Source organism: Lepisosteus platostomus, chromosome 7 (genome assembly GCF_059453375.1).
Source record: "Lepisosteus platostomus isolate fLepPlt1 chromosome 7, fLepPlt1.hap1, whole genome shotgun sequence".
Classification (NCBI taxonomy): Eukaryota; Metazoa; Chordata; class Actinopteri; order Semionotiformes; family Lepisosteidae; genus Lepisosteus; species Lepisosteus platostomus.
This window is the reverse complement of record NC_142617.1, coordinates 33,758,170-33,902,348: the sequence shown is the minus strand read 5'-3', so window position 1 is coordinate 33,902,348 and position 144,179 is coordinate 33,758,170. Positions and strand designations below refer to the sequence as shown.

General features: G+C 42.4%; 2 protein-coding genes and 1 long non-coding RNA gene across 7 annotated transcripts; 2 read left to right on the top strand and 1 right to left on the bottom strand.

Moving 5' to 3' along the window:
• Window positions 1-80,653: 80,653 nt before the first annotated feature.
• On the top strand, window positions 80,654-119,175 carry LOC148658586 (monocarboxylate transporter 1-like). 3 transcript variants are annotated; one of them, XM_088639964.1, is made up of 5 exons: window positions 80,654-80,830; window positions 103,253-103,511; window positions 111,852-111,995; window positions 112,958-113,806; window positions 114,655-119,175. In XM_088639964.1, the coding sequence occupies exons 2-5, from the start codon at window positions 103,295-103,297 to the stop codon at window positions 114,924-114,926; spliced, it is 1,482 nt and encodes a 493-aa protein (XP_088496090.1). In that variant the 5' UTR covers window positions 80,654-80,830; window positions 103,253-103,294; the 3' UTR covers window positions 114,927-119,175. The 3 variants fall into 3 exon arrangements, with proteins under 3 accessions (XP_088496090.1, XP_088496092.1, XP_088496091.1); XM_088639966.1 differs by lacking the exon at window positions 80,654-80,830 and adding an exon at window positions 96,380-96,400; XM_088639965.1 differs by lacking the exon at window positions 80,654-80,830 and adding an exon at window positions 96,430-96,715.
• A 4,310-nt stretch (window positions 119,176-123,485) lies between these two features.
• ap4b1 (adaptor related protein complex 4 subunit beta 1) lies at window positions 123,486-134,994 on the top strand. 3 transcript variants are annotated; one of them, XM_088639953.1, is made up of 11 exons: window positions 123,486-123,616; window positions 124,965-125,093; window positions 125,680-125,904; window positions 127,444-127,574; window positions 128,730-128,877; window positions 129,153-129,649; window positions 129,934-130,017; window positions 130,514-130,617; window positions 131,131-131,338; window positions 132,908-133,183; window positions 133,756-134,994. In XM_088639953.1, the coding sequence occupies exons 2-11, from the start codon at window positions 124,981-124,983 to the stop codon at window positions 134,190-134,192; spliced, it is 2,223 nt and encodes a 740-aa protein (XP_088496079.1). In that variant the 5' UTR covers window positions 123,486-123,616; window positions 124,965-124,980; the 3' UTR covers window positions 134,193-134,994. The 3 variants fall into 3 exon arrangements, with proteins under 3 accessions (XP_088496079.1, XP_088496080.1, XP_088496081.1); XM_088639954.1 differs by having other exon boundaries at window positions 123,520-123,616; window positions 124,976-125,093; XM_088639955.1 differs by lacking the exons at window positions 123,486-123,616; window positions 124,965-125,093; window positions 125,680-125,904 and adding an exon at window positions 126,332-126,899.
• A 614-nt stretch (window positions 134,995-135,608) lies between these two features.
• On the bottom strand, window positions 135,609-143,739 carry LOC148658584 (uncharacterized). The gene is made up of 3 exons (XR_015940109.1): window positions 141,029-143,739; window positions 138,449-139,318; window positions 135,609-136,655 (listed from the first exon to the last, which is right to left on the bottom strand). It is a non-coding gene; the product is annotated as an uncharacterized LOC148658584 (long non-coding RNA).
• Window positions 143,740-144,179: the final 440 nt, after the last annotated feature.

Here is a 144,179-nt window from a genome sequence, read left to right as displayed (position 1 = left end):
TGCCTTGCGCCTGTTGCTTGACTCCCCAGCAATGCTTATATGGATAATGCATTTTGAAAATGGACAGATGGATGGAAGAAAATTGTTTTGGTAGCACAATTCATTTTGACTCGTTAGCAGTATGATGGCATTATAGGTTATATATAGGTTTGCACCCAAAAAATAGTTGAAATTATATAGCAGAAATGTATTTTGCAGCTCTGTTGTGAAACCCATAGTTTTTATATTGCCCACAGAAAGAGAAACAGTAGCCTTTTATGAGGTTTAAATTGTCTCCCCTTTGAAAGTTCCTGCCTTCACTTTAATAAATGTGTATTACTTATAACCATATATTATACTTTATTGGTTTGATCAATTTGCTGAAATTGGAACCGGAGATAAAAATGAGGCAAATTTTCTCGGTTTAATTTGGAGAAGATTTGCTGAATTAGAATGTGCCAGTCAGAAAATCTTGCCAGGACCTGAACGAAATTAGGAAGAATGAGTTTTCTAAGAGGTGTATTATTAAGCAATGCGGTAAAGTGTTTAAAATGTGTTAGCCTGTTTGATCTAAAGTAATTTAGCTCCCTGGCAGAAACAATATAGTCATAGGAACATTATTAATCTGCAGGGTAAGACCAACTCTTGTATGAGGTGTTATATCAAACTCTCCAAATAATGAAAAATTAGGACACTGCAGTGTTGTAGCACCTTCTGTGAGACTGTAAATGACTCAACACAGTCAACAACCTAAGTAAGATGAAGGAAAAGTTTTTTTTTTCTGCAAAGAAACCTAGATTAAGAAAAGATGACAAGAAATAGAACCTACTGTAAAATTGTCATTTTCATCTAAACTTTTTTTCAAGCTTATTTCTACTTTTCTTTCTTCTTCTATGTTTAGGCAAAGCCTGGGAAAGTGTTATTGCTTTTTTTTTTAAAAAAAGCCTTGAAAAAGCTTCCCGGGAAAAGTGTCCTTAATTATAGCGGAGTTAAGGTGGATTTTGCCTTTTAACGTTTTCTCCTGAAGAGATAAAAGAGATAAAAAGATCCTTTAAACTGCAAATGAAATTTAACAACAAAGACATTTAATTCAAGTGCTGTTCAGGATTTTTAAATTAGGTATTTCTAATTTTCCTGTGTTGGCAGGTACATTATTTCTAATGTTTGTGTCTGCTGCTTTCAAGGAACATCAAAAAGTGGTTTTAATATTGCATATACTAGAGGTACATGGAAAAAAAATAAACTTAAAACTGAACATTTGTGAACCTGTGGACATTTTTTTATCTTCAATTTATGTGAAGTAAAGATAGTTAAAGTGAACATCCACCCAGTCCAGGCTGTAAAACAAACTGCTTAAAATCTTGGATTTGTCTGTTCATCAGATTATGTAGGTAAACAGTTAAAAATGTAGGCACAAACCTACAGCTGAGTGGGGTGTTGCAATACCCTTGAATCCTTCTTGGCATGGTTTCCAAATAAGATACAGGAGAAAATGTGGGACAGTTAGCAATGCCTTCTTACAGCTTTTGTGTCCTGGTTTATGTTCTGGACTGCGATGTGAGTCTGTATGGAGTCTGCACGTTCTTCCCTGTTCCGCAATGTTTTCTCTGGTCGGGTTGGATCCTTCCCTCCTAACAAAGGCGGAGCTGTGGCTCTGTGGCTAAGGATCTGCACTGGAAGGTTGCCGGTTCAAATCCTGTGGCTGGAAGAGGAATCCTACTCCGTTGGGCCCCTGAGCAAGGCCCTTAACCCCAGCTGCTCCAGGGGCGCTGTACAATGGCAGACCCTGCGCTCTGACCCCAAGTTTCTCTCTCTCCGTCTGTGTGTCTGTGTCTCCATGGAGAAAAGCTGGGGTATGTGAAAAGATGAATTCCTAATGCAAGAAATTGTATAGGGCTAATAAAGAAACATTATTATTATAAAAAGACAAGCTGTCTAGGTTACATTTTAGGCTGAAGTGTTTCCAAACTGTGCTTGTATGAGCGTGTGGGCCCTGTGATGGACTGGCTTCCTCTCCTGTGTCTAGTCCTGCCCTGAATCAAGGTTAAGCTCCACGTTGCTGCTACCCTAGCCTGGAAAAAGCTGATTCCTGATAATGTATGGGTGGGAGTCAGTCCATGGACGGCAATTCTCAATTCTCTAGGACATCAGGTAGTCATAGTGGGTCTTACCTGGAAAACTGTGTGCAGAGATTTTATTTGTGGACATCTCAGTGGGTTTGACGCCTCTCTGACTGACTTACATTGCTAGTTTAAGGAGTCTCAGATGAGGCTCTAGACATATTTTCCACATGGTTGTCCTGTATAATGTGGGAATAATGAAAACTGTTAGCAAGTATCCGTGCTTGATGCTCTGGTGTATTTCAAAACATCTATATAGTCTTTCCCAGGCCATATACAGCCAGCAAATACTTTGATTTGATTCAGAAGGGAATTAGTATGTGTGTTTGTGTGTGTATAAGTGCACAGGCTGCAGTGTTATTGAATTATGCATGGAGCAGGAGAAAGATTGATCCTGTTATGCTGAGTTGCTGTGACCGTGTTAAAATGGCCAGAGTGTCTTTAAAACTGCCGGAAAACAGCAGCCTGTAAGCTGCTTGCAATTATGATACTGTATTTCTCCGGCATGCGGATAACTCCTTCCCGTGGCCCTGGAAATCTATCTTCTTGGAATCTCATTTACTAAACTGCATGGCAGAGGGAAAAAAAATTACCTTATCAGAAGAAACTCACACAGGTAGAAGGTCACTGAGGGAATTACACCGTGCATGGAAGAAAAAGTGCAGCTCGGCTGAGAAGTCAGACTCCATTAGCCTCCTCAGAGAGCTTGAAGTTAGGAACTTTACTTAAAAGTTACCCGAGTTCACTCGGGTTAATTCAAGTTTGCAGTTCCTTGTAAACACAAATCCAATAGGTTCTTGTGGCAGAAATGACAGCTACAGCCTCCATTTCACACAGCCTGGCCATGTGATAGCCTGCTATTCCCAGCTCATGCTCTGTGTGGTAAATTAGATGTGTATTTTTTTTTTTACACTGTACCCTTTTATTATGATTCTGCAATCAGAGATAAAAAAAACCTGTCTGGTTAATTTACTTATATGCAGACACACAGGACTGCAGGTCCATCTTCAGATATTTCCAGTTAAGCTTCTGTGTTGGTGCTCGCTCCTCTCAGATGAAAAGATAGTGAAAAGGCCATTCTTCATTTCTGACAACGTGCACCATTAAAATTTAAAGTTATTTATGCACCAGCTCTTTTTTTTCCCTTTCAAAATTGCAGGCATATTTCAGGTTATGGACTGAACTACTTAATAGCCTGAGCTACATTGTCTCAGCATGTCAAAACAGAAAAATGACTTCCGCCACAAATCAAGGGTCTAATGAGGACCTAAAATATAAGCATCATTACTTACATCTCAGTTTTCTCATTTGCTTAGTGGTGTAACCTGAGCCCTGAATGTGCACTTTTTTTTTTTTAAGAAACAGCACTGGAGTCTTTCTCCAGCAGTGCGCTGAAAAAATGCAACATCAAACTCAGTATTTTCTATCTCACAATATATCCGCGAGCCACACACAGGAGAGAGAACCAGGTCATTTTGTTTTCCAAATCCGAGAATAGTAAAGAAAACAGTATGTGCATTCGGAATGGCCCTCTGCCATTGAGAATTACTGTTTATTTATATCTTTCTCTTATCCAATGCATTTTCTTACCACTTCTTCCAGTTCAGGGTCAAGGGGTTTAGAGGTAGTAACACACACAACAGGGCCAATTTTTCTAGACCCCAATAAACCTCCCAGTATGTCTTTGGACTGTGGGAGCAAACTGAAGCGTCCAGAGGAAATGCAAACACAGGGAGAACACACAAACTCCATACAGATAGCACCCCGGGAATTGCACACAGGGCTCGAGCACTGCTCACCACTGCACACCATGCCACCCTAGTTTTCATTTCTGTTTTTACTAAATAATGAACTCATTATCCATTATAATTAAAATTCCTCACCTGGCTTCAAATTGGTAACTGTTTTGAGTTACCTGTAAAAGACGCAAACTGTCTATTCTTGAGCATTTCATACTCAAGGTCTGAGTATGAGAAGAATTCATATGCTTTGCTGTCAAAGAGACATGACTTAACTTCCCTAACATGTGCTACTAAAAGTTGTTTTGTCCAGCAAGATATCACAATTCAGTAGGGTTTGTATTTGTTTTCCCACTTTCTCTGGAGTATCCGCAGCCAGAAAACTAAATTAAAATAAACCTCTTTCTGAAGTTAAGTGCTCTCCTGGGACCCTTCCTTTTTATCAAAGATAAGAACAATGTTTTTCTATCAATGATGCCTGTCCGCAAACAATACAGCTAAGAAGCAAAGACTGAGGAGCACTCTTCACAGGGAAAATCTGTTCCAAAGAGATGCACGCAGAACAGTCAGATACACCTAAGAGCAAAAAACCAGGAGGCGTGGAAGATTCCTTTTAACCACAGCGTTCTTCCAATAATCTGCCTCCTGACCCAATTAACCTGCGTTTCTTAACCTGATTGGTTTTATAATTAACAGCCAGGAAAAGGACCTTCACGGCTATGTGGGACTGTTCGAGCCCTGCCTTCTAACGTGAAATGGATTCAAGAAAGGAATATTGATCGTTTGGGTTGCCTGAGGTTTAATTCCCTTGTGAGGTTTGACAGGTAAAAAAAAAAGCCGTTGCGTTTTTTCTTTAACGACCTTCTGCCTGATTTGCCTGTGAAAGCCTTAATTAGGACTTAATTAGTCTAACTTAATTGCCTATAATGATTGATCCATATAAGGATATGGAAGGAAGCATAAGGAAGTTATTGTCTCTTTCGGGAAGTTGTTATTTTCATGGCTCTTCCATACTTGGATTAAGGATTCAAAATTTTACAACTCCTCTGAATTAGAGCCTGAACAACAGTGCTGTGAAAATAACCTTCTTTCTATTAAGCCAATAATGACTGAAAAACAGTGGCCAATACTATTGCCCAGTCTTTCATTTCTATTTAATTGAAGTCTGGTAATGCCACAGTGATTATGATTACACTTCCATTGCCAAAATGAATGAAAAGCTTGATGTTTGTTTGTTTTTTTCCTGGAGCAAAATAATGGTTTTAAACACCCAATAATACTCACTTTAACTTTCTAACTTTCACAGTTCATCTTGAAACTCGGTCCTCAGTATAAATAGTATCTGTGTGACATGTTGGGTGCTGCAGAAGCTCATTCTACCTGTTGGACTAATTATTCTAGTCTAATCTGGATTCCACCCATCATTTTGACGTTGTCTGATAACAGCATTTCTTTCATACCTAATTCAGCCCAAAATGTCTCCTTCTTCTGTTGTTTAGCCTAGAGCAAACAGAATTTCCCTGATGATCCATTTTGACCATTAGCACAGCATCAAATATCATAAAAAATGTCTGGCACTTTGTCAGAATGATGTCATCTCCCTGGGCTTTGAGATAAATCAACAAGAGAGGAATAACTGCTTGTGAGTGTGTGTTGGTGGAAACACCTCCGTTTTTACTGTTACCTTAAAGGAAAAAGCATCTCGCCACTGCAATAACTTTTACTGGAAGATAAGTGTGCCTCTTATTTTTCTTTCCCCTTCCTCAGTGCTCATTTGAGCCATCTGCGCTCTCTCCTCTATTGTCAATCTAAGCTCCGACAAATGTGTGTGCTTCAGTGGGAAGTGCGTGCAATCTTCGCCCCTCCAGTACTGGTGCACTTCTTGTCGTTCTTGTTGTGTCCGGTGTTAGCTTTGTCAGATTGTACTGCGTAGTTGTTGATGTTCCACTGTGGCCGTAGTGCAAATGAGACAGATCGTTTCTTATTCTCCCAAACTATGATTCAAAACAGGTGCAGCAAACAAGCTACAGCTGGGAAACAGTGAAATGTCATATCTTCAGGAACCCACTTAAAGGGCAAATGACAAATGATTTTTACAAATATGGGTATGGATACGGCACACCCATCTGCCATGCCCTCTGACCTTTTTTGTCCTTTTACTGTCCACATCACTTCTAACACTGCTGTAACAGATAACAGATGTTATAGGCTTCAACCCATCCATCCATTTTCTAACCACTTTATCCAATTTAGGTAGCAGGGGAGTCGAAGCCTATCCCAGCAAGCAACGAGCATAAGGCAGGGTTCTCCCCGGACAGGACACCAGTCCATTGCAGGGCACCTACAGACACAAACATGTACACAGGGAAACCAGGGCCAATTTTCCCAGAAGCCAATTAATCTACTGGAATCTTTTTGGACTGTACAAGGAAACCGGCGTAACAAGAGAAAATCCACACGAACATAAGGGAGAACATACTGTACATGCAGATAGCACCCCGGGTCCAGAATTGAACCCAGGGCCCCAGCGCTGTGGGCTAGCAACCACTGCTAACCACTGCACCACAGTGCCAACCATAGCTTTCAACCATTTGTCATAAATATTAACTACATCAAGATGATTAGCTTTTGGAATGTTGTTGAAAAATGATTCTGTTTGCTTAAACAGCTGTTCCTGTTTGTGTAAGACATATGTACACAATCTATTTTATTTTCCAGATTTCCTGCTCTTTAAGGAAAAGGCTGCACCTGCAATGAGAAGTATCTCCCCTGTCCATCACCAGATCTGAGCACAGGTTGTAATATGGCAGTATGGAGATGTCACACAGACCTAATGTTTAATGTTTCAAGATTGCTTGGCACAAATAGAGTCCCACTGCGCCCCGACTGCAGTCGGTTTCACTTCAATGGAAGGAAAGTTAAGGAGATCCGAGATAAGCAAACACAGCCATCCTCAGATCATAACACCTTTCTATAATTAGGCTACCCCTTCGTTTTTCTGTAACTTAAGATTTGACATCTCTGGCTCTTCTGATGATTGCTTATGCTATTAGCGCACAGGAAGCCTAATGTATCGATGTGTTTCTCAGTCGACTTTTTTTCTCTGCGGGCCCCAACGGGATTACAGGACATTTCTCCGAAACAGAAAAGAACACACAGCGAAGGAGAAAGAACAGGAGGAGAGAAGAGGAAAACAAAAAGGAACCTCTCGAATTACTGAAAATAATTAGATCGTGGTTATCAGACTGTTAGTGCAACAGCTATGGCGAGATAAAAACAAGTAAATTCAATTTGCTGGGGTTTGCAGCCCATCTTTATGAAATTACCCAGCTGATGGTTGTCTACACAGTTTTGAAAATATCAAGAGAGGCTCCCTCATACCAGAATGGATAGGCAGTCCGAAAATAATGAGTGATTCTTTCTGGCTTTTCAATGCTAAAAGAATTTGCCTGGCGTGAGCAGAGAATAAGCTTAATTTTTATCTAATTGCCTTTATTTTATAAGACATGAAAGGAATGCCTTTTTCCACCCTTTTACTAGGAAAGGAGTTTCCAGGCAGTGAAAGAAAATCCATCCGTGGTTTGTGCAGCTCGGTGGGTGGTCTCTTTGAGGCAGAAGGTACGGTCTCATTGCAGGTGCTGAACACAGCTGCTCAGACAAAACTTTGTACAAAATAAGCCATGATGTGGATGGCTATTCTAAAGCTGTACAGCCAAAAACACCCCCTCAGTGCTGCAGCTTGCTGTTTAATCCATTGCACAGGTGCTCCAACTCTGCCCTTATATAATTCAGTACTTACAGATTGCTTGCCTAGGCTAGAGTTGCTAACTGGCCCCAGATCAACTGGACATCTCCAAACAGGACAGTCCCTATAAATGAACACAAATTAGGCTCTGATCATAACAAGATGAACATTAATTATTTGTTAAATGGAAGATGTTGCTTAATTATCACTAAGCGCTATTTAAAAAATATATATTCTCATAAAACAAAACAATCTCAGAATGTTTTCATGCATCACTTTAAAAATAAAATCAATACACCTCTAGACAATGCAGATCACAGCAGCAGAACTGGTAGGTTTAGACTGGTTACAACTAAGAGACCATTCAGCTCATATGACCCATTTGGTGTTTAGTAGCTTAATTGATCCAAGGGCCGAGCTTATCCATTCTTTGAATGAAACTAATGTATAGACTTCCACAACATGGCTGGGTAGCCTGTTCCATACTCCCACCACACTTTACGTAGCGCCTCATGTTCTTGGTTTTGAATGCACTTCAACTCAGTTTTAATGTAGTATTTTCCTTCCAGCACCCGATGGGCATGTCCCCGTACACAGCCGTACCACACCGACACTCTCTTGCTTATACACAGCAGCAGTCTGAGAAACCCATGCTGTGGCACCATACCAACACAAAAGAAAGGGGTGTACGAACATCACAAACTATTTTGTGTTCAAAAATACAATGAACCTTGCATGTAGCTCTATTATGTTTAAACTTCTCTAAAGTTTCTCAGAGTGGTCTAAAATGTTTTTCAGCAGTATTCATGAATGCATGCCTCCCCCTCAAATCTGCACACTGTTTTTACTACCTTCTGATTGTTTTCTGGCTCAGCCTGTGCCATACGGACGATACTCAAAGCTCTGTGTGGATTAAACGATACTGAAAATTGAGGGAACCAATTACAACCAAAATACAAGTATCTATAATAAACCATTGCATCTAATTGTTTCCTCATAGTTTTCTCTGTTCAAGACTAAATGTTCTTAAGAGTCCCACTGATAACCCTCAGCAATTTTCTGGGGTTGGGGGGATTCTGGGTCATCAGAGAGATACCCTCATGCAGTATAATTTCCAAACGACATAAGGTGTAACAACTGCAGAGAAAACTGAGCCCTAAGTAATGATATGTTATTTGTTTTCAGAGGTGGTAACAATAAGACCTTTTAATCAGTTTCCACGCACACAGAATACAGCCAACCTGCGACAGCAGCTATGGGAGAATTTAATATCTGGGATTCATTAAAGGCCTCACAGGCCAGATGAGATTATTGAAATTTTGCCTGAAAATAGATGATCCTGTTGAATCACCTGACACTGCCTGATTGGTATAGAGAAAAATTAACTTCAAATCCTTCGTCTTCTGTGCCCCCCGACCTTCATTACAGTCTCGAATAGTGTCCGCTCTTGTGGTTCGTCTTCAATCTCAACAGAATGAAAACAATAACCAGGCTTGACAGAATAAGCTTGGCAATACGGGAGGGGGGATTGTTGCCAGTGATATTGGTGACACTGTGGGGGAGCCCCACGGACAACACCACTTACTCCAATGGTTGTTAATTACAAAAAGCGATTAAAAACACATTTCGCCGTGGAAGGACCGCACGTACCCAATCTATCAGAGAGTTCAACCAATCTATCATGGAGGCCTGTGATTAGTTGCCCTGCCTTTTCAAATTATGATGTTAATAAGTCACTATTAAACTTCTGCGTGTCCTCCACAAATCCTTCTCGGGTTTAATAATCTCGGCGCCAGCTCTTCGCTCCATATTGACTTCACATGAGGGGAGAGGTAACTTGGATAAACGCTGAAGAATAATGGGGTGTTTGTGCCTTTATGTGAAAACGAGAAAAAAGAGATGCCACAAACCAAAAAAGGAAAGAAAGAGAGAGAAAGGGAACGGCAGTTCTTAAGGCTGTTGTATAAATGTAAATGGTAAAAGGCACTGAAGAAGAAATGCATTTGAAGAAGTGGGAGACACCTGGGGACCCTTCAGGACAGATCATATATTATATATTATATATATATATCAAATTTATATTTGAACAGGGTTTGAGAGATTGAAAAGGAAGGTTTTTCTCAACTAGTGTTTCAATTCACAGACTGCATAATTATAGCATACTGTATGCGTATCTCAGTTTCAGATCTCTGTCGCAGCCCCAACTCTGAGCACCAGACTCACACAGCCCAGTTGTGTACCCGACCCACTACCTAGAGAGACAAGTGTACTGGTGCTGAGAGGTTTAATACCTCCAGAGAAAGCGATGTGACCATGACCGTCTTGTATTGCATTACAGGGCCGGTTACTTTATCACTGAAAGCTTCAAAACACTTCATATCTATTTACAGATACCAAATCAATAGCATTTGCAAAGCTTGATTGATTTCACACTATACGCACGTCCATCCATTTTCTAACCACTTCATCCAGTTCAGGGCCACAGCCTGTCCCGGCAAGCAACAGGCGCAAGCCGGGGTACACGCTGGACAGGGTGCGAGTCCATAGCAGGTACAAACACAGACTCCCACACACTCACACCAGGGCCAGGTTTTCCCAGAAGACATTTAACCTACCAGTATATCTTTGACCTGTGGGAAGAAACTGGAACACCGGGAGTAAACGCACACAAACACAGGGAGAACATTCAAGCTCCATGAAAACAGCACCCCAGGTCCGACATTGAACTCGGCACTGCAGGGCAGCAAAGCTCACCACTGTGCCACTGTCGAAAAATACGTGAAAACATTTGAATCTGAAACAGACTGGAAGGCCAAAGACAAATTTGTGATTAAATGACATAATGAGAGACACCTGTGATGAGCAGGAGATGTTGCTTAGGAAAACATGACAATCAGCTCATCGCTGGAGCAGGAATTTGTCGAAGTGGGTAGCCAGGCCTTGTTCTGAAGTCCAGACTCACACATACAGTACAGTATGCTCACTCTATGATTTTCCAGTCTAGATGTTGAGAGGGATTAAATGCCAGAAGAATATTCTCCAATCCTCAAGAAATGGTGGACCTGTTGTCATAAAGAGAGTCTTAGCATATTATATATGTATTGGCCACCCTACCAGTTTTGTTTTTCTTGTAAAAGGTGGAAGACAAGCTTGCTCCTTCTTGCAAATTACTTCTTTTCATGTTCTATGTGTTATGGTACATGAAATGTGCCGTTTCACCTCTTCCAGGGAACATACCAAAACAACTTTTTGCTGTCTTCTTCCCTGTGGCATCATAGGTTATTATCTCTGCATTACCATTAGAACACAGCAGTCATGGAACTTTATCCTTAACTCTTTAGTCCTTACTTCAAGTTAGCCACCTCTAATTTTATTTCAATTGAAGTTTCGGGGAAGAGGTCACACCCTAACCTTGCCCTCTTCTGCTTTTCAGCATATAAGTTCACGATTCCAGTATGCCCAGTCTAGAGCATTATTGTTTCATGTTTCTCCCTAGTAAAATGTGAAAGGCTCCGACAGCCCCATCCTTATGGTAAGGAAGCTATACTCTCAGACTAGTAAGTGAAACCGGTAAAGCAAACTATCTTTCCATTAGTTAAAGCAAATTTTAAACTCCTCATTCATGCAATGGAGCACTTGGCCCAATCTGATAGGCTACCTAGGTTTCCAAAGCCAAATACCCAGGAATCTTTCAAGAAGATGAAATATGTCATTTTTAAAAACACACATGGTCCAGAACCCTATCCAAATGATTCCATATTCTCCAAAACCACATCACTTCTTGTCATCTCAGTCTTCCACGGATTCGTTAGCAGGAATGATAATTGTAGAGATGGGCTCTGATGAAATAAAATCCCATTGAACTCTGCACACTGGAAATGCAACTGGGAGATTCTGCAGCCACGCCACTGTGGAGAGCTCTATCGAGCGCCTGGTTAAATAGGTTATGTAAAGAAAAAGATTTGATTTGTGACAAGCTGTAAGAGACCTTCACTGCCCAGAGGATTAATGTCTAATCTTAGCCATACATCGATGATGGACAAACAGAGGGATGAGTCGATAGCGTGCTCAATACCCGGCCGCTCTGAAATGCAGCTCTTCACTGGTAATTAGGTGATGAAGTGATGAACTGTTGTCTTGGTGGCATTTACACGTAGCCCAGCCAATACTAATCAGCTGGAGAAATATTTCACTTTTAATTGGGATGCTGGATTTGACACCTCCCCTGACATCCCACAAGTTTACGTTCACTCTGGTTTGGGTATCCCTTCACAGAGCACCTGTTTAGCAGACATGCATGATTTTCGACATCCGATTTGTCCAAATGCTTTGGTCCTGGGATCAGTCTGTGGGTCCTCAACTGTGGGAGAGCCTGGTGCACAAGTGCGGGAGGCGCAGCTTGCATGCAAATCCTGGGAAAGAGAGGTTCTTCAGGGGGATTTGCCAGTGATTGGTGCCTCAGTTTCACAAAGTGCTGCATTCAGAAATATATCAACGTGTGAATGCACTGCAGGTTTATTGGTGCCTGGTATCTGAAAGCAGGTTATTCACCATCCCTCTATTCATTTTCTAACCGCTTGGGGCGGTGCAGTGGCTCTGAGGGTATGGAGCTATGCCTGTGACTGGAAAGTTGCCGGTTTGTGTCCCGCGGCCGGCAGAGGAATCCTACTCTGTTTGGCCCCTCAAGTTCAAGTTTATTGTCATTGTACTCATATACAGGTATATGGTATAACGAAATGCTATTTAGCTAGCTCTCAGACGATAAGTAGTACATAAAACAACAATACAATTGTATATGAAAAGAAAGACAGAGACAACAGGCAGTGTGCAAAACAACAACAGGCAGTGTGCAAAACAAAAAGGAGCAAAGTGAAAAACAACAACAGGTAACAGGTAATGTGCAAAACAACATCAGATGTGCAAAATCATACATCAACAGAATGAAATAAAGGATGGAAAATTCACCCCACATTGTAAGGAGATTGACCTCCTCCCTGTAGGCCCTCTCATCATTGTCTGTGATCAAACCTACAACTGTGGTGTCATCGGCAAACTTGATGATGGGGTTGGTGTTGTGTTTGGCCTTACAGTCGTGGGTGTAGAGGGAGTAGAGCAATGGGCTAACCCCAGGGGACCCCAGTGTTCAGAGTTAGTGTGCCGGAGGTCTGCCTGTCAGAAAGAACTGAATCCAGTTGCAGAGGTTGATGTCGAGACCCAGTGCACTGAGTTTCTTGACTAGTTTCTCTGGAATGATAGTGTTAAAAGCTGAGCTGAAGTAGAAGAATAGTAGTCTTGCGTATGTGTTCTTTTTATCCGGATGGGATAGGGCAGTGTGTATGGCAATGGAGATTGCGTCATCTGTGGATCTGTTGGGCCTGTAGGCAAATTGGTACAGGTCCAGTGTGTTCAGAATGGTGTCCTTAATGTGCTTCATTACCAGCCTCTTGAAGCACTTCATGATGACAGGTGTTAGTGCCACCGGTCGGTAGTCATTAAGACATGTCACTGAGGTTTTCTTCCGTATTGGGATGATGGCAGTTGTCTTGAAGCAGCTTGGGCCAGAGACATGTTGAAAATGTCTGTGAATACACCCTCCAGTTGATTGGCACAGGCTCTGAGGACGCGACTGGATATGCCCTGAGCAAGGTCCTTAACCCCAACTGCTCCAGTGGAGCCGTATAAATGGCTGATCCTGCGCTCTGACCCCAGGCTGCTCTCCCTGTCTGTGTCTCTCATGGAGAGCAGGTCGGGGTGTGCAAAAAGACAAATTCCTAATGCAAAAAATTGTATATGGCCAATAAATCGATCTTATCTTATCTCTTATCTCTACTTCATCAAATTTAGGGTTGCGGGGGAGTCAGAGCCTATCGCAGCAAGCAACGTGCACAAGGAAGGACGCACCCTAGATAGGAAGTCAGTCCACTGCAGAGCACGCACTGACACAAACACACACTCGTTCACAACTGGGCCAATTTTCTCACAAGCCAATTAACCTACCAGTATGTCTTTGGACTTGTGGGAGGAAACCGAAACACCTGGAAGAAACCCATGCGAACACAGGGTGAGCATGCAAACTCCACTCAGCTAGCACCCCAGGTCCAGAATCGAACCCAGGACCCCCGCAGTGTGAGGAAGCAATTCTAACTACTACACTACTTTGCCACCATAGGATATACACTCATTTATACGTTTTATTAAATAGTTTGCACTAAACAGGAAGGAGCAAATTGACGCAGGTCCTTAAACTGTTTAGTGCTTACTAAGTTTACGTTGTTCAGCGTCTCTGTAGAACGAGTGGAGAGGCAAGAGAACCAGAGATGGCGAAAAAGAAACAGTGTCAGAGAAAAAAGGTGTGAGAGTGTGCAGAGACAAGTCATTCCGTCTGGCTTGAGGAGATCGCAGGAAAGTGACACAGGCTGAATTGGATATTGATCCGTGTAGAGTTTCATGGTGTGGCAGGAGGAGTGACTGAGCTCTGCTGCATTGGCTGTTGAGATCTCAGATCTGTGGTATCTACTGTAAACCCGTAGCAAGTCTGACCCATTTCTGCCGAGTCTTGAATCAAAACACACCAATTTCTTTGACGCCGGTGATTGAGAAATGTTTTCAGGAGCTTTTTGTGCAAGCAGTTATCCTACACAGATATATTCTGTGTTTGAAAACACTCATGCTGAGAAAACATAGTGCGAAGGCTCAGGACATAATTACTAGTACTACGGAATCCATATAAAAAAACAGTCTCAGAGGTAGGCTTTTACTCTTGATATTCTTTGCTTTTGAAGAGCTTGTGAGATCCTGAAATCTCCAAGAACATTTAAGAACTCTGATTTAGCTTCTGTGGTGGAAAGCTAGTATCTGCTTAACAGGTGTTGTTTCTTCCAAATCGTTTAAGTACTTGATTAATTTGCCAGTTGGCAAAATTGGACAGTTGCCATTTTAGTTTCTTGTTTCTCCTTCAAGAGGTGTTTCGATGTATTAGTTCTTAGCATGGTTTCGCGAATATGTATCTCATTTTTCATTCCTTGTAATGTTTCATGTCAGCAGCAGAAAAAAAAAAGATGTTCTCAAAGTAGTTTTTTTTGCACTTTGATTTTTATTGTGTTTTACCATCTTTCCATGCACAAGTCCACACAGGAAAACAACAAGTTATCACGATTTCTCAAACCACTTTGTGTATTGTACATATGCCTGTGGATTACCTCCCTGCAAATTCTTGTATGTGTACATTTTTACTATAGATATGAAAATATCCCCATTCAACCCAATTATTTTACAATGAAAACAAACAAAAACATATACGTACATATAAAATATACAGGTAAGCATAGTAATATTGCTGCCTGCCTTCAGGTATTTCGCACAATTTTAGATTTCTGTCAACCTAGGGGAAGTACAGTTTCATACCTTAGATTAACTTCTACAATTATTTATCAAGACTTGATTACACTAATTTATCCTATGGCCTCTCTAACTACTCTATAAGTGGCTTCTGTCTTTCAGAGAATATTTTCACCGGCAGTATCAACAAAAAGGTAGCCTCTTACATTACATAAATTTAAAACAGTGGACCTGTACTGCTAGTACATCATTTGACTCCGGTGCTCATGTAGTCATCAGGTCTGTGTCACACCCAGTACACCTAGAGGGCGCTCTACTTCTCTCCTGTTCCTACTTCCTGCTTCTGCTCTGCTCCTCGCTCAGCATTGAGGTTCGGCTGTCCTGAGACTCGCCTAGCACCAGGTCTCTCCTGTCCTTGGCCTGAGGGCGTAGGTTTCTATCCAACTTTTCCTGAACAGCTGAGCCCAGGCTAACCCCTGTCTCGCTGCTACTCATAGGGTCTATTTTCGCTCTCCTGCCATTCCGCGGTTCGTCCCTTCCGACATCCTTGACAGTCTGATCACGAGCTGGGTTCCACTGCTCACCAGATGACATTTAGACTTTTTTTGTAGACCAGTTTAGATCCTCTACAGCTTCTCCAGCTCTTACCCAGAGATCTGACTATCACCCCGCCAAAGACATTGTTCATGCAGCCCACTAATATGGAGCTCTCTCTTCAAATCCATTAAAGCCTCTGCCACTGTCAACATTTTTAAAACTTGCTTTAAGAGCTCTCATTTCACTGAAGCTTTTAATGTGTAATTTAGTTTGGCTCTTGGTTTCACTAAGTCAATTTTCTTGCCTCCCCTACACTCGCACACTTTCTTTTTGCTTGTGTTGTATATTGTATACAAATAGGCATTAAAAATGCAATAAAAGCTATTGGCTCATTTGCTGCATTTCTAATGCCTCTCAATGTATGTGTGCAATTGTACAGTGCTTTGTTCCTTGAAAAGCACCCATAAATAATGGTATTATCATCATCTCCATCTATCGACCTCCTGTGTACCAAAGTTTGCGTCCTTTGTAAAAATTACTTGTTCTTTGATGAATGAAAGCCTAGGTAAATGTAGAACTGCCTGACATTAATAATTAGTGGCTTGCTTGAAACCTTAGAATTATTCAGTTAAATAACTTTAAGGAATGGTGTAAGTAATCTATGATTGAACATATTAACCACTTTTAATGCACAATTAAAAAACTAAATAAATTACTTCAAAACATCTCTGAACGCAATTGCAAATAACTATTTAAAGTTGGCTTTCTTTCTAGTCATCCTGAGGGTCACATGAGAGAAAAACTTAATCTAATAAACATGACGAGCAGACTTAACAATTTAAAGTTGGTATAGCATAAGGTACTTCCTTCTGTGCCATCTGTTGAGATGGGTTGCACTGCTAATTTGTTTTTAAAGGTTTATTGCTCTATGTATTGGATCAAAGTGTATTTGTGAAGCCGTGACAGTTCCACATTTGGATACTGTGGGCCGTAAATGAACTGGGAATCATTCCAGTCTTTCCGAAGGTTTATCACTGTGAATTTGCTGAAGTTTTCCAAGCATACGCTATGCATTTCCGTTGATATTCCATGGTTTTGCATTGTGGCTGATGAAAGTCCTGATAGTTGTGCACCCTTTCTGCTGTGCTGTATGACTGGAACTCTGAAAGAAGAGAGGGTCGCAGTACAGCCGGCTCGCCCTTGTTATCGCCAATGCCTTTCGCCTCCTGCAAAACATTGTGCTTGTGCTACACTTCGCAACTCTCAAAAGTGAGATATGAAAGGGGATAGGGAGCTTGTACTGCATATGAGAGGGGATAGGGAGCTTGGCCGCTGATCCGAATTCCAAAGCGGGAGTGATCAGGAAGGAGACTGAGCACCTGGGACAGACAGAATGATTCCCAGCAGGAAATTTCCCTCTTGAGCCTTTCCTCCACCATTCTCAGATGGTGTGGATTCTCTTTGAAGAATTGGGTGACTTATTGCAAGTCAACAACAGCAACAAAAAAGTTTGGCTCTCGTTAACACTGTGTAAACACTGCCATTCTGCCTGAGCATATTTTTTGCCATGTATGCCATGCCCTGCTGTGGTTGTAACTGCTCCATTTTATGCTTCTGGTTATGTCTTTCTGTAATACCTTAGGAGTTGGAAAAGACCTAATTTATTGTCAAATGAGCTGTCAAGGTGCTATTAAGAACTCACGTTTAAAAACAATCTGGCTTTTATTTAGTCATGCAATCAATGATCAGCTCCTGCCAGGTTATTGAAGCTGTATTAATGCTCTGTTAATATATTAAAGTTTATTAATATAATATAACTGGATTTTCCAGCCCCTCATCAGAGGTATTTCTGTATAGTACTGAAGTTTATCCATTACCTACAGTACATCCTTAAGTAGGTGTCAAAAGCAAAGCACGTTTCTGTTCCTCCAGAAGGTCAAAGGGTACCACACAGCTGTGCCCATTCTGAAAACCAAGTATTGAGAGAGGATATGCTGAAAAAAAGGAGACAGAATAATTGCCTTTATTTTATTTAAACAGCTGTACTATATGCGGTAAGGTGTAACTCTGTAATTGATTCAAAGCCCTGCTATTTGTCCTTTAACGTTGCCTCACTGGAGAGGCACTTGAAATCCCTGGTGTGTGAGAGGATGTTTCGGGGGCTACAGGATTGCACAGTGTTCAGTGTATCTGGATATAAATCACACTGGCAGCTTCAGCTGATGCTATCTGCTGTTACCTAGAGTTTTACATTCCTGGCAATAACCTCTGGCCTGGGCCTTAAAAAAACAACCACGGAAGGAAATCATAACTGTGCAGTGGAACTCCTTGGGAATTTTAAATGCTAAAGAAGGATTTCTTCTTCTTTTTTTTTACAACTGCATGCCATAAAAGTTTCGTACATCGTATACTGTCAGACATAGCTCAGGGCTCTGAAGGAATCTGCAGAAAAGTGTTTTTTAGGCAATGGAAGCACCTACTGACAAATTGCTTCAGTAAGACTGCTGGCATTAGGACCTCCCCTTCACTGGCCAAAGAATTTGGGAGAGGGTCAGTTAGGGCTGCACAGTGACACAGTGGTTAGCGTTGTTACCTCGCAATACTGGGTTAAAATGGTTTCAATTCAGCACACTATGGTTTCCTTCCACAGTTCAAAAACATCTTGGTAGGTTAATTGGCTCCAGGGAAATGTGTATGAATGTGTCTGTGTGCGTCCTGTGGTGGACTGAGATCTCATCCAGGGTGTATCTCTCCATTGCGCCCAATGAGCAGTTTTTGAAAGGGATGTGATGGTGATGATGATGCCAGTAACTTAATGAACGTCTATCCCACTAAAGGTTTGCAGGCGACAAACTACCTCTTCTGTATTGATTGTTTACGAGGTGCAATTATTTGCCGTTTGTTGTATCTATTTAAATATTCCTTCACGCCTCAAAGTGCCTCCTATCTGAACATTGTCCTTTCTCTGTGGACAGGTGCTGATCTAGCAGTGAGCAGGCGCCTGCCCGCCTCTTGCTTATTCTGATGGACAGGACAGCAGGTTGGGCACACAAACCTGTACTGTATGAGACACTCGAGTCAGGAGGCTTAGTCAACATGATAGGGGGTGAGGGAAAATCCAAAGGCGCATAAGGGTGAAGGTTCGACTAATCAGGCCGTGGCCAGCCGGAAGAGGGGGGGTTTGGTAGCTGAGGGGGGGGGACTTTATTTATTCAAATTCACCTGACCTGAATTTTCTCTGAATTTCACAGGTCATGGTGCAGCCTCTGAACCTGTGCACAGGCCTGGGATATTTATGACAGAGGTGCGAGGAGAATGAATTGAGCCCTCTGAATTCTGCCACACTGATAATAGCCTGCAGGTCCTCATTGAGATGGGATCCAGTCCATTGGTAGCAGGTTGTCCTTTTTAAGTCCGATTTCTGCATTATAACCATCATCAGCCTAATCAGAAATAGCTTCTTCATTATCAGGAGTAGGCCAGCCTCATTGACGGGCGTCTGAGAAACCGACTTGGGGAATAAATTAGAAGAGGAAGCGATTACACTGAGGCACAGAGCTGACCCATTTTTGCCAGAATTGCATAAACTGCGCAACCTCTTTCATGCTGAATTAAAAAGATCCCAAACAGGGTGCAGGTAAGTGAAGAAGGCAATTCAAAAAAAGGACTACTTTTTATTTCTCGCCACATTTTCATCAAAAATTAAATTTGCAGACTATTAGTCCTCAGAGCTGGGGCCTATTGTGGCAAGGTCTGTAAGAGAAGGCAGCCTTTCTTCTCATTTAATTTACAAATATTACTTCAACATTAGGCTGACGGCAGGGAATTGAAATGGAAGGGAATTTAAACATATTTTCTGGGTTGATGGAATGGCATCACCCTTGCAGCTTCCTGTTTCCAGAGGAGGCCTCAATGGTGGTGATTAATTGCAGTTACATTAGAATGGAAAAGCTTTCAGGACCCGAGTACTTGTATAACTGACAGGCTTTTGAACTGTGACTTTATTTCGAGTGCCAAGTGCTCCCCCCCTCCAGGAAATCATCCCACTGTTGCTCTCTGGCGCCACCCTGTGGTCAGTGGGAGACATTACATGTTGATTCATTCAGCGCGTTAAAAGGTCAGAGAAATTTCCTGGACCAGAAGCCTAGTGCAGTAGGCATGGTACAGTTCATTATATTTTATTCCTTAGAATACATGGAGCAATGTAATGCAGTTTTGATTGTCCGTTATATTATGGCTTCATTTTCCAGATGAGATCATTGAGAACAAGGTGAAGTGTTGGTGAAGTGGTTAGTATTGCTGCCTTGCAGCGCTGGGGCCTTGGGTTCAATTCCAAACCTAGGGTGCTGCCTGTATGGAGTTTGCATGTCCTCCCTCTGTGGGTTTCCTCTGGGTGCCCTGGTTTCCTCTCTTATTTCAGAAAAATACTGATAGGTTTCTGGGAAAATTGGGCCAGGTTGTCCCCTGCTTTGCACCTGTTGCAAACACTTGGGGCCACATGATTGGATTTGAAGTTGTACCCCCACACACACACTACCCCCACACCCATAATGCACTATTTTAGAACAACATACATAAAGGAAAAATCATATTACTCTCAAACCTGCTCCATTTTTCTTGATACAGCCATACCACTGCACCCTCTATTACACATGAAGAAGGATCGCTTAAAAACTGCTTGCTCACATCCTTTCTTCAGACAGCACACGAAATGCTCTTGGCAATCAGCAGAGGTTTTTTTTTCAAACCCTGCACACTCCACAGCACTCTCCTGCTCCTGTGATTTTTTTTTTCTCCTGCACACTGTCCGCTAATGCAGGTCCATGTTAAAAATGTATATGAGGATGCTTGCAGTTAATTATTCATGGCCTCCATGAATAATGAAGGGAGACGTGTTTTCTTTGCATTAACTTTTTATGTCCATAATGTCAGTTCACACCCACAGACCTGACAACGGCTCTCCATATAAATGAACCATCTGTACTCATAGTGTATGCAAATCTGGTTTGAAGGCTTAATTATGTCTGCTTTGTGGAGTCATCGTTCAAATGTACGAAGCTGAGAAGGACAACAGTTTCCGTCCCAGCAAAACTTTGCCGGAAACAAAGTTTTCCCAGATAGCGGATTGATTTAAATGATCTGAAACCCTATTTTCCCATCTAAGATACGAAACGTTCTTGGTTGGTTTCTATTCCTTTTTTTATTATTCATTTGTATGAGGACAAACCCGTTAGAGGTAAAAACAATTTTCACATCTGGGCACAACTGTGCCAAGGGCTTAACCCTTTAGCCATTAAGGTGCTCTTCAGATCAAAGTTCTTGCATGGGTGAAACTGGATTGGATATTAATAATATATAAATGTGTGTGCATACAACTGTAAATTAGATACTTTGTGCCATTATAGTGCTGGCTATTTATATTTGTAAATAATCTGGACAGAATTAAATAGAACACAATTGTGTTAGGAACTGTAACTTCCCTGGGATAAAAACTTGAACCAAAGTGAGAAAAATATTCAAATATCTTTTTAAAAAAATATGTATTACTATTAATAATAAGAAAATGAATTAATTGATTCCCCTTATAAAAAAGTCAGAACTATCTTATGATCCTTGCTATTTCTGCCAGAGAAAACTCTTTTACAAATTGTTTCTTACTCATTGTTGCTGTGTAATGGGTAGCTGAGGCTCCAGCACATTTCTGTTCTCCGTCGTTGTGTTCCACTGAAAGAAACATTTGTTAAAAGAAGACACTTCATTAGCATATTCACCTAATTTGCAACATGGAAAAAAATTTTCTCTCATTTGTAATAAACAGACAGCAGGTCCCTTATAGATTGCAAGCGGGCTTTGATGTTTTAAAATGAACGGGAGGATGCAATTAAAATGAGTGCTCATCTATAAGCAGAACACTTACAAACCTGAATCGATTTATCTAGGGCAAAGACCAGGACAGTGCAGTCTCTTTATTAAATGTGTTGGTGTTTCTGTATGTAGAAATATTTTGCGTATGTGCTACTTAATTTTCATATTAACAACTTTTGCTTGAGATGAAGCAGATGCATTGTCAGGTAAGTGATAGAATCTCTTGGCGTCTCGGAAAAATAATTACTCAGTGCTGTTTAGCCTGTGCTGAGCAGAGTTGAAAACTCTATTCATATTATTTCATCATCTCTAAATTTGAATTGCACTGTGTCTTTGTATACAACTGTATTTGTATCAGGAATGCTTTCCAATGTGTTGGTAATTCCAGTATAAGATCACATGGAATAACACAAGATTTCCTATTGAGTCTCCTAGAGGATACATATGAATGCGTGTGTGATGCATTCCACAAGCAGTCATCTAATTAGATAGATAGATAATACTTTATTAATCCCGTAGGGAAATTGATTACTCTTATTCAGCATGAATTAACCATGACTTCTGATAATCTAGTTGCTACACGTGGGCTACGTTTTTCCTCACATGATTTCTCTTTAAGTCTTCATGGACTGCTTCTGCTTGTCTCTTGGACCGTCCCCAGAAGATACGTTCGATTCTCTGCTTATTATAAACTGACAAGCAGTCTTCCTTGGGGACTAAATGGATACTATGTGTTCTCCCACTAGCCTCTTCAAAGCTGTTCTTTCTCCATCTCTGAATCTGTTGGTCAATAACCTCCACAACAGTTATTCCCAACCTTAAATCCAAGACAGCTGTCTTCAGTTTGAGGTTCTTTCCTTGTGCAGAGGCTGGCTTCCTTAACTGCCTCATGAAAGCGCCGCCATTTTCTTGAACAGTTAGAGGATTTCTCCTGATTTCCCTACTTTACTACATGCAGTTTTGTCACAGAACATGTACTCAAGCACCGAGCGACAGAGCAGCTGCCCCTGAGACTAGGAAATCGCCTTTTGCCATCCGCTCTTCAGCCAGCCGATTTTCGGAATAGTAGATTTGGGAATAAATTGTTAATAAAATGTCTGCAGGCAATCTGTCTGAAGAATGCATTGCCACGACTTTTCTTTTCAACGCTTTGACCTGGTTACAGGTCAGTAGGGGCACTTACAATGCCCAGTGGGAAATCACTGCCAGCCCCTCCACACCCAGAGAGCCACAGGGACTGCTGTGCCAATGCAAAGCAGTGGAGACTTGGCATGAGCTGGAGCCCACCCAAGTCTGGTGACACTGCCGTGACAACTCTCTCAGTCAAGCAACAGCTGAGAACGGAGCCGACAGCTACCGCATAGCAGGGCTCATTCTGAGATCATAGTGGACATCTATACAGCTCAAGCAGCTCAGAAAGCCGCCATTGAAATCACGTGTTTAAAACCTGATAAAGGGAGATTGTTTTAGAGGTCAACAGCAGCATACAACAGTTAAACCAAGAGCTACAAGCCCTGTTTTATTTGCAGTCACATGCTCTGAAATAGGCACTTTAAGAAGTAGTGTGCTCGCTCTTTGACATAGCCCTCAGAAAAGAATTTGAAAAAACAAAGAGGGAACTGGTAGTGTTGCGATGATCTGGTGTGTACATTACATAACCAAGTAACCTGAATCAATGATAATCAGCTGTGGTCGTGGAAGGCCACAACAAAAAATAAACAACAAATTTGTAGGAGTGAAGTACTACTTCCTTGCATTTATATAGTGTTTTTCATTGAAAAGTTTTTTTTTTTAATACAGGACAAACAGACACTAAAGTGTTACATTATGACCCAGCAGAACCAACACACAGGAAATAAGACAGAGAAGGGGGAAGTTAGAGATGCCAGATTGTTTAAACCTGGAGTCGCCACATCTATCGATTTCATAAGTGCCAACAGATATTTAATTAACACAGGATGACATCTGCTTCGACACAGTCTCCCCTGTCACCATAACAGAGGGTTTGGGTTTGGACATTCTGATAAAGAGCGCCACCTACTGGTGCTCCAACACCCTCTACAGCTGCAACTCCATTTTCTTTACAAGATCCCCCATCCCAGTACTGACCTAGCCAAGCCTTGCTGCATGTCTGAGACCAGGCTACAACATTCTAACACTTGCTCATTTAACTAGGCTGGTGTTTCACTAATCACAAGGGGTTTATTAGGACTAAACTAAGTCAGCCTTAAGTCAGTCTTGTTTCTGATTAACACAGTCATTAACGAACTTTCATCATCATAATCCTGACTTCTGTAGTGGAGATAATGCTATGTGAGGTTCTCTGGTTTGTCATACAAATAGATCAGGTTTCTGCCAATGTCTGTCTATAGGCATTGTGATTTTCAAAAAGTCCCAGATTAGTGCTTAAACTTTACTCAGTATCTCGGTCTTTCCAAAGTCAGTTAGCAAGGAACCTCAATGAAGTCTGCATCTATATTTTAAGTCCAGGATTGATGGGTAAAGGCTACAGATTTGCATAAACACGGATGTAGGTCTGCATGGACCTGCATTCAAGATATGATTTATTGGACATGGAAATGATAGTTTTAATCAAGTTACCATTAATTACAGCACATCTATTAACATTTAATAAATATTTCACAGGTGAGAGTCAGTTGAATGATTATTCTGTCTTTATCAAGTATTAAGCATTTAATTGCCTTTTCAAAATGATTAATAGATCTGTAATTAGCCAACAGTTATTATCTAAGAATATCTGCTGGCTCGCTAATTAAACACAGATGTGCCACACTGACTACTGCAAGACAATTTAAGGGCTATAAAACGAGAATAAATAGCCATCAGCATTCAGAAGGAGTAACCCACAGAATCTTCAACTTCCATTTATATACATAGACTCATAAAAGTCTATACGTCTGTTTATCTATAATTGAGATGTTAAACATTCACATTTATTCCTAAAGAAATTAACAAAAAAGGTCGATTTTGTAATTGGTCCATTTTTTGTGTTCATACTGAAGTATTTTCTAACATAATATTTTACGTCCTAGTCATTTAATTCATCCACCCACTTTCTAACCTCTAGTAGTGAAATATTTAATGTTACAAATATGTTTTTTCTGTATCCATCCATTTTCTCTCTATTTTATCCAATACAGGGTCACAGGACACACCTTGGCAGGATATCAGTCCATCACAGGGCAGACACATACACAAGCACACACTTACATGAGGGCCAGTTCTCCCAGAAGCCAATTAACATACCACTAGAGTATGTCTTTGGACAGTGGGAGGAAACCCATGGTAACGGGGGGGGGGGTCATACAAACTCCACACAGATAGCACCCCGGGTCTGGAATTGAACCTAGGGCTCCAGCACTGTGAGGCAGGAATGTTAACCACTGCACCACAGTAGGTATTTAATATTGCCGATCAATATGAATGGTATGCTACTTTAATGACATTGCAATTATGCTCTTGCATTCAGAAACTCTATAGATGCCTATGTATAATATATGGACCTATGTACAGAATGTACATGTATGTTTCCAGGTTGAAAACTTATCTTTAATGGGAAGTGGTGAAAGTTGGATTGGGAGGTGCTGATTGGCTGATTGCTCCGCATTAAAAGTTCAGGACTGTGTTTTCCTATTGGCTGATTACCCAGCCGCTTGGCCACACCCTATAAATCCAGACCTGTCTCAGGGAATCAGAAAACAATGCCCACAATGTAAAAAGAGAACCTTAAAAATTCGCCTAACAGATTACTATTATTTTTTTGTAAGTGTATCTCCAGCATTTGCGAGAGTTAAGGGCGGTTATGTGCCAATTAAGCAACAGTGTTTTTTTTTCTTAACTGATGTGGCAAACAAAGGTTGAGCCTGGGCAAAATATTTATTTAAAATGAATTATTTCAGGTTCACTCCAGCTCCCAATGAGACACAGATGTCCACGCACACTGCTCTGGCCAGTGACGGTTGCCTGGGATGCTGTTGTAGGTATTCATGAAATTTCTCAAAGGTCAGCGTAACTCGTAAATCCATTTCCAGTCCTCGAAGGCTGCCCAAGCCCGCTGGTTTTCATTCTGAGAGTGATCTTATTTGATCAAAATAATTTAATGGAAAAGAATGGAATCACCCATGATTAAGGTCCTCATCAATAGGTAATTAAATTAAAGTATCTGGAGAATCTCAGCCCTTTCAAACTGAATTGTGTATACCTGATATAAATATTCAGTATACATTTCTGTATGCTGGAGCCATCCATCTGTAGAGAGCCTAGTAGCAATGTTTTGCTTTTTATAGTATGTAACTATGCTGAAAACATGAATATCTTAACAGTATAAATCAGGTAGATATAGATAACTAACTGTATATTTAAAGTTAAATTTATATTTGAATGTTCCAGTTGCAACTTGAAACAATTAAGAGAAGTGTTTTCTTGTTAATTATACATTAAACTGCAGCAGACTCAGAAACCCTCTCAGTAATGAGGGAACCAATTAAATGAGTTTCTTTTCCACTGAACTGTGCTCTCTTCACAAGTGTTAAATTGCCATCTTTAGATGCCGTGGAAAATAGGTGACCGGGGGGGAGAGATATGTGTGTGTTGAAGTGGGGAGGGCTTTCACATTTGTTTGATATTGATATAAGGTTGTTTTCTAAGGATCTCCAGCATCTGCATCATCCCAGACACGAGCCCAGTCAAGTAAATTAGCTGCCCTTCGCTCCGCAGTCCCCAGAGGCCTGTGTTGGCCTGGCACGTGAAGCCTTCAGATCCAGCACACCTCCGTCTCACTTGCAGTCTTCCCGGATCATCTACAGTGCCGATGCTGTTCCCATTACAGACAAATTCTTACAGCACTTATACAAAACCGCTAGTGTAAAAAGGTCTTTCATTCCCTGCTGGATTTGTGTGCCCTTTTCGGATTCACTATTTCATCTTCTGTTTTCCAAGGAGAACTGCTGTAGGAACAAGAAAACGGCGGACAGGAAGTGAAAGGGGGAAGTAGATTCGTGTTGCACACATGCTTCTCCTGCACATTTCATCACGCCAGCTACCTGCAAATTAGACTTCCGGTTTACTGCTTAGAAAATACGGGTGTGAATGTCTTCATGCTCTAGAAAACAAATACACTAACTTAAATAATTAAATTCTTTGTCTTTCTGGAATTTACCTCTAGTCTATGTCTGTGTTTTGATGTGATTTTTATTTTCAGGAAGAAGTATTATAAACAGCCTTTCATTTGTTTGTGAAAATAATTTTCAAGTTTCCTTCCTCCTCTAAGCTATGCATACAGAAATATTGGTAGATATTGGGGCTTCTCTGATTCCTTGTGTTTTCTGAATGGCATTGGGGTCACAGAACTCCTCAATTCCAGTTTAGATATTCCTGTACACTTTAAATGCAAAACTGAGACTTCTCCCCAGACAAATGTATTTCATTATATTCCTGAAAAAACAGTGGAGTTAGTTGGATTGTGCTCTTGCCAGAGGAAGCCATTTTACCTTATTTGCTCTTTGTGAAACCCATAATTGTGCTTCCAGACATTAAGTACTTGCTAATGTGGAATATTTAATAATCAGTAGAGGTTAATTCACACTGGAAAGTAAAGAGAGAAATTAGAATTTGAAGACTGGGGAGCTAGAGAGAGGGCAAGACCAGAAACATGAAGTAAAGGATTTGATGATTAAAATTAAAATGATTCGAAGGATATTCAGATCCTTAAACCTGTGAACCAGGCTTTAGGGTAATTGTGGATTCTGAGCTTTTTCTGCTATAGTAGCATAACTGAAAAAACACACGCTGTTGCAAGTGGTAGTGCGCATTTACAGAAGAACCAAGAAGCACAGTTTTAGGCAATCTTCATACTAATTTACCTGAATACCTAATAACACATTAAAACTGCTGGAAGGTGGGTAGTATAATTAGGAGTGAGGAATGGAACAGAGATTCCCATTACTCAGCGATCTAGAATTCAGGACATGAGAACAGTTACAAATGAGAGGAGGCACTTTCAGCCATCAATCTCCTTTGTTTTGTAAGTGACAGGCATTTGTATTTACACCAGCATGATACTATATGTCATTTGTGTCGCCTTATTTTAAGTACTTGTTCATAACCAGCAAACATGGATCTATAATTCACCTGCAATACATGTGTATGTTTTTTTAACATAATTACAAACTGGAAAGGCTTGCAGGAGTCTGAAACAAGCTACCCAGGCGTGTTGTTGAAGTTGACACCTTGTTTTCTTACACAGTTTCAGCCGTGCATACTCCTCATATTAGCAGAGGAGAGAATACAGTGTGACTCCAACCCAAATTGAGCTTGTCTTTGTCTTTTGGAGTTGGCTTTTGTTACTTTGAAAGTCAGATAGACAGGTTTAGAGCAAATTAATAGGGCACAGTACAAGCAAAAAAGCTTTTAAAAGGATTGCACTGGGCTGAAAAAGCCTTTGCAGTTGTGTGTGCACACGACGGCCTTTATCCTGATGAAATAAATCCTGTTTTTTAATTGCTTGCTTGGTTTTCTTCCAGGCGATTTAATCCTGTGCACCCCTAAGTTTATTGTTAATTGTCAACACTGTATAGCCTAGCTCCGGCTAATGAAAAACATGTACATTTGGAAGAAACTGGTCCAGGGCAGAGAGCAATTAATTAAATGCCTTACAAAGAATGAGATTACGTTTTGCAGCTATTTTATTTTATTAATGCAACGGCCTTGCTCTCAGGCTAAATCGCTCATTAAGTTCTTTAATTGTTTGTAGACCTGTTTATTATTTCTACCACTGTTGTTGGGGGAGGCCCCACGATCCATTTCTTCAGAACAGAAAATGAATCTTAATACACAGCAGAAGCAGTACTGTGCCATTTGGCAGCAGGATTTTAAAACATAGTGGGTGTTTTCGCAAGGTTCAAGTGGAGCTAACTTTGAAAAACAAATGCAGTAATCTGAAAAGCATTCAACTCTTACTGCCCACAATATCGGCATACTTGTATTTTCTATTCCTAGGGTAAAAGTTAATTGGTTTATACAATGTAGTGATAAGCAACTGACATCTGTTTTTCAAACTGGCACATTATGGCACAGTCTCTCTAATGAATTCCTTCAATAAAAACCGTTCTGTGTAGTTTTTAAAATTTTTCTCTATTAGTTTTAAAGGTCTTAGGGCTATCAATGCAAAACAAACGCATTCCTCACACTTCAGGTTGGAATTAATTTTCACTTTACCTGCAAAAGGTGCAAAAAGTGAGTTTGTAGCACAAAGAGGACATCTTGTAGCACTGAGAGAACTGGCACTGTGTCACCTCAGTTCCAGAGCCCTGCTGCTTCAGGACAGGGGACTGTCAGAGGGTGGAAGTGGCACAGAAGAGCCCAGAGTCCCAGCACACTTCAAACAAATATGCAAATACGCCCCAAGGGCTCTGAGGGACGTTGAGAGAGAACCTCATTTGTATATTTATAAGAAACTCAGAATGCACTTCAAAGTGCAGAAGCAACATGGGATATGTAAACAATCGAGGAAGGAGATAGTTAAAGAATAACAATTATTCTTTATATCCGAAACCTAAAAATTTAGAAACCCAGCTTGTGTCATTATGGTATTTCTTTTCTGATATCTAAACTCCCAATATGAGCAGCTCAGAAAAGGTTATGTAACTGTAGGGTTCATGTGATGGTGGTTAGCACTCTGCTGTTACGGAATGGAACTGGATGGAGACAAATATTCTTTTTCTTGGCAGTTTATTACAGAAAACAGCCACATGTACACGTACGCCACATTCTCGCCACAGTTGTTCTCCCTTGCTCTCTTGATCACTTCCTGATCTCCCCATTTCCTCATCAAGTTCTTCCCCCATAACCAATCAGAAAGCACAGAGTCACAGGACTGTAAACCTAATCACCACCATAGGACTTCACATGAGTCCACAAAAACACGTCAAACTGCTCAGCTGAACAAAAAGCTAACAAGACCTGAGCTTACAGTTACAAGCAAGAGAAGGCCATTCAGCCCATTTCGCCTGTTTGTTAGTTTTATGGATGCAGCACTTCAGGTGGATGAAATGGGCCCCCTCTTCTATAGGAAGGAGATCCTTTGGGTTGAAACCAAATTTCTAATTGTCCAGAAATATTATGATTACTACAGTATGTCTTAAATGACTTAAATAATGGGTGTCAGAATCATTTCCTGGAGGGCCTAGTGTCTTCTGTTTTTTTGTTCTCCATCCATTTTCTAACTACGTCATCCAAGCAACCGAAGCAAGGTAGGATACACTCTCACACACAGGCCAATTTTTCCAGAAGCCTATTAACCTACCAGCATGTCTTTGGACTGCAGAACCGCACATGGAGGACATCTACATGAACACAAGGAAAATATACAAACTGCACACAGATATCACCCCAGGAATTGAACCGAGGTTCCCAGCACTGCGAGGCAGTACAACTAAACACTGTACCACCGTGCCTTCCACATTTTTCTCTATTGCTTATTCAAAATCAAATATCATTACTGGGAAGGAAAATAAATTCGCCTGTTAACTCTGTCAGAGCTGCTCGTTCAGTTAGGACCAGACGTTTCTGCAGACTGCCAAGTTGTGTTTTTTATTAAAGCAAACCTGACCATGTATCCATCCATCCATGACAAGACGCTTACGTTAACAATATACAAGTGGATGTTGCTGAAGGGGAAAAACATTTGCAGCAGTGCAGTTTAACAAACTTGAAGGTGCGGTGGGACAAGCTAACTACGCTGGTTAACGACCTTGCCTTCCTCTTCGGTAGTTGTACTGCAGCTGGTGTGTTAGCCAGAGAGATAAATGGGCCTTTGATTCGAAGCCCCCCAGCTGGTTTCCTGAACCATGGCTTTAACTGTAACCACAATGTGGTCTCAGAGATTCTCAGTTCATCAGGTTGTGCCACAGTGTGAAAGAGGTTTGTGTAATAGTGCAGAGATGCTGCTACTGACCACTCGCTGCTGGGGAAGTACTCTGACCTCGATGAATCATCTATTACACAGCCACAGCACATCTGCCTCCGCCACTTACAGCCACTGTTTTTTTTCATTCACTGTCTTCGTTCTGAGGGCTCCAAACAGCCGTTTGTTTTTCGCTTAAAAACTTTGGCCTTCTACCCCCCCCCACCAGATCTTACCTGCAGAGCGTTCCGTGAGCTCCGAAATTGAATAAGCCATCTCGTCTCAAAGTAATGCACGTCAGCGTGAAATATTTTAATAAAGCACTGCTCGTGTTCCTCAGAGAGCAACACTGAAGAGTGCCTGAGAAGAAATATACAAATGCAATACCATTCCTAAGCTGGCTCTAAAGTTTCTTGCAATAAAGGGGAAATGTGCTGTAGAACGTTCAGCATCCAGGGAGAAGGCAGCCCATCTGCCAAAGCCTGTTAGTCTAGATTAATTCTTAATCCAGCAAAATGTAAGGTCTTAAAAGCATTGCTTTATTGCATTTTCTGTAATGTCTTTGGCTTCTTGGTATAAACCATATGAAACAAAGATGTGTGATTAAAAAGGCTGCCTAAAGCCTCACATACTGTACACCACCCTTTTGCTCCTGAGGCTGTCATTCAGTATTGCCTTCTCAACCAATGCAAGCAGGGCTACATCTGAAGCATGTCTGCTGTGCTCCGCGATGAAGACATCACCGGTCCCAATCTGGGTCGTGTCCCCTGTTGATGGAGCCCTGGAGTCCCCATGCCGCTGGCCACATTTGGTGGAAGGGGAACCTCCGAGGACGGGTCAGGTGACCAGGGCTCCCTGAGGGCTCCCAGGGAACTGGTGGCTCCTGAGTGATGTCAGTGAGAGTGGCACCACTTCTCCAGTCGGCGCTAACTCTCCTGTCGGGGTCTGTAGAGCCTGCAGTGGGTCGAAGCATGACCTGCTTGATAGACGAATCAGAATTTCACAACTGGAAATTCCACGCTGAGAGGAAATAAAACAATACCAAAATCAATTGTGCAAAATTGTTTCTCGATGCCTTCAAAGACGCAGATATTGTAGCACCCTGCTGACTACTAAAAGAGATTTGCCTGCATGGCGAATTGTGGCTTGTGACATCGGGCTCACAGTGATATGGATAGCACAGCAGCAAAGACTGGGTATTTTTCTGATGATAATGCAATAATTCAATAATAATAATAATAATAACAATAGTGCATATTATTTGGGTGCTTTTTAAGATTTGGATGCTTTTTAAGAATTTCAAGGGGGCACATGTAATAAAGGGTAAAAAGAGAAAATAGGAAAAACTGGAAATTGACCCACAAAAACAAGGACTCAGATGTACTTTTAAAGCATTAGTGAAAATATATTGAAATGAGTTTTGAAAGTGTCTAGAGTGACGGTCTCTGCTTGATTTGGGCACTGAGTTCCTTGTAGTCTAAACTCATTCAGTAATGCCTTAAAATAGTTACACTGCCCTATACATGACCTGAGGAACCTTGAAGTCCAATCAGATTTTCACAGAGAACCAGATCAAGTTAACGGAGGACTGCAGAAATATTTGCACAACAAAGCAATAATAATACAATTTTATTTCTGCACTTCACAAAGGTGGTGCAGCGCAAAAAAAAACAGAAGCTGGAGATTAACTCGCTGGCTTGCTTTGTGTTTGGTTTCATTTACACACACTAGTTCAGGACCAGCTCTCCCTCTTTCATATCAAAAACCCCTTCGAAAACCTTGCCTCCGTCTTCCAATAGAACATCAGGCCCTCCACCGTCTGCGTCACTCTGAGAATGTGGTGTCTGAACGCAGGCTTCAGGACTTTGGCCCCGGCTGCTGCAGGCCCCAGAGTTGTTGGAACAGGAGTGTTGGTACTGCTTCCTGCTACAAGGGAGGGGGGGGGTGTGCTTCAGAGGCTTGTGTTTCAGGCTGGATTAGCGTAATCCAGGATCCATGTGTTTGTTGAAGGGCTTTTCTGTGATGTTTAATGCTCTTCAGGAAAAGCAGGCCCTAGCAACAGCAATACACAGCCATGTACTGACCCTGAATTTGAGACAAGCCAGCAGGGAGAATCCGGGGGGGTTCCAGTGTGAAACGTGGTCTAGTCTCTAGTTGTAATGTTGAAATGACTTTAAAGGTGTGTAGCCTCATTTCTTTTCTTTTTTCTCACGTGACAGAAGGCGTCTGGTGGAAAACCACATAACAGTGGTCCACTCTAAGATGTTGGAGATGTAACGAATACTGTGTGTTGTCCATCAACATGTGCCCTGGTGAACTTGCTCCTCTGTCCCAGTTTGGTCTCGTGTTCTTTGCAGAGCTGATGATGGTACATAACAGGAATATGTACTTGTCAAAGTAAAATACCCACTTGTTTTCCGGGAGCATTTATGGTGAGCCTAGGAAACTATATTTTTAGAGTAAAGAAAAAAAGCTTTTGTTAACAAATTGACTTGGATTTCCTGAGAATCGGTTGTCAAGCTGATCATATCAAGAATGCACATGACTCATCAGTAATGAACTTTACCTGGAAGATCCATCTATTATTCACTTACTGACTTAAAGAGTAACACTGTACTGTGGGCCTGGGAGTGCACTGTAGTGTCACATCATGACTGTGATCAGAGACAGTGCACATGAGCGACTGCGGAGATATAGAGCAGAATTCTGTATCACTGCAATGTCACGTCAGGACTGATATCAGAGACAGTGCATGTGAACTACTGCACAGATATAGAGTAGCACTCTGTAGCACTGCAGTGTCACATCATGACTGTGATCAGAGACAGTGCATGTGAACAACTGCTCAGATATAGAGTAGCACCCTATAGCAGTGCAGTGTCACATCATGACTGATATCAGAGACAGTGCATGTCAACAACTGCGCAGATATAGAGCTACACACTGTATCACTGCAGTGTCACATCATGACTGATATCAGAGACAGTGCATGTCAACAACTGCGCAGATATAGAGCTACACACTGTATCACTGCAGTGTCACATCATGACTGATATTAGAGACAGTCCATGTGAGTGACTGCACAGATAAAGACCAATACTTTGTAACACTGCAGTGTCACATCATGACTTAGATCTGAGATGGTGCACACAGCGACTGGGCAGGAAGCACCACAGTGGTGAGCATTCGTGCTGTAGCTGCCTTTTCCCCACTCTCCTGTTGTGTGTTTGCTCTGGGCTGTCGTGTCTCTCCTGTAAGGCAGAGATCAAGGGAATATCCCATTTATCTGCATGTCCTTGTCAGGGTGCAGATAACAGCTTCCTTCAAACAATGGCCATTTTCTCCTGAGCCTCTCCCCGCTGCTTCTCAATGGTCTTTCAAAATAATTTCAGTGATAGCAGACCCTGGTGACTGAATTTTTCAGAAGGGGCACAGAAGGTTGTGCTCAGCAAGAAGGTTAAACTGAGACAAAAACAGGGTGCTTGAAAAGAAAGAGTGGTTATATACTTTCAAATGACCTCCCTGATTTTCTGTGTTTTATGCTGCTTGGATTTCCTACTCAAAATACATTGCAGAAAAATACAGAGGTATGGGAAACACTTTATAATACAGGTACATTAACTATTAAATAGAAGAGATCAATACTGAAACCCCATACCAGTAAAACACAAACATATCTTTGTCTGTTGCTCTGACCTTGTGTCCACTGCAGAGCCTTAAGCAGATGCTCACTGGAAAGACTAATATAGTTAATATCACGATCCCAGCTGCAGAAGCATTGGGAGAAAAAATAAACATTTGTGAGGGAGGTGCTTAGTGTAGAAAAAAACAGGCAATATATCTGTTTAAAATGAGATTTTTTTTTATTTTTCATGTTTTTTCTAATTAAATATCTTTCACATTTCAATTAATTATCTTTCACTTTTCTAATCAGACAGGCTGTGCTGAGCAGGGTGAAACAGGTTTTAATAGAGCAGTAAAATGAAAGGAAGCAAGTGGGCTTCGTTAATTAACACTTTTTACTGTGTTAATTATAATAAAACAAGCTGTGGTTCGAGGGAAACCAAACTGCAATCTGCATCCCGTATTGCTGGGGCTGTGGTAGCAATGCTAAGCTAAACCATCTGTTTTGACTGAGGCTTTTCACTTCAAACTTATTTTTATTTTAATTGAGCTGGAAATCGCATCCTGTGAATCACAATCACTGTACCTTGTGTTTCCCAGACGAAAAACTTAGTGTGGTTATTTACACGTTTCAAACTCTTAGAGTCTGACAGCCCCTGAACCACCTTTCTGCATGTCTTTGGGACTCATGCAATTTAGCCAGCAGCCATATCACCTTGCAACTCACAACTGGCAGCCCACTGAAGCTCAGCAGATATGAGCCTGGTTAGTATCTGGATGGGAGACCTCCAGGGAAAAACTAAGGTTGCTGCTGGAAGTGATGTTAGTGAGGCCAGCAGGGGGCGCTCACCCTGTGGTCTGTGTGGGTCATAATGCCCCAGTATAGTGACGGGGTACACTATACTGTAAAAAGGTGCCGTGCTTTGGGTGAGATGTAAAACCGATGTCAATATATAGTGATCTAAATCAGAGGATGCCTTTTCATTAAAAATCCCAGGGTGTTTCTCGAAAAGAGCAGGGGTGTAACCCCAGCGTTCTGACCAAATTTCCCTTGGGCCTTACCAATCATGGCCTCCTAATAATTCCCATCTCTGAACTGGCTCCATCACTCTGTTCTCCTCCCCACTGATAGCTGGTGTGTGGTGAGAGTACTGGTGCACTATGGCTGTTGTCGCATCATCCAGGTGGATGCTGCACATTAGTGGTGGTGGAGGGGAGTCCCCATTACCTGGAAAGCACTTTGAGTGGAGTGTCCAGAAAAGCACTATATAAGTGTAAGCAATTAGACACTGAACTGCTGTAATATATTCACACACAGCTACATCACCAAAATAACACTTACATTGTCTTACACTTAGTACAAAAATCTCACTGGCAATGTAATTTGCTAATTGTACTTATTCACTGAAAACATGGAATGCATACCATCAGGGTGATTACATTACTGTTTGCTATCCACAGCAGCTGTTTAGTGATCTAGTTCTTGTTTGTATTTTTCTTTCAGCCTTATTGTCAATTTACTGTATTCATTCATTTTTATTTCGTTGTATATCACGAATTGCCATTGCACCAAGACTCCCATGTTCTCAACTGCCCTGGGTAAGGCTGTCTGCTAAGCACATCAGATACTTTTAAAAATAACAAGAAGATTAATATGAAGGCTCTCGCATTGGATTCTAATATATTCAATTTCAGCGAGAAAAAGAATGAGGGTATTCCAATGCCCAAAGAGACTTGACAGGATAAACAGTTGGATCTATCTGGGAAGTCAGCAAAATTAAGAGAAGAGCTCATTCTGGTTAAATGATATAAAGGTGTTCTCCTCCTGCATTCCAGAGTCCCAGATGTTCCTGACACATTAAAGGCCCCCAAGATAAGTGCTCATGATGGGACTAATGAACCCATCCGTTAAGATAATGAGCTGCACCGGAGATCTCTCTCCGCAGCTGGGCTCAAGAGTGGCTTTGAAAAAGTGCAGGTCAGGATTTGAAGACTCCTGTTTAGAACAGTTCCCAGTTCCCTGGTTTACATGGTCTACTCCAGCAGTCTATGAAAAGATAGCTGGTCAAGGGACCTGTGAAGAAGTTGCCTTTTGGCAGTGCGCGCTGCTGGGATGAGTTTCAACCCAGCAGAGATCCGTGACAATCTGCTGCCATAGTTACAGTCAAAAAAAAAAGCAAAATTAGTTTGTTTTAAAGTGCATGGCTGGGTTAAAGTTATTTTGAAAATGAAATCACTGCTGTTAATTTGGTATAAAACCACACACCTGCTTTGCATTTACTTAAATGTGACAAGGAGATTTCTCACTTTTTGATCAGATATCATATATATTTCTAGATAGGACTGCAAATTCATCCCTAAATCTCTAGTTTCCTATACCAGTTATTCTCAATGTGGGGGAGCAGCTCTTGTCTTTCCATGGCAACTGCCCAGAAGTATCTCCAGAAAAGCAAGAAAAAAGATTCTCTTATGCTCTAATGCAGGGGTGTCCAAACATGGTCTTGAAGGACATTTTATTCCCATTTACCTGCCCAGTTCCACTATCCATTGACTTGACTGTACCCCTTTATCGGGGTGATGATGATTTAAAGGGACATCTAAAACTGTGACAACTATAGTCCTCTAGGACTGGTACTGGATGTCCCTGGTCTCGAGCACTCTGAATAGGCACCCCTGACATTACCACCCAGAGGACTGTCTGTAGTGTAGCAGTGTGATAGTGTCTGTGGTGTTAAGAGGCTGCCTGAGCACCAGCGGGGCATGTGTTGTCTTCTGTGCGGTGTGCCAGTGTGTAGTCGTCTGCAGAGGTTTCGGTTCTCTGGTATAGGAGAGAAATCTTTCTCTGATTGGAGAGATTAGTTTGTTTTGCCGGTGAGGGGAACACATTCGGTTCTGCCGTGAACACCGTCTGCGGGCACGTGGGGATCTTAAAGCGCAGCCCTGATTAGCGTCATGTGTGGAAGCTGCACATTCCCACGCACCGCGGAGTGGGAAGTGCAGTGGGAGGTGTGTCCCACTGTCACACAGGACATAATTTGTTTTTGTTCCATTAATACCCTATGCTGACCATGGACTGGTATAACCAAAGTACAGTAGGAGATAAGATAAGATCACTTTATTATCCATATACAATTTCTTGCATTAGGAATTTGCATATTTTCACATACCCCAGCTTGCTCTCCATGGGACACGCAGACAGAGAGAGAGAAACTTGGGATCAAAGCACAGGGTCAGCCATTGTACAGTGTCCCTGGAGCAGCTGGGGTTAAGAGCCTTGCTCAGGGGCCCAACGGAGTAGGATTCCTCTGCCAGCCACGGGATTTGAGCCAGCAACCTTCCAGCCACAGAGCCACCACTCCACCTCTGACAAAAAAAGTGCCAGATTCACTTTTTGAAAAGAGAAATGGGAGATTCCTACTGCCTTACTATTGAAATTACTGGGTGAACAAGTGAGGCAGTTTTGCGTTTGCACAAATTAGGCTATCTAGAGGCTGTTAGAATAATACATTCTCAGATTTTCCTTTCTCCTGAAAATAACTGCCTATGAAAGGGGAGTTAAACAGGGTGTCTTAATCTCTTTGTGACCTCTGTGGTAAAATGCAATCAGGAAAAATGTGTATTGGAAGAGTTAACTTTTCTCTTCCTTGAAAAAAAGGCATTTGTAAAAAGAGAGAGAGAGGCAGAGAAGGAGTGTGTAATTTCACACGGGAAGAAGTCGCAGATAATAAGGTCCAAACTTTTTCATTAGCTTAGGGCCTTTTTGAATTTTAAATAACGCAAAATAAATTTGTGCGTAATTGGGTGGTGTGAAGGTTATTAGTTTTCATTCTCCACAGCAGGCCCAGACAGAAAGGACAGAGGCGATGTGATGAGTGAAGTGTGTCTCATCATTATGAATTCATTATGTTCGCTCCCTGTGTTGTGGGAGAAGGGGGGGAACTGAAGCACCTTCGTTAGTAAAATGATTAATCTGGATGCCATTTGAGTTCAAATGGATTATTATGTTGTAGACAATGGGATTCAGGCTCTAAAATCTTGTAATCGCTCTGGGGAATTTGGAGCAGAAGTGCCGTTATTAAATAATGAGGCAGCTGCCACTTACACATAGTTAAAAAAAACAATGGATCGCTTACTTCCACAGTCCTGGAAGCTAGGGGCGCCATGTTTTTTTTTTATAAAACATTTGTCGGAAGACACGCAATAGCCATACTTCACTGTTCGGTGTTTGAAAGGGTGATTGCAGAATATGTGGTGAAATGCTCCCTGAGTTGTCTTTATCAGAGGTAAAGGACCCTGAACCTGTAAAGCCTTCCTGATCCATCCATCCCTTTTCAAAGCAGCTTCGTCCAGTTCAGGGTTGTGGGGGAGCTGGAGTCTGGTGCAAGGTGAGATACAGCAGGGGCAAGACGCCAATTCATTGCGGGGCACTCACAGACACAGATACAGGCACGCACACACTCACACCAGGGCCAATTTTCTCAGAAGCTAATGAACCTACCAGTGGCCGTATGTCTTTGGACCGTGGGAGTAAACTGGAGCACCTAGAGGAAACCCACACAAACATGGGGGGTTCAAACGCCACACAGATGAACACCCCAGATCTGATCTAGGCCACACTACCCCTGGCAGAGATATTCAGCACTATACTGAGGCAAAGTCCTGGAACTCTAATAGAGAACAGAGCATATGAATAACAAGGAGAGGGTAATTTGAGTCCTTTTAGCCAGCATTGTGCCCCAAGACAAATGTATTTTACATTAATTAAGGATATCTGTGTTTGTTGGGGAAAAAAGCTTAATTTTTTGAGACATTGATTTTAAATACTGGGGCAAACTCTCAGAACTCTAATAGATAGATAGATAATACTTTATTAATCCTGTAGGGAAATTGATGATAATACCTATAGTGAACAATGCAGTGTTTCCTTTCTCCTAGAAGTTTTGCTTTTGTTTGTTTGTTTGTTTGTTTGTTTGTTTGTTTGTTTGTTTGTTTGTTTGTTTTAAGGCAACACTACAGAAATGTATAAATCATAATAATAGGTCCTTTCACTTGTTTTACCTCTTTTCTGGAAACTCCACTCAATGCGCTTTACAGGTAATGGGGACTCCCCTCCAGCACCACCAGTGTGCAGCATCCACCTGGATGATGCGACAGCAGCCATAGTGACCAGCACCCTCAACACACACCAGCTATCAGTGGGGAGGAGAGCAAAGTGATGAAGCCAGTTCAGAGAGGGGGATTATTAGGAGGATATGATTGGTAACGGCCAGGAGGAAATCTGGCCAGGACGCCGGGATAACACCCCTGCTCTTTTCGAGAAACACCCTGGAATTTTAATGACCACAGAGAGTCGGGACCTTTTTTTAGGTCTCATCCAAAGGACGGCACCTTTTTACAGTATATTGTCCCCGTCAATATGCGGGGGGCAATAAGACCCCCACAGACCACAGGGTGAGTGCCCCCTACTGGCCCCTCTTACACCTCTTCCAGCAGCTACTTTAGTTTTTCCCAGGAGGTCTCCCATCCAGGTACTGACCAGGCTCACACTGGGTTGCCAGTTATGAGTTGCAGGGTGATGCTGCTGTATAAAAATAGATCAGTTTATGAAAATACTATAATCTGTTCAATTTTGCATTTGGACACTCTGGGTTCTACCCATTTTCAGAAACTCATATACAGGCAATATTGTGTTTGGCTCCTGACACTTCTTCTGTACCAAACTGAAGCACTCTCTCGCTGTTGATGTCTTGTCACATGCTCGCCTTTATCAGTGCAAAGATATGGGACTTAAACCACAGGAGCAGTGTCTCTCTTAAAGAACTACGCTGACAACTTGGAAAACACAGAGAAAAGCGTTGCAAAGCACAATTAACTCGATTGAGAAGGGTGCAGAAGCTTCAAGCTGTGGAAAGCATTGGAAAATGGGCTATAAAGCTAATGGAAAACTGCACCAGCACTGCTTTACACTTGCTGAAAGGATCTCTTGCATTGTTTTCTGGTGATTCATTGTCAGCCAGTGATTGCCTTGATCCACAACTATGCTGTAAAACGGTGGTTCCTACTCTCGGTCTTGGTGACGCACACATCTGTTGGTTTTCTTTGCAACCCACCTTTTTTAGATAATGGAAACCTTACTTGATCTAAGAAGTTGCTTCAGTTGAATATTTGTATTTTGTTTCTAGTCACAAGTTTGGGATTTTATTTCACTTAGAAAACACCAGGGTTAAAGTTCCAACAAGAACTGGGGACAAACAGTTCAAGTTAATCTTACTATTTTTAGGTCAGCGAAGGGTTTGATGATGTCACTGAGGGCTCAACTGGAACAAAAACCAACAGGTGTGTTCATGAGGACCAGAACTGGAAACCACTGCTGAAAAAGAAGTTTTGTGCTTCTGGCTTTGCCTTCAAAACTAAGATCTTTTCACTGTTTTCATATCCCAACATGCATTTGCAAAATACCTGGGTGTTATGGCACAATTTCGCATGCTTTCAGAAATCTTGTGACAAATGTGTCTGTCCTGATAGTAGCACTATCTATCGCAAAGTACAGGTCAGAACAGAAGAGACAGAAGAGAAACATGCCTCTCAGTGTCAGTGCTCATTGCAGCTCTCAGAACACTCTCGCATATTTATATATCATTCAAGATAGGGTCCCTAGGACACAGACTGTATTTGTTTCTTGTGCTGTTCCAAACTATACTTTCCAAGGATTCAGACTTCCTGCTTTGCCCAAACGCATAAAGACAAAAAAAATGCATAAAAATTACTGAAACGGTTTAACGGTTTGCGATAGCAAGTAAAGAGACCGTGGATTATAACTGGAAACGACATATGGTATTAACTTGAGCTGGAACGACTCAAATTAAAATAATACAAAAATATTTTTGTGCCCCTATCAAAGGATGCTGTTTTTTCCGGAATTAAACCAAGGGTAAGAAGAAATCTTGCGGCGAGACACTGCTGCCTAACTGCAAGGAGCTGTCCTTTTGTTTCAATCGTCACATAATTTTGCCTATTAATCTACTTAATCAGGGAAAGCAAAGCACGACGCATCACATTCATCAAGGTGCTGCTGCAGTTAAGGGCTGGTGCTTCCGATACAAGAAAGGATCGCTCACTGTCAGCTGTGAGGAACGTGTGATCCGACACGCGGAAAAACAGCGCAGCACCGCGCAGAGCTGCCGGAGCTACAGGCAGGAATTCCGAGGCGCTTGGCTTTATTTATCGCTGTTAACTTCGAGAGATAATTTGCTCGATAATTTCTCCACGGGAGATAAAAACGCTACCAGTGTCAAGCAACTTTTTCTTTACGTATGGTAAAAAGTACCCAGAGTGCAGATTACGGTTTAGCTCCGTCTAAACAAATTAAAACATTACATTACAGAGGTGACATTCTGCTACGAAGCCCTTCAGAATTCAGACTTTTCCACTGTTCCGTCATTGGCTTTTGTCTCTTTTCTCTCGTTTCGCCTTTCTTCTCTTCTTCTAAATCAGCTAAATTTGGACCGTAATGAAGGTTATTTTGTATTGTTTTGCATGTATTTATCGCATTTATTGTTTTGAGTTCTCCTCCGCAAATGTGTTTATGAGAGGCGTCTGAAACCTATCCTGGCCAATTCCCCACAGTAATTTTGCATTTCCTACGGGTTTACTGTGGATTTTCCACCTTTGTTATACTTTCCACATGTCTTCAGTGATAACCTACCTTGGATTATGGGAATGCCATGATATACTAGAATACATTTGTCTAAGCACGCCCCATATACTATAGCACACCCGCCATTGCAGGATGTAGCAAAGCAAAGTAAAACGTAAAACGTGGGATACTGCAGCAAACACTATGATAAAACCACCTTAAAAAACAAGGTAAAAATGTGAAAATACTGTGTTGAATTTACCAAGAATGCATTGTCGGAGGCCTGCTGGTGCAGAATGGCTGCCCAGGCTTCACTTCAGAGGGGGCTGCGCCTCAGTTGGTAAAGCACTTCAGAAAGCGCAAGATTCTTCTGAAAGAAAAGCACTACATACAGTACAAGCAACCATTATTGATGTGAATTATTGTTACTTTCATTAGGGTATGAAGAGAAACCTCTAATCTGCTTCTAATCTAATCTACGTTCTCTGGTTTTTATATCTCTGTGTCTCCAGAGCTTGCTGACACATAGCCTGGCTTCCCAATATTGTGTTAATCTTAACTTCTGTACTTCTGTTCAGCACTAATTAACATGGAACATGTTCTCCTTCCTGAGTCTACTGTGCTTTCAATTAATCACGGGGACAATGTGAATCAAGAATTAAATGAAAGTTAATCCTCCTCTTAGCCCTAATTTTCACACAAAGACTTTTTTTATGATATTATGCATTGCGTACACAGACTTTGTTTAAATATGGTATTCAGACAGGCTCCTGGTCTCTCTGAGCCGTGCACAGCAGCAACATAATTGTCTTTTTTTTAAGTATACTGAAAGCAGCTATTTTATGGAAACTGGAACATGAAAAGCAGATCAGATAACAATTGCCTAATTCATTTTTACATCATTGGACCTAGTTAAGAATGCATTGAATTCACGGAGATAGCCTCTGTTCAAAACAGCCTCTTAAATAAGTGCTAAACAAAATGCTTTTGGGACTCTGCATTGTTTGCCTGTATTTTCTTCTGAAATGAGGAGTTTTCCTAGAGGAAGAGCCATTGTCACAATGATTGCATCTAACAGCATTGCTATCTCTTTTATTTATTTTTTGTTCCACAGCAAATGAGAAAAAATTGGCCCTGCGATCCTGTCATATGAGCTCCTTTTAAACGCTAAAGACTTTTAAAACCCACGTATCAGTATTAAATGGTTATGATTTTATGGTTATTTTAAGACAGTTTTTTATTATGCTACTAAAGGGATATCTTACCATCGAGTCACTGTCGCAATATAGGACATTCTATAGATAGTAGACAAATAAAAGATACAGCAATGACTAGCCATGCCTTTTAGTCAAAATGGTATTAATGCTCTTAGTTATTTATGATCAATACATTTGATAGTGCCAAATTTCTCCATCTAATTTGCTGCTTGCTGTTAAATTTTGCTGTCTCAACCCGCCATTTCACCTCAAGCATAAAGAGTTTTTCCCCTCTCTTTTAAAGTCGTTAAAGTCTTGCAACAGCAGCATGTTCTCTGTGTTCTCGTCAGAACTGAAATGGTGTCCTGTGAGTGGGCAGTCCCATGCACTCCAGACAGTTCTTGGTTACAGCGCCACGAACCTCACTGACCACAGCGGACAACAGCGTTACCTCTCGTTGGTTCAGTGTTGCGTTCTGACGTGGCCAAGTCATTAACATCTCAGGGAAAGCAAATGTAAGTTTATGGCAGTTTAAAGTTTGAAAAGTTTGAAAAATACAGTAGAAAGCAAAGGTACCATGCTCAAATTGCATAGCAGATCAGTGGCTTAGTGTTCCTAGGACTCATACTTGGTCCATCATTTCTTTGTTTAGATTTTTTTACATTTCTTTCTTCTGTTTATTGATCCATTTTTGCCGATCTGCCAGAAATAAAATACTGCAGTGACTGTTGTAAGATTGTTTAGTTTACTCAGGAGTGTACGACAAAGTGCACTCTGTATGTATGTCCGTATGTATGAATGAACAATCAGTCAGCTGTATCTGAAGTTTGAAAATCACTAGGAATAAACTTTGAGAATACAGTATGTCCCGTTTTTGCAGATAGTATAGGTTATTGAAGTGTTTATTTTTTTCTGTTCCTTTACAGGAGTTGCAAAACTGCACTTATATAGTCTGCAAACTGTATAATATACTGTATACCTTCCTGGGCCTCTGTGTGTCCTTGTTTGGACTGTATATTGAGTTGTTAGTTTTCTCATGAGGTGTAATGATGCATTTGTCACAGAAGGTTTTCCATCACAACACCCTGAGTCGGTAAACACTGTTAATAATACGCTGTTTAGATGTCATTAGTGACGCAGGGGCTGACTGTCGAAGAGACTTGAAATTGATATCTGCTTCAGCCATGAAAACACGAGCCACATTTTCCGCTTGGAAAGCACCAGGAATTAAAAAAAGTCAACCTGCTCCAGCATGCCATCTGTCACTGCCCTTGCACTGGGCCGTGCGTACCCAAGAAGGTGATCTTTGTGTCACGATTGTAGTCCCTCCTCCTTAATGGCACTCCGGCTCTTTCACTTCTGACCTGACTTTGTGCGCCTGCCCCTCGTTCCAGCCTTCTTCCTGTCCCCCTTAAAAGCCAGCCACCCACTCAGTTCGGGGCTCTGCATTGATTCCCGGATCGTGCGAGCCCAGGACCTTTAATCGCCTGGCTCCATTATGTTTTTAAGTTTCTGTTCCTGTTCCCGTACCCCCTGCCGGTTCCGACCCAGTTCCCATTTTTAACCATCAGTCTTGGATGGACCGCCCAGCTTTGGACCTTTTGCTTTTCCTGGATTTCGCATTGGACTCTGTTTTGGATTGTTTGCCTCGGCCACACCTCCCCCGACCACCAGCACTCCATGGACAAGCCCCCCCCGTTTTCATCCCCGCTTCCTGCATGACTTTTCTCCCCCGTGTTTTCTTCACTTTTCCCTGGATCATGCCGTCCGCATAGGGTCCGGAAAGAAATGGTCTTTACACTTTGGGTCTTTGGGGGGATGCAGAGTTATAGTGTTGCTCACCCAGCCACTGGTGATTGGTAATGACTCAGGGAATCGTCCTGTTTTCGCACAGCGACTCTGCACATTCTGGGACACGCCAACAAAAAAAAAAAGGTCTTGGCTGACTTGAACTCTATCTTGAATGCCGAAGGACACATTGTTTCCTTAGGAAAAGAAGAGGACAGCCTTAAAAGTTCAATGTTACACAAATGGAGAACTTTCACTGTCCACTGTACGGCAAGCCAGACTGGATGGCATCTTAATCTACTCCATGTTTTTGTAGCTGCATGGTTGTGGAATCTAAGCCAGCATCTGGTTCCTTATCCTTTCCAGCTTGTTACCTCAATTTGAGAATATTTGCATGGACAGATGTGGAGTGCAGTGAACTTTACATTTGTTTGTTGTTTTTTTCCCTACTTCGTCAGAATATTTGGAATGATCATCTGCAGCTTGTAGAAACCTGAAATGGACTATACTACTAAGCAATAAAGTCTCTGTACCGTAGCCCTTAACCGAGGAAAGTGCTGTAAAGAAGACCTACTAGTTACAAGCTGCCTGGGAGGTTTTAAAATGACTGAATATAGCTGTAGAAAGATGGCAGATCTAGCAGAGGAAAGAAGTGTATCATGCCAGGAGGGGGGTTAGCACACACACACTTTCACTCACACAGACATATGGTGGGCAATTTAGAGACGCCAGTTAATTCATCCTGCATTTCTTTGGACTGTGGGAGGAAACCCACGCTGACAGTGGCGAGGCTGTGTCTGACAATTGGGGTTGGCTTTCTCAGTTGCTTTCAGGATTTTGAATCACTAAATCAAATCCCTATGTCGTCTCCTATTTTCAAGACAAAAGAGACTCGGTTCCTTTCATCTGTGTGTGATATTTGAAATGAAATTAAATCCATTCGGTTTCAGATAGTCCTGCTCTCTTCTTTTTTACAGAAATGCTAGGAAGGGAAGGATTAAACTAAATCTGTATTGATGTTTTTTTTCTCATTTTGTGCAAAAGTGAAAAGGTATTTTACCATCAAGGCACACAGCAATATTTATATCCTCTTCAAATGGGGCTTGATTGAAATGAACTTCTTTATTCAAGCAATTCCCGTAGATATTTCTTCTCAGTTGCCTGGTAGCTGCTGGGAAATGGTTTCTGTTCACAGAAGACAAAACCGTGATTTTTTTTTTAAAGAAAGAAATTGGGAGTCAGGTCGCATTAGAGTGTCAGCTGGAAACATTTTCAAGGGATTATCCATTCAAAACGAGCGAAGCAATGCATCAAACAGAAAAAAAAAATCCAGCCTTCTTTCAATCTGCTTGGCGTACACACCTAGCAGAACTGGGACAGAGTTGCCTAGCTCAACCAGAGATAAAAAGGAAGTAAAGAGAGGATGCCTCCAGAGTAAAAAATCAGACGTTTTCTTCCAAGTCATTGCAGTGCTAAATAAGCAACGAAGCAACAAGTCGGGTTACACGTGTTATATTGGGGTAACTGCTCAAATGTATCTACTAAGCACACTGCATTAGTGAACAAGAAAGAAATGTAAAGACACTTTTAATCAGAGCCTTCTCTTCTTCAGCCTTCTACTCTTGCATTTTTGTAAATGATTTTTGGTGGGACAGGACTGAGAAATTCACACCTCCATCATCCCGCACTGTCTTGACTCTCAGATTTTACTAGCTTTGCTGACAGCTTTTTAGGTCTTGCACTATTCGTTATAGAGTTTATTTTAGTGAAATTAATATTTTGTTGTGCTCGTTTTTGTGTCATCTCTCTCTTTCTCCTTACGTTTTACACCTTTTTGGAAACATTGGGGAGGGATGTGGGAATAGGATTGGAATTTCATTATGTTTTCCTAAGAAACTATTCTCAGATGACACACTGTCCCAGTAATTTACGTTCTGTCAATACTTTAATATGTTACTTATGCATCATGTATTATGCATAATGTATTTTGTTGGTTTAAACAACAATAAACATACTTGTCAAAAAAAAAACTATGGGTCACTTTTGATTTTGAAAGCAGACGTCTGCAGCCAGATGTCTTGAAACAAGGCAGATTTTTAAGAACCAGTGGGCTCTTAAAACTGGTTGTCTTTTAAGAACCAGTTTTTAGAAGAGAAATTATATAACTAATTTAATTTCTCCATTGGATCATTCACAACAAGTATGAAATTTAAAAAGTTGTCTTTTCTAAAGGAACCAGAAGTACCAATTTAGTCTTTTTGACTATTTTCTAGTCAGAGGCCACAGCAAGCTAATGAATTCGGAGACCGTGTGTATTTCTGTGAACGGTGGACTGTGTTGCCAATTACGATTCCAAGAATCCTGGAGCACAAATCCAAACTGATGTTTTGAGATTTTCAGCCAGACTTCTGGGCAGATTCTGCTCAGAGATCACTGGGCAGTGCAGACTGACGATCTCTGTCAATATGTGCCAGCACAAGTCACATTTAATATGGTGTAAAATAAAAATACTTATTTTACGGAGAAAAAAACATCTGTATCCTGTTTGTATCATAATTCATTATTATGCATATTATGCAATGGTGTTCACCATTTAATTAGATTGCGGTAGTGGCTTTCCTTATTTCTGTAGACATTCTGATATTTTGTTCAGTGTAGTACTGTCTCTATTTATTATTTATATACTGCATTACTGCTAGGGCAGTAAAATGCTGCACAGTGCAATAGCAATAAACAGTGTAGGCAATAAACGCACTCGCACTGAAAGATGGTGCAATAGTTAAGCTTATTGCTTTGTGATAGCACTGGCTTATTCCACTGAGTATAGTTTTAGTTTATTATGAAGTGCAAGCTCTATTGTGCTTTAAAGTGTCTGATTTTTGGGGAGTGGATGGTTGAGGGGAGAAGGGGGGCTGTATCTTCATTACTTTTAAAAGCACTGAACATCCTCCACATGCAGTCCTAAAACACTTTATTCAGGCCTGCGATCAGAATCTAATAATGACAAAACAAGCCAGCAATAATCAAGAGGCAGCGTACTTAACATTTCTGCGTTAAGTTGCCCTGGCTGAGGAAATGACAGTGCTGGCCAAAGATCAATTCTGCCATATCCCCTTTTCACTGGAATGAGCCAGAAGCTTCAGAAAAGTTAACTTTGGAGGGATGAATCTAGAAATGATGAGATTGTAAGTATTTATATCAGTAAGAGTGTGAATTAGAATTTGACCTCCAGAATTTCTGTTAAATAACACTGTTACGTCCCAGTGTGTGTTCTGTGTGTGTTTTTTCTGTTATGTCCACACTGCTGACCCTTGATTGTTCTCCCTTCCCCATTGGCCCACCATTACACCACACTTTCAGTATAACATCATCATCAATTAGCTCTCAGACAATCAGAACACATTTTATTCACTATATAACATGGAGGTTTTCAGCAAGGAGAGGCCTTTCATTTGACTTCGGTCCCGTTTGGTTTTGGTTTTCACTTTGCTTCTGGTTATTGCTTCGGCTTCGTTTGTTGGTTTGTTTTGTGTGTGTATTTTCGTATAGCTTCGGCTTTGTTGTTTTATTGGTTTTTTATTAGTTTCTTTGTACTTTCGTACAAAGAAACTAATGGCAAGGTAATGGCAATCCTTGTTTGCCATTACCTTGCCCTAACATGCTACATGTTCAACCTTTGTGTTCTTTGTACCCTGCTCCTGTTGATTACTCTTGTTCTCCCTTATTTGTATTCCTGTTTCACTTGTGTTTTTGTGTGAACTTTTGTATATAAGGTTAGTTTAGGTTGTTGGGTACACTTTACACACTTAGTTGACTTTGTATTAGTAACACTAGTTTAGTACGGATGAGTGCCTTCTTGTATGGTTTTGGGTAGTCAGTGCAGGTTAGCCAGGGTGTTGAAGATGCCGAAGACCGTGTGTTTCGGGTTTTCTTTTGTAGTCAGATTAGCTTTCCCTCACTGTCCTAGCCAGCTCCATTTTGTTTGTTATTTTCTTTTCTTTGGCACCACTCTAGTTCCTCACCCTTATCACGCTTCCTAGTCCCTCACCAAAACCCACCTGCTTCCAAAAGAATTATCCTAAACGTTACACCCCTTTACCCCTAGACACTTGGGGACGTAACAAACACCATTAATAAGGTTAAAAAAATCAACACATTGTTAATATTCAATAAATCCCAAACACATATTAATTAACTGTTAACTGACTAGTTAGAAATTGGTATAAACATTAGTCTTATCATTATCAAGAAAAGTGTGCGTATACAAAAAACATCACACAGCAAAGCTTGAAATCAGGATCATTTTCACATTTGCTCATTCCAGGGTGTGATTTTGCTTTACAACTCTTTTATTCTGAGAACTATTTACTCAGATGATGTCGTGTAATGACACTTCCTAGTGAAAATAAATTGGTTTTGACAAACTTGACAGGCCTGTGAAGGCCTATCGTTCATGGAGAGCTGTGGCCCTGTGAAAACTGTGGAGACTATTCTTGTGGACCGGAGCCTGAGGTGGGCATTATGCCATAGGCTCAATAAGGTGGATTCTGGAATGGATTGGCTTCTCTGTGCCAGAAGCTGTCCCACTGTAATTACTGTTTCTTTTTTCTCTAGCTTGTAATTATGCATTCTGCATCTGAGAAAAAAAAAACAGACATGCCTTGCTTAGCCAGCCATGTGGTCTACGGTTCAGTGTACAAGCTCCTGGGAGTCCCCCTGTGATCAATTCAGGTTAGATCAAACCAGCTGTGCACTTGAAGAGTCCCTGAGCCGACATCGACTGTCTGTCAAGACTACTCTTCTGAAAAGTTCTCTGCAATCAGCAGTCAGGTTTTACGCAGATATGTTCTGGGTCCTGATCCAAAAGAGGACTATGAGCCTCTCTGACCAAAGGCAGGCTCTTTGTCCTCCTGATTGGGGTATACAATAATGTAACATGTACAGTAATGTACAGTAATGTGGATCCAGCACATCAGGTGGATGATGTGGGACCCACCCTCTATGTGAAGGGGATCCTTTTCAATGGAACACACTTTATAACTGTCAAGAAATATTATCAGGACTACATGCTAAATGATTTAGATAGATAGATAGATAGATAGATAGATAGATAGATAGATAGATAGATAGATAGATAGATAGATAGATACTTTATTGATCCCGTGAGGGAAATTGCAGTGCAACAGCAGCTTAACACACACAACACAGCCACAGTGTAACGAATTATATACTAATAGTACAATACATACAATACAATACAAGAGTTACTCACAGTCCGGACACACAAGAGGAAACTAGAACAGAACAGTACACAGAAAATCGTATCACACGTATGAATATAAATATAGATGTAACCATAGATATACATATAAATATAAATGTATTGCACAGGTCCCTGGCATATATTGCACAAAAGTGGTTGTAAACGGGAAAAAGAAAAAGAAAAAGAAAGAGAACAGATGTAGCAGTATATGTGTATATGCGTTTAGTCCAGAAACAGGTCACTGTCGCTGTTGCCTCTGCCAAGACGCAAGGTGGATGCGTTGTACAGTCTTATGGCAGACGGCAAGAATGACCTCCTGTAGCGCTCCCTGTCGCACCGTGGGTGAATCAGTCTATTGCTGAACGTGCTCTTCATTCCTGCAAGCCTGTCATAGAGGGGATGGGAGAAGTTGTCCATGATGGCCTCCAGTTTGGACATCATTCTCCTCTCAGCCACTACCTCCAAGGGGTCCAGGTCAGACCCAATGACAGAGCTCGCTCTCCTGATGAGCTTGTTCAGCCTTTTGGAATCTACTGCTCTAATCCCAGAGCCCCAGCACACCACTGCGTAGAAAATGGCACTCGCTACCACCGACTGATAAAACATGTGTAGCATCTTACTACACACATTGAAGGACCTGAGCCTCCTCAAGAAGTAAAGTCGGCTCTGTCCGTTCTTATAGATGGCCTCGATGTTCTTAGACCATTCCAGTCTATCGTCGATGTGCACTCCCAGGTACTTGTACGAGTCCACCATCTCCACGCCACTCCCATGGATGTAGACAGGAGTAGGTTTGACCTTTTTCCTCCTGAAATCTACCACCAGTTCCTTTGTCTTTGTAACATTCAGTTCCAAGTGGTTCACCCCACACCACTCCACAAAGCTAGGTCATCGGTGTCAAGTCAGGGCCCGATGGGTTCTGTTTTATTTTGCTCACCTGACATCCATCCATTTTCTAACTGCTTTTTCCAGTTCGGGGTCACAGCGGATTCAGAGCCTATCTCGGAAAGCAAGGGGAGCAGAGTAGGACACACCCAGGACAGGACACCAGCCCATTGCAGGGCAGATACCCAAACACGCTCACCAGAAGAGTGTTTTTTGTTTTCCCAGAAGCCAATTAAGCTTAAGTCTTTGGACTGTGGGAGGAATCCAGAACAGAGGGAGGAATCCCATCCAAACACAGAGAGAACATACAAACCCCACACAGATAGAACTCCAGCTCCAGAATTGAACCCAGGGCCGTGAGGCTGCAATGCTAACCACTCTGCCAATGTGCCGCCCTTCACTATATACAGTGAGTGTAATTATTCCATTAACTACATCGTTTAAATTTCTAACCAGGCTCCAAACTGGTTTTGAGGCAACTGTATTTCTAATAAAGTGAAAGCTTTGAATTATCAACTTTTAAAGCCCTTAGAAAACATCCTATATGTTTCTAAGTAAGAAAATAGTTTAATTGCATCATTAACCACTCAAGTTGAAACAAAAATCAAAGGTGGGATGAACTCTTGGGTTTGACAGTCCCGACCTAGTTGGTAAACCTACAGTTTTGCAGTAACTGTGGTATGCTATATACCACATACTACCGTATTTCACTATGTGGATAGTTACAGGCCTTCTCCAACAGCGCAGCCCCTGTAAGTAAACCACAAGGAAGAGGCGAATCAAGGAGAAAAGCACTGAACTCAGCTGAGGCCTGCCTTGAGCGGCAGATTTTTCTTTTCTTTCATGAGGGGTCAAAGAGGGCTCCCCTCCGCCCACCCCCCACCCCCCCATACAAAAAAGAAGTTGTGAATAAATCCATGAGGGAGATGACAGCTGGAGAGGAAAAGAACTGGTGTGAGGAACCGGTCCCCTCGCCAGTGACCCCAGCTCTTCATTACCGAGCTACCGAGCTGGAAGAATTGATTTAATTTCCACACAATTCACTCCAGTTCAAAAGCTGCGGCGGCTGGAGCGCTTTCGCCCGGGCCCTCTTTAGCGAGACATCAAAGCAGGAAAGGGGCATTGAAACAGGGTCAGCAATACTGGGCAAGAAGCACATTAGGGAGGGGAGGCTGCTGCGCTCCAGTCATTTGACCTTTTCCGATGAAGGGCTCCGCAAAGCGGCTTCAGGAAAGTAAAAGCCAGGGAGATTGCGAGCCAGCTTTCTTTTTTTTCAAAGACGAAAGGATTTTGGGGGGGATGTTGGAGGGAGGGGGGCAAGGGGGGGAGAAAGCTTATTTGTTGTTTGTGGTGGTGTTTTTTCTTTATTTTCCTCCAATCCCGAGGCTTTTAGCAGCAGGACACATAAGTCTTGTGTGATGAATATTGCATGGGCTCGTATTTGACTGGCCGCCCAGCCCTGGTGGTGTGATGAAATCACTGCGGAACACGGGGTAAATTACCCAAAACAGCACTGGCACCTATTAATAATTCATTAGTGACTTCTTTGGCTTCGACTACATAAATACCTCCACTGACAAACCTGCTCTAGGCTAGCTGGAATTACCATTTAAAGAAAGGGCCTACAGGCAAGGAGAGACATAAATTACAGGCAGCGCTGCTTTGAAATAGATGTACTACATGCAAATTACACTTTCTTTATTCTTCCTTTCTCTTCCCGGGATTGGCAGATATAATCATTTCATACGGCCGCTTGCAAGACTTCTATAACTATATATATGAAAAATCATCCAAACCACCTAAAAATGGGAGGGAGCAGGGGTGTTGTGATATATGGATAGTTCTTTCCCAATCTATTTTAATGGACTGGCTGTTTAGTGTACTTTACTGCCTTCTCCCGATAGTACGCCGTAGTGCAGCGAACAAGTCTATTTTAAACTCAAGGGAGAATGATAAGGATCCCGGCACTTTGTTGTGATGATCCAGAATTGATACATTCGGCAGATTTGCTAAATGAGGATTTCTCATCTGAGCTGTGCCGAGAAGAATACCACTTCACAATCTGCTCACTTCCCTGCTTTGTAGCTAGTCTTTATTTCCAGATGGCCGTCTTTTAACAGTGGCTAAAAATTTGGAATGTTTTCGACCTTCCAAATAAACAACCAGAGCTTTTCTGTGGGTGAACAGTGTTAATAAAAAATATATATCGCCTTATTCAATATAATTATAGAATTCAATATAAATATATAATTAACAATAATTGCTTCAACTTATATTTCCTTCTTCTGGACACTCCACTCAAAGCACTTTACAGGTAATGCGGACTCCCCTCCATCAGCACCAATGTGGATGATGCGACAACAGCCAATATCAATAAAACAATACAATAATAGTAATATTAACAATGTTTTCGTTCCACTGTTCATGAGTGGAGCACAGTGATGCAGTAGTACATTGACGTCTTGCAGTATGGGGGCCCTGGGTTCAATTTCAGACCTGGGGTACTATCTGCATGGAATTGGTATTGTTCTGGATATTGTAAGCGACAACTGAAGTGTCTTTAAGAATCTAGGCACAAAGGTTAAAGGGGAACAGCTGTCCCAATTTCTGGGTTATTAAATCTTGATAGCAAAATAAATCCATTGATGTTATAGAAAAATATTTACATATTCTGAATTAAGCACAAAATTGGGAACTTTGTGAAAGTACTGTAAGTCACTGAATTGCCACGACTGGAGATATGAAGCAGCCCTTCCTGCTTTCTAGTCGCTGTAATGACTAGTGTAATGCGATGTATGAGCAAATAAGTACAGGTTGTGCAGCAGACATTTCACCGCAGAAATGTTGTCTCCTTCTCTGTCCTGTCTCACATTTCCGGTTCTTGGCTGTCCTTCCGGTGTTTTTCCCCCTTTGGGGCTATATATTTCCGGGTCTTTCATTCTGCCTTCGCTCAGCATTGACGTTCAGATGTCCTGAAACCCGCCTAGCACCAGGTAGCCCCACATCCGCTACCTGAGGGCATAGGTTTCTATACAGCATTTCCTGAACAGCTGAACCCGGGCTAACCCCCGTCTCGCCGCTACACATAGGGTCTTTTAAGCTCTCCTGCCTCTCCACGGTTCGTCCTTTCCAATATCTGTGACAAATGTTCCAGTGTCATCTGCATGTAGAGTTTACAGGTAGTATTTGTCAGCAAAATGGTCTCAAAATCACATCAGCAGATGTTTTGTTGCCTCCCAGAACATGGCACTGCACACTTTTTTCTATTTTGTGATGTAAATTGGAGGCTTCACAAGTTACTTTTTACATTTTACTATTACTGTGATTTGAAATGCTCTCATCAGTGATGATTCTTTTCTGCCCCAAAATATAAAAATAGCCTTGCAGTTCCCCTTTTACACCTGGCTACTGTCGACATCTAAAGTGTTGTCAGACCAGTAAAGCAGGAAAGAACTATGGTGTTTACATAGTTACACTGTGTGTGAGAGGCATTGATCAAAGGAATCGTCTGGTTTACCTTGGTTAATTAAGTTCTGTGAGAACGATTAAATGTCAATCGAGAGTCCTGGAAAACAGCATAAAACATGCAGATACAGAGGGAGCAAAAACTGAGGATAAGGGGAGAAGACAAGAGAACACAGACAGGAAAAGCAGAAAATAAAGTGTGTGCCAGGCAAGACGTTCTTGTCCACATCACCCTTAAAGACTAGATTCGAGTTAAGTATTTGAACCTTGTTAAGATAATTTGCCATTCTGTTGTTTTTAGGCAACTCTGATTTCCTATCTACATAATTGGCTATGTATATAACCTGCCTGTCCTGGTTATTGGATCCATCTTTAGAATAGTTTCCCATTTACTTTGTAGCATGCAGATTTATAGCGGAAGAGATTTAACCATAGATTCTTCTGCCGGTTTAGAAGGCAGCTTTACCTTAGTTTGTCCTTTGTAGGCATTATGTAAAAGTTGAATACTTGGTAGCAGCATGGTGTTTTTCTGGTTGGCCAGGATATAGGCCGCTGGGATCTCTTGTTTGCAAGATTGTAAATAGTTTACCTTGTAATCTGTATGTTTAAGTGATGTATTGTTTAGTATTTATTCTTAATTTTAAATTATTAATAAATCTTTGTTTATGCAATATGTCTGATTTACTTACTGCGCCAGAGAATCTTTACTTATTGGGGGTTATGGTTATTTAATTGACTTATTGATACACCTGCTCGGCTATTTCTGATGGTATATATTCTGGTATCCTGTCTTGTCTGTCACTTGCTGAGATAATAGGTGAATGGATGGAATTAGTGGAACAGTCATCACCCTCACCATACCCTGAGGGAAATCAGCTACATTTTGTTTATGCCCACCAAATGCATAGTTCTCAGGCATCCTGCAATCACTGCACAACTGTGCTGCCCCTACACTAATTCCACCTCTTTTTAATTGAGATCTGGCACTTGTTCCAGCCAGGAAAGGTGATGGAAATCTTTGATCACCATGCGTCTATGTATGTTTTGGAGGCAGTATGGTAGATCTGTGATACTCTGGAAACTTTCTTTGGTGTGGAGGGGAGCAGAGCAGGAAGAGAACTTCAGCACTTCTGTGTTGATCACACCGCAAAATAAAATTCCAACCTCAGAGTCTCTTTCAAGTATTTCTCTTCCTTTGAAGACAGTAAGCACGGGGGAGGGGAGTGGGCGAGAGGGTAACTTAAGCAGAAAAAGAGACAACACAATATGATGGAAAGAGCTTTTAACAGGATTTTAAACAGGTAATAAATTAAGCATCGTGAGCACTAAGATCCTATAAAGGAGCCCTTCAGAGATGAGTCTGTGTCAGTGATGCCCACAGGAAAGTGCTTCCTTAATTGAAATTGAAGTTGTTTACCTGGCTACTGGCTTGCAGCTTTTATCGCATTAGAGAGTGGTGTGGGCCAGCTTTCAGCGCTGTGAGTGAAATGCTCATTCAGGCAGCCTCTCTTTCCAAAGTGTTAGCCAGAGGAAATTGTCAGTAGCGCTGTGTGTGGTGCAGCAACAGAGCACTCCTGGCCCTCTAATCCACATCAAATACAGACGTTTAGACCCCAAAAGCCAGGTGTGTACTCTTCAAAATTCATGCAATTACTTGGTGCAATAAACTGGGTACACCATGGACAGGATGGCAGTCCACTGCAAGGCAGACACACACAGATGTACCCACATAGATAGGTCACTTTATTAGCCATATACAATTTCTTGCATTAGGAATTTGTCTTTTCACGTACCCCAACTTGCTCTCCATGAGACACACAGACAGGGAGAGAAGCTTGGGGTCCGAGCACAGTGTCAGCCATTTATACAGCGCCCCTGGAGCAGTTGGGGTCAAAGGCCTTGCTCAGAGGCCCAACAGAGTAGGATTCCTCTGCCAGCCGCAGGATATGAACTGGCAACCTCCCATCACAGTTGCAGATCCTTAGCCACAGAACCACTGCACCACCCCATACTCACACAGGGGGCAAATTTACCCAGAAGCTACTTAAACTACCAGTATGTTTTTGGACCGTGGGTGAATATCTGATCACCTGGAGGAAATCTAAGCGAACACATCACCCCAGGCTCAGAATTGAACCCAGGGCCCCACACTGCGAGACAGTAATGCTATGCTCTGCATCACCATGCTGCCCACCATGACATTATTGATTATCCAGATCGGGTTACACAGGCACAATTGAATATTTCAATGGCGCAACATGAGTGCCTTGCTGACGGATGGATTGGTAGAGTTCCACCTGACATTTGATCATCACACCCTTCCAGTTATGAGTTCACAGACCTAACGTGCTCCACAGTGCTGCTCAGACTGGGACATATTGCAGTAAATGATGTCAAGGGATTGCACTTAAAATTCTATATTGTGCTGAATTTCAGATCTGCTGCAGTGACATTTCTTCATCCATTGATCCATTTTCTAACGGGTTTATTGGGTACAGGATTGCGGGGGAACCAGAGCATCACCTGTTAAGCAGTGTGGACAAGGCAGGATACACCCTGGACAGGATGCCAGTCTGTCCCAGGGCACAGACAGCCAAGCACACACACTCCCTGCAGGGCCATGCCACCCTAGAGGAATTTATTTAAAGGGCTAATTGTTCCAATTAAGCACTTCCCACAGGCCCTAAGCTGTTGGTGATTCAAAAGGGATTTTGCCCTTGGCACATGCTTTGGGCTTGTGCTGTGCGAGAGAGTTGTCTGTGAGGGTCTCAGCTGCTTCTCATCGTTAGAGCTTATCACAAGACGTTCTGTCTAACTGCAAGTGTCTCGCTGGTTTCAAAGCAGTGTCATACGCAGTCAGGTTAAGGAATCTGTCATGCCTTGAACAGAGGAAAGAGTGAGGGAGCTCGATTCAAATGTTCTAAAGTGTTCTAAACAACTCTCAACAAGGCCGACCCAAGGGACTGCTTGCAGCTCAATAATAATAATAATAATTGCTCACACTTATATAGCGCTTTTCTGGACACTCCACTCAAAGCGCTTTATAGGTAATGGGGACTCCCCTCCACCACCACCACTGTGCAGCATCCACCTGGATGCCATAGTGCGCCAGAACGCTCACCACACACCAGCTATCAGTGGGGAGGAGAGCAGAGTAATGAAACCAATTCATAGAGGGGATTATTAGGAGGCCATGATTGGTAGGGGCCAATGGGAAATTTGGCCAGGACGCCGGGCTTACACCCCTACTCTTTTCGAGAAACACCCCGGGATTTTTAATGACCACAGAGAGTCAGGACCTTGGTTTTACGTCTCATCCAAAGGATGGCGCCTGTTTTACAGTATAGTGTCCCCATCACTATACTGGGGCATTAGGACCCACATGGACCGCAGGGTGAGCGCCCCCTGCTGGCCCCACTAACACCTCTTCCAGCAGCAACCTTAGTTTTTCCCAGGAGGTCTCCAATCCAGGTACTGACTGGGATGGGAGCTTCAGTGGGCTGCCAGTTGTGAGTTGCAGGGTGATCTGGCTGCTGGCTCAACAACAGACCCAAGTCCCAGGGTCACAAGAGGAATATTGACCAGTTGCCCTTAGAACTGAGGAGAAATGTCACTTCTTTACGCAAAGAGTAGTGGATGTGACATACAGTACAAACATTTGTAAGCTCTCTCTCACACGCAAATCGTATATCTGTGTGTGGCTGCTTGCCCAGCACAGTGTCATCTTTCATGAGCTTATCTGAGATTGAAAATAAATAAGTGCTTATAAATCTGATTAAAAACCACACTGGTTGCTTACGTATTAGCCACGTCTATGCGCCCTTGCTCAGTATCTAACATGGCACCATAAAGAGCTGATGCCTCTTTAAATACAGCTGCTTGTGATTCAGAATAGTGGGCGGAACTATTGCTATGGTCTCTGCATCGGCGATAAAGGTTTTTAATAGGCATCGTGAGGTAGCAGCCTGCATGTCGCTAAACCTGGCTCTGCGTCCGAGCTTCAACGCCCTTCCCTTTGGGGACAGATTTCTGTAATGTGGAAAACGGAGAAAAAAAATGAAAAGGAATTCAGCCTCACGTAACGAAGACTCAATTTTCTTTTCTTTAGTCATCCGGAAAATGAATAATTTACAGATAGGAGAAGAATGCGGAGGTTGGATTCTGCCTTCTTCACGTTGCCGTGTCACAATGAGGGATACCTGTATTATCTGTGTGTAGCGAGTGTCTACATCACATTAAAGGGGTGATTTACCGTCTCTCACTCTAATGCTTTATGGTAGAGTTTTGCCATTATTCATCATCAGAGATGAAATAAGGGAAGCGGCGGGGTGGGGGGCTTATCGCCACAGAAGTTACTATAATTCCATGTCAGACATTGCAGCGGTCTCCGAAAGAATAACTTCGGTGGAAACAAATTATCCGCGATAAAAGGATTGCGAAGAAGGTGCTGCAACCCACACGAGCAGGCAGGATAGAGTGGGGGAGGAGAAATTTGCTAGCTAACCAAGTGCCCCCGGGGTGTAAATAAACTGAGAACCGTCTGAATTTGCATCCTCGGGGCACCAGCCCGTGAGTTCTGAAAACTTACCGAGCTGTCGAGGTGTTTAGGCGGGCAAGTAATTGCCGGAGGCTTGGTTTGTGCAGATTAGAAGGACTCAAGTAATCACGTAGTTTTGAGACAAAAATGCAAAACAATTTTAAGGTTTACAACAATATACTACTGTAGCATTGCAGGTTTCCTTTGCGGCCCACTTAGTCAGTCGAAGTCCTCAACAGTCTTACGCTACACCCTGTCCGTGCCTTCCAGCACAACGTCATTCATAATACTTGCTACAACTGTAGCTAGCCATCAGAGTTTTACCGAGAGACCCCTTTAAAAGGGTAACCTGTGCAGATTTTGTTTCTCCTGAGAATTAAATTAAATGAAAGGTTTATGTCTCAGGGTTTGACTTTGTGTGTCTGGGGGTCGACTAACATGGCCAGTTCGACACGCTGCTGCTCGGAAAGAGTCAGTGCAGGGAGGGCAAGGTCAAATTCGAGCCTTGAGCCCTGAGTTTTGGATTTTTCTATTTTGACCCCACTGACCATTTAACAAAAATAGACAGACAGATACGTCACATGAAGAATTTTGTATCTCGACCAGAACCGTGTGCGGGAGATGTACTATTTTTCTGGTCCTTGAGCTATTTACTAAACATTTGATGGCTTCAGTTCGTGGCGATTAATAAGAATGTGCTTATTCGTTTATAAAATGAATGTACCTTTTTGAAACTCTAGTAGATCTGTCAAGACTGAAATAAATTGATTCCTTAAATAACCCCCTTTTTGCTTTCTTTGCAAAATTTGAGTTCTGTGTTTTAATGGGTTTTGAGGGAACTCTGCTGAAATGGCACCCCCCTCTTTCTAGAGCTACAATGTTCCCCCAGTGGCCCAATGCGGCAGGCATTTCTCCAAAACTTTTTCCTGGAAGGGCGTCGTGTGAGCTGTAAAAAACATGCGTCTCCACAGCGATCTGAGTAGGGATCACGAACCGCAACGACCGTGAATCATTCCGGTCTTTATGTTACTTCGTAACCTTTTCTGGTCTTAAAATATAGCAGTACTTAGTTGCGTCGACATGATTTTCCCCCTAGGCAATCACAAAGTTTTGTAGATTTGGGGTGACCCACCTAGGAGATAGCTGCCCTACTACATAGTAGATCGGGCACAGAAGTGAGAAATTCCTTCACGACTTGAAATCAAGGGGATTTTAGGTTATTTCGTAACCAGCAAATTCGTAACGACCAATCAGGACCTTGATTTAAAGTCTTATGTGAAAGACGGCTATAATGACTCGGCGTCTGAAAAGTGCCGCGTCTGATTGAGAGCTCGGTGGGGAACACCGCAAAGAAAAGGGGGAAAAAAAGCCCAAGAGAACAGCAGAGACAAAGTAACCCAACACTAAGGGCTGCAGAGCGGTAATTGCAAAGAACAAATAAATATAATAGAATATAATTAAGCGCGACACCGTAGAGAAAAAGAAAACGGGCGTAAGCAATCTACGAAATAGCAATTCGCGCAATGGCTTAGCTAATGACACAGCCCTGAGCAAAGGGCAAGGGACGTTTTTAAAGAAAATTGGAACTAATAATTAAATAATAAATTAATTAGCCGCCCGCTGGGGAAGTCTACCCGAGCGTGTTCTAACGGCGCCGGGAGGTGTGTGTGCGGGACGAATCACCGGCGCTTGCTTGCTCGCTCGGGCATGACAACGGCAGTTCTACAGCACTGTGTCTTCGATAGCTATTGGCATTGGTTTAGGACTTCCCAGTTCAAGGCAAGAGCGCCACCTACAGGTCCAACACTGCCACTTACAGCAGCAACCTGGTTCTCGTTGCAGGTAGTCTGACCAGTTTTGCATAGCATCTGGGGTCTGCCAAGATCAGGCTAGATGGAGGTAATGATGTTGTGAAAAAAGCATCGCAGAGCTGGTTTCAGGAGAACCTGATACACTCAGATTTCTTCCTGTGTAAACGAACACAATATAGGTATCAGTCTTCACTCTCTCAGAAGATCAAAACAATGGAGATGAAGCACAGACTGTTATTAACAATTGTGATGGTCAGCCACTATGCATAGTGCTGGTGTATCAAATCAAATCAAAGTTTATTTATCAAATGCACAACAATACAACGTGCAGCAGTAGTTGCTGGCAATGAAATGTCTTTTCTGCGAGCTCACAAAAATCACAAGAATCACAAAACTCACAAAAACACAAAAATCGCAAAATTAAGGTTACGAAAATAACGTTACATAATAAAAGATGTAATAGAAATTGAATAAAACTCAATATGAATAGAGCTGCTATGTGTCCGTGGTGTATACAATATATACAAGTAGTGCAGTATGCTGAATACAGTGAAAACGGTGTGTCCATGTAGCCATTACGGGTGATTTGCTAAAGGAAATATAGGTTGGCTATTTAGCAGTCTTATTGCCTGGAGGAAGAAGCTGTTCCGTAGTCTGTTGGACTTTGACCGAATGCTTCGGTACCGTTTACCGGACGGTAGGAGGGAAAACAGTGTGTGACTGGGATGACTGGGGTCCTTGACAATGGACTTGGCCTTCTTAAAACATCTAGCTGAGTAGATATCATCAGCTAGATGTATGTAGAGGCAGAGACAAAAAATGTAATTAACAGCACATCAGTGTTAAAAAGTTGCTACATTTAACTTTGCCTCTATAGAGCTCCAGAATGCTGCCCAGAAATCCACAGATCCACCTGACACAAGTCTCTCAGAGTGGCCAGTCTCAGCAAAGAAATATATCTACATAAATGGGTGACGGGCTGCTGTCTGTGGGTGTCTATAGTTTTTCTCATAGCTCGTGTTGCTTATCTAGGTTCGCCGCAAGAAACGTCTGGCCCGTCTTCGCTGACGATTTCTATTCCTGCATTTCATATTATGTCCACTGGGTGTCACCCTTTAATCAGAAATGTAAAAGTTGACATCGCTGTTCTGGAGTCGGTGTGTTGCTTACCCAGAAGTACATTTTCACGTTTTTGTAATAGGGGCAAAGCTAAAACTATTAGTTACCAGTAATATCATATTTAGAGTATCTTTAAAAGTATTATTTTTTCTATTAACATATGTCATTTTTAGCTTTCAATGTTTCAGCTCTCTTTATCAAAACCTGCATTTAGTGCTCCCCTCTCAAACTGATTTAGTACTTGTCTTCTTATTCTGCTGGCAGTCGATTGTTGCATTTTTAATATATTGTTTTAGAAAAAATTATTTTGTAAAGAGATCAATATTAGGCGTGTTGGGAGGGGACTGAGAGACTAAAATCTGTAAGACTTTGGATTAATTTCCCTCAGAAACACATGTAAGGTTTCAAAAACTACAACTGAATAACACGCCCTCATATGCAATAGAAATACTGACTTTGTTGCTAGGTTTATTGGCTCACCAATCACATTCAGCTGACATTTGCATACAGACACCCACATCTCTCCAAATAAAGTATTGCCTTCCATTTTCAGTCTTACTTTCAGTCCTTAATTCATTTAATCTAATTTCATTTGGGTCTCTGGAGTTCTTCTTTCCTTACTGAGGGTAATGTAGTCTGCTGGAATGACCTTTCAAGATTTGAATACTAGACTGTGACCCCCTCCATACTGTGGAGTTATTCACAGTGGAGACACTTCAGATATAATTGTAAATCTCCCAGGACAGTCTTGTAACTGAGTTGAGATGGATTTTAACTTTTGACCCCCTGATCTCTACAAAAAGCCCTTTTATCTACAGGGTTGCACCTCTTTCATCTCAAGGACAGATAAAACTGATGGTTTGATTTTTTAAAAGAGCTGTATTGATTTCTGATCACCTGCCTGTGATTTCTAGACACTTCCTCCAGTTTGTAACGAGACATTTTACACAGTTCTCTATTGTGCCTGACACTGTATATTTAAATATTTTCTAACCACTTCATCCAATTCAGGGTTGTGGGGAAGACACAGAACATATCCTAGCAAGCAATGGACTTAAGGCAGGGCACACCCTGGACAAGACACCAGACCATCACAGGGCACACACACTTATACTCATACCAGGGCCTGTTAACCAATTAACCTACCAGCATCTCTTTGGACTGTGGGAGGAAAACTAAGCACCCCCAAACAATCACAGAAAGAACATAAAAACTCCATACAGATTGCACACCAGATCCAGAACTGAACTCAGAGCCCTAGGGCTGTAAGTGCGCCTACTAACCACTGCACCTGTGGTTAAACTGTTTCCATGTTTAAATAATGGACAAAAAATATATTTCCACAAATTGTGAAAAGAAAGGATCTCCAAGCTACTCTGTTTCTTTCCTGCTGCAATTTATTAAAAAATCAAAAGGAAAAGGAATAAGTATTTATCTTTTTTCATATATGTGTAATTTTAGATTCTGGCATTTTAAAACCATGGTTTTAGGCATAATGGGAAATCAACTGCTAATATTGTTTTTATAAATAGGTAGAACATAGTGTTGTGAACAAAATATCGAGATCTCTCCTATGGTGCCCCATTTTGTGAAATTGCAAAATTATGCATATACTATATTTTTTAAATAATGTTTTATTCAAAACCTGAATGTTAAACTGAAGGATAAGGATAAAAATAATTACAGTAAATGTCAGCAAAACCTAAAGGGAAAAACTGGAATATGTTGTTTGCACAAGTATTCAAACCTGTGAACTCAATACTTGGTCTAAACACCATTGGCAGCAATTACAATGTTTAGTCACTGCCAAGATTGCACACTGTCTTGGTACATTCTTTGCCCATTCTTCTTGGCAGATTTGGTCAAGCTCTCTCAAATTGCTAAAGGATTATTTATGGACCGCTGTTTTCAGGTCTTTCTTGACTCCCAATATGATTCCAGGCAGGACTTTGACTGGGCTACCCAAGGACACTCACCATCATGTTCTTAAGTCACAGTCCAGTGTAGCTCTGACCTTATGCTTTGGTCATTGTCCAGGTGAAAGGTGAAATTTTGTCCCAGTTTTAGGTCAGAAGCAGGTTTTCCTCTGAGATTTGTCAGTGCTTTGCTCCAGCTGTGTTCCCATAATCCTTGACAAGCCTCCCAAACCCTTCTTATGAGAAGCAGCACTATAACATGATGCCACCACCATGCTTGACAGGAGTGATGGTGTTGACGCATCTAACTGCAAATCTTTCTGCCACATGTTCACAGTATCATTTCGGCACCTTGTTGCAAACTCAGTGCGGGCTTTTGAGATTTTTTTTTCAGTTCTATTTAGCCCTGTGACTTGGATTTTGTTGACCCGTGGACATTTTCTCCCATGCCCAGGTACTGGACCCTGTAATTCTTATATAAAAATCCTGACTGAAGCAGCCCTAACCAGTTTCCTCCTTGCCTGGCTGCTCAGTTTGGTGGGACAGCTTGATCTTGGCATTGCCTGGGTGTCTTCCACCCCTCGCCGATCCACTTGTGGATTACACTGAATGCTCAGCGGCTCCCTGCGAGTCACATAAGGGTTACTATGAGGCAGCTGATTTCAAACCCAAATCCTAGTGGCGCAGGGCCAGCTGTGCAATGCACCACATTCCTAGTCACAGTCAACTGATGACATAGGCAGCATCTGATGAGGTGATATCTGTACTGCTGCACTCAGAAAGGTGGCCAATACTACTTGAGTCAATCGGGAACCTCCTTCCAAACAGTGCTTGTTCCAACAAGTGTTTTGTTTCAGGAATTACACCTTGTGGTTGAGCGGGTCAAAGTGGGTGGAGAAAGGTCACCACCTAGTGAAAATAATATGTTCCCTTACTGTTGAGGAGCAGGATTGCTGAGGCTTGAAATGCGAGGGTTGGTACAGTCAGACACTGATCCCGCAGATGCAATGAGAGCTCACCACCAGCACTGTGAGAGCTCTGCTATCCCCTGACGTGACGACCTCAGCCACTGTGCTCTGGGCCCCTGCCAAGAAACTCAGTTAGGTAACGGCATGTGTCAGGCTCCGTCATTGAAGTCTTTTGCCATCTGGCAGTAATGCCCACACAGAAGTGGATATTGCGCTTTACATGAGAATCAAGGTCACGCCTAGATCATACAGGCCTGAAAACAGGAAGAGCAAGGCAACACTAAATCATGACATTGACATAAACCTGGTACTGTAAAGGAGGATATGCAGATTCCATTTCTGGTGTTCTTTCATATCTTTTCCCTTTTTAAACCAAATAAATAGGGAAATTAACAATATCCCTAGTTGAGTGATGCTTCCAGATCTGCAGTCTAACAAAATAATTTTGTTGAAATCACGGCGTAGTGGTCAATCTCTCTGTCAAATCTGCCTTCGAAATGCACACACTCCTGGACATATGACAAGCTTGTGGCACAGGCGTGAGGAAACGTGTGAGTATCTGAAACAAGATCTTCAGCAATGGCTTAGATCCTTGGAGCAACTAATTAATTTTAATTAATTAACAACACACTACTAAATGAGGTGGGGAATCTGAATGACCTCTGCTTGATTGTACCGGATTGTTTTTTTCTTATTTCTTATAACAACAAAACAGCTAACACAGCGACGTGATGATGTCATTGGCCACTCTTGTTTCCGAGTGTTTCAAGGCTACAGAAGATTTAGACGACACATCAGGTTTATTTAATTTACTTAAACACAAGAAGACAAGGCTGAGTTTAGAAAAGACAGCCAGCAAGGAACAGCACATTCTTGACAGCATAACATTTCTTGTTCAAGATAGATGCGATGCAGATTAACATGAAAGAAAAATGTCTTTGTGGTTTGCGTTTCCCCCCAAATTACCTGACACACACAGGCAGCTGCCATTCTCTCAGAGTACTTTGAGACGTACAGCCTCGTATTCATATTGAGCGTTCTGCAAGGATTGTTGATATGTAGAAAGCATTTTTTTTCCCAAATAAGCTCAAATCTGACCCCAAATCTCTGCCTGATGGCATTAAATTACTCTTCCCAGCTCACTCTGCTGTTTCATTTGGTATCGCTTTAAAGTTTAAAGGTTACGTACAGGCAGAATGGGCTGCATCGGTGAACTCAGTGACTTCCGAGCCCGTCCTTGGAGAGCCTGACGAATTGCCCTCCTATTCTAACACTTTGCATTGCATTGGTCTATATCTGTGAGTCTTGCAGGATTCCATGCAAGCTTCCAGCACCCTCGCCCCTCCATGAGTAAAGTTTTAATGTTTTGTCAGCTTCTTTTCCCTGCATTTGACTCCCATTACTTTTGTAGGCGTCTCTGCACTTTCAGTTCCCAAGGTCATACAGGGCACAGGGATAAAGCAACAGGACCCTTTCAATATTCAGAGTCAAATTCAAAAAGCTTTGTTGGCATGAATCATAAATTACAGTGTTACCAAAGCTGAAACAATTCACAGTACATTTACAGCACAGTACATATTTGACATTTACAGACATCCCACAAAACCTGATTGTGAAACAGGCTCACATACTGGGCTGCAGATCTAATCAGTTTCCTCCCCCAGTATGACTGGAAGCTGTTCTGATTCCAGCAGGTGTGGGAATTCTAGGGTTTTGATTTGTTATTTCAGGGAAGAATAATTGTCTAATCCCTAAGGCTATCTAACTGCTGCTATGCAGCAGAAAGTCCATCTCTGTCTCTGCTTCTCCCTGCTGGCAGTGGGAGTAGAGCCTGTTCTCTACTCCCAGCCAGGCCTGCCTGTGTCGCCCAGATTCTATGACCAGGCTGTGGTCAATGACCGTATAATCTGTTGCCTTAACCTCTCTTAGCCTGGTCAGATACTCAGCTGGTGTGTATTTTCTGTCGCAATACCTCTCTTGACACCCAGCTCTGTGATGACACACAGATCCACACACACCCCTGTACCCCACCAGACAGTGACAAAGGTCCCTTCCACACACACTTCTCCCATAAAATGGAGACAATATGTGATTATTTTCCACGTCTTTTCCAAGTAACATATGTGCGGTTTATAAATATTGCCCTGGAGACAACTGGTGACTTCTCTCACATGGTATATTTTCGGGCTGGCTCAGACCTTTCCTTTTCCAGGAGCATAGCCAATGTCACATGCCAGCTCACTCTCCCTCTCACACAGTGCAGCCGCACTTGAAAACGGTACAGCAAGCACTCATACTTCACAGTGTGTGAAAGGGCCAATGTGCTTTATAGTAGATGTTACACGAGAGCCTGTATCCTTGAATTATCTCGAGGGCTACATATATTCAGTATAGTGGGCGATCCTAACCAATGTACCCCAGCAAAATCTGGCCTATCCCTAGTTTAACTGGCTTAGTGTTTGCTCTCTTCTCCATCTGGTGTATTCTGCAATTCTTATGCAATTTCCCTCATGGGATCAATAAAGTATCTATCTATTCTGTGGCAAAATAGCACAAAATAAGCTGCTTGCTACCCCAAGGGAAGCTGAACTCTAGTGGGGAATGAAGGAAGTCACTTCCTAACTGTAAGGCATCTTGGGCTCTTTTAAAATGAATATCAAACAGTATAAAACATACTTAGTATAATTATGTATTGTTCTGAAGGTCCTGGTGTGTAAGTGAATTGACATACTCTGGTTTTCATTTTTGTATTTTCTAGTACCTTTTGTGTGTCTGGATCAAAAGACCATTGGAAACAAGTCAGGTGGTTCCCTTGGAGAAAATGCTGATTAAGTGAAAGACAATAAAGTGAAATTTCAAAAGACATAGTGCTACACATTCCCACATCTTGCTAATCCTGCACTCTTCTGTATTTGTTCTGTTGATTATTTCCATCCAGTTAAGCTTTTAAACTTTGTCAGACTGAATGTTTTTCATCCGTTTCTGTCAAGATATCAGTGATTTTACGATCTATCTGACGTCCCTCAGGTTAAAACACAAGGGTGTTACTTTAGCAGCTGTTGGTCATGTACGATAGGCAGCATGCCAAGCAACACAACCCTGCACTGAGTACACCACTGCAATAAACACACCCCTTCACTGAGTACACCACTGCACTGAATACACACCTGTGCTGAGCACACCACTGTACTCTACTCTGCACACCACTGCGCCAAGAACACCATTGCACTCACACAGCACTGTACTCTACTCTGCACACCACTGTGCTGAACACACCTCTGTCCCGAGCACACCACTGTACTCTACTCTGCACATCACTGCACTGAACACACCTCTGTGCCAAGCACACCACTGCACTGAATATGTGCTCTGAGCACACCACTGTGCTCTGCATATCACTGCACTGTACACACCTCTGTGCCGAGCACACCATTGTGCTGAGCACACCACTGTACTCTACTCTGCACACCACTGCGCTGAACACATCATTGTACTCTACTCTGCACACCACTATGGTGAACACACCACTGCGCTTAACACAACCCTGTACTGAGTACACCACTGTACTCCACACACCACTGCGCTGAACACACACCTGCTCTGAGCACACCACTGTGGTCTGCACACTACTGTGCTGAACACACCCTTGTATTGATCACACCCCTGTACTGATCCCACTCCTGCACTGAGCAGACCAGCTGAGCACACCACTTCACTGATCACACCCCTGAATTTAACATATCTCTATAATAAGCACTGATCAGGTGGTGTTCACACCTGTTGTCTTGCCCATCCTACAGCATGTTGCCAAAATAGGAGTACTATTTGTGCTTTGATGAACTTACACCTCAGGTATTTAAAGAAATGGGCACGTTTGTTTGTTTCCTTTTCCTGTATCTCAGCTGGGGTGACTGCATGTTCGTGTTCCTGATTGGTCGTGTTTGCACTCACAAGTGACTGGAGGTGGTAGGACTTTAGGGATTCAGTCTGAATTACCTTGAATGGGGCCCTAATTTACACAGTTTAAGGTGATACCCTCAACCTACTGACTATTCAGAATGAGGAATGATTCACGAACCAGGGGGCTCAAGAGCAAGTAGGTTTAAAACTGAAATCATGAGGCACAGCTTTACAAAAAGGGTTGTGGGAGTATGGAACACGCCCTGTTGTTGAAGCTAATAACCCTGGCTTTTTTCATGAAATGGCTGGATAGGATCCTTGGATCAATCAACTACTAACTACCAAACGGGCTACATGGTGGCAGATGGACTCCTATCATTTGTAATCTTTATGTTCTTACTTACTCCTTTATTGTCCCAGATGGGGAATTTGCTTTGCGGGTAGGTAAAGACATAACACAATGTATAATACATTAAACACAACATGAACCCATTAACAAATGAGACACGTACATGCATACGATGAGAAAAACAAGTTAGCAGCTTTAAGTACTCCTCGCAATTAAAAATAAATTGGCTCATCAGCGTGTGAGATACTTAAGAAGCATGCATGATGACAAAATAAAGTAATAAGTAAAGTAATTGGTAAAATATGACGATGAATTGTCCAAGTTGAGATGGTAAATAACTGTGGGAATAGAAGATAACTTGCACACCCTGGTGGAAGGAGCTCATGTTCACCATGAAGGGGTGGTCATGACAGACCATCATTATACTGGCCGTCTGCAGGATTTGTTTGGTCCAATGTCTGTCAGCTGTTGCCATTATGCACTGATATCTTTGGAGTCTACCTGCTCAGTCTATTTTTGTCTGTATCAGGTTACCAAACCAGTTTTGATAGGTTTGCTATTCAGGAAACACCCTGGGATTTTTAATGATCACAGAGAGTCGGAACCTTGGTTTTACATCTCATCCGAAGGACAACGCCTCTCTACAGTACAGTGTCCCCGTCACTATACTGGGGCATTAGGATTCACACAGACCACAGGGTGAGCACCCCCTGCTGGCCCAGCTAACACCTCTTCCAGTAGCAACCTTAGTTTTTCCCAGGAGGTCTCCCATCCAGATACTGACCAAGCTCACACCTGCTGAGCTTCAGTGGGGCTGCCAGTTGTGAGTTATATGGCTGCTGGCTGAAAGCACAGAGAGGTTAACTACAAAAAACGTGTACATCTTGATTCTGTGCTGTTTTTCTCTCACGTAGATTAGCTGAGGGATGGGGAACCAGCACTGCAGGACTTCTGAAAGCTCTCGCTTGAATTCTTTCAATTAACTGCTGTTGCTGGTGCTGTATGTTTAGCCCCTTTGCCTGCAGACCAGGCTCAGTATGATAACATGTGATTATCATGCAGTTTAATAAGAATGGCATTATGGTGGTGCCGTGGTTTGAATTGCTGCCCTGAAGCACTGGGGCCCTGGATCCAATTCCAGACCTGGGGTGCTGTCTGTGTGGAGTTTGTATGCTCTCACTTTGCTTATGTGGGTTTCCTCCAGGCTGTTCGAAAATATACTGGTAGGTTAATCGTCTTCTGGGAAAAATTGGCCCTTGTGTGGGTAAGTGCCTTTCTGCCCTGTGATGGACTGGCATCCCATCCAGGGTGTACCCTGCCTTGTGCTCCTTGCTTCCCCGGATAGGCTGGGGCTACCACGTGACCCTGAATTGGCTTGACGGACTTAAAAATCACTTTAGACCTGTGTACTTTAATAATAATGACACATTGAGGAAGTTTAACACGTTGTTCCGACGAAATAAAATGTTACACGTACGTAGTAAAACTGTTCAATCAAAACAAGAGAAAAACCAAAAGGCTTTAAAAGCAAGAACGCGCTTTGGTAAAAGGAAAACACTGAAGTGTGCTCTAAATTCCATAGTTCTAATTTTTTTTTTCCAAAAAAGAGTTACACGCTTTACTAGAGTAGTTCAAGTAAGCACAAAATTCCCAGATTCGAGGAGTCTCTATTACCAGTAAAGCGCTTTGAGTGGAGTGTCCAGAAAAGGATTATATAAATGTAAGAAATTATTATTGTTGTTATTATTCTTCAATATTTAAGCGAAGAGCAACAATGTTAACCACTGTGCCACCCTGCCGCCGTGATTAGAAGATACCCCCGGTAAGTACGGCGGTTACATTAGTTTTGATTAAAGGCGTGTGTCATTTTTTTTCATCAGCAGACAGAACAAAGACTTTAATGACTTAGATGCAAAAAATATGTATTAAATTTTGTCTATGACCTTAAAATCGTTTTATTAATCCAACAATAAACTGACGGACTGCCAGTCCGTAACCTGCTGCCCGTCTGTTCTCTTGCAGCGGATAGGCAGTAGGTTTGCATGATTACACAATACAATAATTTAAGTTATTTGCTTCCCTTCTTGGCGCACCTCTGTTGACTTTTTGATTTGCATTTTATCCTTTGTACCTTGGTAACACTGCTAGTACTCCGAAACATCCCTGAAAGACAAAGGCCTCCGATAGACTCTTTACTGGAGAGTGAGACGCTAAGATGCCAAGCTGCGCACAATAGGACTTCAAAGCTTTGCTCATTGCATTCTTAGCGGTGTGAAGACATCGGCTACCTCCCCAGGCAGTGTCAACAAAAGCTCTTGGAAACACATGACGGATGAATCACCCGCGTTTTAAAATATGCCCATCGTAAATCGTAACCTCACCATCAGATCAGCAATACCAGCGAATTCGGGGCCTGGCTATTTGAAGCTCAAAATGGGTCTTTCTTGGCGCTTGTTCCACTACTGTTCTTTTCCGCTGATTCAGCAAAGTGAACAGCTACGTGCCTCCTGTCAGTACCGCATTCATCTCGTCCATTCCGCCAAGCCGCCCAGCCAAAAGCCCTCTTCCTCCCACCGGCAGACTGGGGTGTATGCTCGTTGACATGTGTGCTTTATAATTGTGCTAATGAGGGATAGGGAGGACAGAGCGGGAAGAGAGGTTTCCGATGGAGCTCGGAGGACGGGTCTGTGAGCGGCACTGCCCGGCAGCTTACCGGTCAGCAAAAAACAAAAATGACCAATTCTAGTTATAATAATAATAATTGCTCACACTTATATAGCGCTTTTCTGGACACTCCACTCAAAGCGCTTTACAGGTAATGGGGACTCCCCTCCACCGCCAATGTGCAGCATCCACCTGGATGATGTGACAGCAGCCATAGTGCGCCAGAACACTCAACACACATCAGCTATTAGTGGAAAGGAGAGCAGAGTAATGAAACCAATTCAGATGGGGATTATTAGGAGGCAATTATTGGTAAGGGCCAATGGGAAATTTGGCCAGGATGCTGGGGTTACACTCCTACTCTTTTTGGGAAACACCCTGGGATTTTTAATGACCAGAGAGAGTCTGGACCCCAGTTTTACGTCTCATCCAAAGGATGGTGCCTGTTTACAGTAGTGTCCCCGTCACTATAATGGGGCATTAGGACCCACATGGACCGCAGAGTGAATGCCCCCTGCTGGCCCCACTAATACCCCTTCCAGCAGCAACCTTAGTTTTTCCCAGGAGTTCTCCCATCCAGGTACTGACCAGGCTCACACCTGCTTAGCTTCAGTGGGCTGCCAGTTGTGAGTTGCAGAGTGATATGGCTGCTGGCTAGGATAATATTACTATATTATTACAGGTGGATGCCGCACATTGGTGGTGGTGGAATAGAGTCCCCATTACCTATAAAGCGCTTTGAGTGGAGTGTCCAGATAAGCGCAAAAAAAGTGGAAGCGATTATTATTATTATTATAATTATTATTATTAAGTGGTTCTATTATTAATAATAATAATAACACTGAACCCATAAAAGGTAAGTACCACTGGCCTTTTAAAAAAAAAATTGAAAAGGACATTCATTTTTGGAATGCGTTTTTTTCTGAAAACTAAGCCTCGTTAACATAAAAGTGAGGACCACTGGTCAGTACTTGCAGTTAAGCTATCAACATCAGGGCGGCCATATCACCCAGCAACTCACAACTGACACCCCACTAAAGCTCAGGAGGCGTGAGCCTGGTCAGTACCTGGATGTGAGACCTCCTGAGAAAAACTGAGGTTGCTGCTGGAAGTGGTATTAGAGGGGCCAGTAAGGGATGCTCACCCTGTGGTCTGTGTGGGTCCTAATGCCCCAGTATAGTGACAAGGACACTATACTGTAAAAAGTTGTCATCCTTCGTATGAGATGTAAATCCATGTTTCTGACTCTCTGTGGTCATTTAAAATCCTAAGGTGTCTCTCGAAAAGAATAGGGGTGTTACCCCAGCGTCCTGACCAAATTTCCCCTTTGGTCTTTACCAATCATGGCTTTCTAATACTCCCCATCTCTGAACTGGTGTCATCACTCTGTTCTCCTCCCCACTGATAGCTGGTGTGTGGTGAGTGTACTGGTGCATTATGGCTGCTGTCACATCATCCAGGTGGGGCTGCACATTGGTGGTGGAGGAGAGTCCCCATTATCTATAAAGTGCTTTGAGTAGAGTGTCCAGAAATGCGCCATTTAAATGTAAGGAATTGTTATTACACTTATTTGACACTCAGAATTATCGTTCATTAAAAAGTTATTAACAGCAAGTGGTTGTTCCGATTCCTAGTAAATTAACTTAAGGCACGTCGAGTGAATAATTATTGTACAGCTTGTAAATCTTGTAAATCAACATGTACTATTGTTGTGGGCTGCCAATACTTTGTCTGCAGCTGAAAACTATGATTAATTTTCTGAATTTGAGCGAATCTACTTGAAATAAATTATCTGCCTTCTCCTTGGCTCTAATATCCGTTATTAAATCAATGCTGAGATATTATGTGCCAAAATTTGCTACGAAGCAAAACAGCTTTGAAAAAATCGGTTTATAGACCCTTCTGCTTGTAAAACTTGCGTTCAAAAGATTGCAGACTCATCTGTGCGGGCAATATAAGTCAAACCTGTGCCAGACCTCGAAAGTTGTGTCACTCTAAAATCATACTTACGTGAGCTACTATGTCACTTTTATTATACATAATAAACAATAAACATTAAACCGGGTGTATAAAATCCTTATTGGGGCATGTATAAATTTAGCTCATTTAGTTTTAGAAGGTGCAAATTAAATTTCTTGCACATTGTCATGATGCAATCCTGTTAACATGCAATATTGTAACAGATGTTTAATGTTTAGCTTATTCCTTCTTTCCGTTTATGGCTACTTGATATATGTAAATAAATAATCCTTATACTTCTACAGCACATTTCTGGACACTCCACTCAAAGCGCTTTACAGGTAATGGGGACTCCCCTCCGCCACCACCAGTGTGCAGGCCCATCTAGAAAATGCTACAGCAGCCATGGTGCGCCAGTACCCTCACCACACACCAGCTATCAGTGGGGAGGAGAACAGAGTAATGAAGCCAGTTCATAGATGGGGATTATTAGGAGGACATGATTGATAAAGGTCAAAATTTGGTCAGGACAGTGGGGTAACACTCCTACTCTTTTCAAGAAACCCCCTGGGATTTTTAATGATCACAGAGAGTCAGGACTTTGTTTTTATATCTAATCCAGCAGCAACCTCAGCTTTCCCAGGAGGTCTCCCATCCAGGTCATATACTGGCCAGGTTGCATTACCCACTGCTTAAGTTCAGTAGGTTGCAGTTATGAGTTGCAGGGTGATATAGCTGTTGGCCTGTGTAGGGTACACAGTTTAGGGGGCCCGGAGACAGCACTGGAACAGGCCCTGCTAGTTTAAGTGTTTCATTCACTGCAGTCTAGTTGGCTGCATAGCTGACATTTCATGGATTCTTAACAAATGAATAAAATACCTCCCCCCGCCCGACTTCTCTCTACCCCTACACTCCACAGAATGCAGGTATATGCCCCAGTTGCCCATCTCACATATCGGATTCAATGTGGCCTCAACTCAGGCCTACTCATATTGTGTTGTCCACTTTCCTTACATTGGTCAGTCTAAACTCATTCAGGATGATGAGAGACCTGTCACTGCTCTCTTCAATCAGGTGCTGTAGGAGGCTGGTACATGGGGAGCCGTAGCCTATCCTCGCAAGTAACGTGTGCAGGATATTACCTGGATGGGACCCCAGTCAGAAAGACTCAGGGATTGAACTCAGGCCCCAGTGCTGCAAGGCAGCAATGCTAGCCACTGAACCGCTGTGGTATTGTGACCTCATCGCAAATAACCCCTTTGAACCCCTCCAATATGGTTTCCGACGACTCACAGAAAAGAAACTGCCCTGATCAAAGTCACTAACGGTCTTCTAATAGCTTCTGATTTGGTTCTCTTTCTATCCTCATTCTTCTTGATCTCAGAGCTGCTTTTGACATTGTCAACCATGATATCTTTCTTTCTCATTTGAGACTGTGCTTGGAGTTCTGACACTGCTCTTAGATGGTTCAAATCATACCTTACTTTGCCACTTTGTCTTTTTGGGGGGTTTTAGCTCTGAAATTAGACACATTAAGTCTGGTGTTCCCAAGGGTTCGACACTGGGCCCCCTACTTTTCAGCATTGACTGTACATGTACATATGGCAGTAAACTACGCTACTATCACATTTTGTACATATGTGAACAATGAAAAACAACTCTGTCACACCTTATAAAGGGAGTGTCTCAACAGCAGTCGAATGGAAGTTTTTTTCTAAGAAACTCAAATACAAAAAAGCCAGAGTCTAACCCCATGAAGAATGTCATCAGGCACATCTTCCTCAGCAAAGTTACTCTATTTGCTCTGTTGTGTGGCCTGTGTGAAGCGAGAAACCTCTTTACACAAGTTCACTGGAGAGTGGCCTTATAGGAAGATACAACTGTGGGAGGGATCCATGACAATTGAAATAATTGCAAGTTACTGATGTAACACTAGTTTGAAATGTGACCGGAAAAACTGACAATTATTTTTTAAGTACAATAAAAATAATCAATTTTCTGCTGCTTTAATTTTCTTTAATGCTTCCCTGATGTGTGTGTATTCTTATCTTGAAACCTGTGGTCATCCAGAACTTCTCAAAGTGTTTCAGTTGGAATTGAACATTTTGCTCTTCCTCTCTCAATTCAATTCAATTTTTCAATTCAAGCTGCTTTATTAGCATGACCGATGGGTACAATCACTGTTGCCAAAGCAAATAAAAATAATAAAATTAACATGGAACAAAACATAAAATAAAAGTAAAATAAAATCTACAGACACATTACAGACATTTACAACAGAGACATGTCATAAAATATTTACATATACTGTAACCATATTGAGCATTAATGGGAGACAGGCTCACTGTTCCTCAGGCTGTAACAGGAGATCACATACTGGGCTGCCAGTTCAACTGAGTTCCCTCCTCCCTCTCCCAGTAGGATTGGGACCCAATGTGATTCTGGCAGGTGTGGGAACTCTGGGACTAGATTTCTGAAGGGAAGAATGTTTCTCTAATCCCAGAGTATCTGTCACAGTGCAGTAGGAAGTGCACCTCTGTCTCTATTTCTCCCCTCTGGCAGTGGGGGCACAGCCTGTCCTCTCTGGGCAGCCAGGTCTGCCTGTGTCGCCCAGTTTCTATGGCCAGGCTGTGGTCACTGAGCCTGTACTTCTCAGGGTCTGTTTCTTTTTGTTGTTTCTTATCTTGGTCAAATATTCGGCTAGTGTGTATTGTCTGCTTAGGGTTCTGTAGCATTCCAGTTTTTGTTGTGTTTGTGTGTGTTTGTCCCAGTATGTGAGATATTGCTGTTTGATCTGTGCTGTGATGTGGTTGAGTCTGAGCTGTGGTGCTCCAGCAGTGCTGTCCTGAGGCTGGTTGGTGTCGGTGTGGCTTGTGTCAGTGAGCCCCAGGACCAGCTGGTTCAGGGGGCTCTGTTTTGGGCTCAGCTCTTGGCTCAGCAGGGCTTTGTGGTGGTATGAATTTTGGTCGCTGTTTTTTAGGTGTAGCCAATACTTTAATACTCTTTTCTGTATGTTTATCAATAGTGGGTACTGGCCTAATTCGGCCCTGCACCTGTTCTGTAGGCGACAGCAGGACCAGGTCATCTGCATAGAGCAGGAACTTGATTTCTGTGTCTTGTAGTCTCTCTCTCTCCTGTGTTTTCTCTACCCCACTGGTGGGTGACTTCATTGTGCAGCACGTACTATTTCTCAGGGAGGGATGTCTCTTCACTAGCAGAAGGCCAAAATCTGCATTTTCAGGAACAACATACATGCATGTGAGCAGAGGGAAAAGGCCCAGTTCTGACTGACATCTCTGATCCAGGAGAACACCAAACAGAAACAAACTCATCTCTCTTCTAGAGGTTCTAGAGGTTCATGGCTCAGCTCTGTGTTTTGCATTCGGTTGCTTGTTAACAGTGCTTCAATAAGCATAATAATTAAGGACTGTCAGATTTCTAAAGGCACAGGGATTTCACATCCTTTTAACTGGAAGCAAGGGGGCCAAAGGAGCAGAATAATTGCTATAGTATGAAATTTCTTTTTTACAGTAATTGGAAATGGGTGCTCTTAAAAGACTTAAGCTGGTTAAATTCCTTGGCTGTTTTCCATGCACTTATTAGTGTTCATTTTCTCCAACATGACTGTCTATTCCTGGTGACGGGATTTATCGCTGTGTCTAATCTCCGCGTTCACAATCTATCAGTTCTTACACAAAAGCATTCTGGTTTAAGTTTTTGTTTCTAATTTTGTTCCAGCCTGAGCAATCGTTTACATTCTCTCTCCCTCCCCACCAAAAAAAAAGACTTTAAAAAACGGTTTATGTACCAAAGAAACGTAAAAGAATTAGCTTTTGTTACTTCCCACAAACGAGCAAGGTGTAATTATACGGTAAAGGGCAGTGCTCAGATTTAAAAGTCCTGAATGCCCTCAAACGTTTGATAACAATGAAACAATCTACCACTGTATTTAGTTGACTGCTGGAACCACGGTGTAAATTCTCAATGATAAAACAATTGTTCACAATTCACCCTACCTTATCAAGATTAATGAGCACCTCATTTTCAGTCACATCCACCAATACAAAGGTTTGCCAGCAAGACTTATCTTTGGAATAACACACATGCAAATGTCCTTAACTTTTAAGTACATATTTCTACTGTTGGCTAGCTTACAATTCCCGGGAAGCTCTTTTAAAAAAAGAGAGAGCCCGAAATAACCAGGTGATCTCCATGTGTTTCTTCCATTCTTTCCATTTGTCTACGAAGCTCTATCTGCAATTTATAACGAAGTTTGAGATAAACAGTCAGGAAGAGAATGGGGTGGGAAAAAGTCATTTGGGAGCTTCTCTGACCATTCAAACAATCTGCAATCTGCATTGTATTCAAGCTTAACAGCTCACACAAAGAGGGGCAGATTCAGAGTCATTCATTTTCTTTAGGAAAGCTAAGAAACATTGATAATACAGCCTCACACCCCTATCCATTCTGATTTCCCTGAAATAAAGGCCACATCAGTGTCTGCGTTTTTTGTCAAACACAATCAATTGTTCACAGGGATAACAGAAGACCTCCTACTGTGCCCATCCTCCTTCACACACCATAACTACATACCTGCGGAGCCGGACTTTGGAACTGGCACAGGGCAGAAGGTGATGGAAGCAAATGAATGGTACTTGAGTGGCAGACTGATAGAATTTGATCTGCAAATACAGCAACTCCTTCCTTTGACACTTCATTCAGGCTAAAATTATATGCTGGCAGGGACCGTGCTAAAAGTCCCAGCCCTGGCATGGTCTCAGTTTCACGGCTGGAAAGAAGTGTGGTTTGAGCTGAAGGAACTGGAGCCACATGGGGGTCAGAGCCTTACAGCGTCAGACAGGAGGGGGCTAAGTGGTCCAGCAGTTTCAGAAAAGGTCTTGCCACCAGGACGTTGCTGGATCAAATCCAGGGTTTATCACTGACTTACTGTGTGCTGCTCTGAGCATGTTACTTCCCCTTTTCTTGGTCTCTTGGTCCAAAATGTAAAAAATAAATATAGGTCAAACAAGACAGGCTCAGGGGTGTCATTTCATGAATCCGTTGGGGGGGGGGGGGTCAAAGGTCATGTTGAGGAGCCCCCTGCCCTTCTCTACACCTTACACAACAGTGAGCTTTGAGTTCTTCAGTTCAGTTTATTGTCATATGCACAAGTGCAATTAAATGCTTATTTTCATGTATGCTCCAATACAAAGACAACAAGGAAACACCAAAAAACTTGATGTTCTGTGTGATAAACTCTATGACAATACATGTCACCGTTCAATAAATTCTTGGGAGAGGGGCTTCTGCATTAATACGTCTCCATTGTAAGGTCATTGTAGTGTAAATCTGTTCTTATTTCATTTATTATCTTACATAAGAGATTAGATGAACTATTAAAATTCCATTAAACTGAACTGTACCATATTCCATGCAACTCAGTCGTATCCTGTCGGTTTTAACTATTTTGACGTTCTTTAATTGTTAGAGATGATACAACTGTTATAGAGCGTAACTACAAACTGTATAAACCTTGTCGGATAAAAGTGTTATATAATATATTTGGATTGGATACATCAGATACACAAAACCACCATAAGCACAATAACGGCACCCTAAACTCTTTGTAACTGTCGCAAAGAAAAGGCAAATCAGACTTTGCTCTGGCACTGGAACGCGTCTCGAAAAAACAGATTACTTTAGTTTGTGCTATGTGGTAATATAGAGAAGTTGGGAAATCGCCGCCAGTGCGCGGTTCCGCCTTTATCTGATTATGTGAATTTTAACAAGCTGCACATTTTCCACAAAAAAAAAGATTAGCTTGTGAATGCTGCTATATTTTAACTGTTGAGTGTTTCAAAACGCAGTGACAGACTCTTCTAATAGGGGCCAGTAGTCACAAAAGTGGAAAAAGTCCGACTGCGCTCGTGCGAACCAAATAATAAAAACAACTTCAATATTGATTTATTTTTACTTCTTCTAATATATTTTAATGCAAACGTGAAAATTACCGCTGTTGATCAGACGCGTTACATCACACAGCACACAGACAGGGATTACATTGATAAGAGCATCAGTTATTTCCGCTTTCATAACCACGTAAATTGTAGGTGAGACGAAATCAGCGTTATCAGGATATAAAGCTCTTTAGTTTTCAATTTAGCAATCTTTGAAAACGTGATCAGAGCAGCTCAACGTAAATTATATATATATGAGCAACCCAACATGAAGTACTATAGTAGCTAATCCACATTTACCAAATGTGATTAACTCTTTGTCAGGTTTCCCTAATTATTAATATAATAATTTTCTACACATCCAGAAAGCTAAAGGCTACTTTTTGTGCTACAGAAAGCAGACCTACCAGGATTAACCTAGAATAAACAATAATGGCTACTATTTCAGCAAAAGCTTAGGAAAAACCCTGCGTCAAAACACCAGTACAATGCAAAATGGCTTAGACTTTCACACAGCATTTATAATTAAAAAGAAAAGTGTGTTTTTTACATACAATTTGCCTAGAAATCGTCCCTATTAAAACACAAATGTACAACCTTGTAAGAGGGGGAAAACGTGGACTCCCCCAAAATTTGCAAACAAATTAATTTAAAAAAGTTCTTTTGGGTATAAAAAACCTAATAGTCAACATACAATCTAACAAAATCCCTAAAGATTTATCAATTTGAAGAGGAGACCAAAGGTCACAAGCCAATCTATTTGTAGCCAAAGATCTTACCGCAAAGCATGTATATATCTGCCAATCTGTAAAGCGTGTTGCCCTGTCCCAGATAACACAATGCATTGCTAAATCACAATGCCAGTTTAAACGTTAAACTATAGTACTCGCGCAGTTCAGCTTGTTTTACGTTACAAATGATACATTTCACTTAAAACCAGCCTCTTCGTTTCACGTGCGAGCACTGACGGTACAAATAGTTTATCGGAAGTACTCTTGACACAAAAACATCACTCTAGAATTAAAACATACATAAAGTGCCAGAGTATTAACATTAACAACTAGTTTTCGTTAACATGTACGCGTAATCAAAGATTCATTGAAAAGATGAATAAGGCCGTTCCAATTGCGGGTCTATTCATGTATCTGAAGCAGTGGGCTACTTCCTGAACTTTTACGTAGTCGGCGTGCTAAAACCTAGTGGGTTAAATGAAATTATTAAACAATTTGCCTGTTTGTTTTTAACTAAACCTTTAAGCGTTTTAACCTAAAGCATGGACTGACATCATCCCAGACACACACAGATGCCCTTTCATATTTCGCTCTACAGACCCAAAGGCGAGTGTGAGAGGAGGAATCACGCATGCGTCGCGAATGAGGTGGGGGCGGGGTGTTAATAGGCCATGCCGGGATAGCTAAGAGTGCCTGAAGAAGTTATAATCAGTCCGATACTCCAGCACGCCCGCAACTCCTAGGTGAGCTCATTTGCCTTGGACCTAGGGAATAAAAAGGAGCAAAAATTCAGGACGTGCTTGATTCAGTTCGAAGGTAAGTCAAATATCTAAGAAAGGTGGTGGGAGATGGTGGATGGAGAAATATACTTATTTCAAATTTAGAATTGGTAACCTTGGTGAACATCCTTTTGGATTAAAACAGGACTTCTACTGCTTTAATTCCTTTTAAATAGAAGCCCCGAGTTTTTTAAATACCTACTGATATTTCGCTTTGTGGGGGGAGTTTCTTCTTGTTACATAATGTCTTTGAGCGAGTCAATGAAAAAGCTGAGCAGCGAACTCGAGCTGATACTCTTCCTACGGACCGGCGCTTTTAACTCAAAACTGCCTTTGATGTGGACCACGTGGTCAGTTTAAAAAGTTCCTTCAGCTTTCGCCTTTGACTCTGAGCCGCCAACTTTAGGTTTTAGTAAAAGGCGCATGTTATTCGATTTGACAACGTAACACTACATTACACGCCTAGAACACCATCTGATACGTTGGTTATGTGGTTACGCTACTATTAAAAAAAAAATGCCGGAATATAACCCGGTGAATTATATAGTAAAATTGAGTTTGTAATTTAAAGTTTGTGACCTAATGACTTTTTTAAAGCTTGTTAAAATTAGTGTACTAGCTACATTGTAACTTCAAGTTCACCGTGTTGCCATTTTAGCCTCTAGTTTTTCGGAAGTGCATGTGACTTTTAACTTATTCCATGCCGACAAAAAAGTAGTTCTTAACACTCAAATCAGTTCTGAAGTACTGTCGTTCCTAATTAAACATTTTCGTTCGTTCGTTCTTGTCGACTGTCGGCGACATGTTCTGCTGAAGTATTGAGGGGGAAGCCTGAACCGTAAATTACTACACTTAAATTCGCTCTTCTCTTCCAAGCTACGTGCCGTGATGCTTCAGTGTTTCCACGTGTCTTGAGGTGACGCAGTTTTCGCGTGCCTGGCGTGAGAGATCCCTTATGTTTAAATAATTTAACATTGGGAAGTAGAAATAACTTTTCTGTTGTTGAGGTGAAGTGCTTTTCATGTCTCCCTTGAAGCCGGTCCGAGCCGAAGCGTTTTTCTTCTCTACTTTTCTACATGTAATTGACCTCTATTTGTTCCTTGCTACCCACTCATCCTTTAACGTAGTGCATTTTGAAAACCTGGTCATTTTAAAACGAGGCGTCTGTTGCGGGGGTATTGCTTTTTGTGCCGTACAGTAAGAGTAATTTCGAGTTAAATTTTGCGCTTCAACGTTCTCAGTCTTTAAGATATTAGTTAACGGTCATCAGTTTTAATGAGTCGGCGGTGTTTGGCGCACTTTTCAACCTTCGTTGGTTACCACTGTATTCTCAACCTGGAGGGAAAAAGTGAACTATAACCGAATTTATGCATATGAGCACCGCTTGAATAGACCCCCTCAGTAATGGCGTACACGGAAGATGCTTTGGTATTGAAATGTCTGCGGATGGAAGTAGGCCCTTTGCACATTTCTTAAACTTTTAAAAGGAATCATGTTCTTCAGGGTTTTCATTGGCAGGAAAAGTGCAGCTACTTCAGTGGACCGGTACTGTGGTCCTGGGAGACAACCCGTTTTTTCCCACGCATGGGTTGAGTCACCAGAGCAAATTAATAAACTTCTTGCTTGTTCAGACTCGGTTTAACAATAGCGGTTAATCTTTTTTTTTTCCTCCAACGGCTTCGGTACACGGGGCATTACTTTGTAGTTCTTATTTCTAACACCCGATCGGTTTTCTGTGAGCGTACCCGGGTGCAGCGGACACCCCTATAAATCGCTGTCTCTTTCCTTCTTTTTCCAAGGGGGGTGCTTATTAACGTAGAGCGGTGTTTTGGAAGTCCCCTAGCTAGTATACTGAATAAGCTTATTTCAACAGTGAGGAGCCCATGTACAGTAATTCTGTAGGCTGTAAAACTTGTTTTCCTCATTTCATCCCCCTGCAGGTTAAGTTCCTTGTCATGTTAGCTTTCCACAGATAGTAGGTCTGTGTATTTGCTTGGTGCATTGTAGTGAAGAAGAAATCTGCTCGTTCCTACTTTTCTGCTTCTTTGAGCCCTCCTTTGCATTAGTAGGATAAGTTTCAGTTAACTGCTTTTGGGCAAAAAAGTGATCTGATGCCTTCAAATCAAAGTGATTTGAGTAACTGACCAAACAGTAAGAATTTGCTGTAGGGGCACAACAATCTATTACTCTTCTACTATGGCCTACTGTGGGTAGCTCTGAGACTTTCATCAGGTTTTTGACCCAAAACTTAGCTTCAGACAATTTGCTTTATTGTCACCCTTTGCTCTTAAAAATATAAGTGTTGAGAAACTAAAATCATCCTGGAACAATGCTAATGGGGCAGTGTGGTGACTCTGGCTAAGGATCTGTGCCTGTGGCTGGAAGGTTGCCGGTTTGTATCCTGTGGCTGGCAGAGGAATCCTACTGTGTTGGGCCCCTGAGCAAGGCCCTTAACCCCAGCTGCTCCAGGGGCGCCATATAAATGGCTGACCCTGCGCTCTGACCCCAAGCTCCTCTCCTTGTCTGTGTGTCTCATGGAGAGCAAGTTGGGGTATGCAAAAAGACAAATGCCTAATACAAGAATTTGTATATGGCCAATAGTGATCTTTTAAGGGGTTTCTCACAGCTTCCAGTGCTGAGCGTGACTCCTTGCAGCCTGTGTGGCCATTGCATTGCTTATAGAGCTGTTAATGCCGAGACAATAGGGTGGATCCCAATGCATGTCCAGCAACCTGGGAGACCACCACCTCAGAGAAAGTCTTTGTCCTTGTGTGAAGAGCACACCTAGTGCAGTCTTATTGCAAACCATTTTTTTTAAAGACGTACAAAAATCCTCTTTGTAGTACTTGCAAATGTCTGTGGGGAGGAGTAGCAGTCTATTGGGTTAACAGTGTTGAAGATTTTGAATAGGTTGATTGAAGTGGGTTTTGCTTTAGTTTTGTGTAAGACTTGGTCTCGCCTTTCTTATATGCTCTTTGATAACCTAATCGAAATAAATTAAAAGCAATTGGTTTATTGCTTCAATTCAGTATATTTGGAAGAAAGTGAGAACTCTCCTTGCTCTACTTGATTTCTTACTAGCACTGTAAGTTCATCTGGGCTGCTCATAGCCTCTTTGTTGCAGTACGTCTGTGGAGCCAGCACTGCAGTTATGATGATCCTCCTGTTCCACAGATTGACTTTAATCTGGGAAATTTAATCGGTAAAAGAAAGGAGGCATGAGCAGTTATAAATTTCTCCAGAAAGGGGATTGGTTGAGCTTTTCATCCTTGAATCCAAACCGCAATCTTGGCTCTTCAGATCCCGGGTTGCAAGATCAATGCATCGTGCTGCTTAATATGTGATGAGCCCTTGGACATAACTTCACAAGTTGAGTTTTGCAGGGTACCATAGCATTTTGGATATTAAAGAGATTCTGCTGTCAGCTACCTGTTACTTTTGAAACTCTTGTGAAATGTTGTAATGGTGATCTTCCATCTTCTGCAGCCTGGTGCGCAGTGCGGCTGTCTGATGTAGCTGATCATTTTACTGAAAAATCTGGGGGTCCTTCATGTTGACTTGACTGTACCTACTGCTGCTACCGTTTTCCATTTTGGCTTTCCCACTTGAACCGAGATGGTGGGAGGTTTTTGGTAGTGTTCTGTGTTAAGCAATAACACCCCCCCCCCCCCCCCCCCCATCAGCATATGAACAGACTAAGGCATTCATCGTGACCTTGGCAATTTTAATCAATCAAGACCCCCTACAACAGCCTTAGGATTGCCTGCATAAGGGGAAACTGGGCAATTTATAAGTTTGGCAAAGGGAAATGACTCCCTTCTGTTCCTTTATTTCAACCTGCTAGTATAATAGGGCCTTTGTCATTGTAAGTACTAAAAATATTGCTTATCTTGAAACATTCAAAAGCTTGCTTCTTAGGCACATTAAACACTTTTTACTAAAACCATTGCACTGCATCAAGAAGTGATACAGTAAAGGAGACCAAACCTCATTCAATAAACTTCTTGTGCATTTTGACTATCCACTTTAAGAGTATTATAGGTTATGGCTAGTTACATTGGTAAGATGGCTATTGTCATTGTTGGCTTGAAATCTAAAATAAAATGAAGGTATAACTGCAAAGCAGTGGTTAGTACAACATTGCTTTGGTGTTGAAGAAAGAATAAAAATCATAAATGGAGGCATTTGTTGACCTCGCGTCTCAATTTAAATGTTTACTTTTGAGTATGGATGAAATATAAACATGCCAGCCTGCATTAAGGACAATTCTACTGATCAGGTTTGAGCACTTTTTCTAATATAAAAGAAAATGGATGGCGGAATGAATGCCATTGATCTGTACATCAGTCAAGCATGTGAAACTGCACCAATAGAAATGGTTAGTAGCATTTCATGGCTCCTGACTTTTTTTTTTTTAGATTAAGATAAAGATCTAGCAGTTTTAAGCAAAAAGCAAATTATGCATGTTTAGGTCCTTCAGCATTATCCCCTAAGAAGGACAGGAAACTTTAGACAAACCCTGGAGACCTAACCTCTATCTCACCTTAACCCAGCTCAGACTGCAGTACTCGGCTTCATGTGACCAATGCAATTGCACTGTTTAGAACACATCACTTGGTAGGTAGTTTCTGATTGGCTGGCTCTTGACAAGCCTTAGCATGTTGCAAAACAGAATGATATTCAGACATGCTGAAATTCTGAAGGACTTTTTTTTCCTGATAGTTATTTAGACCTACGGCTCGGTGGAACTCACAACTTGGCTTTATCCGCATTGTATTTGGTCAGCTCTGGTTACATAAGGCAGGTTGGTCAGCATTGCTGGTCTGTGTCCTAGTCACATCGGAGCCTTGTTCTGCGGAATCTCCGCGTACTGGCCCCATTTGCATAAGAAAGGTCTGTCTTTCTTTGCGTGGGTTGACATTAACCTGTTTGTAGGAGTGCATGTAATAAGTCATTGTGAGACTGTTTGAGGAAAGTTTGCCTGCAGCAATCCCTAATGAGATTAATTCTCAAGCTTTCAGGGGCAATGCTCATGCATGGCTAAACAGATGCCTTATTAATGGTAAAATAAGCTGCATCACGAATTTTTGAACATTGAATGAATGCCACTGGGTGATCCAGTCATACCTTGGTAATCTGGCATCTATTCACAAGGTTCACTGCTCAAGAAAAATGGTAGAGGCGACTGGTGTGAACACTTTTAGCGGTACAAATTGTAGTTTAAGGAATTCATTGGTGCCAGCACTCCAAATCTATTTTGTTTTTGCAAGCCCACTTTTATTTCATTTGCTTAGACAATCTGCTCCCCCTGCTACTGGAAGTGCTGGTGTTGTGTGTTAAATGTTTGTGGCTGCTCTAAATGTGCACAAAATGTGCAAATGTTTTAATTATTTCCCCCGTTTGGAATTTAAAAGTTTAAAAAGTTCACGTGCCCTAATGTAATTGATCAGACTCTGCTTTCCTGGTTAAACAAGTAGGAGTGCCATTACACTTGTAGGATTAACATGTCTGTTCGTGGTGCTTTGTGTTTAAATAGTACTGTGTGCAAGTATTACTATTATGAGGACCAAGTGTGGAGTGTTCTTACAAAGGCAGAAACTCCTAGCCATCGTAAGGGGGCTCTCATGAGGCATGTCTTTTTCTGAAACCAAGAGGGAAAAGTTTTTTAGGTCTTTTTTTTTTTTTTTTTTCAGCAGAGGGCAGAATAGCTGATAAGAAGAATAAGTCAGTGGGGAGTTCTTATAAGTACAGAAGCATGTCCTGTGTTTCTTTCTCTTCAGGTTCTCTTCCTAATCTCCCTAGGCTTCCTAATCTTTGAAACCGAGGTTCAAGGTGATCTAAAAAGGAAAGCGTATGAGGGTCACCAGGGCAAGGGTTGCAAGCCCCATTACACTTACATCGGCATTTGTCCTTGCTGCTCTTCCAGGCAGTGCCGTGTAACTATTTGAAGGGCCCTGTGGTGTCAGGCAGCCTGCAGGCTCCGCAGTAGTGATACACCCTGGGCTGGGAAGACACTGATAATGCCCTGCTAATGATAGTGGATACTTTCCTCAGAAACTGTCATTTGCGTTTCAGGTTTCCTATTTCTCAGTCGTGAATGTGAAGAATGGTGGCCCTGAAATTTGATCAACAGACTCTTTAACCATACAATGAACTAAATTCTTTAGGCAAATTAATGGACATGCTTTTGTAGTAGTGAAGCAATGCTGCACTGCTAGAGATGGAGGTTGGTGTAAGGTATTCTAGGTTCAGAAAGCAACCCTCATTGAAATTATCCATAAATTCCTACTGACATTTGCTCGCCATGTTAGAATTTTAAGTTAAAGCATTTAGATATGCATAGTCGAGCCCTAAAAATTCTTTTGCAAAAATCCTGTATCTTGAAAAGGTTGCAGAGAATCGACTGGTTCCATGAGTGCGTGGGAGCTCTTCGACGCATGGCCAGACGTTTCTCTGAAGATGCGATAGTCAAGACTATTCCATTTAAGATTAGGGAGTGTGGAGAATCCTGTAAAATGTGCTGGAATGTTCCTTTCCAGGAACAGGGTAAGTACCCTCTGCTCTCGAGTTTGAAGGTTACGCAGAAGCTGTAAGCGCAGAGTGTGGCAGGGTCCTGCACTTGAGGACCTAGGCGGTCAATGTCCTGTCTGACCAGCTGTGCTACACAAGACGTCCAGCCCCAGCAATCTCACTTTCCGCTGCTTGTGGAGCGGCAGCTGGGATCTCGGGGGGACTGGAGACTTTTGGAAAGGTCTCAAGATGAACGTCCGCCCTGAGCCGGAGACGTGCTCTCCCTGGAATTGTGCTGGCTAGCCTTCAAAGAAGGCTTGGCGTGGATTCTGGAGTTGTTCGGTGTGACTTTGTGTTTTTTTTGTGGCCCCCCAGTTGTCTGCGTACTCCCCTCGTTTTTGAAGTCCACAGCGCCTGCTGTTTCCCTGCCACGCCCGAGAGCAGGACGGGCTTTGTTTTAGGAGTCTTCTGCATTAAGTACAATGGGCAAGGAAACTGGAGTGTAAAGTAAAGGATCTTTAAAAAGGGAAACCTTAAAGTCTGCCTCTGCTTTATTTTTGTCTGTTGTATGTTACATGCAAGGTTGTTTAAGCGGTGTCCCATTTCTCTGGTCCCCTTGTGTTTCCGGTGCATGAGCTGTAACGACTGTGCATATGGTGTCCAGGCACGTATCCCATACCCATGGAAAGTTCTGAACTGGGTTCATGTTAAAATTCGTCTGTTCCAAACTGGATATTTCCTATGAATGGAAAAAAGCAGTCAAGGCGGATGGTATTTAGAAAATACTGATTTGTTCCCAAGTGTATAATTATCAAGTGTCTTCTGTCCACATGTTAGGTTTATTGGTCCTAGGCAACAACTTGTAATGGTGCAAGAATTTGAATGTACAAATCAAGAATTCAAGAATTAATATTTTTAAGCAATTCCATTTTTACAATCCATGCTATATCTCCAACAAGCAGTCTGTGGGCAGGACAGGAGATTTTTCCCCTAAGGTTTGATGCACTACAATTCCAGTAGTTATTCACTCTTAACAGGTAAATGCAACCTAACTAACTAATGCCACCATCTTTGGAACTGTACGCGTATCCTTTCTTCTAGGAGAGGTATTGTAGATTCTGGAACAACTCAGGATTTAAAGCACTGCTTGTGTTAAGAGTTTTGACCCATCAGAGGAACAGTGGTGCTTAACTCGGAAGGAGCAATAGGAATAAATGTGGGAGATGTACGCTAAGTACTGGATAATGCTTAGCTTTAACTGCTAAGGAGGACTCTGGGATAGATATTTAGAGCTGTCATTACTAGCAGGAAATAAGGGAGGGAGTTGTAGTATCCTTGTCTAGACATGATTGCAGAGCTGTGGGGGTCAATTTTGCCTTTAACCAGTATTAGAGTTCAGCCTCTCCTAAAATGCAGCAGAACATTCAAAAGTCATGGGCTGCAAGCTTCCCTGCTTGTTTAAAATGAGGAGCACTTTAACGAATGCTGTGCCTATTAAAATCAGGATCATGTTGAAACCCTAGTGGCAAATCTCTGAGCCTGCCAAATATGGCCCAGAGGAAGAAACTGGAGGCATTTTGTATCGGTCCAGCTTTCCCGGAGCCCGGGATAATCGGACATAATCCTGTGGTTAAAACGGGTGCGTTACTGCCACAACCTCTCAGCGTGATTTTGATTGCATCTTTAGTGCCAAAATCTCTAGCCAATTACTGGGGGATAAGCATGTTCTTAAATGTTTTAAACCCCAGCTAAAGTAAGATGGGTACTTAGGAACAGAATAGAGTCCACTATGATTTGCTGAACAAATTAGTGCAGAGACCTAAAATGGCAGCAAGGCAGTGCTTGGCAAGCAAGTTGAAAATTCAGCCTGCTCTTTTAGAAAGAGGAATGACCAAATTTGATTCATATAGCAGCTTTCTTTAAGGGCTACAAGAACTTAAATGTTTTTGATCCTTTTCTACACATTTCCTGATCAAATTGTATAGTTCTGGAATATGTTGGTATACTTTGTTGGAGATGTTCAGCAGCATACCTGTATATCCATATCTAAGCAAGGAACCCTCATTTGCTTTAAAGGGGTGATGTTTAAAAAGCACAGTGGAATGAAAAAGTGTCACGGTTGATCAGTAACCTGTACGTCCATGCTTAACAGCAGCAGTTGCTTTGGCTCAAACCTTTTTTTGCTATGCTTAAAATTGAGCAAGGCTCTACCCATATGAGGTAGTTTAATAAGTCTGGGTTAATTCACTCAGAAATATGAAATTTTTCCTTTTTTTTAGTTCAGTTTTTGGGAATTCTCCAGCGCATTTGAACTCTTCCAGCAGCTGCACATATGTAGTCACTACATTGTTAGTAACAAATTTATGCTTTTTCCAAATGACAATATAGAAACAGTGCTCAATTCTGTTCATCTTGACTTTTAATGTAATTGTTAAGTCAGGCCCTAACCCTTATCGGCTTGTTATAAAGATAATTAGATTTTTAATTCAGTACTGACACATTATGGTTTCCTGTTTGTGTTCATGTACAAACTAATTGTAGGTCCATCAAATGTGGTTTTCCACGTTTTTTCTTAATCAAGATATTGCCATAATCCTCTGAACAAAACTCATTCCGTTTTTCACTTTTTCCACTTGCACCGTGATGCATTAATAGTAAATTCTGCTGCAACATTCCTAGTTAATGCTGAATGCAGTGTCTGAATAATTAGCCAGTGCAGTGAAGAATAAGGGATATGGTGTTGCAGTACTGTTCACCTGGAGTCGCAAGCCCAGGCTTGAATAACGGGACTACATCTGTAAGAAGCTCACCTTGGGAAAACCTTTCACCTTGGAGAAATTAACATGGTAATCTCAGCTTTTATGAAGACAGAAATGAGGTGTGGCTGTAAGAGTTCAAAAGTGCCTGGAGCTTTTTAAACTTCAGTACTCATGTGAATAAGAATCGGAAGTAGTTGAGTGGATTGTTTTTGGGCCATCCCTCGTATTAGCCTTCACTCAATCGCAGGTGAAGGTTTATTCAATGCTCAAAAGACATTTCAGCTCTGGAACCAGACACCCGAAGAAGGCTGCACAGCTGAAATCTCTTTTCAGTATGGAATAAACTTTTACCTGTTCCCTTGTAGCCGAGACAGCTACCTACTTGAACGTCCCTTAAAATGGCCTCCTGCCTGGTTTGTTAGGTGCGATGCCTATCCGTACAACTGCTTCTTTTTCTTAGGATGTTCATGCCTAGAAAGCGGTGTTTTAAGCTGCTTGTGCCAAGCCAGACAGCGTTATCACTCAGGCCAGGGTGCTGCTCTGGCTCTGAAATAGTTATGGTGTTCTGGCCTAGTGAAATATCAGGAGAGGTTTTGTGAATTTGTCTGCTTACTGCCAGCCCAAGAGAATGGCTTAAAGGATTATAAGTTCTGTCGTTGCTTCAGGCTATTCCAACTTGTTAGAAAAACAGATAAACAGTTTGAGGCCTTCAGGCCTAATTTCAGGCTGCCAGGATGCCCTGGCTACCCTGTTTTGTCTACATTTCCTCAAGACACGTGTTGGTGTAGTGCTGTGTTTTTTTTTTAGTGAACCTATTAACCTAGTTTAGTAATGAGGAGTCCACTTGGCCTGTTGGTAGTATACAAAATAATCCGATCTCATTCAGCAATCACTCCCACATCCCTTTGTGTAAAGTGCCTTTTGTTCTCAGTTACCCACTCCATTTGGAATCTCTAATGGTTTTAAGATTGGGCTGGCAGTGACCCCTGTCCTGAATGTGACCGACTTGCAAATGTCAAATGGATCACTATTTTCCCAGAGTATCCTGGAAAATGAGAGTCCTGGTAGCCTAATCCTGAATCTTCCCCTTATTGGCAGTGTTGTCACTTGGTGAATCCCTTTTCAGTTGGCAAGTGTGCCCATGCCTTCAGGGTCATTGACTTTAGCCTGTGCTCCCTGCCAGCTGTCTTTGCTGGGTGAATTACTTGGAAACCTGAATATTTGATATTTCTTTTGCATTTAAGTTGACTGAGTCCGAAACTGGTTTTGGGAGAATTTGCTTGTGGAAAGCAAATGTGGCTTACGTCAGAGAACAAGTTATAAAGAGATGTCTGTTTAATGCTGTGAATTCCATCGTGTAGTATCTACTGTTTTGTGTTTTGTCTGGCAGACAGCTCTGCTTCTGTAGTGTTGCCATCTACCCTTGCGAATTTTCCCTTGTACTTGAAATAGCCCCCAGCAAAAGCAATAGAATGCGGTTTATAGACTGTGGTTTTGAGAATCCAACCAACAGTTTTGATATTTTGCCCACTTCCTAAAGGGGAAACCCATGGCATCTAGTCAAACTTTTTTTTTTAGACAGTTTTAGACTTGGGTGCTTTGGAATTTGAGTGGTGCATGGGTTGGCTACCTAGATATAGCAGCATGACACATGCACACAGTCATTACTTGTGCATCATTTCCTCATTTCTTTACATAATCCAGTTTTCTCCTGTGTTTGTCTTGTGAAGCAGCAGTTTCGCACTAATGCACTTCAAAAGCCTCAGGGTGCCTCATATAGTAGATTAGAGGGAAGTGTGACTTAAATCGTTTTAAGCTGCTCTTCAAATACAAAAGGTTTCAGCCTAATCTATAAAAAAAACTCCTGCCAAGTGCATCCAGGCCAGCTTCATACTGGTGGGTATAGTATTGTGGTTGATACTGTATGTCTCCTTGCTGTACATGTCAGCTGGCATGTTATGCACCTATAACTGTGATCAGACTATTTGCATACAAGAAATCTACCCCCCCCCCCCCCCAAGCTCTTTTTTTTTCCCCATTCAGCAGTAATTTCTTTTGAAATGGTCATCCAGAATTTTTGAATCTTTCAATTTGGCAAGGGTATCTTACTCTTCAGGTGCTTCTGCTTTGCAGTAATGCCTTCGGTCGTTAACTGAGTTAGTCCCACATTTATGGGACTAATTTGTGAGGATACAAAGCTATATACAGCAAGACCCCACTTTTTTTTTGATGTGCCATGTAATTTCTCTACTGCATTGTCCTGCTGGAAGATCTCTTGCATTGCTTCTAAGAACAGGGAAATCTGTTGCCTTAAGGACTTTAACAATGTATTCTAGGAGTGGACACAGTCTGGACCAGAATTATTGTTCTGCTGAAGATTTTCCCCCTTATCACAGGGCCTCCCCATTTGTTTTGCTTGTGCTCATCATGATGGCCCCCAAATTGCCAATTTCTTGACTCCTAAAAGAAACTCCACCTTGGTCTCATGTTCTCCAGCCTATAGAAGCCAGCAGGCAGCCAACGTGAGTGTTTTCTTCCTAGAACTCCTTTGACATCTAGGAGGTGACCTGTCCCCCTCAGAGCGGTGATCTCTGGCTAGTCTGCCGATTGCTCAAGCAGAACATCCTGTTCCCTGGACTGCTTCTCATACGCTGCTTTTATAATCCGTTAGTTTTTGTTAAAAGTAGGGCATGGTTGTCTTTTGCTGCTTGCTTATTGTTTTTTTTAGCAGCAACTTAGATTTCATGAAACAAGAATGAAATCTTGGATCAGAACTATGGTTTCTCAAAATCTAAATTTTTGTAGTCTATGGCTTTCCTTGCTGAACTTTCTCCTGGGTTACTGATTGAAATGTTTACTCCTAAATTATGGCCCATGTGCTCTTCCAATGGAGAAAAATGCTAGACTATCCCAAGTCACCCAAGGGGTGTTTGCTATTTAATCATGTGCAGCTGTCTAAATAGTCACACGGTTTCCTGGTGAAGGTTCCTAGCATTAAGACCGTCAGTGTGATCAAGCAGAGTAAGTTGTGCTTGTGTGAGAGGGAACATGCTTATTGGTACAGGTTTCAATGAATTTTGTACCCTTGTACTGCTGGTCATGGTGCTGTGGCAGCAGAGCATCAGAAAGGAATTGCCAGATAAGTGAGGTTCTGCTGCAGTGTAGTTTTAGTTTGGTGTGACCTATGGGTGAAGTATTGTGGTCATGGCCAGCCTCTCCTCTAGCCAGTGGGCTTATGCCCAGCAGTGAGCTGCTCTTGACAAGAACATGAAGTATTCAAGCTGTAGATCCACAAGATAGTGCTTTTCTCTAGTGCCTTGACAGGAGTACTAATAACCTCATCTTAGTTGGCAGAATGTGATCAATTAAGAGGTTTGGTTCCCATTCAGCTCAACAAGAGTGGTGGGTACCTGGTAGGTAACAAGCTGTGCTGTGAGGGGTCGTGTTAGGTGTGGTGGACAATGACCGTTCATTTGAATTTCAGAACACTCTACTAGACATTACTAGGTGACATCCCACCTCTTGTTGCATCGTTAAATTTTTTTTTAATAAACTGCAGCTTGACTTCAGTTCCTGAAAAACAAATCTATAGCCTTTTTCCACATTTCAGCTTGTGTTCCGTGTAGGAATTCATTTCAGTTTTAATAGTACTGCATTATATGGCATTTAAAATGTCACGAGCAGGATAGTGGAGTGCTTTTCCTTTGCAAGGACATTTACCTGCCCATGATAGGAGCATAGCTGTAAAAGTTTATATCAAAAGTACCTAGGTGCATTTTTTCTGCATTTATTGCCTACTAAGCTTGGTTTTTATGTTTGAAGATGATTGGTTTAATGTTGCTATTAACATGTTCTGGTTGCAAAACCTTTGGAGGTACTGTTGTATATGTGATTCTGGATAAGCGCAATTAACTAGAAGGCCAAACCAGAAAGCCGTTTGAAGACTTCCAATAAAGTCCCTACCCACAACTGTTAGAGAAGTAAGAAACTGGAGCGATGCCACATTTTGGAGTTCATTGACTAAACATTTTTTGCAGAGCAGTTTGTGGTACATGGCAGTTGTCCAAGCAGGTGAAGTTGATGACCCGTTGAAGGAATGAAAAGGGGATATCAAGTTTGGAGTTGATTTGGCCAGATAGTTTCTGAGCTGGAGCAAATCACTTTTCCCAAAGTATATGGTCTCATCGGGAGTACACAAGCGATGTTAAAGAGTTTATAAATATTTAGTTGTTGTTTATCTTCCCAGCATCAGTTCAACAGTTTGGTGGTTTTCATGTACCATCTTGGATGCTGTTTTGTTCCAGTGCACCTACCCAAGGATGAGGTTGCTGGGATGCTTGGCCTTTGACCTTAAGCCCTTACAAACACTAATTTTCCATTAAATCTTGAGACTTGTCAACTTGACATAACATCTCTGTTGCTCTGGGAATTTGTTCACCTGCAAAGTATAAAATGTATAGTTTTTAGGCGTTTAGGGATTGCCTCTGGTGGTTAAATATGCTCTACTGCTAGGCTAAAGGCTTCCTTAAATGTTTCAAGGTATTGATCTTGATTTAACAATTGGAGGTAGAATTTAAAAACCTGTTAAAACTGTTCAAGGAAGTTTTTCCTTCTCTATGCCGTGTTTTTTGTTAGAGAAATGTTAAGTGACCTGGTCATTGAAGAGGTGACCTTTTCCCTTTTGTGTTTGTGTTTTTTTTAATAAGTGTACGCGTGTGCAGTTGAGGAGGGGGGCGAGAAAGTGAAAACAGTTCAGAGTACAAAGGGGGTGAAAAAAGGGAAGTTAATAAGCGACTTTCCACGTTCCTGCTACATCGATCAGTTCCAAGTTACAAACGTAAATGGAAGGGGTGGGGGGTGCTTGTTAATCTGGGTTGCAGTGCGTCACAGGGCTGCCCTGCTCACCTAAAAACCTACTGCAAATAAAGTTGACCCAGCTGCCGATATCACTAGGCTGCAAAGTCTGAGCTTTTTTTACATTACCTTTTTCTTTGGGGTTAGGGTGCCTCTTCTGCAAGGGTCACCCACTGCAGAGGCGATTGTGTCCCCAAAAGAGATTTTTATTCCCATCAACCAGTTCCCATAGAAGTGTTATTTCTTCCGTCCTTGATGGTTTTCCAGTGTTCAAGGCTTCCAAACAACATGGTGAGCTAGCTTATCCTCTGGTATTTATGAGGCCATGGTGTCATGTGAAGGGAGAATTGAATGAAATTGGGGGATGAAAACATTCTGCTGAGCTAGGTCTTTTTCCAGACCTTTTTATCAAAGCCTGGAAGATGCAGCTTCAGGGGCACAATTCTGTACTTTTGACAGACAGTCAGAGGTGCACAGAGCCCTTCTGACATTTTTACCCATTTGACCCAGTCTGCAGGATGTCACACCTGATGAAAATGTTTGTGATCTTGAACCTGAGTTGCTCTAGTCAAGTTACAAACAGAAGTGCACTTCAGGCAACATTTTTTGGTACTCTATCAAGATTTATGGTTCTATGATCACTTATTTTTACAAATGTTATGTAGAAGTATGCTTGCTATGCTAGGGATTTTGTGGTAATCCAAGGTAGAGAAAAGACCTTATACAAAGACCTTTTCCTAAGTAACTCTTATAAGCTTTTTTACTTTACATTTATGCCGTCTACTTTTATGATAAATAACGCAGTGGGTGTTTATTGAAGATGTTAAGTGTCACTTAATTCCTGAAATTTTGAATTCTCATTTCTTGTTTTCGTTGCCTGGGGTGCGCTTTTCCCGGGCTGCTCTGTGGAGCGTTACAGACAGTAGAAAGTAACTGATTATAATTCAGATTAGATTGGAAGACAAAGGTTTGTTTATTAGCTTGAGAATGTTCCCGGACTTGTGCGTTGCCTCTGTTTATATTCAGGACTCTGAAGTCTCTCCAGTTTCCCCTCTTTAATAGCTTTAGAAACAAACATACATAACTAGTGGCTTTTCTTTCTCAGGGACTGGAAAAAAGTTAGAATTACAATCAGGAGTTTAAAAGACCTTTGAATGGTGCTCACCACTATTGTAAAGCCTGGTATTAGCTCAGGTCCCAGTGGACAGCAATTCTCAAAGCAGGATTCTTTGTTCTGCAGTTGTACAATCTAGGACTCTATCCTGTAATATTCCTGTATGAAGGTAATGGGGGATATCAATAACAAACACAGCCTGTTATCTCTGAGCCACAGAAGTCTTCTGTCTCCTTCCAGTCAAAACATCACTAACCTCAGTACATCTGACAGTCACCAAAAAAATAGGCGTATCTTCAGGCTGTACGTGACCAATAAGTACCAGGCAGACTTTTAGCGCTGTACAAGTCTCTGCCAGCTGTTTAAAAAGGTAAGCCGACCCTACTGAACCTTTTGTGTGAATGTGCGTATTTAGTCTCCACAACCGTGTTTGTTTCGAGGTTAGCGTTTGTTTTGGTCTGAGCAGATCTGTTGGACTTTGGTTCGAGAACTTCCTGTACTCTGACCAGTGCTCTTGTGTTGCTCAATAAAGGTGCAGTAACAGGGCACCCGTGCACATCTGCCTGTGGTTTGAATGAATGCTAACATCTTCCCTGTGCCTGACTGACTGACACTTCGGCAAAGACAACTGCCTGCGCTAAGAAATTAGACCTTGTAGGCTCTTCACTTCTGAAATCTTAAGCTGGTAAGTTCAGATCCAAAAATCAACCTAATTGTGGGGAAAATTGTTAGTGTCCTATGTAGTGTGTTTTATATTTTGTGATGGGCATGATGTATTCTACCAAAACTAGCTTCTGGGATTAATGCTCCCAGATTAATGTGAAATTTTATCTACGAAAGTTTCCACTTCTTAGATGTGCTCTGTGTCACTCTCAAAACAATGTTCACATTTGTATTGCAAAACAGTTATTCTCCACCACTACACAGTCTTAACATTCATTTGCTAGTTAATCTGAAATAGTTTGGGCTATAATATGACTGTTTCCTTCCACCTGTTTATTAGATGAAAAGGGCTCACAGATCACTTAACATTACATCTTAACTCGAGAAAATGTAGGAATTGGGAGCCAACTGAAAATAAAACGGCTGTTAGGACAAGCATGCTGCTTATTTGTGGGGAAAAAGGCTGACTATCAGATTTAACGTTGGTTCCTTGAGCAACCAAAATATTCCTTTGGTCACAAAGGATATTTTGTGTATGGATTTCTACACTAGACAGCCTGAATGCCCATTCTTGGGCTCAGCTGTGCTCTCGTGACTCGTTTAAGTTCTGTGTCACTAGTCCTCTTATTACAGGTCTACATGAGGATCCGTTTCTGGACAAACGTTCCAATCACTTAAGGCACGAGAACAATGCAGGCTCCCAGGGAGCTCTGGAACATGTTGCAAGCCTTTCTAAAACAGGCTCACGTGTGCTAAGGGGAAATGGATGTCCTGGATAGCAGGCTAGCTGGTGTTTGCAGGAAAACGCTGTGAAGCCTGCAACTAAGAGACGGGGGTTATTTTTCAGCGTGTAAGATCTGCTCCGTTAGGCACTGCAGATCGTACATCTCCTTATCTCTGGAAAACAGCCTTTTAGAGAACTTGAGGTTATAAGGTGCGTATTAAGGATAAATGTTTGCATGCTTCACTTAACTAAAGCAAGGCAGCCATTCAGCTGCAACACTGCATTGGATTCCCAAGAAAAGAAATGACTGTTATAGAGCAGGGTTTGTTTGGTATAGTAGGCAATCCCACTGTTCATGTATATTTATATGGTGATGTAATAATACTGCAACCTTGCGTATAATAGTCATCTTTTGGAGACTTGCCTCTATTGCTTGTCAGGTTTAACCTGTTTTGGGGATTTGTTTTCAGCAGCAACAAATGAATGCCTTTAAAATCACTTATTTACTAAAGTTTTATATTGGTATTTCTATAATTAGTCTTTTTGATGGACTACCTCTAAAGACTATTTAGAGATATTTCACATGATGTAGAAAAAGTCATCCATGTATGTGAGCCACGGCACTGTCCCTTGTCCTGTAAAGGCTACATCTTTAAAATGTTCTTGAAGTTGAGGGCAGTGTTTAATTCACTTTAAGAACCTGTCCAGAATATTTGTTGTGACATCTGTTGTATTCCGCTGTTTGTGCCACGTGTTTCTCTTGTAGAGCTGTGTGCTGGACAGACTACATGTACAGACTCTTCTGGTAACCCTCATGACCTTGCATACAGTCATTCCTCATTTTGAGGACAGGGGTGCTAAAGATCAGGTGTGGCTACATGCACTGGTGCAATAGGACATGACCAGGTTTCAGTTGGACTCCTATCACTGTCACATGGCACAACATTGTCCTGTCCTGTGCCTTTTTGATCGCTATGTATTGAATTTGGTGAAAAGTTTACATTGTAACTTGGCTTGCACTAGACCGAACAGGCCAGAAGGATCAAAAACATTGCTGTTCAGGCGTTTTCCTGCCTGGTGCCAGATCATTCGTATAGCACAACATGTGGTCAGGTGAAATGGCAACATCCCCTATATACATCGTTATACTTTTTCATTCTCCTGAAGGGCGAGGCTATATCCGAGCTGAGTTTAAAGAGTAACAAGGCATTGTTTGAATTTGTGTGGTGTTAATAAAACATTCTGAATGAAGTGCGACTCCTCTAAAGCCCACAGACTTGGCTTTTACTTCAAGTGCTCACTTTTCACTGCATAATGTACAGGAGGTTTGCTAATGTTAGTTCAGTAAAGCACAAGGTTTTAGAATCAAAGATAAGATGGCATTCTCTATACAGGCCAAACACCAATTTCTTAAAGTATAATTGGTTACACTTATAGTGCTTTTCTGGACACTCCACTCAGCGCTTTACAGGCAATGGGGATTCCCTCCCCCGCCAATGTGCAGCATCCCCTTGGATCCCAGGGTATTGACTTCAACAGCACAGGTTGGTGGCCTGTTACACACACCCACAACCTGTGTAAAGTAGCGCCTGCTGTTCTTGACTGTAAATGCAACCCTCCATAATGTCTTTTGTTCGGGCACTGCATCGACATGAGTTGGTACTGCTTTTCTTGCCGCAATGTTAAGATAACCTTGGTTGTCTAATGTCTACCCGATCCAGTACCAACAGATGCACAACTACGACCCAGGAAATTGCACAGATTGGTTTAGTCTTAACTTCCAAAAATAAAAGCAGTTAAAATGCACAGTCAGCTTTGTCGCTCATTATAATGCTCAGTGTTAAGAACGGGGACCGGCCAGTGCTCACTGTGCTCTGTTGAGCCTGTGCTCAGTTGTGTGATGTGATTAATTGCCCTCTTTTAACCCTCTCACCAGGGCCTTCACCTTTGCCAAGAGGCTAATCTCCATGTTAGCGATTTCTTGCACAACCTTCTCAGCATTTTTAAAGGAGATGAAGCTTAAGCTTGAGGAGAACATTTTGATCTAGCAGTGTGAGATCTTAACACTTCTTTTCAATTGGCAGCTTGCATGTTTTTTGAAAACTGATTGGCACCCTCGGACAAAAGCAAATTGAAACAATCACTTCTAGATTAAATTTCCCTTTTCTGCTTGCTACCTATTTCTAATTTTGGTGTCCATTTCTATGTCTGGGTCTGAAACAGATGTGTCCTCCACTGTGTAGAATTACTGATTCACACAGTAAAACTGGCATGTAACTGTAGTAGCAGTGCTCCACCAAGTGTAGGAAAAAAGTGTAACCTGGTGAGTAATGTTTGTCTTGTATGGAATATTCAGTTTAAGTACCATTGAGCAGTGTTACCAGGGAGTAATACTGTAGTCACTTCATTTTGTCCTTGAGGGCAAGATCATCTTAGGAAGGACAGGCTTGCCCTGTCGCTTTGTAGGTCATTGGTATGTGTCCTGTACATGTGCTATTTATGGAGACAGCAGTTCACAATCCATTATTGTGCTCCTCAAAGGATAGATACCGATCTGTTGCAAACTTTGCACTTTGCATGAGGCATTATAAAGTTATGGGTTGTAAAGATCAATAAACTTTTTATTCATCTAAATTATTCTTTGCCAGTTCTTATTTTATTGCACATTATTCAATGTGAAACAGTTCTGGCCTGCTTCCAAGTTATTCAGCTGTGTAAATGGGCTTCCTTTAGTAAGGTTGGATGATTAATCGTTGTGGAATTAGTCACGGTAAGTCTATAAAGTCTTCCAGTGTAGGTTTGGAGATCAACCCAATTTCCCTTTCTAGGATGAATGAGGTGATACTCAGTTTGCCTATATAATGCACATTTTTCAGAGGTCAAGTTATAGCTGTGTATTGTTGGGGAGAAGTTTCTGAATTGTATTGAGGTATGCATGATCCTTGGACACAGTCTACCCACAGGGCCAGTTCAAATACTATATTTTTGCTTGAGGCAAAGTGGCAATTGGTTATTGTTGATACCCCTTATGTTTTTCACTGCTTATGTGTTATTGGTTCTGTAGCCTCAAAGGCACTGACATGCATTTCTGTTAGTGGGCAAACATAACCACATGAGGGCAATTGTTTATACTATAGTTTTGTCTGCAATTCACCCCCTAAAGCTTGGATCCAAGTGACACCAGTTCAGATCGGTAACATCACCATACACACAGTAACTCGCAATACAAAGGCATGTTAGACACTGGAGCCAGGCAATATTGATTTCCTGTGGATCATGCTGGTGCTAAAGCAGGGCAGTTGCTTCCCCCCCCCCCCGAAAAAGCATGTTTAGTGCAATAGGCATTCATCTGCCTCTTTTGGTCGGCATACTTATCAGATTTAGCTAACCCTTGGTATTCCAGTCCCTACTCTGGAATCGATGTGGTATGGTTACGTTTAGTGGATTTTGCATTTCCAGTTTCTGGTCCAAATGGCAAGTCCTGCAACAAACCAGCATCCTACCAGCATAATGTATTTGATGCACAGTTCCCAAAGACATTGGAGAGAAAACTGCTTTCTGATGTTGGCTAGACAGTCATGTTGTAAGACCATTGGCCCTTGTGTGCTCTGAGAGGGCTTGTTGGAAGTTCTCACCCTTTCACTTGCAGATAAGACTGCTGCTTCTGCTTAGTTTAGTGAACCCTGACTTCAGGCGCATGTTTAAATGGTTTATTGTTCCTTGATGCTGTCCTGTTTAAAACTGGCTTTTCTCTTGTCGGGATTCCACAATCCAGATGTGAAGAAGAATTTGGAAATGGTTAAGATGAACACTGCAGATTGCTGCCTGGAAACAATTTAAACCTGGCAGCAAGGCATAAAATGAACATCTGATATATTTATAAACCTGTAATGAGCATTAGGCATGAGCAAATGAAAGTGGAGACACCAGTACTTCATTACATTCAGAACATCTTGATGGTTTCGCAAGTTTCCCTATGTCATTACTGGTAATTATAGCATAGCTTCATAGCTTTGCTGAGCAGTAAGGAATTGGGGAAATTAGTGAATCATTTACCAGATTGCACCAAGAAGAATGTCATGTAAATGAGGAGATAGAAAACTCCCACAGGCAAGGAATGCTTCTTTCCTGGAAACGCAGACGGACTGATATCCGCAGTTTGGGAGAATAGTCTCACAAGGGATCAAGCACTGATTCGACGGATCAGAACTTTTAAGGAAAGACTAACTGTTCAAGTTGTTTTTAAGCTCGGAGCACGTGCATTACCCACAAATAAGAGGATGGAGGAAGCAGTTCAAAGCTCCCTCTGTGAGGCAGAGTAGTTAAACACTGACTGGAATCATCTGGAGTAATGAACCAGCTCCAAGTGTTTACAGTGCCGCTCTGTGCCAGTTCCTTGCTTCACGGTGGTGCGCTTCTCTGAACAAGGGTGGTGTACAAGTGAGGGAGTAGTCAAGAGTATAGCATTCAGACCCTCAACTGTTTACACGGCGTCTGTGAAAGCATCAAGCCTTGATGTCCAGTGACTCCAGTGCACACCCTGGTTGTTCATTCCGTGTCGGGAAGAGTAAAAATGACTTCTGCAAAAATCAACTTCCAGCAGGTTTTCTGTTGTCCGTATTCTGCTCACCTGACTAAACCTTACTTTGGACCAACCTTATTGATTCTCTGAACTATTATGGGAGCATAAATATGTAGGTGAAGGTGTGATTTGTCCAGAGTAGTTGATCAGTTTCAGCATGCAGGTTAACTTTCAATTTTTGGGATCAATTTGGATAATACCATGTGATCCCATCTTGGAATCTACATTTTCAAGAATTTTTCCTCAGTTCTATAGTACATCTGAACTTGAAGATGTGAAGTGGCTGCAGCTCCAAGTTTTCTGCCTGTGTAAAGAAAAGATGAGGGACCAGAAGTTATAAAAAGTAAGCGTAAGTTAAGGCATTCTGATTAAGTGATCCAAGATGTAGGGAGCCAGGTTCTACCTGTAGATGAGGGGGGAGTTGGAAGTGCTGGTAGAATAGACTTGAACCACTGCAAGACAGACTTTCAGGGTACTTTACATTTAGCGTGCCTTCTTGAACAGTGTTAATGAGTATCTTGACCTATGGCATGGTAGTGGGGCTTAGACATGTTTTCAAGCACAATTGCAGCATGCCTAGCTCCTCAGATAGTCTGCACCTGGAAGATCACGGTACACCACCAACAGGCATGCTGTTGTTCATGCAGGTTGAATTGCACGGCTCCACACTATTTAAAACCAGGTTGTTTGGACTGTCCCAGTAAATTTTAAATTAATGTTTTTTCTAATGCTTGAAAGGCCAGTCCATTTAGGGGAAACATTCTAGTTACGGAAAAGACTAGGGCTCCACTAAAATTCCATTCCTTGTTTTTTAAATTCATTCCATTTGTAGGACAATAGTCTGACCTAAACAACAATGAAAGATTAAAGCTTGTCCAACTTTAAACAGGAGTAGTTTACATACTTGAGTTTTGCAGCTGTATTTGATAACAGCTGTTTCTCTTCTGCTTTTGGTGTTCACACCCAGCCTTGCCTATGCTGAAATACAAGAGAAGGTTTCTGAGGAAGATCAGAAGAGGTTTAGTGACTAGTATGCTTGAGGAAACGAACCAGTTAATGAAGGGCAAGATGCATTGCTGCTGCAGTGGTGTCCCTTCTCTGGGGCTCAACACCCTTGAGTTTCTCGTACACCACAGCACTTCAGAAGCTCTTAGAATGAAGCAGTAGAGGAACTTGCAGGAGACAGGAGTAAAACATCTTGAATAAATTGAATTGTTAAAGGAATTATTTTTTTCCCTTCATCTCCCTCACAGATATCACTTGACGTTCCGTTCTGAAGCCTCTGCCAAGCTGAGATGCCACCTGCAATCGGAGGACCCGTGGGGTACACCCCTCCTGAGGGAGGCTGGGGGTGGGCCGTGGTGGCTGGTGCCTTCATCTCCATCGGCTTCTCCTATGCCTTCCCCAAGTCCATCACTGTCTTCTTCAAAGAGATCGAGGTCATCTTCAATGCCACCAGCAGCCAGGTCTCCTGGATCTCTTCCATCATGCTGGCTGTAATGTATGCTGGAGGTAAGATCCCAAAAAAACTGTTTAGAGACAAGGAAAGCTCTAAACAAAATACCTGGAGCTGTGCGGTAGTGTATAGGGCAGTGGTTCTTGAATTTTACTGCAGCCTGCACCCATTGGGTTCTTGATATGTGTTCACACCCCTTGTCAAAGAGGGCAGTCATAACTGGCTCATAACATAACTACAGAATGAAAATTATACTATCAATTTACCTAGTTTTGATAAATCAAGTGATTGTCCTTGCTTGTCTGTGCTTAATTTAACTTCTAAAATCTGGCATGTATCGCACCTCTAGGAGATGTGTGCGCCCCGGGTTAAAAAACACTGGTGTGGAGTATATTACCAAGTTACATTTGTTTAGCCCTTGTTACATCATAAGGGAAGAAAAGTCTTTTTTTTTTCTTAGTGGGACATTGCTAGCACTGGGTTGGGCATCTCCTGTCAACAATCTGATGCCCTTTGATGCTGCTAGAGGGAAGTCCTCAACTTCTCTCTAGCCATGGCAAGAGCTTTTGAGACACCAGCACAATAGCACATCACCTACTTGTCTTTCAAAACGAGGCACCACAAACCTATCCATTTAATTACATTGGAAGTAAGCCTGTTCTCATGGCTGAAGGCAGAACTCATTCTGTATTCCCTCCTTATCCTGGATGTTTTTATTGCCTCTAATTCTTAAAAGGCCCATGAAGCTGGACTCCAGCGAATGTCCACAGTTCCAACTGCAGAGCCCAAGTTCTTATCCACAAGATTCCCTGCTGCATGAGACAGCCCCATCTTGTTCAACTGGAAGCTCAACTCATTTCTTGCTAAATGTAGACTTCCTTCTGACATCGCAATTGTTTTTCCTTGTTTCTTTATTTAGAAAAGGTGTAACTGTAGGGGTTTGCTTTCCTGGTTGGTGACGGCATCACAATTCGCAAGAATCTGGGCTTCGATTCTGGTTTTCAGTTTTTGGCATGTCATACCATACTTAAAGATCAGGAAATGTTTTGACATTAAATCGTGTGTGTGGGGTAACAATTAATGAACTGCATCAACAAGTGTTAGCTAGGTTTCCTGGCTGAATTCCATTCTATGCTTTGTCCTCCCTAAAGGTCCCTGTTAATTCAATCTGTGAAGGAATTTCTCCTTGGGGCATGAGTAATAGTATCTGAATGCAAGATATCGTTTAATGCTCAAGATCTGCCACTAAGCTTGGTTTTATGTCCAATCAGTAGTCAAAGGGTGGTTGTGTGTTGGTGACGGAGCTGGAGTTTAGAACTGAAACGCCTGCCAGCAAAACTTTTCTCTAGCTAACCACTACCTCACTCCACCTCTTAAAAAAAGGAGGACTCAAATACTAGCTACTATGCACAGGAGATTTTAACTGCAGTTATCCAGCATCCTGAACACAGGCTTGGATTGACACCCCTGATTGATCAGCCTGGCAAATAACCAGTTTCCTGCTATCATCCTACAACTGCAGCAGATCACATTCCTTGATTTTGATCCTCCCATATGATCCCATCTTTTCTGCAGAATAACATTACAACATGGATTCGGGGGCAGGTGGGGTGTGTTTATGACCAATTGGCCTCAAAATATGCAGGAAGTTAGCAAAGCGGATTGGATTAAATTCCCTAGCAAAGCTGCATTTTCCGGCTAAAGCAATACTAGATTAATCAGCTTGCTGGTATAAAGAAAAGAGCTTGGAAAAAAATATGCTTACTGTGGTTAGGGTTTGAGTCCCAGGTGAGGCTATTGTGCCCTGAGCAGGGTAATTCACCTGAATAATTGCTCAAGTAAAACTCACAGCAGATGTGAGTTTTTACATGAAAATATCAGCCTAATCAAGTGTATTTCTCTGGAAGCATACTGCTTTAGAGTAGTAGTTCTATGTTTTGTGCAGTACTGCGCTGATATACTTAAAACTTAAAGAACAATTTCTCTGCTGTATGACCAGGCATTTTAAAGGTATACAAAACATCAGTTATACTCATTAAATGTTCTTTTCATTCTGGCTTTCTAGTGGCACCTACCAGGCTTATACACAGGAGTAAGTGTTTCCAGGAATGAATTTACTTCTTTGTTCAAGATCTGCTCACTGAATTCTGTTGGAAGAAGCTCAGACATGAAGTTCCACCAGTCTATTTTAACAGTGGTTAGGAAAGCAGAGGTATGTTTAGGGACTGTGCTTTAACTGTCCTGCTAGAATAAACATCTTATTTCCTAAAAGCCCATATCGTGGATTTGTAATCCAGTGAAGATGCCTCCATATAAATGCCTTTTTCAGCTTGCATGAGTAGAGAAAAGATTACTCATGGTTTCTTGTAAAACATGCTTTATGTTCTAATGAAGCACTGAGATGGGCGAGGTTAATGTTTTGCCAGGGTCACGTGACCAACACGGAAGGTTTGGACTGCAAACCTCGCGGGCGTCACATGCCCACACACGCATTCTTTTCTCAACGGCGACGGGGAACTGCGCACGTAGTGAAGAGCCCAGCCTGAGAGAGGACAGCACAATCGACAATGGGACTGCTCTTCCCTGCCTGGGTTTAATCAGGGTTGCTGCCCAATCAGAGCACTGCCCTGGATCAAATGCCTCACTAGAGAAAGAACAAAGAGCTTTCAGATGAATGGTCTGAGAAAAGGTTTGGGTCCCAGAGGGCTCTTTTACACACAGTAACAAATTGTGATGCCACAGGCCTAAACGGTTCTCACCCTGCCCAATCACTCCATTCAGAGCTCAACAGTTGGCATTTTTAAGTTTTTAAAAAGTAAAAACTGTTAATTGTTGGTTTGCTCTTATTCTGTTTTATTTTGTCTAAAGCACAAGCTAGACTTGTTCCTATGTACCCATCACCCAGGTATCCGTGTATCCCATCTAAGATGGACCATAAAATAGGTCTTAAGAGTAGTTGTACATATTTTCTTAGCTGTATAAGAGTGAAAGTTGAGTGTAAAGGGATATGGGCACTCGGATATGGGCCTCCAGTGATTCCTGCCCCCTGTGATGATTGAGTTATTCAATAGTCATCGCGCTGCCTGTGGTCTTCTGTAATTGGTGTAATTAGTCCATCTGACAGATGCTGACCTATCTCCCATTTCTCACAACCAAGCAGACTGTAATTTGAAAATATCTTCCAAATTTTGGTGAGTGGTTGCTGGCAAAGCACCATATTCAAAAGGTTGTACATGGTTTATTGGTGCATAACATTTCATTTTTGTGCCAGCTCTGAAGCAACCAAGTAAACCAACACAAGGTGCTCAGTCTGTCCTTCCTGGCCTTTCCACTGAGTAAAGCCCTTTCAATCTTTATTCCCGTCTGTCCTGCCCTGGAATTCCATGGAGTGCCAGGTCAAGTAAAGATCGCAAAGATTGGGAAAACTGTTCTTGAACAGGTATGTGATGTTCAGAACTGTGTAAGCAGACGAGCTGTTTTTCAGCTCCGCATCCTGGAGTTTGCTTCCTGCCAGGCAGAATGGAAAAAGAACGGGCTTTCTGGGCATGATGTAATAACATTACGTCTTTATCTGAATCGCACAACATTCCTGCAGCTTCTTCATAAAGCCTTTATGAAGTTGTTCACACCGTGAACGTTCCCCCCGTCTTTCTACCTGTCCTAACCCAGGCTTCGCCTGTGAAGCCAGACTTTGACAGAGCCTGTTTACTCTGTAAATACATTACGCACAGTCTGAACATCTGATGGGCAGTAATGGCTGGTGCCATGTATAAGCCGACTGTAGAATGTGCGGTCTGGATAGTTTTCTAGGAGACTGATTAGTGTGAATTGTATACTAGTTGCTTTGTGTTCTGTTAAACCTCAGACCAGGTGCTGTGGCAGGGCTTATGCGAGGCCTACTGCATCCTGTTTGGATCTAGTGTCTACAGATTCTGAATTAAAATGTGTGCTTTTTGTTGGAAAGAGGGGTACTTTGGTTTCCAAAAGAGACTGCTAAATTCCCTCCGTATTCCCCTTCCCCCTGAAGACCATTCTGGGTCTTTTGTCATCTGGCATTAGTGAATTGTTCCCCTTAGCTGGCTTTGTTTTAAACAGTGTAAGATGTTGAAATGTGCAATTTAGGTTTTGGATGGACTGAACTGTGGTCTAGACTGTGTGCAGAAGTGAGGTTGTTTAAAACAGGATGTGAATTGACTGGTAGCAATTGTTCACTTGCCTCTTTCATGTTTTGGCTGTGCACCCAAGGCCGTGCAGCCTGCTTCATTGTGGAAGACTGTCTTCCTCTGACCTGGCCTGCTTGTTAGCTTCTTCCTTTTTTCACAGGCAAGGGAAACTGCTCATTTTATCTCTTGTACATATCCGTTTGTTTCTCTTAATAAACAACTTTTGATTCCTTCAGGCCTGTCAAGGAAGGTTGTGTAACTTCAGTTCAGTAGAAGGTCAGTCATGTTTGCTGGTTTTGTGCGGTTCTGAATGTGGCAGGGACAGTTCTACGGCACATGGCTCTCTGTACAATCTCAGGGTGGCTTTGCTGTTGAAAGCCGAGGCCGTGAACTGGCCTGTTTGGCCACTGACTGGATTACTGCAGTGGTGCCAAGGTCTGACCTGAATGGCCCGGGTGTTTTGAGACTCAAAGCCCTTTACAGGTAATGGGGACTCCCCTCCACCACAACCAGTGTGCAGCCCCACATGGATGGCAGCCATAGTACACCTGTACACTGACCACACGGACTATACCAGCTATTGGGAGGAGAACCATAATGAAGCCAACTCGTAGAGGGGGATTATTAGGAGGCCACGATTGGTAAAGGTTATACCCCTACTTTTTTTGAGAAATGCCTTAGGATTTTTAATGACCACAGAGACATGAAACTGAGGTCCTGACTCATCTGAAGGATGGCACCTTTTTACGGTATGTTGTCCCTCCCACTACTGGGGCATTAGAAAGAACACAGACTGCAGTGTGAGCGCCCCCTGCTGGCCCTACTTACCTTCAGCAGCAACCTTGGTTTTTCCAGGAGGTCTCCCATCCAGGTACTGACCAGGCTCTCACCTGCTAAACTTCAGTGGGCTGTCAGTTGTGAGCTGCAGGGTGATGTGGCTGCTGGATTTATGGTGCAAACTTGTAAATGCCTCTTGAAGGTCTGGTTACCAAAGTAATGATTAGTTAGGGCTTCACCAAAATTAACAAAACTGCAAGGTTACTGCATGGCTTTCCAAGGACAAGACTTTCACTTTTCTAGCTTGTTTGGTTTATAGGCTCTAACTGGTCCGTCTCTTCCAGCTCTTCTCCTACAACAAGACCATTGAGTTGGCTGTCACTGTAGGCCTTTTGTGGATTAAGAATTCAGTACCCTTATTTTTCATAGAGCAACATTGGCGGTCAAGCACACACTGAATAGAAATGACTAAAGGGAACCCCAATTAAACATTCCTTGGAGCCTAACAGCGCTTACATGGGAAATTTCTTTTGTGGGCAAAAGGTTTAAGTTTATCAATGTGACTTAGGGTTGCAATACTGCAAGGGAGGGGCCTACATGTTTCAGAATGAGCGTGGAGCTCTCCATTCTGCCAGTATGAGCTTCCCTACCCCCTTTCCTGTGCAGATAAGAGAATTAAACCTGCCTCCACTGATCCTAAATTAAGGAAGATGTATTATCGGAAACTGGACAGGCTTCCTGTTTGCTCTGTGTCTCTAGCAGTGCAAGTAGATGAGAGGAGCCACAGAGCAGCTGAGAGAAGGCCTTCGTGTGTATTCTACAGAGCCCGAGACACTAGGTCACTATGAGCTTCTCTGTCCATTCTCTAGCTCTTTGCCGTCACAGCAGGCGGGTGGCTAGGGCCTCTCGGAGCCCCCAGGCCCTGCGTTTAAATGGTTGAACAGCGATCTCCAAAACCTCTGCTTAGGCATCGCCTAATTAAGCAAAAAATACCCTGAAAACACTCAGGGGAGAGGTAGCACAAGTAGCCTTGCATTAAGCTCATTAACATCAATTAGGCTGTACAATCCCTCATTAGCTTTGTGTTGGCTTGTGCCCAGGCATTTTTTCCACCTCCTTTTCTCTAGCTGCACGATAGTTTGCTCAGTGTAGTAATGCTGGGACGTGCCGACACACACGGCCTCCTTGTCACCCTGCTCAAATAATAATAATAATAATTGCTTACACTTTTATATAGCGCTTTTTCTGGACACTCCACTCAAAGCGCTTTACAGGTAATGGGGACTCCCCTCCACCACCACCAATGTGCAGCATCCACCTGGATGATGCAACGGCAGCCATAGTGCGCCAGAACGCTCACCAAATGTAGCTGAACTTGTTTAACCATTGCGATTCGGGAAGAGCAGAGGGCGGACCTGTGTGGGGAAACTTGAATGTCAGTTGCCATTTCCAATGGAGAATAATTTTTGGTAGACCTGCAAGCTTGCAGGCAGCTGGTGCACTGTAGTGGACACTAAGATATAGATATCCATGAGTATGGCAGCTCCGAGCTGGTTATGCACCACCCCTTCTTGGGCAAAACCCCTAGGGTAGTCTGAGTGATGACGGGACCTCTGCACAGATGTCTTTGGCTCTTGAGCCACTTAACGACTCTCCTCAGTTTTGTTATTGCAGTGGAATATTTGTATCTTACCCATGGTACTAGTTAAAGCTTTTTGAGGTTAGTGTCTGTATTGAAAGTCCCAATTTTGTGGAGGTAAAGTAGTATTCCAGGCTGTGTTCTGATACTAGATGAAGTTTCCCTGTACTCTCGGCTTTCACCTGATTGCTTGACCAGGTTTGTGGAAGGTCTAAAAGGAAGCAGTCATTCAGATTACTGCTTTGGTGTTCTGTGTATTTTCTGCCTACCTGTAGAAAACCAAATGAGCGTTGGGGGGGAAACCCAGGCTCTGAGGTGCTTCTGCCGTGGTTTTGTAGTCTTATAACGCTCATCATGGCATAAGGGGGGAGCAGCCGAGTGGCTGGACGTGTAGGTCCACTTGTCCCAGGGGTGGATCGTGGCTTTTACAGGGATGCAGCTCTTGCCTTTTACTTTGCCTGGTTGCTCTTTCAGGTGACCTTTCCCACTGAACAGACCAGTTTTTCCTCAGTCCCTCTATAAAAGTGCTATTTCACTTTAAAGCCTACACCCCCTCCCAGCTAAATGAATTATCCCACTTTAGTGAATCTGCTTAGACTACAGGATCATAATTATGAAAAATGGAGGAACAGACAGAAGTATTCAACCCCTTTAGTGGAATAAGCAACCAGTAAATTAATGAACACCATAAACTACATTTCTATCTTATTTACACTCTTCAGCAGAAGGAAAGATTATAGCGGTATTGAAAAATTTCAAGCAGGTACAGTAATACTTTGTAAAATGTAAACTCAGCTGAAACAGATCTTTTATGTCTCCAGTGCTGTCATATTGCACACTGGGCTGTGAAGATCTGAAATGCTTGCAGCAGGGAAGGGGAGGAGGATCTTGTATAAAAGAGGTTCTAAGTACTAAACCTTTTCATATTAAATTTGTACCTTATATTAAAAGCATACTTTTTCTGTACTCGTGCCTTAGGGGCCTTACTTTGGGGGGGGGGAGATCTGTTACGCTACTTGAACGTTTGAACTGTGCTGTGAAATGCTATTTGAGGCACTCACGATAAGACGGTGGTGTATTTTCTCCATCTTTTAATGCCCTACAACTTGCTAATTAACACTTGTTCTGCCATTCTCTTTTCTAATAACAATGGGCTGTTAGATTTTCCATGCATGGTTGCTTACCTGATGGATGGGAGATGTGAGCTGATCACCATGTGTATGCCTGCGGAGACCTGAGAAGTCTAAACAGCTCTGCTGCCCCCTAGCTGTGGTCTGAATTATGCAGACTTTTGCATTTCTGATCCTTTGCTGCCAAGTTCTCTAAACTTTGATTGCCAACTGTCAATTAAACTGACGGGCCACACCTAATAGGTGTATTGACAATAAGATGATAATAAGGTAGGAGAGGTACCCTAAGGTGGACATTGTGAAATATTTTCTGCTGTAATGCTCAAAAGCACTACTTACCTCCTTCTACACTATCAAGCTGTGCATTCACAAGGGGAAATGGTGTTAATCTGCTAGCTTTGAGGTTTTCTCTAAGCAGTCCTGTAAGGTAAGCCCCCAGGAATGGCATCTATATCATCATGAGGAGCAGCGGGTATGTTCAGGTGAAAAGGTAGAAAGACAAAGTGAATCTGATGTTTAATTTCCATAATAAAATGGAAGCCAGTAGAACTTCGTTAACAGACAAGTTTCCGATCTTTGCCTGGAAACGTAACCAAGCCCTGTTACGTGAGCCCTGTTGGAGTCGGAAGTGAAGCGTGCCCGTGTCTCCTGTCAGCTGGCTCAGTTTCTCTGTCCCCCTGCCCCCAGGTCCCATCAGCAGTATCCTGGTGAACAAGTATGGCAGCCGTCCCATCATGATCGCTGGTGGCTGCCTGTCGGGCTGTGGGCTGGTGGCAGCCTCCTTCTGCAACACCGTGGGGCAGCTCTATATCTGCGTGGGAGTGGTGGGAGGTAAGCACCTGCAGTGACCGCCCCTGGGGGTTTTAGCTGAGGAGTGCTAGACCTCTGGAGCATGACTTGAGCACCAGGACCAAGGCAATCGGGCAGGGTTGGGGAGGGTCAGTACCTGAATCAGTTTCCTGTTTTGCTTCATGAAATTGACCTTGGGATTTGTTTTTGAATCATATTGGGTTTTTTCTTGTTTTGTCAACTTGGCTCTCGAGAGCTGCTGAGCCCTGTTGGGAAAATTAAGCAGATGCACATTTTCTTATAAACAGTGTAATGATGTACTGGCACAAGAATGAGGTTTTTCTGGAGCTCATCCATGCTGTTAATTAGGCTTGTCCATATTTAATGTATCTCTGCACTTCCTGTCTTTTAAAAAGGAAGTTTGTACATTTCTAAGTGAATGACGGCCTATAGTCTGAAAAAATCAGAAAAGGACAAGTAGAGCAAAAATCGGCTGTGACCTGATCCATGAACAGCTGGATATGATCCTTGTATCAGTTAGATACTTGCAATCAAGCAAGCCTAGGTAAGCTTAAATTCTTATTCTGGTGTCTGATTTAGTTTAAAGCGACATCCTCCATTACAGATGTCAAGTTCTTACAGAGAAGTTATTGACCTAGCCCATGCCCTTGTACTTTTTTACCCTCCGCTCAGTCCCATTTTGCAATAATTCTTACTCTTGGCTAGGACATAACTTTGCTGGCGTTTCAAAATGCATGAATTTTCACAATGTCATATTTCTAATTTAGGACAGATTACAAGTTAGGATCATAACTCCATTGTTAGACTTTTGAAATGTTGCCAATAAATTCAAATCTGTGACTGGAAAAGAGAGGTCAATACAGGGCCACTAGAATCAATTATTTTTTCCTTTAAAACAGCAGCTGTTTTATCCAAATGCAAGGTTTAAAAAAAATATTTCAAAGGCTGCAAAAGTTCCTAATCTTTTTTTGTTCTGCTTCTAGGTTTGGGATTGGCCTTCAACCTCAACCCTGCCCTGACCATGATTGGCAAATATTTCTACAAGAAACGCCCTATTGCCAACGGCATTGCTATGGCTGGCAGCCCGGTCTTCCTGTCCACTCTGGCCCCTCTCAACAGCTGGTTCTTTGACCATTTTGGCTGGAGAGGCAGCTTCCTGATCCTGGGCGGCTTGCTGCTCAACTGCTGTGTGGCTGGGTCCCTCATGAGGCCAATCGGGCCCAAGCCACAGGTCGCCAAGGAGGTGCCCAGCGATGCCCTGCAGGAAGCTGGGAAGGCAGGCGATGCAGGAGCCGCCACGGACCTCCTGGCGGGCAAGCCCAAGGAGAAGAAAACAGTCTGGCAGAAGGTCAACACCTTCATTGACCTCAGCCTGTTCACACACCGGGGCTTCCTGCTGTACCTGCTGGGCAATGTCGTCATGTTTTTCGGCCTCTTCTCTCCTCTGGTCTTCCTCAGCAACTACGCCAAGAGCAAGGACATTGCCAAGGAGAAGGCCGCCTTCCTGCTCTCCATCCTGGCCTTTGTGGACATGGTGGCCCGGCCCTCCATGGGTTTCGTGGCCAGCACCAAGTGGGTGAGGCCCAGGATCCAGTACTTCTTTGCAGCTTCCATCCTGTACAACGGGGTGTGCCATATGCTGGCCCCCCAGTCTGAAGGCTACACTGGCTTTGTCATCTACTCCATCTTCTTTGGGTTCGCCTTCGGCTGGCTGAGCTCCGTCCTGTTCGAGACGCTGATGGACCTGGTCGGGGCGCAGCGATTCTCCAGTGCTGTGGGCCTGGTGACGATTGTGGAGTGCGGCCCTGTGTTGCTGGGGCCTCCTCTGCTGGGTGAGTGGGGGTTTTGTAACTGCAGTGATTAGGAATTCAGATTCACCCGGGTCTCGGGTATCAAACCCTAAAGACTTAGTAGCAATTTTGTTTTTGCTTAAGCTATTAGTATTTAATTAGTAGCTTAGGCTATTGTTTCTCAGGTGAAGGTTAGATATCTGGGGGAGGGTTCAAATCTCTTACAGTTGATTATTCAAATGCACTTCATAAAAGCAGCATTGTCTGGATAATAGTGATTGGGAATGCAGTGATAAACTGTACAGCAGATGTTATGGTAAAAGTTGGTATTTGGAGTTGAAGACTTCATATTTTTAATGTGGGGCAAGTGTTATACAAATTCTTTACCTTCAGTTAATCTGAATTTAAATGACTGAAGTCAGCAGTGACCCAGTACCCCGGGACATTAAGCTCGTTGGACCCAGCCTCTCAACTTTCAAATTTACAAACATTAAACGTCTTCAGAATTGCAAGGAGCAGCAGTCTGGCTCTTGCTTTGTTCTGCTGCCGCTGTCAGATGAAGTGGATTTGGCCTTCTTGGCAGTCTGTTCAGTATGCAGCATGCTGAGAAGTGGTAAATTACTGCAAGTGATTTCAGATGCCTTTTTTTAAGTCATCTTAATTCCAAGCCACATTGTCACAGCAAACCTCAAGACTTGTTAATTTCTAGATCACAACATTTAATCTGAGTAACTGTAAACTTCAGCTAAGGAAGAGACTTTGCTTCTGTTACTTTACGATGGTTTGTTTCCCTTTCATTGTTTTGAGACTGGTTAGGCAGATTAATAAGATGTGATTAATTAATGACCTTCTAAACCCCCTCCCCCCCCCCCCCCCCTTGATCTCAACAGGCAGCTTGAACGACATTTACCACGACTACAAGTACACCTACTATGGCTGTGGCATCATCATGATCATCGGTAGCATCTTCCTCTCTGTGGGGATGGGCATTAACTACAGGCTCCTGGAGAAGGAGCAGAAGGCCGAGGAGCGCAGGGAAAAACAGGAGGCCAGGGAGGAGGAGACGAACATTGACGGAGCCATCAAGGAGAAGGAGGCCAGCAACGACGCGACCCCGCAGAAAGTGGATGAGGAGTTGAAAGCAGCAGAGGAGAAGGTGTAATGCCCTGTTTTGGGGACTGGGGTGTGGGGAACCAGCCCCTTAGTCTTCCATTGGTATCCGTCCTGAGCTGAAAACGTGTATATCTAGTGCCTTTTTAAAAAAAAAAAAAGTATTCCACTTGGTCCAGGTGCCAGCAGTATTTATAAAGCAAATATTCTAGTTCCTGTCAACCCTGGAAGTACTGTACCTGATTCCCCTCTGCTCCCGTTTCATCAGTTTGGAAAAATCCTTCTGGAGAAGGTTTTTATAAATACTGCTGCAAGCTTAGACCGAGTTGTTGCAAACCATATGGGTATGTTGATAGTTGTGCTTTAAAAATCTCAATGGCTGCATTCCACATGTATCAGGTCTATTGAGATGGAGAGCAAAAGAAATAGCGATCACTGTGATATTGGGTAGCACAGGTTGTAGATAGTCCCTTCTTTGACTCTTGACAGGAACACTTCCATGTTGACGCCGTTTTGGTAGGCCGGTAGCTTTAGTGCAATGCTAGTTTTTAAGAATCTTGTCCGGATTGAACTTCGCACATTTTGTATTGTGCCTCTTTTGGGCTGTCCAGCATTTCCGTACAAATGAGCACGTCAAAGGGTTTGAACACCGAGCAAGTCAGAACACTGACCTTTCCATGGTAAATTCCAGCATCGATACTTTAATGCTGGGCAAAAGCAAGGAATGTGCCATCAGAGTGCTGGGATTGAAATTTGCATGTCAAAGATTTGATTAAGTTTGGGTCAGTGTTCCTGTTCTTGCGTGTATGTAGGTTTGGAGATTGTGTATGGTGACTTCAGGTTGAAACCCACCTTCTCGGGAGATGAAACATTTCTGTGGAGCTCTTGGATTCCTGAGATGAACCACAAAGTGTGTGTGTGTATATATATATATAAGGTGATCCTATTAAGATGCCTATTGCTCCACTGTTTGCCTTACCAAGGCCTCTTTAGCCTTCCTAAGGTTTTTTTAATTGCAATCACAAATTCGGTAATAGTACACCCCAGGCTATTTTGGTCTACAGTCTTCCACAGTGCCTCTTGGGTGGAAGTTGGTATCCATCAGCCTCAAAGTCCTTTGTTTATTTCCTTCACCACCTCTTCCACTCACCAGTGTAATTCTGAATCCAGGATCATTCCTCAGATATGGCTCTGGCCCTCTGTTTCTATGCATCTATCAGGAAGGGACTAAACCTAGACGTCTGTGCAGTATGAAGACTTTTTAATGTTTTTATTCATTGATGTACAATAAATTGCTTTTTATGTAGATTTTTTTGAACTGATAAGGTTGATACCAGCTATGATACCTGTTAAGCACCAGCATAGTGATTGACATTTGTCTTGTCATACAGTTTATGCAACAGAAGCCAATTGCTGACCCCTCCTTTGTCAGGAAATATCTGGCTAAGTGGTACACTAATGGCATTCCGTAGACAGACAGTGTGAAACTTTTTGTTTTTATTTGAACACTGTGCCTTGATGCCTGGAAGCAGGGAGTTTAGTGAATACTAAAACATGAAAGTGTTAACCATGTGTTCTTAGCAGTGCTATAGGTTAGACATCTTGAAAACTAATTTACGTGAATTCTAAGCTTTGTGTGTAGACTGATCATCTAAGGGTCAGTCTCCTGGGTTTGTACATCTGCCTCTAGTTCCCGGACAAGCTTCTGGACAACAAAAGGGAGGAGTGGGAGGGCAAGATGTCAAAACCCCGGGAGTGGTTTACTGGTCTGTCCCTCATTCCAAATTGTGTGAAGCACAAGGAATCGGATATGGAAAGGCTTCTGTTCAAAGTCAGATTTGGGCCCTTTGATACCTAGATTTAGTCTGAATCCTAATGTAGTGCTTCAGGGTGGGCAGTGTGCAGTTAGCCAAGAGATGCCAGTATTGTCATTGTCAGATGTTTTTGTCCCTCTGCCTGTGTTCTATTTACACTCCAAGCTGGGAGCAAATTGTGCTAATATAAGTGGTGTAATGGTAATCCAAGCTGACTAATGACAAGCAATTCCATCTTGGACTCTAAAGCTAGAATTGGAAATGCATTAAATTGAATAAGTCAATGTAAAAGTATTTAGGTAGCCGATAGTCAAATTGTGTACTCACACTTGGGGGGGGGGGTTGCTAAAGGGGATTTAAATCACCTCCTGGGGATTTAGTCTTTTTGGTGTGTCAAGCAGCCATTTAGTGTGGGAATAGTAACTGGCCAGAAATGCCATGCACTAATGTTTTCAATGTAGACTGCAAGTTACATTTCACAGCATATCAGACTTGGCAGGATGATTGAACTGTCAGGCAGATTCAGTATATAAATTTTGACAGGAACTATAAACTTAGCAGATGTCCTCTGTGTGTAGTAACATTTCTTAAAATCCATCCAGCTAAGTCTACAATTGAAAAATTCACTTCATAGTATTGCAATCTTTACAGTTTTTACAAAGGTGCTTGTTATTGTTAGCATAATATCAGGCTTTGTAGTATGTGCAGGATTAATTCAAAAGTAAGGTACCTCTTTTGGATTAGACAAGATTCTTCAGGAGCATTTTATAGGACCATGGATAAATAATTAATCCCGTTTCACAGGCTGAGAGACCTTTAGGGTTTTGTTCATCACCTGCTGTCCATTTATGCCGTCAGATTAATTGATTTTTGCTTAATTTTTCTACAGGCCAATAGTCCTATTAAATACCCAAGAGGGACCAAAAAAGAGCATCAGGTTTCTCATTCCCTGTTATGAAATGATCCGTTCTTGGAATCTGTAGAAAGACGTCTTGTTGAGGAATGATTGTGATTGCTGGAAAGCCCTACATGTTTAGATTATAAATTTCCGGGGAGGTTTGGAAACAGCTGGCCTCATGTGTGCCTCATCCCTGTCCTACAGACAATGTCCCCATTGTCCCAGTTTGCACTGTGCCTGTACATTTGCTGATCTTTTCCATTGTGCACTGTTGAAGTAATTTGTTGTGCCTACATTCATATCCTCTAATAACTGACAGCACAGGTCTGTGGGTTCGTGCTTCCTCTGGCCATGTTGGCGAAACATTGAACTTGGACTTCAACCTGCTCACTTCAGCCTTTGACTAAATCATTGGCATCACGGGTCTAATGAGGACACCAGCAGAGATGAATTTATTAAACCATCCTTTCTGCTCCTTTATTGCTGCATGTTTCCACACTAATCGCCCAAGCAGGCAGCCACCAGAGCCTGCATCTTTCTTGATCTTCAGTGACTGGTGATGGGGTTGGGCTAAAATGAGCTGTGAATAGAACTGACCTTATTTGAATGAGTGGTGTTGAACCACATCTTTAAACTTGCCTTTACCATAGGTGAAATAGCTGAAATGAGAGGGTGAACACAAAGAAGGCTGGTCAATGCTGAGTTGGCACCTTCTGTATATTCAGGAATTTCTCCTGTCTTCCACCTTTGATAGTAGTTGAAGAGAAACGCATTGAGTGGCTAGGAAGGAATATTTAATCTCCATATTAAAACCGCTGAACTTGTGGAAACGTTAGGTTTTGGAATGGTGACTGATTTTTTTTTTTGTGAAATATGGGTGCCATGTATGATGTTACACATGCTGGGTGATAATTGTCAAGGCAAAGGATCATTTTTGACAAAAGCTACCATTTACTCCAGGAATAGGTCTCGTCATTCCCAATGGGCCAAAGTTCCAGTTTTTTAGTGTTTTTATCTGCAAGAAAATCATAGCAACGAACTTTTTTATATTGTACATTTGAGATCGAAGTTTTTATGTAATGGAAATTGGTCGTCTTAGTTTTTGTATAGAACCTTTAGAATTTGAAATATGCAGTGTTACTTTTTCACTTTTCCGTTTCCTGAATTTTAGTCAGGAAATGGTTCATTCATGGCAATTAGTGTCCTGGCCATCAAAACAATATGCTGCAATTAAATATTCTAGGGATCAAATGTGGAGGGAAAGCAGGTATTTTAATTTTTTAGGATTACATCTCATCTCTACATTCTTGTTCTTTCATTTGAGACGGGGTATTAAATTATAATAGCAGCATTCCTTCGTGGTCACAAAGCCCTAGTGTTTGGAACGGAACGCCAGAGATGTGCCACTTCCTCTGGGGTGTGGAGGTTTTCTGAGTGGCAGCTGTCTCTCCCTGAAGAGCAGCTGTCAGTTCTGTAGCGCCCAGCTAAACGAATGACAATGATCTGTGGATGTTTGTGTGTTATTGTATCTGAGGTATTATGGTATCAAGAAGTTTTTTTTTGAACGAATAAAAAGTTTAAAAAACTGATTTTTGTCCTTTTTTTGCCTTTATGAAAAAATTCCCAACCTTTCCTTTTCTGTCTATGAAAAGTCTCTTCTGCAGATGAGCAAATTGCAAGACTTTTTAGCAGCAGTTAGCTTTGAAAAGTGCTTTTTTACTAGGGTAAGGTTTATAAACACAGCTCACCCATTTGTTCTGGCTATTTTTTTTACCTTCAGCACAGCTCAGTGGCTCATTTCACAGTTATCACCTTTGGTGCCTAGAAGGGACCTAAGGTTGTGGCCATATGGCTCTTTCCAGGCAATGCAGCAGGTTATTTCCTGAACTGACGAGTCCTTTATAGAACATTTTAAAGGCCCTGACCCTCTGTGCTTTACAGTATTAATGCCCTCAACCCACAAGATCAACACTTGCTGACCAAGGAGTGGAAGTGGAAATATAAGACTGGGGCAACTTGAGACTGAAATTGAAAGGCTGCAGTAGAGATGTTCGTGTATATGTATGATCAAAACTCTCCAGCCATGTTTTCTGTTATGGGCTGGAAAGCACCTTTGAAAGTGGTTAGCTGTTGAATGGAGCATGATGGGGTTGCAGTGCCTGCAGGTATGAAAAGGAAGCATCCAGAGGTAAGAGGCCACTGGCTTTTAAACTGCCTGGAAACTTCAAGTTGAAAACCAGCCTCTATTCCGCATGAAGGGAATGAGTGTGTAACCCCCACGCAGAGACTCGAGAGCTTGCCAGTATCCTCAGATAGGAAAACATTTAATACATTTGCTGTTTGGCATGGTCTCCACAGGAAGAGCCATAGTGGTGGAACAAACTTGAAAATGGCAGTAAAATGGTAACATTGAAGTCAAACATTCCCGATTTTTGGTTGGTAAAAACACCCAGTTTTAGAACTTTTATGAATCACATTAGTACTACATTTTTCCTGTTCGTTTTGATTTTCAGTACCATGAAAAGTACACTTTACTGCAACAGGTTACTGCTGTGTCATCCCATCTACTTGGCTTTGTGTTTGGGGTATTTTTAAGGATGAGGAGCCATCTTTTGGTGCTAAATCTTAATAGCCCTGATAGTTTAAACAAGCTGTACTTGGCATGGTGTGGTAAAACCATCAGTTTAAGGTGATTTGTACAAGTCACCCTAATCAGGTTGTCCACGAAAGTTTCCTAGGCACTCCTTTTTATAGGGAGGTGAAAAGATCATGTGGGGAGTGTTTGATTAGTAGCTGGATGTCAAAAGTCTCACTGACAGAAAATGGAAATCACTGTCAACGTAATGCACTCAGACCCAGGGCTCTAGGCTGGTGCCCATGACCGCTGCATATTTTGAAAATGAAACGCCTCTAATTATGTTTTGTACTAATACATGTCATGTTAAATGCTAATTTCTACATCTTATCTCAAGTATCCAAATACATTTCACATGAAGTTGAGTCTCCATTTATAAGCACTGAAGTGCATCACCCACCTGGGTGAGACATGGCAGCCATTCTGTATCAGCAGGCTTACCACACAGCAGATAGGTGAAGAGAGAAATTACCACACCAGCTCATACGAGTAATAGGGTGTTTTCGCTAGACCAGATTGTGCAAGTTCAACTAGGGCAATGGGGTTCACACACCTGCTCTTACAAGCAATACTGTTGGATCTTTAAACAAGATCTCTAATTAATGTGGTGGGACTTGGTTCCTGGTCCTAGAGGATGGGTGTGTCTGTAGGTTTTCAGGTTCCTATTAAAAAGCAACATCTGAAGATCTGGGAGAAGTGGTTAAACTGGTCAAATTAAGCCAGTAACCAGCTAGTTCAGCTCTCCAAAAACTGAAACTTCAACCCAGATTTAACGGCTCATTGTACCTCCTACAGCTGTGGTTCCCAACACTGGTCCTGTGGGACCTCTTGTGTCTCGCTCCTATTGGGTTCTTAGTCGCAGGCTGACTGTTTTTGATTTTCTTTATAGGGCATTATGTTTCAACTCTTGTAGTCAGGTCTATAGTCAATCTATGGGATTTCTACCTGTACCAGTTCATAGGTGTTTCAGAATTCCCTTTATTCAGCCATGGTGCCTGATGTGTAACCAGTTTGACCAGTGCAGAAGGAGACAGAAAAGCTCTGGTTTAATTTTACTCTCACCTATGTCTGTTCCTGGTGAATTAATCAGCTATTAATAAATAGCTGCTCAGTCTGGAAGAAGAGTAAACGTTCAGGAGAGACTTCTTACAGTTCTGCATGCTACAGGTGTTAGAAGAATTTTGGAGAGTATTTCTGAAAGTCTAAACAAGTAAGTGAGCAGCATGGTGGTGCGGTGTTTACCGTAGTGCTGGAACCCTAGGTTTCATTTGGTTTAATAGCCCTGGGAAGTTCTTATGTTCTCCCTATGTTTGGGTGGGTTTCCTCCAGGTGCTCCTGTGTCCTCCCACAATCTAAAGACCCACTAGTAGGTAATCAGCCCTCTTGTGAATGTGTGTATCTGTGCTTGTGTCTGCCCTGCCATAGAGTGGCATCCTGTCCAGGTTTTACCCTGCCTTGCACCCCTACCTTGCCAAGATAGACAAGACAGTCTTCTGCTCCCCCACAACCCTGAATTGGAAGCGGTTGGAAAATGACTGTATGGATAAGTAATTGATCAATTTAAACTCTCTAGTTTTTATTAAACTTCTTAGTAAACATTTTTAAACAGTTGCAGGGTTGCTATCTCTCTTCCATAATGGCAAACAAGGAAAAAACTAAAATATAGCCCAATTTTAAAGTTTGTTTTTTCATTTTAACACAACAAAAGTCTTTAACATCTGAGGAAAAAATGAAGACATCATAACTTAAAAGTCCTCGTTGGTTGCAAAAATGATCAATTTTAACGAAACATTTTGAAATATAATGAAACAAGATGTTATTTCTCATGTCCATAAAAACGGCCACACACACACACAAAACGTCTACGGGTAATGCATGGAACGAATGAAAATATGTAGGCCTATGTTTGTTTATACAGTCTGAGTAACGAGACAAACAAAATCCCGAACAATTTTTGGAATTTTATAAATCCCTGTGGGACCGATATTGCAGCATGGCACACTGCGAGTGTCGTCAACAAGGGTCTCAAGGAAAGGGAATTGGCTGAAAAGGTGATGTTCTACAACACAAGAACTGATTTCATTTAGAGGGACATCAAAAATATCTGCATGCTACAAAGTTAAGGTAGACAGTTAAATGTGTATTTTGTCCTGCAGATTTTGTGAAAGTGTAGTGTCACACACATCCCCATCGAGGACCAGGCATCATATTGGATACATGTCTGGAATAGGCAGAGCCCTGCAGAGGACATACTTATCAGTATTTTATGCACATTTTCAAGTTTTTGCTCCACATTTCGGTAAGGGTTCTGCAACCCAGCCCTTATTGGAGATGCTCGGAAAAGAATATCAAAATGATCATATTAATGATCATCACACCTCTGACTCAAATAGACAACTTGTGCCTCCCGTGCAACACCCTCCCTGCCATTTCTAGATTATGAGAAGGTAAACCGCAACATGGTCATCAACCTACAGTCGGCACAAATTCACTAACAGGCGACCAGTTCTGACTGACTACCAGCCCTACACAATGCTGGTTGCTTTGGATCTACTGGGGAAAGTATGACATTGTTCAGTAAAAGCAGCTGACGAAGTCTTCAGCACAGCACTGCCACTGGGATCCCATGGACCTGCCTGCTGGGCTGAGCTTGATGAATCTTCTTTTAGATTTCAGTGTCACAGTAGAGTCCTTCTGGCCCCAGCATCTGTGCGGTGTCACAGCATTTGTATATATCTGTACATACCTTCCTGTGGCCTTGTATTTATGAATGTGGTCTCAAAAGGAGGACGTCTGGTCACCCTCATTAAAACCATCAGTTACTACTGGTGATTTGGAGGTCTAGTGCAACGAATATCAGCAGACACAAGGACTCCTAATACCTAGTGCGCCATGTCCACACCCCGATACTGGGGTATTGGTTTGCATATTTTGTTCCAGAGGGAAGAGCACCGTCTGTGTGTGCAACAACAACATTTACCGCGCAATATTTAGAAATCTCTCTTTTTATTGGTCGAGGTCGGACAACAAGGTAGGAATTCGTGCACAAACAACTATTAGAAACCTATTGCTTGTGCACACTTTTTTCTTCATACTTTTGTTCCTAGGGTGCAAGTGTATAAACTGAACATAAAAGATAAGACGTGAAAACATGAAACATATATGGGAAAAGCAGTAGTGTGTACAGCATTGAATTAAAATAAAGAAGTGTGACATTTGCGGAACTATTGTTTCAGACAGGGGAATTCGACTGGGAACATTGTTTGTGCCGCACCGCTTTCCACCAATAGGTGAGCACGCCAGATCTAACAGGAGGAAGTCATCGGCGTTTGTGTTAGAGTTATGGATCTGTGTGTTTTTGGACACGGACAGCGTTACCTCTTTCTGTGAAGAAGGTAAGTTCGTTTTACTGAATGACAACTTTGTAACTAAAATGAAATACAAATAATTTCAGTCCGCACACTGTTTTTTTTTTAAAAATTCATTATTGAAGTATCTTTAGAAATTGGGAGTATTGAGTGATTATGCGGACTTTTGGGCTTTATATATATTTTTATGTTTTTACAAAGGTGAAATATGAGCGTCCAGATCGTACTCATAAGTTCAGTAGGGCTCAGTTAATGGAAGAATTTCGTGGGAAGGTCCCTATAAAGTCGCTTTAAAACATAAACATTTGACAGTAGATTAGACTGCCATTAGACAGTTAATGACTGATCCGACAGCGGAATATCAAACACAAAAGTCTTTCTCGTCTTTAAAAAACCCTAGATGTCTATGTTTTAATCTAGACCAGCTTTTAGATTCTGGTCTTTTGGTATCCCTTTATTAGGGCTATTGGTTTGAGTTCGCTTTTACAGTGAGGCTGATTAACCTTTAATAATTATTATTATAAATTGGTTGTCATTGGAATCAGCCTTCAATCAATTTCTGTTTTACATCTCCAGTCATGCTGGTGTGTGGAATGTCAGTTACAAAATTCCACCTTTTGTGGGGATGTGGAATATACAGGTTCTTTCCTTCCTGTGTCTGGACATTTTGAATTAGTTGAGCTGTTTAGACAAAAATAAGGCTGTGATCACTTAATAGAAAAGCTCAGGAAAGAATGGGTGCTACGCTACCTGCGGTTGACTGTTTTTGAAGCCAAAGACTATGTGCAAAAAAGAGTAATCAAGTGAGGAATACAAGAGTAATCAAGTGAGTAATTCAATTGCAGATAATCAAACAGTCTCAGAGGTTAAAGTGCTCAGATGCAGTGAAATCCAAAAGATTTGTGGACCCCCAATTACAGGCTTGAGAACTGAGGTTTAGACTGAATCAGGGGTCTCACTCCTGGAGGGCTTATTGTTCTATTTTTTAGGCATTTTTGTTCTAACCAAGATCTCAATTACACAACTGGTGTAAGTATTTATTTAGCTGTGTAACTGTAAGTCTTCTAACCAAGATCTGAGGTTATTAATAGATTACTATACCTGAAGTGAATGTCTTGTTTAACTGTAAAACACTTTAAGAAAAATCCTATACATGTCTAATTTAGAAAAATAATTAGGCTAAATGTTTAAATGACTACTCCATAAGGAGGAAAAGACAAAAAGAGAAAAAAAAAATGAGGTCCTCCAGGAACTGAGTTTGAAACTACTGCGCTAAGTACTTATTTAATAGGACTGTCTTAGAACATCTGTCAGCCAGAGAAAGGAAGTGTTGTTTCTCTAAAGTAACAGCTCTTCCTGTATGGGTATCGATCAGGTGTTGCCCAGTGAGGATGCCATACCTGGGCTCAGAGGACACCGTGAAGGAGCTGAAGAGAGCTCTCTCCAACCCCAACATCCAGACAGACCGCCTCCGCTACAGGAATGTCATCTTCAGAGTCATCCGGTGAGTCCCGCCTGTACAGTACACGTCTCGATAGGCAGAGGGGTTTCTCTAGAGCCAGCAGTGACTGCTCCTGCTTCCAAGGAGGGCTCACACTGTGGCAGGCCTTTTCGGCTGGAAAAACGTTCTAATGAGAAAATCCTTTAATGTCTGGTTTCCCGGAATACCAGGAGGCATACCAAAAGCATACAAACCATCCATTTACACATCATGTAAAGAATAAATATGACATAAAAGAGCAGGGCAACACAGTGGCACAGTGGTTAGCACTCCATGTCCAGAATTAAACCCAGGGCACCTGTGCTGTGCCAACCACTGCTCCGCTGTGCCACCCAGGGTGATTTTTGTGTAATGCTAATGTTGTCTGGACATATAAATGTGAAGGAGCAGTATGTGTTTAAGAGGCTTAAGGGAAGGTAACAGGTAAGGTGGAGCTTCCAAATAAAAGGCAGTTTTATCGCTCAGATTGGCTGGGGACTTCTCTGTCAAGACTCAGGAGAGGAGGATGCTCTGGATCCTGAGCCTGTTTATGGTTCTTACTCTGTTCCGGCTGAAGGAGATCTGCGGCTGAAACGTCTTGCTCCCGCAGGCACATGACGCAGGGCCTGGACGTGTCTTCTCTGTTCACGGACATGGTGAAGGCCAGCGCCACGGTGGACGTCGTCCAGAAGAAGCTGGTCTACCTGTACATGTGCACCTACGCTGCCCTGAAACCCGACCTGGCGCTGCTGGCCATCAACACCCTGCGCAAGGACTGCGCCGACCCCAACCCCATGGTGCGAGGCCTGGCGCTGCGCAACATGTGCAACCTGAGGTCAGCCCCCTTCAGAAAGATTCACACTGACAGGCCTAGAGCTCCGATACAGAGCTCGCCTTCTGTATGGCTTTATTGGAGTACAAGTGCAGACATAAGTATCAGATCCCATCTGAAACATGATCGTTCAGGGGTCTGGTAATTGATTGCATGGCACAGTGGCACAGTACTGGTGCACTGGGGTCATTTCCAGGGGGTACTATCTGTGTGGAGTTTGTATGATCTCCCCGATTTTGCTTTGAGTGCTTTGATTTTACTCCGCGGTCCAAAGACGTACTGGTAGGTTAATTGGCTTCTGGGAGAACTGGCTCTGATGTGTGTTAGTGTCTGAGAGTTCCCCGCAAAGGACTGGCATTCCATCTAGGGTGTACCCCACCTTATGCCCGTTGCTTGCAGGGGACAAGCTCCAGCTCTCTGCAACCTTGAATAGGATGAAGCGGTAAGAAAATGGATTGATTTTTGCAGACATACTGGTAAGTTAATTGGCTTCTGGGAACATTTGCCCTGGTGTGAGTGTGTGTCTCTGTGTGTCCTGCCTTGGGCCTGTTCCTTGACAGGATAGGCTCCAGCTCTCCATGACCCTGAATTGGATGAGGTAGTTAGAAAACGGATGGGTGGATGATTGAGTATTAAATAGAATTAGATGACTGTCGCTGATATGTCATTGATATTGAGATATATAGATATAGATGATTTCTCTTAGAACGTGGTGGGTGCAGTGGTGGGAGATGCAGTTAATTGTTTACCTCAGCAGTTGTATGGGGAACAAGCTAGTCTAGCATGTAGAGAAGGGATTTTTCTTCTCCACTTAAGACCAGTTTTGCAAAACAAATGACATGGGAGGTTACAAAACCTAAGAGCAAAAAAAAAAGATTTTCAAAGTCATTCTTTGCATCCAGAGCAGGAAAACATTGCTGATTTAATCTTCATCCAGCATACAGTGCCGGCGTTTGTGAGACGGTTGTTTGCTGTGTTCATCCATCTCTGGTCTTCAGGTGATTTGAATTCAGTTATCTTTTGAAAGTATTAAATGAGGTTGGTATATGTGAGACTAAGTCTTATTTTCAAAAGGCAGTGTATTAAATAACCACCCTCAGTTAGGTCCAGAACGCACAAAGGATGATACCAGCCAGTTATATTGGGCTCCCTAAGCACAAAAGCAAAAGAAGAAGCAAAGTGTTTTTAGTCTTATTGTACTGTTCTACTGACATTCCTGAGTTGTTAAAAACAATTAAACCAGCTAGACAGACACTCACTCTACTTAAATGCTGTCAACATTCCAGCTTCATCAGGACACATTGTCCTCATCTTTTTTTTTCTTGTTTTTGACAGAAATCTAGCTCCTCAACAATTCGCGCGTTCTTTTTCCTTTTTTGAAACATTTCTGAATTTTTCTGAATTTCCTTTGTTTTCAGTTTTTTCTGCATTTTCCATATTTGTTCCTTCCTTTTTTATAGGACAGTGTTTTTAAAGCACACTGATCCCCCGGGGGTGTTGCTTGGTTGTTCTTATATCTGTGACTCTCCGTCTTTTTCCCAGAATGCCTGGCATCTGCGAGTATGTCCAGCAGCCCCTTCTCCTCGGACTGAGGGACAAAGCTTCCTACGTGAGGCGGGTGGCAGTGCTGGGCTATGCCAAGATGCGGAAGATGACACCGGACACTGAGATCGGTGAAACAGGTTTTCTTGATTCTTGCTGTGCCCCGGAGGCAGTATCGATTTCAAGTCCGCCCTCAACACAAAACATCTTGAGCACTTCTCTGTGCTGTAGGAATTAATTTGGCAGCAAAAAACAGGGCCAAGGCTGCATTCTCAGACCGTATTCTGCAGGGCAGTATATATCCAGCAGCCCCACACTGGACTTTTTTGAACGTTACTCGTAATATGTGGATTTATGTTGGATTAAACAGGAAATCAAACAGATTTTTAGCTATTGGAATCAAATTCATTATAGATTTTTTTAGATATTGTCTTGATATAAATAATGCAGCTTTTTTATTTACTTTTGTATTTCCTACCTCCATTAACATTTTCAGGCAGTATGTTGGCACAGTGATTAGCACTGCTGCCATGCAGCGTTGGGTTCAATTCTTGGGCTGCTATATGCATGGAGTTTGTATGTTCTTATCATGTTCGTGTGGGTTTGCTCCGGGTGTTCCAGTTTTTTTCCCCACAATTGAAGGAGATACTGGTACTGTAGGTTAACTGGCTTGTGGGAAACTTAGCCCCGGTATGTGTGTGCCTGTGTATGTACCCAGAGATCGACTGGCATCCTTCCCAATGTGTATCCTGCCTTGTGCCTGTGGCTTGCCAGGATAGGCTCCGGGTCTCCTGCGACCCTGAATTGAATAAAGTGCTTGGAAAATGAATGGATTAAAAACGGGAGGTCTTTAGCACAGACATATCACGACACCTGTTTCAGTTTCTTGCATGACAGGACAGAAGAGTACTCTAAGTAAATTAGTTTACACAGAATATAGCAATCCTCCAGGGTTGACAACTCTAACCAACTGTCATCAAATCAGAGCTGACACCTCATAACTACTGCGATGATGATCACTACGAAAGTGCTAATGGAAAAAAGTGAATGATTATTAAGTACAAAATGGTGGGTTTCTGGTAAACAGCATTGCACCACAGCAGGAGAGTTCACATTGTTAAATCCTAAATAAGGCAACAAGTCTAGAGCTTATTTTTTCCAGATTTTTTATTAAGAGATTGTCAGTTTTATTATTTGTGTATTAAAAGGCAGATCACCAGGTTCCCAAAAGCCGAGTGCAGTACAGCACTACTGATGGAGATGCAGTAACATGTCTTTTCCTGCAGATGGCGCTGTGGTGAATGAGCTGTACGGGCTGCTCCGGGACCCTGACCCAGTGGTCATGGTGAACTGCCTGAGGGCCCTAGAGGAGATATTGAAAGAGGAGGGAGGTGTCGTCATCAACAAACCCATCGCTCACCACCTTCTGAACAGGTGCACCTAACAGGCCACGTCCCAGTGTGGAAGAGTTGTTCTAGAGCAGCAATTAGCAGTTACTTGTAGGTAGAAGACAAACGACAACTGTACTTCTGCAGTGGCTGTTTAAGCATGTGTTTGACCTGTCCAACTGGACCACAGGACAGTGACAGTTGAAAAGCTATCCAGATGGACACAGGACAGTGGCCAGTTGAAACTGCCCGCCATGAACATGTTTACTGATCTGTTGACATCTGTTTGAATCATGGCCGGATGTCTGTTCTTCTCTTCAGGATGAAGGACCTGGACACGTGGGGTCAGAGCGATGTGCTGACCTTCCTGTTGCGGTACGAGCCCCGCAGCGAGGAGGAGCTCTTTGACATCCTCAACCTGCTGGACGACCTCCTGCGCAGCAGCCACAGCGGCGTGATGGCCGCCGCCGCCCGCCTCTTCCTGCGCCTGGCCGCCACACACCCGGGCGTGCAGGCCGACACCCTGGAGCGCGCCCGCGGCCCGCTGCTGGCCGCCTGCGCCTCCCAGTGCCGCGAGCTGCGCTTCGCCGCCCTGTGCCACGTGCGGCAGGTCCTGCGCAGCCTGCCCGGCCACTTCAGCGCCCACTACAAGAAGTTCTTCTGCAGCTACTCGGAGCCAAGCTACATCAAGTTCCGCAAGATGGAGATCCTGACCGAGCTCGCCAACGACGAGAACGTGGACATGATCCTGGAGGAGCTGCGGGCGTACTGCACGGACGTGTCCCCTGAGCTGGCGCAGGCTGCCATCTTTGCCTTGGGTAAGCAGCTCCCCACCCCAGCTGATGTTCAGGGACGGGGGTTTGAAATCGCTGCTCTGTACGACAGCGGGAGGAAACGGTTGAACAAGGCTGTGCTCCTGGCTTTTCTTCTGGTGATGAGACACAGCTCGATTGTCACAGACCCTCTTGCTACCGTCTGTCACTTGTCACTCAGGGGAGCTGCGGAAACACCAAAGCGCTTTGTGATTATTTTTCAGCATTCTGCTTTATTCGTCTTTCATTTATTATTCTGCTCTTTAAAAACTCAAGTTCTTTCCTTTCAGGGCGCATTGGTCGAACTTACAGCGAGAAATGCCTCAACGTTTTAACCGGCCTGCAGGGACTCCGACAGGAGCACATTACTTCCGGTGAGGAAGGTTAAAACTAATCTGAAGGCTCCATTTGGTCTGATATCTTGAATTGTGTGTGTTATTACTACAGACTCCGAGTTATTGCTAGGTGGGGAAGTATGTACATTCTGTAGGACAGTATTATAAGGCTCATTTTGCTTTCACCATTTGTCTCTTTACTGTTCTAAGTGTCACTTCCCACATGTGCACGATTTCTTGGAATGGAACTTGAGCTTTCTTTTGGGAAAAAATTTAGATAGTTTCTAGGGCAGCAACTGGGATATTGTCACAGAGCTTGGTGCCGTGAAGTTTGTTCACTAAATAATCATTGTGCTTAAGCTATACACGAGATGTGGATAACAAAGTGCAAGAAACGCGTGGCAGTGAGACACAAGAAAGACATCTTTGAAACTGGATGCCCTTGAATAGAAACTTATTTTATTTGACATGGGCAATAAGCATGCTCTGGCATAGCGGGCGTGATGTCAGCTCCTCCTGCCTGTTACTCCCACAGCTGTTGTCCAGACGTTCCGCGACCTGGTGTGGCTGTGTCCCCAGTGCGTGCCGGCGGTGTGCCAGGCCATCGCGGGCTGTGAGGAGCACATCCAGGACAGCGAGGTAGGGGGCGCCGCCATCGCAGAACAAGCTCACTCTGTACAGTCTCCAAAAAAATCAGATTTCTCCAATTTCCAGCAGTACTCCCATGCCTGTGCAATGCACGTCAGCCATCTACAAGGCCCAGCCCAATCTACAAACCAGGCTGCGTGATTCATAGTTGTTTCTCCTTTCAGTGTATTTTTTGTCTCAATTGCATTTTCTCTCCATTATGAAGCCCTGACAGCTGTGCATTTTGCTTTGGCTGTGTTCTTGATATACGGCTACAGTCCAAGTATTGTCGTCCTCCATCTCCAGCAATGCAGTTCATGTTTATTGAGTGCATTAAGTACATTTTGTTAAACTTTAATTGACAATGATGTCTCTTCTAAAATAATTGAAGACGCATGCATTCTACTAAGTTATGGTAGTATTTTAATGAGTAGTTTTTAAATGAAGACAATATATTCATTTCTGAATGTTGAGAAAAGCTCGGTAGGTTTTGTGTGGTGAAGAAGTTTAACTGTTGCTGCACAGGGTAAGCAGGCTCTGATTTGGCTGCTGGGAGTCCAGGGTGAGCAGATTCCTGGCGCCCCCTATGTGCTGGAGGAATACATTGACAGCCTGAAGACAGAGGTGTCTCCAGCCGTCAAGCTGGAGCTGCTCACTGCAACCATGCGGCTCTTTCTGTCCCGTCCTGCTGAGACCCAGGACATGCTGGGCCGCCTGCTCTACCACTGCATAGGTACAGCTTGCCTGCCTACCTCCCACCCGTCTTCTGCTTTATCCACCACAGGGTCACGGGGGAGCCAGAGCTTCTCCCAGCAAGAAAGGGGCACAAGGCAGGATATACTCTGGGCAAGACGCTAATCCAAGGCAGACAGACACTCACTCACACATGGGCCAGTTTTTCCAGAAGCCAATTAACCTTCTAGCATGTCTTTGGACTGTGGGGGGAGATGGGAGCAACCCGAGGAAACCCGTGTGAACATGAGGAGAACATTACAAACTCCACTTAGACAGTACACCAGGAATTAAACCCAGTGCTGTGTGAGGCTGCAATACTAACCTAACCAGTGTGCCATCATGCCCCCCCCCCCTTAAAGATAAGCTCACAAAAAGACTGTCAGCAGGAGAGGATTCTGAATAACTGCCTGGACGTTTAATTGCTGGTCCAAGAAAGCTCTGCTAAGTGGACAAGCCTTGGGAAGAAGGCAATGTGTTCTCCAGTGCAGTTCTGACTGCTGAACATGGGATGCAGCATAGACACAATAGGAACAAACATGTTCCAAATATGTAATAGCTTAGATCATTATGCAAGGGCATCTTGAATAGGAAGTGAACAAGATGGCGAATGTAAAAGGAAGCAGAATTGTCAGTATTTGTTTAGCAGACCTTTATCCAGGGTGATCTAGTAATAAAGTAATTCTAAAATTCAAATGGAGAGGAAAAAAACCCAATGACAAAGACACTGAGGCAGGCACATGTTAGAAGTCCCTGCGCGGAGCTGGCTGAATGAGCAGTAAAGAACATGAAAGGTGGGATTTGTTGATTACGGCAAAGAAGGGCACCAGTGCACAGGCTGCGGTATTAGTCAATGGTCAAAGTTCACGACTGTGAGAGAGTGACACAAAGTAATAAGAAAAATAATTTCAATTAACTTAATTCTTCCAAAAAAACGACCTCATGTGGCATCATAGAAGCTTTATTTTTATCTTTTTCTTTTTGGTAGCTGCATGTGGGTATAATACAAGATGACCTAAAAGCAAATATGTGCCAAAAATGCTGGAAATATTTCCTTGTGCAGGTGTGGAGGAACTAAGAAATCAAGTACCAGAGGAAACGTACAGTGCTGTCATCAAGCAGCAATGCACAAATTAGGTGGATGGCAGTTTGTTAGTACTTTGCACTGCGTGAAACACCTGGCTTCGCTTTAGCCTCAGTCAAAGCACCGGATTGTCTAGTGTTTCAGGACACTAGGATACCATCCATCCATTTTCTAACCACTTCTTCCAATTCAGTGTTGCAGGGGAGCCAGAGCCTATCCCTGCAAGCAACGGGAACAGGTCAGGGTACAGATACAGGCACACACTCACGCCAGGGCCAGTTTTAACAGAAGACAATTAGCCTACCAGTATGTCTTACATAAACAGTGGGAGATCATGCAAACTCCACATAGATAGCACCCAAGCAATTGAGCCCAGAGGGGCCACAGTGGTATGAGGACTCAGATACCCCCTCCCCCAGAAAAAACTGATTTTTAGCGTTATGAAAAAAATTAGTACCCATGGAGCTCCTTCCGGTTTTTCTTTAGAGGAGGAAAGCAACATGGCTGTGCGCGACCGAGCTTTGCTCTGCTACCGCCTGCTGCGCTGCGGGTTGGAAGAGACCAGGCGGGTCCTGGAGGGCCCTAAGTCCGACCCCTGCCTGGGCGTGATCACCGGTCGGCCTGAGGAGCCCATCAACAGCTGGGCTTCCGACTTTAACTCCCTAGTGCCGGTTTATGGGCAAGAGCGCTGGGCAGCCCAGGCCACCACCAGAGGGAGCCCTGAGCCTCCTTCCCTTGGTACTGCAGAACCAGCTGAAGCAGGTAGGTTGAGTCTTTGAGAGTTCAAGCGCCTGAAGTAACTGGTCTGTGTGTTTATATGCTTAATAATAATAATAATAATAATAATTGCTTACACTTATATAGCACTTTTCTGGACACTCCACTCAAAGCGCTTTACAGGTAATGGGAAATGGTCCATAAAGTCTTGCTTCTGGAGTTGATAGAGTGGGTTCTGAAGTCTTGAAGCTTGGAAGCAGCCTGATCTATGTTTGAGACTGGCAAGATATTGTCAATCTGATGCATACAATTCAACGCAGTATTTCATTCAAGTTCAGTTTTGCACATTATAGTCTTGACATTATATTATTTCTCTATTCTGTTGATTGGAATGGAGGTCCTTCAAACAAAGAATACTTCCAATCATACTCTTTGTACAGACTAAGCAGATAAACTACATTTTATTAACAACAAATATTCATATTAATGTACTCAAAAAGCATTTAACTATCTTCAACTACCTGTACCTAGTACAGTGTACAGTAGCCCAAACTGCAGTTATATCAGAAGTCTGATCCATTCTCTTGTTATCACCTGTTGACTTTGTCTCTCCACAGCCAAAGAGAAAGGTGAGGAGGCAGCTTCCTGCCCTTCCGATAATGGGGATGGTTTCCGCCTGAACACAGTGCCAGCCCTGTCCCCCGAGCTTTTCGAGAAGCGTTGGTTAGAGCTGGAGTCGGCGCATATCCAGACCCTTGCCTGCCGACAGCCAGGTTCATCCCCAGAAATCCTGCAGGCCGCCTTGCAGCTGGTCAAAATTCAGACCCTGGCTTTCAGCAGGCCCGGCGCTCGCCCGTGGAAGGCCTACCTGTACACCTACAGCTCCGACACTCTGGTTCTGGCTGAACTGACGTGGGACGCGGACCCAGGGGCGGCTGACCTCAGTGTGACCTTAAAGCAAGATCCGAAAGATGAGGAGGCTTTGAATGGTGTTGTGTTGGTGCTGCAGACAGTGTTGAACACTTTAACCAAGACTCGTGCGTCTGTCCCCTGAGACTCCCACAGGTACCAGTCCAGTAGCCTGGAAGGTTTACACTGGACACGGAGCTGCGGAGAGAGCTCTGTCAACCCAGTGACACTTAGAAGCTGAGATCGGCCACTGGGTCGCGCTTTTTATTTTATCAGCTTAGAGCCAGGGTCTGGCTACATCTGCTGAGCACAGGAGCTCATGTCACACGTGCTTTACTCTGTGAGCATAGACGCAGTGTTTTCTGATCTGAACACCTCAGTGCTAAACCATCTGAATCCCCCAAAAAACACTTTTTGGAGTTGTTTTACCACCCAGTTCGCTAACACAGCACTTGATGTATAAACGAATCCAGCTTCTCTAACCTTTGCCGGCCGTAGAAATTTTAAAGAAGAATGCCTGACCGTGTGAAGGACAGTTGTGGGAAGAGGTTATTTCATGATTCAAAGGGCCCTGGGACAGTGGGGGGATTGGAAATTGTTTGGTTTGTAATCATAGTCAAGGAGTCAGCCCTAAAGTGATTTCCACTGCCCTGCAACACCAGGGTCTTGAAACAGCGCCTGAAGGAGGAGAGCTTTTATCATATTAAGAAAATTAGAAAGCACTGGGGCTCCTGGGTACCAGTTTCAACTGGCCTATTGACCACAGTTTACTGTTCCAGAAGAAGTCAGCCACCTCAATGAAATTTAAGTCAAGAGTGCCTTTTTTTAAAACTGTAACAGAGTGGTGTTCTGCTGTTATGCATTCGACAGCATGGAATAAGAGAAATGTTTTTTTTATATATATGCAGAACTAATATATGTGAAAATAAAAGTGAATGAGTATTTCATCTTCATGTGGTGCTTGAAAAGGGGTATGGGTTTTGAAATTTAGGAAACGGCTAGATAGTGTACTGCCCTTTTTTAAAATTCTGAACTAGCGAAGGTTTTCTTTTTAATGCCCTTCCAGTTTGGGAGCTGCTACTCCTTAATCACCTCCACTCACCCACATGACCTATGTACCAGCAATATTAAATTTAACCATAGAGCCCTTTGCTGTTTTTCCCCACACTGCTTGTACAGGAACAATGGCATCAGCTGGCATCATGCAATATGCAGTGAAATGTTTTTTTGACCAAGAAAAAAGCGTTTTACTGGCACACCTCCCACACCTCTTGCCCTTGTTCTCCTGTGGCCTACCAGCCTTGTTTTCTAAGGAATCCTGTATCCGAAAGGCCTGGATATCAGAGGAATCAGATAGTGAGGTACAACGATCCGAGGAATACCACCAGGAACAGTAGAAGAAGTGGGATATTACCCCAGATAGGCAGAGAGATGTCGAACTGTTCAAGGATTTCTTCAGCCGGGATGAAAGCAGTCAGGTTCGGATTGTTTTTGAGTGCTTCTCTGCAGGGCGGGTAGATTGAATCCTTGGCACACCTGCGGTAAGAGCAAATGCATTTCCGTGTTGATGGATCCATTTTGAATATTTTAGGGATTTTATCAAATTTATAAAATTATAAAGGATTAGAGGGATTTATAAAGAAAGCTCAGGAGGGATAACATGAGCCAAGTTCACTCAACTGCTGCTGTCAGTAATTTGTAATCATTCCTGATGTCATCTCCTTAAAAAAATAATAAATACTGTACACAATCCCCTTGTTTTCATGTGGACATAGTGGTCAGCATTGCTGGCTCACAGCACTGTGCCCTGGGTTCAATTCCAGACCTGGGGTGTAATCTGCGTGGAGTTTGTATGTTTTCCTCGTGATCGTGTGGGTTTCCTCTGGTGCTCTGGTCCCCCCCCCCCCCAGTCCAAAGACGTACTGGTAGGTTAATTGGCTTCTGGGAAAACTGGCTCTGGTGTGTGTGAGGGTGTGTAAGTGTCTGACAGTTCCCTGTAAGGGACTGGCATTCCATCTAGGGTGTACCCCACCTTATGCCCATTGCTTGCAAGGGACAAGCTCCAGCTATCTGCAACCTTGAATAGGATGAATGAAAATGGACTGATTTTTGCAGACTCTCCTTTAATCAAATAAATAAAACTGAGCATCAGTTCACATGGTCTGAGTGATGAGGAAGGTCTGAATAATCTTCGTTGGCAAAGACAAATGTAATGAACTATTTATATGTTCCCAAATATACAATGACTCTAGTAACGAGACAGGTTTCTGAAATGCTTTAAAGCATTCCACACTTATGGGGGTAGCCAATAACACTATCTGTGCTGGGCTGTAGTTGTGTCTTGCTGCAGTGGGTTAAGGTTTTGATTTTCATTTTGCACTGACATTCTTTTTCAAACTTAGAAGCAACTTTAACGAGTGTACAGAACCTTGTGTAGCTTGCCCGAAAGTGCAGTCTTCAGCAAACTTGAGCTGCAGAGAAGGCTGGAGAGTGACCTTTAACATGAACAGGTGCTTCATCCAAGACAGGTGATCAGGAATCTTGGCAAAGTCCCCAATCATCAGGATGGAAAGGATTGTAAAAATGGAGGTGATGGAGCCAATCCAGTCTGGTGTCAGGAAAAGTATGCTAATTAGGAGGCTTGCGGACTGAGGGGAAGTTCAAACTTCAGTGTCTAAAAATGACCTCATTCTACTTATTTTTCCATTTTTAATTTCCTCATCTGTGACCACAGCCTATTAGATTGTCAGGTCCGATTTGTGGAAACAATGACTCAAGTTTTTGTAGTTATGCAATTAGGGTAATTTAATGTGCTTTCCATCTGTCACTAGTGAGAAATAAGTCACATGGTCTATATGAGTTTGCAGTGTACACTGGGTTGTTATAAAGTCATACAACTCTCACCTCATTCTAAAACAAATATTTAAATATAAACTTTATTTTTGACACAGTAGTGACAGGATTTGTGGTTGGTTGCTAGTGCTGCTGAAATCAAATGAATAGATGTGATTCTTTTCAGGATGAATGATCCTGGGTAGAGTCACTGTGCTCTTGAATATTTTCCATTGGTTCACTGTATGACAGTGGATGGAGCCCAAGATGTTTAGAAATGATTTTGTAACCCTCTTGAGTAATCAGCATCAACTCTTTTTTTATCTGAGGTCCTGTGAAATCTATTTTAATCACCCAAATTCAATCCTTGTTTAGTGGTTACCAAATTATTTAACCACCTGATTTTAATTACCCCCTTAATTGCACTTTTAATACATTTAATTCCAACCATACATCCATTTCCGACCACTTTATCAAGTTCAGGGTCATGGGGGAGCCAGTACCTATCCCAGCAAGCAACAGGTGCAAGGAAGGACACAACCAGGACATGACAGCAATCTGTCACAGAGCGCATACAAACACAGACACTCCACAATTATGGGGCTGGCCATGAACTCTAGTTATGCTGTATTATGTATTGATGTTCATTTTGTACTGACTTTTTCAGCCAGTATGTTTTTCCACCAATATGAACTGTGGGAGAACAGTAGGGAAGACAGCAGGAAGAAACCCATGTAAACACAGAGAGAACATGCAAAGTCCATGCAGAGAGCAGCTCAGGAAATTAACCCAGAGCCCCAGCGCTGTGAGGTAGCAATGCTAACCACTGTGCCACTGTGCTTCCTACACCTCATTCTTCAGTCTTATTTTCTTCTACTTCATACTGCGTGCATCTCAAACATTGAATTGATAAATACAAGCCATTATGCTTGTTTACGCAAAGACCAGATTCAATCAAACAAGCGTTAAACATGTTAAACAATTGTCATTTCCATAATTATATTTAAACTCTGGCACTGTGATGTCTTTATTTGTGAAACAATTTCCAAGACCGACCACATCCAGACTGCGGCACACCAGTGGTTCCTGACCATGTACCTGGAGGAGCAGTCTGCTGGTTTTCATTCCACACCTCTAGTGCTCTAGTTCTAATTGAGGACTTAAATAGAAGTTGAAAAAAGCACACCGATCAATTAACTTTGATCTTCGATTAGTCCTGAGTATCAAAAGTACCCTACTTCAGCACACAGAATATTACGCAGCCTCTCCTCAACTTGCTATTATTTATGAAGAACCAGCTCTTACTAGTTGGCCAATTGCTAATGAACAGGCATAGGTGGGAATAACATCAGCCACTCCCAAAATGGGCATTTTTGTCCAGTTGAATCCATTTAAAGCAGCACCGCCTAAGGAGGGGTTCAGAAACTTGGCACAGGGGTTGATATCAATAACACACCCTTTGTTTCATTTGACCTTTTAACTGCAGATATTTCCCAGAACACTTCTGAAGGTACGTGCTGCTTTATGTTCGGTAGGTGAACAAAGCAAAGCGACAGTTCAGAGCTGCACCTGAGCAGCGAAGCAGGACAGGGCACTGACACCCAGAAGAGCAGCGGCCCTCCCAGTCTGCTCCTCCAGAAGGCGATGGAGAGGTGGCCCACCAGGCGAGGCAGGATGAAGGCCAGCTCCATCAGCACCTTGGCCAGGAAGTAGGCCAGGGGGTGGTACTGTAATGGAAAGTTACTTTTATCCTAAAAATGTTTTATCCTAAAAATGTAGTTTACGGGCAGAGCTGTGTTGTAAAAGCAGCCGGATTCTTTGAACAAAGTGTGATCGTACCCAGCGAGTCAAGGGCACGGGATGTTCTAAGAATATGTTTATCTCTACCCCAGCAAAAAAGGCAGATACAAAACTGCACGTACCCGTCTTCTCTGTCCTTCAAGGCTAAGACCTCTAAGGACTGGAAAATTACTGTCTCGCCTGTCTTTGTATTACTAACCAACCGTAATGAAGTAAACAAGTTGAGGTGCTGCATCAGCTAAGTGTATAAAATAAGGGACTTTTCTCTATTTTACTTTGGAAATCAGCTCCCACTTGCTCCACAGACTGGCAGTTGCTGTCTTTCCCTATTGTGCAATATGAATAAATGCCTTTTATGGATTACTGCCCCCATGCTACTAAAACCAGAAAAAAATCATTTTCAATACATGAAAAGAGAGATTGCCACTCGTGAAACACACTAGAGTGCTTGTATCTGTGTATCATAGTAAAGCAGAATGATTCATTCTTACTGTTAGGCAGTTTGATGTGATCACACTGTGTTCTGAAGCCTTTCTGCAGGTCTTCAGTACATGAAGAAACAGTGTTAGAGTCATACTCACATGATCCCACTGAGCAGTAGACAGGGGTGAGGAACCAGCACAGCATCAGAATAAACACCTGAAATGAAAAGAGAATGGAAAAAAATGCAATGTTTTACTTATCCTGTTGAAGAAGGTAGCGATTCACCTGCTGCAAGTCTGCATGACTGTCTTTTAAAGTTTTCTTTTGTGAATTTGTGACGCAGAGGTTTGCTGTTTTTGCACATTTGGCTCTTATATGTATGTTTTACACTATCCATTCCAAAAACTTTGCAAGCTTTTACAGTTTTAATATTACACAACAGATGATGAAAGAAATATTATCTGCCATGTTACACTAAGTGTGCCTGGCTCTGCCCTAACATTAGCATTAAGTCTCAGAATTAGCAAAGTTGTTTGTAGTGAAATGTGAAACTGTAATAAGGCAAGGCAGTGTAAAAAGTAAAGGACAGATGCAACTAAAGGCTCCAGAGCTTTTTTTTTTACCATGGTAAGCTCTCCAGAGCAGTTATCTCCTTGACATGCTGCTCTCTCCACAGTTTTCATCTCTTTCCTTCCTCTTATCTCTGTGGGAGTCTCCCCTCTTTTGACTTTTTTACACAAGACAGGCTGTGTCAGATATTTTACCCGAGTCAGTAACGTTCCTTCCTTAATCTCCTGTCTTCAAATGAGAAACTGGAGACCTGGGCTTTCCTGCACCACTCATTCCCAGTCTGTATCTGTGATTTAAGTTACACACTGTATGACCTGTTTCTGGGAGCTCTCGCATTTGTGACCTCATTTGGACTTTTGCAGAATTCTCATTATCGTCCACCTTGCCCCAGCATTCCAAGAGCAATCTTCCTTTAAGATGTAAAACTTCAAAAAAGACATGGTGCACAGCACCTTAAACAGAGTTCCACCCCTACAGAGCAAACCCATCTCCCTCCTGTCAAACTACTGTATGTAACGTAAAGTTGAACTGTCACACCGCCAGAAAGACGTAGGCCAACCCAAGCTGTTAGGAGTCCTCTTACAGCTTCCTTAAGGCAACAGCATGGGACACCAAAGAAACAGGACACGCCACTACAGCCATTTCATGCTCAAAGAAGGCCTTGGAGTTCGGGCCACAGTCGGGAAGAAGTGAAGAATGGATCTGAACTTGGGCTCTCAGGCTGCAAGATTTTCCTTCAGAACAATGAGGAGCTAAGACAGTCAACATAGGTTCCTTTATCACTCCTGGCTCTGGAGGACCCCTGTGTCTGCTGGATCATGTTCTAACTGGGCCCTTGATTACTATTGTTAATTGTTGGCAATAACTGTTCTGCTAACTGGTTTAGACATTTTTCTTCACTCTGTAGTGGTTTAAAAAAACCACAGAACTCTATGAGGTGCCTGCTTACTCGTTACGAATCAGCCCCCTTATTTCTCATGACACTTTGAACAAGTGATCAATTAGTGAACAGAAGGTGTAAACAAAAGTACCAGACACACCCACAGCGAGTCAGTTTTTCCTTCTGCTCAAGTCTAATATTACAGCAGGCACACCTAAATGAGAGCAGGGTTCATACAAATTACAAACATTATTTGGTTTTTTAAAGAAAAGAAAGCAATTTTTTTTAAAAAGGCCTTACAGAATCCAAATACATTTGCCTGTGTTTAAGAACTCTGCTGGATCAAAAAAAAAGCCGACACACTGCTTCAGAACAGGACTTACTGTACCACAGACCAGGACTGAGAACCACTGCATTAGAGCTTTGAACAAGGAGGGGACTTTCCTAAAATAAGGTACAAAAACAAGATCACTCACCTGCCTTGTAGTCTGAGTAAATCCCATTTTTCCTGTCAAGATTCACAGAGTATCTTGAGGCAAGATCTCAAGGTGAGAGAGAGCAGAAAGGTGGGGTGTTGTAATTTGCTGGCAAAAATATCATGTCTTTAACTGTAGATAGAAAGGATTAAGCCTGCTTCAAATCCTAAAGATTTAAAACGATACAGAGATCTACAGTGACTATCAAAAGTATTCACCCGACTTCAACCTTTTTCTATTTTGTGTTACAAAATGAAATCATATTTAACTGGGAGTTTTTGCCATTGATGAAAAATTCTTTATAATGTCAAAATGAAAACACAATTCTAAAGATCCTCCTAAATTTATTATAAATATAAAGCAGAAAATGAATGACTACATACATATTGAGTCAATATTTGGTAGAGCCATGTTTGGCAGAAATTACAGCTATGAGTCTTCTTAAGATACGTTTCTACTCGTTTCTTGAAAAGAGTAGGAGTGTTACCCTGGCGTCCTGGCCAAATTTCCCACTGGCCTTTACCAGTCATGGCCTCCTAATAATCCCCCTCTCTGAACTGGCTTCATCACTCTGCTCTCCTCCCCACTGATAGCTGGTGTGTGGTGAGCGTTCTGGCGCACTGTGGCTGCCGTCGCATCATCCAGGTGGGGCTGCACACTGGTGGTGGTGGAGGGGAGTCCCCATTACCTGTAAAGCGCTTTGAGTTGAGTGTCCAGAAGAGCGCTATATAAGTGTAAGCAATTATTATTATTACCAGCTTTGCACATTTTGACACTGCACATTCTTTGCCCAGTCTTGCTCAATCTTCCTCAGGTTGGATCAGAAATTTTGATGAACAGCAATTTTCAACTCTGGCCACAGATTCTTGATTGGATTGAGGTCAGGTCCAGGCTTTCACTGGGCCACTCCAGAACATTTTTTTTCTTTTTAATCCACTCCGGTGTGGCTATGACTGTATGAATCTTCTCCGAAGTCCGATGTCTCGTGCAGACTGCAGCAATTTCTCAGTTATTTGCTGCATCCAGTTTGCCTTCTATCTTCACTAGTCTTACAGGCCCTGATGCCGCGAAGCATCTCCGTACCATGATAATGCCAACACTGCTTTACAGCAGGGATGGTGTTCACTGCTACACTGGCACAAAACATAATGCTTACTATTAAGGCCAAAAAGGTCAATTTTGGTCTCATCAGACCATAGAATCTTCTTCCACTTGGTCTCATAGTCTCCAACATTTTTCCAAATTTGTGAAGCACCCAAGCAATTGTCATATACACAGTTTCTCCCATCTCAGCCGTGGAAGACTTAAATTCCTTTAGAGTTGTCACAGGCTTTTACCTGCTCTTCTCCTGGGGTTATGCAATGCCTTTCTTATACCATTCCCCTGACTGGTGCTTTTCAAAAACCCAATCCCAAATTTTCTTTGAAAGTTCCTTTGTCTTTGTAGTTTTTGTTGGCACCTGTACTGATCAGCTGTGGGACCTCCTAGAGATAGGTATATTTATCCTGAACTCATGTGAAACACCCTAATTGCACACAGGTAGATTTCTTTCAACAATGTGACTTCCAAAGACATTTGGTTGCACCAGAGCCTATTTAGGTGTGTCATAGTAAAGGGGTGAATACTTATGCAACCACTCTCTGTTTTATATTTATAATGTAGGAAGATCTGTAGAATTGTGTTTTCACTTTGACATTATAGAGTGTTTTGTGTTGATCTATGGCAAAACATCCCAGAAAAATACATTGTAAAAAATACATAACTGAAATGAGAAATGTCATCAACCATCCGTCATCAGGGGGCCTTTTTCTTGGCAAAGGTTGTGATGACCCCTGGACCCCTGGAAGCAGAGGACACAAATCTGGACTACACCCTAAACAGCACACAGTACATCGCAGGACAATACAAACACAGAGACCAATTTTGAGACACCAGCTAACCAATCAGTGTGTCTTTGGAAGGTAGGAACCAAATTACCAGGAGAAAACCCATGTGATCACATTGGAACATACAGACTCCATGTAGAAGGTGCCCAATTCTAGAATCACTGTGATGTACAGCTGTGATGTAGCACCATGCCACCCAGAAGAATCATCCATGTCTCCGAGTTCCATAACTTCAGCTCAACAGTCTTCTTCTAGGACAGTTTAATACAGCGGCTCATCAGCATGTACTGTATAGTGTTTTACATCTCAGCATGCAAAATACTGTGGCCCCAACACACATGTCCTACTTTCATAATGGGATCTCACAGAACGTTTTCCTTCCACAAACCTGGGGTTTTCTATGAGTTCTGTCATGCTGAACTTCATTTTAATTACCTTCATAACTGCGGCACAGCTGCTGAATGTGTGAGAAGATGTCCCTGTTCCGGTTTACAAAACTGCGAAATATTTAGTCCAGTTGTTACATTTAGTTACGACATTCTCGACTCTTTAAAGGAAGCATTTTATTTTTTTACAATTCTCTCGAAATAACAAAAAGAGCTTATTAATTCCAAATGTCGACAAGCGTCTTCTACTCAGGCTCACCTTTTTGGAAACACCTGGGCGGCTCTCCTATAGAAAGATGCAGCACTTTTCACTTTACTATAAACAGGTATCAACGTAGGCTGGAAGTGATATCGAATCTGTGAAGTACATTGTCTATTGTAAAGGCAAACTGCACAAATGCATAAGTACGCAATTCCATTTTGTCACCGAGGAGGAATAATAATAATAATAATAAACTTTATTTTATATAGCGCCTTTAAAGGTGGCTTCTCAAAGCGCTTTACAGGATGACAATAACAATAAATAAGAAGACTACAACAATAAATAAGAAAATTTCACAAGACAGGACACAATTATAATTACAACAATACAACAATAACAATAGAGGAGACCGTGAAAGATGGTATTAAGAAGAGCAGAGGGGTGAAGAATGGAACCAGTTAAGTAAAGGCTTTTCTGAAAAGGAGGGTTTTGAGTCTGGATTTGAAGGAGTTTAGAGAAGGTGACTCTCTAATATCCTTGGGCAAGGAGTTCCAGAGCTTGGGGGCATAGCAGGAGAAGGCCCTGTCGCCCATACAATGTAGACGGGCTTGGGGGACAGTAAGGAGGGCAGAATTTGAAGAGCGGAGGTTGCGAGGTGGGGAGTAGGGCGATAAAAG

What these genes read in the sequence shown, in the direction of transcription:
- LOC148658586 (XM_088639964.1), top strand. Translation starts at nt 103,295, where the DNA reads ATGCCACCTGCAATCGGAGGACCCGTGGGGTACACCCCTCCTGAGGGA. An exon ending in CTGCGTGGGAGTGGTGGGAG is followed by an intron (nt 111,996 to 112,957) that starts GTAAGCACCTGC and finishes TTCTGCTTCTAG; the next exon opens with GTTTGGGATTGGCCTTCAAC. An exon ending in GCTGGGGCCTCCTCTGCTGG is followed by an intron (nt 113,807 to 114,654) that starts GTGAGTGGGGGT and finishes TGATCTCAACAG; the next exon opens with GCAGCTTGAACGACATTTAC.
- ap4b1 (XM_088639953.1), top strand. Translation starts at nt 124,981, where the DNA reads ATGCCATACCTGGGCTCAGAGGACACCGTGAAGGAGCTGAAGAGAGCT. An exon ending in GTCATCTTCAGAGTCATCCG is followed by an intron (nt 125,094 to 125,679) that starts GTGAGTCCCGCC and finishes TTGCTCCCGCAG; the next exon opens with GCACATGACGCAGGGCCTGG. An exon ending in CGCAACATGTGCAACCTGAG is followed by an intron (nt 125,905 to 127,443) that starts GTCAGCCCCCTT and finishes TCTTTTTCCCAG; the next exon opens with AATGCCTGGCATCTGCGAGT.